The 121896-nt window shown below is 40.8% G+C and overlaps 4 protein-coding genes and 1 long non-coding RNA gene across 16 annotated transcripts; 4 read left to right on the top strand and 1 right to left on the bottom strand.

Annotated features, from left to right (window-relative positions):
* The first annotated feature begins 274 nt into the window (after positions 1 to 274).
* Positions 275 to 17449, top strand: MATN3 (matrilin 3). Of its 5 annotated transcripts, none has more exons than XM_084515384.1 (9): positions 275 to 434; positions 2464 to 3033; positions 6440 to 6562; positions 6955 to 7077; positions 8329 to 8451; positions 10289 to 10411; positions 11383 to 11505; positions 15057 to 15153; positions 16925 to 17449. In XM_084515384.1, exons 1-9 carry the CDS (start codon positions 290 to 292, stop codon positions 16926 to 16928), a joined length of 1431 nt encoding a protein of 476 aa, XP_084371510.1. In that variant the 5' UTR covers positions 275 to 289; the 3' UTR covers positions 16929 to 17449. The 5 variants fall into 5 exon arrangements, with proteins under 5 accessions (XP_084371510.1, XP_084371508.1, XP_084371509.1 ...); XM_084515382.1 differs by having other exon boundaries at positions 15057 to 15164; positions 16933 to 17449; XM_084515383.1 differs by having other exon boundaries at positions 15057 to 15180; positions 16936 to 17449.
* Positions 17450 to 20774: 3325 nt separating this feature from the next.
* Positions 20775 to 60741, top strand: WDR35 (WD repeat domain 35). Of its 2 annotated transcripts, none has more exons than XM_084513271.1 (27): positions 20775 to 20883; positions 21061 to 21178; positions 21949 to 22020; positions 23647 to 23739; positions 24629 to 24757; positions 24976 to 25109; positions 26519 to 26684; positions 26782 to 26927; positions 28544 to 28669; positions 31592 to 31777; positions 34457 to 34517; positions 41616 to 41760; positions 42434 to 42503; positions 43252 to 43305; positions 45206 to 45315; positions 46857 to 47067; positions 47653 to 47733; positions 47859 to 47995; positions 50542 to 50745; positions 52416 to 52562; positions 53608 to 53740; positions 54723 to 54833; positions 55968 to 56132; positions 56554 to 56694; positions 57475 to 57631; positions 58335 to 58575; positions 59617 to 60741. In XM_084513271.1, exons 1-27 carry the CDS (start codon positions 20860 to 20862, stop codon positions 59762 to 59764), a joined length of 3510 nt encoding a protein of 1169 aa, XP_084369397.1. In that variant the 5' UTR covers positions 20775 to 20859; the 3' UTR covers positions 59765 to 60741. The 2 variants fall into 2 exon arrangements, with proteins under 2 accessions (XP_084369397.1, XP_084369398.1); XM_084513272.1 differs by having other exon boundaries at positions 20823 to 20946.
* Positions 60742 to 60957: 216 nt separating this feature from the next.
* Positions 60958 to 63561, top strand: TTC32 (tetratricopeptide repeat domain 32). Of its 4 annotated transcripts, none has more exons than XM_084513276.1 (3): positions 60958 to 61179; positions 61313 to 61473; positions 62421 to 63561. In XM_084513276.1, the coding sequence occupies exons 1-3, from the start codon at positions 61100 to 61102 to the stop codon at positions 62546 to 62548; spliced, it is 369 nt and encodes a 122-aa protein (XP_084369402.1). In that variant the 5' UTR covers positions 60958 to 61099; the 3' UTR covers positions 62549 to 63561. The 4 variants fall into 4 exon arrangements, with proteins under 4 accessions (XP_084369402.1, XP_084369401.1, XP_084369400.1 ...); XM_084513275.1 differs by having other exon boundaries at positions 61310 to 61473; XM_084513274.1 differs by having other exon boundaries at positions 60959 to 61224.
* A 3761-nt stretch (positions 63562 to 67322) lies between these two features.
* On the bottom strand, positions 67323 to 84101 carry LOC311435226 (uncharacterized protein). Of its 4 annotated transcripts, none has more exons than XM_084516024.1 (23): positions 83870 to 84101; positions 83716 to 83774; positions 83491 to 83583; positions 81790 to 81917; positions 80166 to 80312; positions 79189 to 79260; positions 78030 to 78197; positions 77838 to 77934; positions 76774 to 76991; positions 75608 to 75761; positions 74628 to 74836; positions 73274 to 73391; positions 72206 to 72411; positions 71464 to 71581; positions 71216 to 71382; positions 70991 to 71091; positions 70787 to 70908; positions 70638 to 70688; positions 70358 to 70541; positions 70152 to 70275; positions 69046 to 69127; positions 68741 to 68833; positions 67323 to 67431 (listed from the first exon to the last, which is right to left on the bottom strand). In XM_084516024.1, the coding sequence occupies exons 1-22, from the start codon at positions 83896 to 83898 to the stop codon at positions 68760 to 68762; spliced, it is 2721 nt and encodes a 906-aa protein (XP_084372150.1). In that variant the 5' UTR covers positions 83899 to 84101; the 3' UTR covers positions 67323 to 67431; positions 68741 to 68759. The 4 variants fall into 4 exon arrangements, with proteins under 4 accessions (XP_084372150.1, XP_084372148.1, XP_084372151.1 ...); XM_084516022.1 differs by lacking the exon at positions 67323 to 67431 and adding an exon at positions 67751 to 68163; XM_084516025.1 differs by lacking the exon at positions 67323 to 67431 and adding an exon at positions 67751 to 67895.
* Positions 73619 to 76397, top strand: LOC311435227. The gene is made up of 2 exons (XR_014692004.1): positions 73619 to 73770; positions 76042 to 76397. It is a non-coding gene; the product is annotated as an uncharacterized lncRNA (long non-coding RNA).
* Positions 84102 to 121896: the final 37795 nt, after the last annotated feature.

The following is a 121896-nucleotide window of genomic DNA, read 5'->3' as shown; positions in this document are numbered from 1 at the left end:
TAGCAGACCCGTGCCAGATTTCAGCGGCGGGCACACGGGTCCCTTTCCATCTGCACCCTCTCCTCCCTGCTGGCAAGGCCGGTGCCCTTCCCTTCCCTTCCCTTCCCTTCCCTTCCCTTCCCTTCCCTTCCCTTCCCTTCCCTTCCCTTCCCTTCCCTTCCCTTCCCTTCCCTTCCCTTCCCTTCCCTTCCCTTCCCTTCCCTCACGCCCCATTCGAGGCGGGGGCAGCCGCCTCCCCCCGGCTTTAAATGCGTGGCGGCAGGGCGGGCAGGGCAGGCAGGGGGGCACGATGCGGCGGCCTCTCGGCATCCTGGGCTGCTGCCCGCTGCTCCTGCTCCTCCTGCTGCTCCTGCAGCCCGGGGCACGGAGCGTCCCGCACCGCCTCCGCCGGCAGCCGCTGGGCAGCGGCTTCTCCGGGAGCCACGGCGCGGCAGGTACCGGCCCTGCTGCCCCCCGGGTCCCCCCCGGCCGGAGCTGCCTCCTCTGCTGGGGGCTGCCCTGCCCCAGGGATGATGCCTGGAGCTCGCTGGCTGCCTGCTTTGCTCGCTGCTACCCGGCCTCTCCGGGTGCTGCCTGCCCTGGCTGCTCTTTGGGATTTTTTCCCTGCTTGCTTTTGCAAAGGGGGACTGGAAAGGTGTGTGCTGGGGACGTCTTGCTGGAGCTGCAGAGGTCCAAGGGTGTGCTTGTAGGCAGAAGTGGCAACCACTTGGACGGGCTGACCTCCAGAGGTCCCTTCCAACCCGGGTCATTCTGTGATTCCCTTCCCTTCCCTTCCCTTCCCTTCCCTTCCCTTCCCTTCCCTTCCCTTCCCTTCCCTTCCCTTCCCTTCCCTTCCCTTCCCTTCCCTTCCCTTCCCTTCCCTTCCCTTCCCTTCCCTTCCCTTCCCTTCCCTTCCCTTCCCTTCCCCTCTTTTCTCCCTATCCACCTGTTTAATTTTCAAAACATCTCTATTTCAGACTCATAGCAACACTAGGCTCCTGAAAAGTTTTGTTCCCTAATCTAAAAAAGATAATTTTTCTACACTTTCTTTAGGATGAACATTGTGCATCTTTTTTCTTTCATCTCTTCAGATACATGTGCATGTACAAATATTTCCTCATATTCCTCCAAGCTTCACAAGAGGCACAAAGCCATTCTTCTCAATGCTTATGCAAACTCTGAGCTATGGGATGCATGTAGAATTATGTATAATGTACCTGGATAGGATCTTAGATCCTTGCAGTCCACTTTTCTGTCCCAAAGCAAAATCAGCTCTATTGCTGTGCTTCATGGTTGAAGTAAGATGTACACTTGCAAAAAAGAAAAAAGTTCTTTAACATATTGGGAAACAAGCTTTGTTTTCATCTCTGCTTTTAAGAGACTTCTGAAGAAAATGTCTTTTTTTTTTTTTTTAATTATTTTTTTTTTTTCTTAAAGCTGGAATGGAATAATAAGTCATCCTGATTGTAGCTGGGAGATGTGTATCAGGCTCCAAAAGTTACTCTTCATGAAGGATATTCAAGCTGACTGAACACTTTTTGCTAGGCAATAATACTTGAGCAGGAGCATCTTCTTTGTAGGAACACTCTGCTTTTGGGCAGTCTGTTTTTTCTTAAACCAGTAGTATAAATCCATACTTGATGATAGAAACTAAGTTCATGGTTGCATCAAGGTCAAGCTCCCAGGACAGAGAGCGTTGAGCTTTGGTTGCCTGCTGCTGCTGTCTCAATTCTTCTAAGTTTTCCTTGCAGAGATGCTTGTTCTCACTCTGAGCTATGGCTTTTCTGTTCAGTCTAGATTTCTATGCCAGTGAGAAACTTTAGAAGCTACAAATGTGTGTGTAAATGTTCATTCTGACATGTAAAATTGCTTCATGAATAATAACTTCTACATATAATAACTGCTATAGAAGCTTTAACGCAGTAACAACTGCTTAAGAAGCATTTATCACAGCATGGCCTGCATCATGTTCCTGTTGGTCTTTATTTCTTCTTGTTGTGTACTTTGGATTGTGAATTACAAGCAAGAAATAATTTCCAGTCGTCGATCTGCTATATTGTTAACAGCTACTGCTAACAAATATTGTTAACATCTGTTCGCTATGCAATCTGTCCCATTGTTTTACTGCTTTATTTCTGTTCTCATAAAAATGAATTCAAGCTTTATCTGTAAGAAGAAGAAGTAAGTTAATTTACATATCATTAAAACATTTCTGTGTAGGCTGCTACATGCGAACTACAACCCCTTGCTTCAAGGATAGTCGGGCATTATCCTGTGGGCTCAATGTGACAATCTTTAAATGCTTAATAGTGCTCAGTCATGTACTACTTGTCAAAAGGACTACTTAAGAATTTCTGTTGAGTTGCCCCTATAATTTTAAGACTCTTCCTAGAGAATGAAGGGTGTCTGTTTTTATCTGGTGGAGGTAGTTTGCCATCACAGTCCCGTGCAGATGACTGATGTGCTTTCCTTCCCTCCTGACAGACTCTGCCTGCAAGAACCGGCCCCTAGACCTTGTCTTCATCATAGACAGCTCCCGTAGTGTCCGACCTGAAGAGTTTGAGAAAGTGAAAGTCTTTCTATCAAAAATGATCGACACTCTGGACGTTGGTGAAAGAACAACCCGTGTGGCAGTCATGAATTACGCCAGCACTGTCAAGGTAGAGTTTCCCCTCCGGACCTACTTTGATAAAGCCTCAATGAAGGAGGCCATCTCTCACATTCAGCCTTTGTCTGCTGGCACAATGACTGGCCTTGCCATCCAAACTGCCATGGATGAAGTCTTCACCGAGGAGATGGGTACCCGGCCAGCAAGCTTCAATATCCCCAAGGTGGTCATTGTCGTGACAGATGGACGGCCGCAAGACCAGGTTCAAGACGTGGCAGCGAGCGCCCGGGCAGCTGGCATTGAGATCTACGCTGTTGGGGTAGATCGTGCCGACATGCAGTCCCTGAGGGTGATGGCCAGCGAGCCACTGGATGAACACGTCTTTTATGTGGAGACCTATGGTGTGATTGAAAAGCTGACATCCAAGTTCAGAGAGACTTTCTGCGGTAAGGTGGTCAGTCCAAGACGGTAGTGTAATTTGGCTCCTTTTGGCTCCAACTGTGGTTCCACTCCCTAAGAAAGAAGTTTTTATTTCGAGAAGTGTTATGTATTGCATTTACATATTTCCATTGCCATCGGTTGGGCAAACAAGTCAACCCTTTTATTCAGTGGAGGCCGAGTAATCGCCTTTCACTTTGAATAGTAACCTCACCGTGCAAGGAACAGGACCAATTTCAGGGGATGTTCTTGTGTAGTTGGCATGATTTAGCGCATGAGAAGGCACTGCAGCCTGGCTGGGATTCATCTACGTCCTGTTACTGACATGCTGAGGGCCCACGCTGGAGCTGTGCAGGCTGCTCATTTCTGTTCCCGTCTGGATAGGAAGGAAGGAGGGTGGAAGTGTGGTTCTGAAGAGCTCCTCATAGGTTCAGAGTACAAAAATCAGGTGAACTGCCGCACTAGCTTGAGAAATTTGATGTAGGACAAATTATGTGTTCTCTAAGGATGAGCTTTCACTGGGCAGGCGTTCCTGGGCCTTTTTGGTGTGCCGGATTTCCACCTTTCCCTGTTCCTATGCCACTTGATTTTTGACAGCTGCTTCAGCAGCTCCTGGGGGCTGGGCCAAATTAGCTTTGCTCTTTGAGGGCTGGATGTGTGTATGGTTTGAACTCCACTACAATGCTAGGCCAGCGTGGGTTGTCATTGTCATTGGCAAAAATCTATGGTGTACCTGGAGAATTGAGGTTTGCCCATAAACAGCTATGCCACAGCCCTACCCACAAAGAAACAATGAATTTTTGACAATTAAAGGAACTCATATTAAGTAGATTTTTCCAGTAAAATTCTAAGGAAATGCCTTGTAAAATAACTCTCTGGCAAGTAAAATCATGTGTAAAGAACGTTGTGAGAGAATTCAAGTAGCAGCCATTGCCTCAGGAACTTGGCTGGCAAGAATGTGTTACTTCGTTATTTCAGAGCCTTGCTAAAAATTACCACCGTACCTTTTGAATACATTTAGAGTGAATAGACTTCTTTCTCTAGGTATGAAATAAATGTGTAGGACCATCTGTAGGCAGGACACTTTGCCCAATAATTAACATAGGAAATGCTTGAGGTCTGGCTTGACATCATGTTGTGTTGCTGGTGTGACCACATCCTCTTTCTGGTAGCTGGAAGCGGGTACAAGCTCCCACCTACCTGGACAGGTATGCAGGTATGAGTGCTGTGAAAATAGCGTTTATTTTCCACCAATGTTCTAGTGAAAGCGAGTCCTTTCATAGCACCAAAGAAAAATCTCTTGTTCTGAAATGTAATACTACTGTTTATTGTGATGAGGCATAGGAATTATTCTCCCGTTAAGCTGGAGGATATACCAAAGAGAGCTCACACTTACATATTTCCAGTGTAACTCTGAGTATCCTATATGCAGTTAGCCAGAATCTGTAGGATTCATGAACAAAAACGGGGTAAAGGCCACGCTTTTTCAAAAGGCTCTTACAAACCAAACGAATCTGAGACAGTCTTGTTATATAGTGTGGGTAAACCAAGTCTTTTCCAGCTCTGAACTGCTTTTTGGACAGACAGAAATCTGGACTCACCAGTGACAATTAGGATGTTCTTTGCGTTGGCCAAGCCAAACAAGTTTGTTTGTGGGGTGAACTGAAAACAGGAAAACTAATGTTCAGGGGCAAAATAGTTGGCTAAGATCAGGTCCTTGATGCATTGAGAGCATCATTCAGTGTGCGACCATCCTGGAGACGGAAAATCTTAGCCTTGAATTGGTGTCAAAGTCAGTGGAAGCTTGCCTTTCCTACCACAAAAATCTGACCAGTTGAATCTGAGCTTCTCAGTTTGCTTGAAAATATCACCCGCAGATTTTGTTCATAAATCATTCATACGAATTTTCTTATTCCCAAGAATATAACAGAATGAAAAGACCCTGGCTTGGTTTCAGATTTTTTTTCCAATAGATGAGACACACTTTCTGTCTTACAAGGGGATATCTAAATCTTCCACACTTTAGAAAACAAGAAATGTTGCCTCACATTCAGAAATCATGAGAACATTCAAGAACTCTTGTTCGTCATTTCTTATCTCACCACTACTGCTTTTAAGTTGATTTTACCATTATGCCAGATCCACATTGCAGCTATTCATCTCAGTAGTATCTCAGGTAATAACTCAACAGGCTTGTCTCTTCATTTTTCTTTTCCTCTTTGATTCCATCTTCCTTTTCATTCCCATTTATGCCTTCTCCCATTTTTTCAGCTTTCCCTCCATCTTCCCTTCCCCTTTTAATCTCACCTAAATTTAGTCATTTAAAAATCATCTAAGTTTAAGTGAGTATCCAGGTTTCCTTTACAGGCACAGAAGCATCATATCCAAAGCTAAATACACTTGAGAAAAACTGGACAGAGGTTAATTAATTAGGTGGTCAGACCTGTGAATGAAAAGACTGTCAGCACATGTAGCTCATTGCAGAGACAGCCCAGTGTTATCACAGGCATTTTGTCTGCTCTGTCACAACAGCAAACTTATATCCAGCTGCCATCCATCATGCTGCTTTTCATATCACTGTTTTCTCATTCCAATGAGATAACCTTACTGTCTGCTGGGGAATTAGCCAGTCTGCTCAAATTTCATCTCATTTTGTAGCACACAGTTTCATTTTCTCTAAGCCTTGGGCATTATTTCTGTATTGTCTTTCAGCCAGGAGGTTGCCGTGCCTGTAAAGCTGCCTTACTGTAGGCTTCCCTCCATATCCTCTTTTGGACATGACTTTTTAAACCTGATGGAGCAAGGCAGCTGCAGCTCTCACATGCCCATCTTGCACTGCCTGGGTTCCTCGGTGGTGGATCCACCTGGACCAGAGTTCCACAAACATTCTTTCTATCCTTAAGCCTGTTATCCTAGTGCCTCTGAGTTGTTTTTCTGTTGCTCCTCGTCTTGATGCTCTTTCTGTTGTAATTTAGTTTATTTTATTGTGCCGTCACATTTCATTTTACATGAGAGGCTTTTTACAGTACAGCAGGAATTCATAAATCAGCTTGTATGCCAGTAAGCAAAGTTTAGTAAGTTAAACCAAGTCTTTTTCATTACCTTCCCATTTCCAACATAATGGTCCTAAATGCTTAAAATCTCTCCCTGTCTCCCTGCTTTTGCAGATCAATCTTGTCTTTCTGCCCCCTCAGACGTAGAGCTATTTTGGGGTCATTTATGACCTCTTTCTTCTGGCTACCAAATGATGCAAAAGATGACTGCAACTTCTGTGATAGTGACACAGTACTGAAATTCCCTACTAATCCAGCAGACAGTGCTAGATGTGAAGTACTTTTGTAAGAGTAAATTATTAATGAATGTTTCTTTCCTTTGGGATGACTGAAATGCTTTTTCTGTAAACGCCCTCTGTAGCTGCGAATACGTGTGCGCTTGGGACCCATGACTGTGAGCAGGTCTGCGTGAGTAACGGTGGATCCTACCTTTGCGATTGCTTTGAAGGCTACACGCTGAATCCAGATAAGAGAACTTGCTCAGGTATTACTCCTTTAGTAAATTAAATTAAATCAGAAAACAAAAATAAATCTCTTTTTAATAACACAGTTGGATTTCAGAAGCTACTTTTGTACTTCTGTTGAAACAGCAAATGTCTGAATCCCTTTCAATAATAAATCTAATAATAAATAATAAATAAATACGTCTTCTGCAAGCAATGGTGAGAAGTAGTTTGATTGCCTCACCATCCTTTTTATTATGCCTGCAGAACCATTCATTAGGGTCAGATGCCAAAACAAAGTCTTCAGATGTGGACACCATATAGATATTTTCTCCTACCATTTACTCTAATTCCTTCAATTACTCTTGCCATTTCTGAGCTGATTCCAAATGGAAATGCATTTGAAAATGTTCCTCTCGCATGCATTTTGCAGTTGTGGATGTGTGTGCACCTGGGAAACATGAATGTGATCAGATCTGCGTGAGCAACAACGGGTCCTATGTCTGTGAATGCTATGAAGGCTACACCCTAAACCCAGATAAAAAGACTTGCTCAGGTAAGAATTAAAGGCTACTTTAATATATGAAACTTATGGAGGCATGGACATATTTTCCAAGTTATCTTCATGGCTTCTAGTTGAAAAACTGCTTGCAGATATCGACTTTTAAAATGAGAATTCACCTGTAGCCTTTCCCCTTGGTTCGAATACCAATAAAATTGTACTTTTATTTAAATGTCTTGAGTTAAAATAAATTGACAAATAAATAAATTGCCATTGACCTACCATTTTATGATTTTCATGGTACTTCATAAATATAGTCCCTGGGAGAGAAGAAACCTAAGCCAGAGATGCCCACCAGCACTGTGTCTCCACTGGAGACCGAGTGCCACTGGTCCATAGAGAACTTAAAACCTGATTATTTTTCCACATCCCTTCCATCTCCCCTGTCAAAACTCAGTGTTTTTGTTTGCTTGATGTTTTGTTTTGTTTTGTTTTACAACTTGCTGCTTCTGTTTCTAAGCTATGCAGGGCTCCACAATACAGCAACCCCAGCCTTTCACCATAAGCACTTTCATCCTTTCCTTCTCCTTGAATTGTCATTCTGAAAAGTTAGCTTATTATAAAAACTTTTTCCCCATATATTTTTTTTTTCTGGAGTTGCTCCTTTAAATCCAGAAGTTTTGAGCAGCACCAGCCTTGGAGTAGCTATTTTGTACCTGGTAAGAGCCTCTCTCCCTTGGAGAACACATAAGCACACCTCTCACTGAAGTTTTCATACCTCTTATTTCTGAAGAAAGAACATAACCTCCCAGTGTTTCTGCTTCGTTTTTGGCACTGTTGTTGTTCTAACTAGGTTTCATATCTCCTTGCCATTTAACAGTACTTGTACATGACCTCCCTAGCTTTTTGTGCCGGCCTTCAGATGAGAGTATGAATTTGGGTTCATTATGCTTCCTGCTAATATTGCACGAAACAACAACATGGCAGGTTATTGCCCATCTCCGTGTGGTGCTTTAGCTTCAGCCTGTGTGGGGTTATTCAAGGCAGCCAGAATTGCAGATGGAAATCAGCCTGTGCGAGACGTGGTGTAGTGATGTCCTGGAGTCCAGATATCCGCCTCCTGCATTAAATGCTCAGTAACCGAATTCAGCTGTCTGCAGCATAATATGATAATGTAGTAAGGCGCTGGTTGGATCCTATTTTGAATCCTAATTAAATTGTGTTTATAAATGTTGAAGTATTTAAAGTACTTGAGTGTCAGTGAGAGATTAATTGGTTTCTTCTCTAAAACATGGTCCTCCACAGCCATGGACTTGTGTGCATCTGGGAGGCATGGCTGTGCACAAGTCTGTCGGAGAACGGATGGATCCTACAGCTGTGACTGCTTTGAAGGATTCACTCTGAATCCAGATAAGAAGACTTGCTCAGGTAGGACCTGGTCAAGGAAATACAGTGTTCAGCTAACATCAAATAACTCTTCGAAGTCGGGTCTATTTATGTTACTTTTCTAATAAGTTATGCAAGAGTTTGTAAGACTCCTGAAAGCACAGTGCAACTTCAGGTTTTCTTCACGTTTCCAGTAATAATTTGAGACTTGTGACTCTTCAACAGCTGTGTGAAGCGTGTAATTGCTGTAATTAAAATGCCACTTGGCATTTCCCTGGGGACTTCGCAATATTTTCACTCTCAAGGGGCACGAATTGCCTTATCCACCTGAGAGAGGAGAAGGATAATATATTTGGTGGGGATATGTCACATGCACTACCTGTCTCAGGAAGCTCTTCAGCAAATAAGCATAACAAAGATGTGGGAATGAGAGGAAGAAGAGCAGGGGCTGTACTGGAGGACAGACTACAGCCTGTGTAATCACACCATGAGTGTAATCACTCTTCCTGATGGATGTGTTTGGAACTTAAAAAATACTCCGGCTTTACAGCTCTAGAGGCTGGAGAGAAATGTTCTTTCCCAGTGCTGGTCTCTTGTGGAGAAACAGAAGCATTGACATGGTTGGTACATAAGGATGTATATATAAATATATGGTACATATGGCTTAATATGTATTCTGTATCATTTTCACTTGATTAGCATTTGAAGTTCACCCTTCATTTCCTTGTATGTCTCACTGATGATTTATTTATATAAAACCCTTTTTTCCACTTTCATCATAATCCCTTTCCTTACTATATTTTGCGTGACAAACCCAGGCTTCCAATTCCAGGAAATTCCTACGCAAATCCCTCCAATTAATTCACAGTTCTTGCATCTCAAAGAGGCAAAAACGTTTTCTTGATATTTCTTCCTGCCTAGTTTTGGAGCTGATTTTGTAAATCAGTTCCTAAGATTAACTCTCAGCTGGTATTACATAGAGACTGTAAACATCTGTGAAGGAATGTGAATTCAGTGAGGCATCCCTTTTGTGAGTCCAGTCCTCAATCTCCTTTCATAGCAATGATCATCCCCCTGCATACTCAAATTTCAGATTATGTCTCCAATATGCTTTTTTTTTTTTTTTTTTTTTTTTTCTGTCGACTCTCATTTTGCACTAGGCTGCTTGTGATTTCTCAACTACCTCCAGGTCTCTGTGATATAACAAAAATAGCATAAATCCAAGAGGGGCTCTTTTCTTTCTTGTTTACTTGCTTCTTTCTTCCTTTTTCTATTTCTTTATTTCTCTCCTTTCTTTCTTCAGTTGTTTTTGCCTTACAGGACCTCCTTACTGCAAAAATATCCTAATATAGGAACTCCTCAACTTGCTTTTTTGGAGTTGATGTGTTAAATTTGGCAGAAAACCTCTGCCTCACACATAAAGTGCCCACTTTGTAATTGGCAGTGGGTGCCACCTCTTTCTTTTTTTTTTTTAGCAGCTATGTATACTCTTCTGTTTATGGTCTTTTCACTCCATAAAACAGTGTCTTATCCAACTCCATCAGAGCTGAAAAAATGCCAAATGCTCTCTTAAAACCCAGATATTTGTTCTCTGAAATTCCTTTGGATAATTATTTTGTAACTGGGTCACTGCTAGTTCAGTTCCTTCTGCAATCTGTTACAACACAAAAAAAGCGTTGCTGCAGTTCCAAAAAATCATACGAACTTCATGATGTTGACAGACAGATAAGAACACACTCTGTATACCTTACTGCAGCTAATAGCGTGCTGATGTGCAATGAGAACGTCCTGGTTTGAATCCAGATGGGAACTACTGATGCCAAATAAACAGTCTGAAGTGTGGGTATTGGTTAATATTCTTCTCCAATGCCTTTCTTAGCTGCCGACATGTGTGCACCTGGCAGGCATGACTGTGAGCAGGTCTGTGTTAGAGATGATCTCTTCTATACCTGTGACTGCTACCAGGGCTACACCCTGAACCCAGACAAGAAGACATGCTCAAGTAAGTCCAGATTGCTGCCCCCTGTTCCCCCATGCCCCCCCCACCCTCCCCAACCAAGCAGATGTATTGAAATCACTCTCATTATCAGGTTAATGTATTTGTATCTATTTAAGAAACTTATATGTGCATTTAAGCATTATAAGACAGTTTTGTGTCACTCTGCCTTTTCCTCTTCGAGCATCATTGTAGAGCTTACAGATACGGTTTAGTGGGGACTGTTAGTGTTAGGTCAGAGGTTGGACTCGATGATCTTGAGGTCTCTTCCAACCTAGAAATTCTGTGATTCTGTGATTCTGTGATCATGTAGGTACATCAGGTACTTCATGTGCACCAGTGCCATTAACTGTCTAGCATTTGCTCCTTCCTAATCACCCTGTCGTGAAGGCCTTCACTGTATTTCACTAAGTGCAATTATGCAACACTCAGCAAACCCAGAACCGAGAAATAATTGAAGAGACAAGAGCTGGGGTTAGTCACACAGTCACACACTTTGCAGTGCTGTGGAAACTGCATGCCATCATGCAGGAGACAGCCTGAGGCGATGTCCTCCCTCCAGGCTGAATTTCGTTTCGCTGTTTGTTTCTTTAGCTTCTCAGTTGCCTTACCTTATGCTAAAAATGCTATTATTTTAAAAGCCTTCCTTTCCTGCCCAGCATCCTCAATGTAAAGCTCCCGTGTACTGGAAGCCTTTCCTAGCATATCTTTGGAGGTGAGCTGGTGCTTCACAACTGGTTAGGTTAGAGAGCTGTGGTCAGCATCACAGGCTGTAAAAGTAAGGACCGAGAGAGACCCCAGTAAAACAACTGGTTTTAGGTCACTGCCCCAAGGCAACATCAGTTACACATCTCAGCAGCAGCTGGTGAGAGTTCCTGCAGTATAAGTTCCCAGCATGGAAAAGTACTGCCATTGGGAAACATTTTAAAAGGTTTTAATGTTTTTGGATAACTGCTTCGCCAAAATGCATTTTGTAGGAATCGATGTGTGCGCACCAGGAACCCATGACTGTGAGCAGGTCTGTGTGAGTAACGAGGGATCGTACACCTGTGACTGCTACGAAGGCTTTACCTTAAACCCAGACGAGAAAACATGCTCAAGTAATGATTTAATATTTTTATTCTGAACATGTTTATTGAAGTACTTCTCTTTAATGTGTTAAATCCTTTCAATCTCCATGAGAAACTTTTTGTCAACTCACTAACTCCCTAAAAGTATAATCCCTTTTCATTCTTTTCTATTTCCAATAATGTTTTGAGCTAGTTTGATCCTTCTTTAGTTATAGCACTTACTGTATTTAAAACTGCACTTGACTCTTACCTATCACCACACATTTAAGGACTTCATTGTATTTTTTTTTTTTAATCTGTTATAATCTGCATTTCCTTATGACACACGAGTAACTAGGAGTACTGGCAAGGTTGGGTTTTGGGGCATCTGTCTCTGAGGCATAGGACTCAATTGTGTACCAACATAAAGAGGAGAGTGGGGGCTGGAAGGGAACACAACTGGTGTCAGAAGAACTGCAATGCTAGAGCCCATGCTCTTTTCCACTCCTCCAATTGCATGGGCTATAATGGTATTGTCGTGGTTCTGCTTGAGTGGGCAGCCGAGCTCCACCATAGCCGCTCTCTCACTCCCCCTCCTCAAAGAGGAATGGGGAGAAAATATGTGAAAAGAGCTCAAGGGTTGAGATAAGGACGAGAAAATCACGCAATAATTATTGGAACGGGCAAAACAGACTCAGCATAAGGAGATAGTAAGATTTATTGCTCATTACTAACAAGCTAGAGAAGTGAGAAACAAAGGAAAGAAACCAAAAGCACCTTCCCCCCCATCCACCCTCTTCCACCTCCTCCCCCCGAGCGGCGCAAGGGAACGGGGGAATGGGGGTTATGGTCAGTCTACAGCACTTCTCTGCCGCTCCTTCTCAATCACTCTCGTCTCCTGTGCTGTGGGGTCCCACCCACAGGATGCAGTCCTTGATGAACTGATCCGGAGTGGGCTTCCCACAGGCAGCAGCTCTTCCAGAGCTGCTCCAGATATGGGTCCGTACCACGGGGTCCATCCCTCGGGAGAAAACTGCTCCAACCTGGCTCCCCTACGGGCAGCAGCTCCTGCCAGGTCACCTGCTCCTGCGTGGGCTCCTCTCCACGGGCTACAGGTCCGGCCTGGAATCTGCTCCGGCAGGGGTCTTCCACAGGCGGCAGCCTCCGTCGGTGCAGGGCCACCTGCTCCACCGTGGTCTCCTCCACGGGCTGCAGCATGGAACCCTGCTCCACCGTGGTACTCCATGGGCTGCAGGGGGACATCCTGCTTCACCGTGGTCCTCACCACAGGCCGCAGGGGACTTCTGCTCCGGCGCCTGGAGCACCTCTCCCCCTCGTTCTACACTGACCTTGGCACCTGCAAGGCCGTTTCTCACTCCCTTCACTCTCCCGGCTGCTGTGTGACGCAGCGTTTTTTTCCCTGTCTTAAATATGCTCTCACAGAAGCGCAAAACAACATCGCTTATTGGCTCAGCTCTGGAAAACAATGGAGTCCTTCCCAAACATGGGGCAGCTTCTAGATCTTTCTCACAGAAACCACCCCTACGGCCCCCTGCTACCAAAACCTTGCCACGTAAACCCACTACAGGTATAAACTATTTGCAGAGCCTCTGCAGCACTTGATACTTAAGGTAGGTTGGAAAGGACATAAGAGGTATCTTGTCTGATCTACTACTGCTTGGAGCAGGAATGATCTGACATTACATGAAGTTGCCCTGTGTAAAAACAATGTGTAAAAAGAGACATTTTATATAATGTCTATTATATAGCTAATAAGGATGTAGCTAAACACCATCTACCAAAACAGTAATTTGTGTAGGTCTGGACTTAAACATAAATACAGTGTAAAAAAACAACTAGCATGTTTTGTGTGACTCGTTGGGCATCCCAGTAGCAGTGGAATTGCCCAAGATTTTGCATATCAAATACTGGAAGACTCTAAATTTCACAGAAGCTCTGCAGAAGACTTCAGGATACCCTTGGACAGTTGCCGTATGTAAAAGTAATTCGGTTAAAGCAGACATAATTCAAGGAGGATCAGTATCTGTCACTGGAGAATTTAAATGCAAACATGCAAACTTCACTGGCAGTCAGTTGGAAACCAACCACGTTGCTGTGATATTTTGAACTGGCCTTCCTCCAGCTGAATCTTGAACAGCTCTTCTTTGTACATCGGCCATAAAGCCGGCAGGATGTTTCAAAATAGGGAGCTGAACAAATACAGGTTCAGTGGAATCAAGAAGACACCAGTTTCTGTGGTGAAATTTGCAAATGAATTTTTGCACTGCTTGAAATGAATCTGTTCATAGATTATTTTTTTTTCAGTGAAACACTGAATGGACAAACTTTCAGTCATTTTCTGAAGCAGTCATCAGTTTCCATGCAAAATGGAAATATCAGTGGCATGATAAATAAAGAGAAACAAAAATAATTAAGAAAAAAAATATAAACTATCTCCAGGTATAGTATTTCTATTGTTTTACTGTTAAAATGGTCTCATAATTTGTTTAGTGATTGAAAAAAAAAATGAAAAAATTACAATTCAATAATCTTCTGCCAGTGCCCTTGCAAGCAATGTTAAAAACGTGTATAAGGAAACAGCAATTACATGCAAATTATCTCTTTTTGAAAGGGTATTTCATAATTGTAGATCTTTTAAAGAGGTGCTGCCTTTGGAAGCTTAGTATTCTGGCCTCAGATGTACATGGTAATCTCACTATTAGCAGTGCTTCAGTAGTTGTTGGTATTATTTGTTCTTAACCTGAAGCAACTGGTGCAGCTTATATATTTCCTTTATGGAGTAGGTGAAGTTAACTTGCCTTTCACAGAGATAAGAATTCACAGTCATTAGCTGATGCTTGACATGTCATTATGCCACTATCAAATTTTCACATCTCTGAGCCCTTTGTTTATGAACATCCCTGTTTTTGTGGTGGATTATGGAGAAAAAAGAATTCTTGAGGACAGCTGAGGCCCTGGTCCTTGGTAAACCTGCAAGTTTGAGGGCAAGAAGCAGAAACAGATTAATTGGAATCACTGCAAAGGATAGCAATGTTCGCTTCCTCTTCCCTAAGAGGCTGATTACTTCTCTTCCATACTGACTCCTCCATTAATATCGCTGTGCTTTCCTACTAGATTTTAAATTCATTTGAACCCCTTTGACCATTGTTGTTCCCTCCATATATATTGATGTGACATTGGATGGACTCATGTCCACACCTCCTGATGAATGAGGAACGATACTCCCTGTGCATGTATATTGCCACTGTTATAAACCAAGAGTACCTGGGAGGTGAAACACATTGATGACACAGCTGAAACTCTACTGTTTACTATTTAAAATGAATGTTTGTTTTAAAATGAATGTACGTGTTCCTGTTATTTTGCATTATTTACAAAGTGGTAAAAGTGCTTGTCCTCCTCCTGGAGATAGGACACATATGCCTCCAGCTACATGCTGGTCCCCATCTCTGCCACCTTTCCCTCCCAACTGCCCTGGGCTGCAGTCCCACAGCCTGGTTTCAGCTCCCCTTGCAGAATCTTGCATTTTCTTGGCTTTTAAATATTTTCCTAAGTATTCTAAATGCTGTTTTCTCTCTTAGGAGCCTCAACAAGCAGTCTTGTAACAACTGAGGAGGCCTGTAAGTGTGAAGCCATAGCTGCACTGCAGGACTCGGTCACTTCACGCCTCCAAGCTCTGTCCACAAAACATATCCTTTTTCTTATGTGTTCAGCTCTTCACTGGAGGTAGCTGCTTTGATACAAGCTGGGGGGGGGGAACACGCTTCTCAACAGAAAGTATTTTCTTGGTGATTTTATTAACATCAGGGAGTGAAATTTTGCATGTTGCCAATACTGTTACGTTTTCATATTTCCTTTTCATATCAAGGTACAGATAAGATGCACATCCTCACGTCACCAGGATAATATGTGTTACATTGAAAATCAAACATTGCTCTATTTGTAATTCTTTCAGAGGACGTTTACAGCACATGCTCACTTCTGAGCTCTGCTATTAGTAGTCTGTGTATGTCCCCAAATTTTCGGACACCTTCACAAGCAGCAATGACAGTCATCTGACCAGCTGTGGTCGGGGTTCCAACTCCACAGGCAGGCAGGGTCCCAAATAGTTTTCATGCAAGTTCTCTTGTGCGAAAAACTGCTAGCCTATTACTACCCAGCTGCTGGGATATATCAGGCAGATATCAGGCAGAGTGGGAGGGCTGCGGGGCAGGGTGCTGAATGTGGGGTACTGGGCGAGCATCCAGGCTGGAGCGCATCCCAGGCGTGGGCTGCAGGGTTCACTGGCTTCATTCATTGCACAGCGGCACCACGGAGAAATGTAGCTGGCCCCCGGATTAGACATTTCACAAACATGTGGGAGGAAAAATAAAAGTGGTGAATTCTGTGGTGTGGTAGCAAACCTGAATGCTGCAATAAATGTCCTCAGCTGGAATGAGAAGAACTAATAACTGGATGTTGGACAAGCTGTGATTCAGCATCAGGCACAATTTTTAAAAGTGATAGTGGTTGATCACGGTGACCGTTTACCAAGGGTTGGGGTAGGTTTTCGGTGCTGGAAATTTTTGAGACTACATGCTTTTCTTCTGTGAAAGGTGCTCTTGTTCAAATAGGAATTAATGTAGGGGAGTATTAGGTCTGTGGTTGTCATCCTGATCCCTGGGGCTACAAAATCAAGGAAGGGGGCTATTTCTGATTAATCAAAGCGGGAGACTACTAAGTTTTGTATATTAACTCATCATTTATACAGATAAATGGCTTCTTCAGTTCACCAAGTTTTCTGAAAGCCATATGAAGTCTTCTACCAAATACACAACTTTCCCAGTTCTTGAACAAATTCAAAGTTATTTTTATATGTCTAAGTGTAAATCCCTCTCTTTGTAGGGTCCCTTGAATTCACTTTATCTGCCTGGGAAGGGTGAAGGCGAGAATCTAATTTTCCTTGGATCATACATCATTCCAGGGAGTCTAAGTAATTAAAACTGAGTGCCAAGTTAATTAACCCTGTAATGTCATCTTGGTAATAGCACAATATCTATCTCAAAAGAACAGACTATCTCTCTGCCCCAAAGCACTAATGTTAAATGAGATGGTGGTAGTTTCAAGTTAGCAATACAATCATTACAAAAAATTGATGCTTTCTTTCAAAGTCCTTCTTTGCTGAGCAATTTGTATCCCTAGCTTCCTTTCGAACCAAACTGGAAAAAGCAGCATCACCCGCTACTCCTCAGCTCTGAATGTCACTCGCTCTAACTTCTTATAAGAAATTGGGGTTGTAGAGAAAATTTGGGAAGTTAACAAACCCTAACCTCTCTCTAAAATGTTTTGAAAGTTCTAGTTCAAGCATGCATTGATCTCATTTAGAATCTGATTTTCTGTGTAAAATGCAGTAATGAGAAACATAAATAAACCAAACCTCATAGCCACCTATTGTGTTGCCCTTAACTAGATGACCACTAGACGAAGTGTCTGAGAAGCTGCAAGCATATCAAGAGAGACAGCAGGTTGTCTGAGCTACCATTCTACTTAGATAGATCCCCAAATGATCTTCCAGAAGCAATTATTTTTTATTGTGTTCAGCAAGCTTTAATTTGTTGCACAGCTTACAGAACAGCATTTGGTTTGTTATTATTGACAAGTGTCAAGAAGACTTCGGGAAGACAACCGTCTTGAAAATATGCCCTGAGGATCTTCATGTACGGTCACTTTGTAACCATAAAGCTACCTATACCTGCTGTGCTTCAGTCTGTACTGCCAGTAGTACAGCAGGTACCGTCATTCTGCAGTAACTGCATTTTTATTCTCTGATTTAAAAGTAAATACAGGAAAGAAAGGAATGGAAAAGTATTCACATCATATAAAACTGTGAAATGGCTAGGCAGAGTAAAAATTGTGCCTCTGGCATTTGTCCATTAAAATGGAAAGTACTTCGTGGTCTTGTAACTTATTTTAATAAAATAAAGTATGATCAGCAGACTGATGTTCTTTTTTTAAAAAAATATATACAACTTAAAGTATGTGTGTTATGAAATAAACAGTTTAACAAAGGCAAGGAAACAAAACCTCAAAGATAGAAGAGGCACAAATGGAAGAAATCTGCATAATTAAACAGGACACTGTTCTTGAGTCACACAGTTGGAAAAAGAACAGTTTGATTTTGAAACCTACAACTCCTTGTTATTGTTGATAAGAGGGTTAATAGTTATTTCAAAGTTGTTCTACACTTGGAAGGATGAAATACACACTGCAGTTTAAGGTTTTTATCCTGCAAGATTTACTTACGTTAGCAATCAGTCATTCCTCTTGTCATTCCACAGACTTTCCTGGTGCCAGCTGGGCTTGCAGAAGCTGACAATTTACAAGTTTCACTGTTAAATGAAATCCATTTATTTAGCACACTTGCATGTGTAATCATGCAACTAAATCACAATCACAATTTTGTACGTAATCATACAAAATAAATTACATGAAATATTAAATCAGTAGATGGTATGCCAAGGACATATTGTAACAACATTTGTGCTTGTGTCATACCCTGCAGGTTGTACATACAAACTATTTCAAGGAAAATCAGGCAGGAATTCACTTAGAGAGCACATACAATTATGAATGAATTATGCTGACATGGAGGTTCTCCTAGTTAATGCCTATTTTGTGGTATGTCTCCACTGATACTCATTTGTTGCTGTTCAATTACAGTCAGCATGGGACAACCTAGCTGTGCTATAGATGCTTCCTCAAAGAGCTGTACATGCATATTTTTTTCTGTAACTTGTGGAGTTTTATATCCAGCACTTTACTTTGCTTATTTTCATGTCCTCGGCTGGAACACGGGTATTATATAAGGATTTATAAGACCAGAAGTATGCCTTGGCCTCCGTAATTGGTAAGTATAAACAAGTTATAAATCTAATGCAAGACTTTTCCACTTCTTGGCAACTGGGATTGTATTACATTAGTCCCATTTACACTAGGGCTGGTTGTCAAATGAGATGTATAATTTTACATGATTGTGGAAAATTGTCCTGGGGGCCAGATCTGCCTTAAAAGAGCTGGACAGGCTTTGTTTCACGTGCTAGTATTCATAATGTCATTCTACCTTGCAGATGATAGTATTTAACATTCAATTCCTCTGAGCAAGTATCTTGTCTTACTTTGTGAGCACCAGACAAAATTCCAAGGTGATACAAGCATATTTTTTTAAGAACATAAGAGCACGTCCTATTAAGTGAATTTGTAATACTATTTTATTTTAAATATAGATGTATTCATTTTATGGATGAGTATTTATACTGTTTCACTTATTGAGGCAATAGAACTTCACTAATGCAAAGAACTGTTATAAACAAGGACTAAACATCTTTTGGATGATATTTTAAAATTATTTTTATTCTGCTTAAAACATTTTTGAACTTAACTCTAGCCATCATATTCAGCTTTAAGATACTTTTAGGAGCTCAGCCTGATTTGTTTCATAGTTCTCTTACTTATATGCCTCTAAATTGGCAGTAGTTAAAAAATTGGATGGTCAGTGCCTGAAGGTATATAAACATGTAAAAATGTACCTTCAATAAAATTATTTGATGATACCCAATGGATGGTTCTATTTCTTTACATTTTCAGATAGCCTCTCAGATGATGGGTATGGCAGCAAACTTGACAATATGCACGTGTGTGAACCTGGCTTCATCAAGATCCTCCTTTATGGATGGCATTGAACATTGCTTATATTTCAGTGTTTGCATTGTGGATAATTGCAATGTGAAGTACTTAGCCACTGTGAAACAGGGTGATACCCTGGAGATGTGGCATTTGTACTGCATGAAGCTGGCGAGTGTTTAGAGCGGGATGCCGAAGAGGTTGCCTGGGCTCACCTTTTCTGTCCATCACAAGACAGCTTCAGCATGAAAATGTTTCATTTCACAGACAGGTCCCATCTAACTTGCCTTCTGGCCGCACTGCTGAGGAGCCTGGAACCCTGGAGCAGCATGGGCCTGGGCCTGATCCCACACCCTCTGCACTGCTCCGTGTTGTGTATGGGCCCAGCACAACAAAGGGTCTCCTTTACCCCCTCTAACCCACTGAGTACATGTACTAGCCCATGGAACTGCCCATTACAATAAATTAAGTGGTAAATTCAGTTGTGGGTGCATGGCAGTGACTGCGAGGGAGCAAAATGTCATGCAACATGCACTGCCAGCCATCGTTTACTTCAACCAGTGGTGAAGCTTGGGCTAATTCTGGGGTTGGGGTAATCCTCAGCATGTACTGCTGTAAATTATGGCTTTAAACTTTTAAAATAAAATCATGGCTTTAAAAATAATGGTTTTAAACTAGAAGAGGGTAGGTTTAGATTAGATATAAGGAATAGAAATGAGGGTGGTGAGGCATTGGAACAGGTTGCCCAGAGAGGCTGTGGATGACCCATCCCTGGAGGTGTTCAAGGCCAGGCTGGATGGGGCTTTTAGCAACCTTTGGTGGGAGGTGTCCCTGCCCATGGCAGGGGCTGGAGTTTGATGGGCTCTAAGGTCCCGCACAACCCAAACCATTCTGTGATTTTAGGGCCCCTTGCTACAAGAAGAACATTGAGGTGCTCGAGCGAGCCCATAGAAGGGCAACAAAGCTGGTGAGGGGCCTGGAGAACAAGTCCTACGAGGAGCGGCTGGGGGAGCTGGGCTTGTTCAGCCTGGAGAAGAGGAGGCTCAGGGGCAACCTTATCACACTCTACAGGTACCTTTAAAGGAGGCTGTAGCGAGGTGGGGGTTGGTCTGTTCTCCCATGTGCCTGGTGACAGAACAAGGGGGAATGGGCTAAAGTTGCGCCAGGGGAGTTTCAGGTTGGATATTAGGAAGAACTTCTTTACTGAAATGGTTGTTAGACATTGGAATGTGCTGCCCAGGGAAGCGGTGGAGTCACCATCCCTGGAGGTCTTTAAAAGACGTTTAGATGTAGAGCTTAGTGATATGGTTTAGTGGAGGACTGTTAGCATTAGGTCAGAGGTTGGGCTCGGTTATCTTTGGGGTCTATTCCAACCCAGATGATTCTGTGATTCTGTCAAACAATACCAAAACACGACACACAAGTAATTCACAAACACTTTTATTTTCCTTTATTTAAAAGCAGCACGCCCTTTACCAACTGCTTACCGCCAACTCCTCCCCGAAGCAGACCACCCCAACTCCTCCCCCTTCTTCCCACCCCCTTCGCCCCCCCGCCATGCCAGGGGCGGGCCGCCCTCCCGGAAGTAGGGCAGCATCTCTCCCGCGGCGCGCTTCCGGCGGCGGTTGCCAGGGCGACGGCGGCGCCGAGTGCGGGCAGGCCCCGGGAACGCCGCCGGTCGGAGCGGGGCGCTCGGAGCCCCTCGGCCGCCGCTCCCCCCTCACGATGTTCATCTACCTGTGCAAGAAGGTGCTGCCGGGGCTGGGTTATAAGCCTGACTGACTGCTGTTGTCGTTCCGGGTGTGCTAATGTGTCCGTAGTTCGCTGCTGCGTTCTCATAGGTGCCTCTGTTGAGGTGCTCTCGGGGGAGTTTAAACTAAAAGTTGGTTCTTAACAAGGTGCAGACGCAAAATATTTCTTTTTCAGATTGCGGTTCCTGGTAATGTTCAGTTAAGATGTATTTCCTGGAATAAGAATGAAGGGTTCATAGCCTGTGGCGGAGAGGATGGATTACTGAAAGTTTTAAAGTTAGAAACACAGACAGGTAACTGAGTTTTTTTTTTCTTTTTTTCTTAAGAATAAAATCCACCACACTTCAGTATTCTGAAAACACAACTCCTTCCAATTCTCTAACTTAACAGCATGGCATACATCTGAAGCCTGTACGCAGATGTTTATAGATTTGTATAAGTGTCAAAGGTGTTGCTGCTTTCTTCTGAACATTGTTTTCCTCTAGCTTGTTTCACATGATATGCCTGTCATTTATCTAGCTTTTATAGGTACTACTTATCTAGCTGATAAGTAGTTTTATATCTACTGAACTCTTCAGTGCTTCTTCTTTCAGGGCATACGCTTCATTTTTGTTATTGCTATGTGGACTTCCTGTTTATTTTCATAATCATTTCACTATTTTTTTTTTAATGTTCTCTACCATTAATCTAAGGAAAAAGTTGTATATTCCTTTGAAATAGGATGAGTATGCTCTGAGAAAAGTGAACTTCAATTAATTTTCTAGTTCTTTTAAAACTCTTTCTAAAAGTAAATAAGTTGTGATAGCCATATGTTTTCTTTGCTGTTTTTGGTTTGTTTCTGAAAAGTTGCTCAGGCTTAGTGAGCATCCGAATTTGGATGACAGATATGGGTAGCAAATACCTTGAACTGAGGAATGGAAAAATCCATCCTATAGATACACTTTCTGTCTATTTTTAGGGGAATTATTTTAACAATTAAAACCAGTAATTAGAGCTGAAGCATTATTACAGTAATAGGTATGCTTTATTAGGTTTATTTTATAATTGTTTTTGTTATTTTTAGATGAAGCAAAAATAAAGGGACTTGCAGCTCCTAGTAATCTTTCTATGAATCAAACTCTTGAAGGTCATAGTGGTAAGTCTCCTTGAGCATTTAATGTATTTTGATTAGAATGAAAAATACAGGATTTGGGGAAGTTGATAGAGTAATTTTTCTCCAATTTTTAATTAAAAGACTAAAATAAAGGATATCAGCGTGAAGATCACGTATGTAACAGGTTGAATATCTACTTTTACTAAGTTAGCTGATGAAAGACCTGTAGTTAATCTTTCATGATTTGTGAATGAATTACGGGTTTGACTGATGTAACCTCACCTCAATTCTTCTGGCTGGTGTGGTATGCATGATGCACAACGCATGCTGTGCAAATCAAGCCAGGTTCTGCCTACAACAACTTACGTTTTGCTGATGTGTTTTCCATGGTTAGGCTTATAAACTTTGACCTTTCAGCTTAATCTGTGTGACTTTCTAAATTACTTGGGCCCCATTCATTTTCCTGAAAAAGAAGAATTGATTGATACTAAAGTGGATGATACTATTGTATGCGTTCTATCACAGAGGAACTTATTTTTTTTAATTATTTTTTGATAATATCTAAGATTTGCTTATGTTATGGCAGCTTTACATTTTCTTCTGAAGAAGTCACAATTCAGTAAATCTCATCTCTGTTTTCAAAATGTCTTTATTTTCTCTTCTTATTGACAAATTACATATGTATGTAGACTGCAGCATGGTATACAAAGTTTACAGAGGTTAGAAAACAGGCTGAAGTATTTCTGAAAGTAAACATTGAATACAGGGAAGTCAGGGAGGAATCAAACTCTTACATGTTAAATGGTCATCATCCACAGAAAGGGAGATACAAAGAGAATGCTGAAATCTTTAGAAAATTAGAAGGAATGGTCTCTTATGATTATTTGTAGTTGAAACTTGGCAACAGATTACTTTAGGGGCCTGGTTAAACATGATGGAAGAAATTAATTTTGAAGAATTGGTTTAGTGGATATTTTGAATGGATGTCTTTGATTGTGAAATAGTTTACGGTTCCCCTCAAAAATCTCTGATATTCAGGATATCTTTGACTGTGTCTGTTAGTAAAGCTTGTGACTGAAATCTGGAGAAATGAAAAGGATACAGAGGAAATGCATAACCACTGGTGAAGAAGTGGAAGTGTGTGATGCTGGAAGAGGCCAAGTTCATACCCAGTATTGAACTGATGAAATAAGATGGTTGTTAAAAAACTGTTTGAAGATGTTTCAAGTCAAGTTAAATGTTCGTGAGGAGGATCCCACATGAAACTTGATCTGAAGGAGCTGTGTGCAGAGTGCTCTTTTTGGTAATCAGGAGGGAGATTATGTTTTCAAACTGCAGCTCTACTGAGGATCAAGTTATTTTTTGAAGAGGAGGACAAAAAGTCTCTTAAGTCAAACTGTAAAACTATCGTTTGGGTTTTGGTTACTGAAACAATATTCTGGGTAGAATTTAGAGAGGATGTTGCTCAAGGGGGTGAATAAAGGACCAGGAGGATCCAATTAGAGCAGAATTTTGGAAGAGGAAAGGAGTGGTGTAATAAGAATGCCTAAAACTAAATCAATCTCGGCAGTGCAAATTCCTGTAAACTCCGGAGTGATAAAGTTGTGTGTGGTGGTTTTCCTTAATGTATTTAAATGGCATAAACACAAGATTTGTATAATCCTCTAGGTTCTGTGCAAGTGGTGACATGGAATGAGCAGTATCACAAACTAACAACCAGTGATCAAAATGGGCTCATCATCGTGTGGATGATGTATAAAGGTACGCTACAGGACAACTTTGAGACTGAATAATATTCCACTTGTGGGAAATCATTTAGCAGTTTTAATGGTTCTTTTTCAGAGTTCTTATTTTGCAGATTTTAAAACCTGAAATAGATATAAAACATTTTCCAAGTTCTTATTGTAATTGTCATCTAAATCTTTCGTAGTGTTGCTTATGAAAAGGAATCTGTCTTCCAGAGGTATCTTAGGAAAAGATACTGGTGCTTAGCCATGTGCTTGGTTAAACTGCTACAGATCTCTTATTTTAAATCTGTTACTTTATTTCTTTGGAGAAAAATAATGTGTTGAACAATAAAAAGAAGGACATAAATAATCTCTTCTAGTTTTTGAGAAGAACCTGTAAATTACTTCGTACTCTCAAACTTTGGCTCCCCTCTCTTATTTATTGTTTGTCGATATTTTTGGGGGGAATAAGTAACTCACACCTGAACACTGGATTTCACACTGGTATAGTCTTGCTGGAGTTTTTACAGAATGGGTGGAACAACGTTTTTTTAATTCCTTTCCAGAACAGTTTGTTCCTATAGCTTTTTGTTACATATTATATTGCAATCATATATAACTTGTTATCCGGTCTTTGTCCTGTCTTTGTTTTTATAAGCAGACACTTGACGTTTTTCCATTTTATTGAATACCTAGTTTAATTTGTTGGTAATTCTTATAAACTTTTTGTGTTTTTGTACTATTTTGTTTTTAACAACTCCTGGAATTTATATTAGTATCAAATGTTGTTATCATCCAATTTGCATTATCTTTTTAACTGAGAGTGTTTTTGCTCTTTGAATTCAATGATAGCGTGTTTCTTGAATCTGCTAGAGGGTTCTCAAATTAGAAGTATGACTCAGTTTTTCATTTGTTCCTAATAGGTGCTTGGTATGAAGAGATGATTAACAACAGAAATAAATCTGTTGTTCGAAGTATGAGCTGGAATGCTGACGGACAGAAGATTTGTATTGTGTATGAAGATGGAGCTGTGATTGTTGGATCTGTGGATGGTAAAACTTAAGCTCTGCTAATTGCTGTGGTGTTATATAGCTTCCATTTTTAAGTGTCATGTATGTAGCAGCTCTGTTTATGCATATAAGTACAATTAATATTTACTTTAATAGTTGTTGCTTTGAACTTCAGCGGTTTCAGTTTCTATACTGCTAACATGCATCTTATTTTTAGTTTTGTGGTATGATTATTAAGTACAATAAATGTTATGTTACAGGCAATCGCATCTGGGGGAAAGACTTGAAAGGTACACACCTGTGCCATGTGACCTGGTCCTCTGATAGCAAAGTTTTGCTCTTTGGAATGTCAAATGGAGAAATTCACATTTATGACAGTCAGGGAAATTTTATTGTAAGTTTATGGTTGGTATAATAAAGATATTAACTTTAACATGCATAAAAATTTACTTCCTCTTAATTTATTTCATGTGTGGTTCTTTGTACAGTATTTATATTCAAACTTGCTGCAGCAGCACTTCATTTTTAATGAAAATATTTCAAGAAAAGAAGTACATTATAAATATTTTATTCTTGGTAGCGAAATGATTATCATGGCAGCAAATGCCTTTTTGCTTTGCAATAGTTAGTGAAAATGTAAAAATATGTATGGTGATAGTATATGGTGATAGTATCTAAATTAAATTAAGTTCATGTTAAAAGTACTAGTGTACTTTTAGAATAAAGCTTTAGTTTATTTTCCTACTGATCCTGTCATTCTTCATTATGTAAGGAATGTTGCATGCTTCAGAGGAAACCTGGTAATAAGCGGTAAAAATGGTGGAAGTAACTACAATATTGCTACATTCCTGCAGTGGTTGTTTACTTATTTTTTTAATCTACTTATTTAGAATATTAGAATAACTATGATAAAACACTAAGCAGAAGTAAAACGTTCACTTTGGGAAGAGCAATGTATCTGAAACCATATTGTTTGTTTTTCAGATGCTATTATGGTGAATTTTCTTTTTTCTTTCCTTCCATGAGAAGCTGTTACCCTTCCCATGCTCTTTTCTTTAATCCGCTCTTGTTTCTTCCTGCTGTGTGTATTATGATGTTTCTAACATGTGCTATAAATTACTGAGATTCCTTAAATAAGTTGTCCTACCAGTCCTTCCTTTTCTCAACAATATTTACACTTGTCCTTTTTTCCTTAATTCTTCCCTTAAGTTACCTGGCAGCCCCCTTCAAAGTGATCTACATGCATTCTTATCTGTTCAGGGCATTCTTTGAAGGATGCACACTAATTATAATTGTTACAAGAGTAAGCTTACCTTAAATAATATTTGAAAATAATTGAAACAATAATACCCAAATTAGAATATCAAGTAAGAGTCTTTTGCCTAGAAAAAAAGTAACAGGAGGGTTATTTAAAAAAATAGTCAAAAAAATAACAACAACAACAGAACTTGTGGCCAGGAGTGGTTTGAAATCTTTTTTATATTTTGTGGAGTTCCAGTGGGGTTCGTTGCGTGGTCATGTGCAGCTTTTGTGCAAGTGCATGTTTACTTTTTAAGTTACTTTTCAAAGTGTGAAAATGCCAGAAGTTCTTCTTTGTAATTAAATGTGTTCTTATGTCTTATCCAGCCTTGAATAAGGAACTCTTTCAAACTATTAAATTTTTGATAAAGTCAAAACTTTTCTTTGTGCAGGAGAACAGTTTTGCCCATATACTCTCTTTTGCAGTATATCAGTTAACCTATAAATTGTTCCTCTAAATAGCATGTTATGTATGACTTTAAATAATTAACCATTCTTGCCTAGGTGAAAATGAAACTGAGTTGTTTGGCAAACTTAACTGGAGCATTCCGTATTGCTGGAATACATTGGTACCATGGTACAGAAGGCTACGTCGAACCAGATTGTCCCTGTCTCGCTGTCTGTTATGATAATGGAAGATGCCAGATAATGAGAGATGAGAATGACCAGAGTAGGTGCAAAACGTGGGATGCTAATTACTGAGCTGTTCTTGACCCAACATGTCTACATGTGTTTAGATTTTTGATGTTTATTTCTTTAAAAACTAGATCCTATCTTGATCGACACTGGTATGAATGTAGTATGTATTCAGTGGAACCATTGTGGAAGTGTGTTGGCAGTGGCTGGCTCCCTAAAAGCAACTTCTCAAGATAACAATGTAAATATTGTGCAGTTCTACACTCCGTTTGGTGAGGTAAAAATATTTAATATGTTTATACAGTCTAATATGTTCTTTATTTTAGCTTGTTTTGCCTATGTGTTCATTACTGGTGGTACTTGGATGCCAAAATGTTTAGTGGTTTTAACTTGCTCTTAAGTATCTATGACATCCACTTGGATCTGGAAGCATGAAAGAGGATTGGGTCCCCTTTTAGAACAGCAAATTGCTGGCCAGATGGAAAATCCTAGAGCATCTCACATAACACTAAATTGTAGGATGTGTATAGTATTGGACTTTGGACACCTGACTTAGGTATCTGAATTCGCACTACAGTTAATAACTTGGAATGTTTAGGCAGCAATTATGAAGCTAACTTAATGTGTGTGTATCAAACCTGGAAGTGCTTGTCTTTCTCTGCCAGCTCTGTAAGAGACCCAGGCATCTCTAGATTAGGAGCTTACAATAGGGCAGTGAATGCTCCCTTCTGTGGAATCAGTAAAACTGAGAAAATGGCATCTGGTATCACTAAGAACTCAGAAATCTTACAAAAAGTAAGCTGTTTCTGATCTTTGTCATGTTGGGGATCTTGTTCTCTGAAAGCTTTTGTATTTCTATCTTTTTGTATAAGATGGTAAAGGTTCAACAATTGAGAAGCAATTTTGCTATAATGCTATTTTTGCTTTAGAATGTAATTTCATTACTTTCACTTGCCCTTCTAGTACTACATCTAGAAACCACTAAGTTAGTGTTAAGTGTAAGTGTGAAGAAGCTTTGTCCCTTGCACAGAGGAAATATCTGGTCAGCCATCAGGGTAACTATGTTAAGGATAGAGCAGGGAGCTATGTTGTGAAAGGAATTAAGAAGTAGCAACCAAAGAGCTTCCCACAAACAAGTCGACTGGGGACTGTGGTTATAGTGTTTGAAAACATTAATTTCTTTCAATTCATTTGTTCAACTTCAGATACTCTAACAAAATAAAGATCTATTAAAAAAAGGGAAGTATATCTCTTTGCCATTAAATGCTAAATGGACATCTAACTACCCTTCTTAGCCTTTTTGAAGGGCAGGAGATACAGGGACAAAGAAAATGTCCATTGCCTTACTGCAAATTCCGTATGTATGCAGCTGATTCAATGTATGCTCTTGATATAGATCAGGTGTATATCTCTATTTGTTTAAACTATCAGCTGTAGTTAAAGGTGTTGTACGTCAACTGACTTAATATAATTTATAGACTTACTGCCAGTGACAGTGAAACTTCTGAGGCATGTCAGGTATCAGTACTGTTGTGTTTATTTTAATAGTAATTGAAATAATAAAAGTGGTTTAGATTACCAACCAAAGGAAAAATGTTTATACTGTCATTCTGTATTGTTTATTTTTCTAAGTTTGAACTATGACTCAATTGGTATGCAAATTAAATGTTTTCTTTCTGGCAAAAAAAAAAAAAAAGAATGATAAAGACAAATGAATGCTTATGCATATTAAATACCCTGCCCTTGTTTGCATGTGTATGGTAATTTGGGAGTCATTACGAGGTACTGCAAAGAAAATTTACAAGTTTGTATTTCATGAAACAGCAAAACTGTTGTGTTTTGGAGCAGTTTTCCTAGATATGTTCAATATCTTTTTATTTTTTTTTCAACAAGCATTTGCGCACACTGAAGGTTCCCGGCAAGCAGATGTCAGCCTTGTCTTGGGAGGGAAGTGGACTGAAAATTGCACTAGCTGTTGATTCTTACATATATTTTGCAAACATTCGGCCAGATTATAAGGTAAGTGGTTATGTTGCACCTAGCAGGAAACTGACTAGGAAATCTGACTAGGGAATTTGATTGAAAGCAAAAGAAGATGCTGCCTAACTAGAGGATAAAGGGATAGTTAGGTGATAAATAGATTTCTAAGCCAATCAGATACAATGCAGAAGTTACTTGTGGAAGGTAAGTGCAAAATACAAGTCTTTTTACTGGCAATTTTTTTTCTCATTGGGCAAGAAATAGTTTTCTTGTCCTGTAATAGCTGTAATGTGGAGACTCAGGTTATTGTATTATGGACTCTTTTTTGCTATGAAATGGGTTTCTGTGCGCATGTTTACAGTTATGTGAAAAGAGGTAAGCGGATAAACTGAAGCATTGGAACCTTATCATGTGTGCTGATCCCATTCCTGAGCTCTGTTGTGAATTGCTTTGGCTAACTTTCCAAAGACAGAGCCTGGGTAGAGGCCTAGGGCTAGTCAGTGATAAGGGGAGCACTCAGAGGACAATATGAAGTTTTATTCCCTCCACTTTCAGCCTTCCTTTGAGAAGACCAAGGTTCAAGGAACAGAAGTGTAGTGGCTGTGTCACAGTTCTTTCACTCTCTCCTATTGGAGTTGTTCCATGGTGTTAGCATGGTTGGGTAAATATTTACTGAAGCATATTGGAAACATTTCCTATGTACTGGGTAGGTGCTATAGTCACTGTGGAGTTGGTCTTTCTTTTTATTTTTAGTTATGTATGCAAAATAGAGAGACTTTTTTCAGATCTTTTATTTAAAAGCAAACTTTTTTTTTTTTTTTTTTAATCCAACAAGAAAAATAAAACTAATACTCTGGTATTTGGCTACTTGTTAGAGTTTTGGATTAAGACCACACTGTAAGTTAATGTAGGGACAATGTTTCTTACATGCTCTTTTCCCTGTCTGTGACCAGTAACTTCTTCCAGATTTTGGATTTATTCAGGTCAGCTTTTAATTAAAATTTCAGTGGAGTTTTTGACTATGTCATATCATTACTACATTTTTTTTTTGAAGCCTAGCATATAAATCAGTGCTTAATTTATGATTTCTATTTTATCAACGCTAGCGAAGCTTTAGTGAAATGTGTGTGACTTTATTGGTGATGCAATGACTTACCGATTGTTCTTATAATGAATTTGTGGTTCTATTTTCATAGTAAGGAAATGTGTGCTCTGTTAGTATTAACAGAATTGAGCATGATGCTGAATTTGGCAGTGGTTAAGGCTGTCCTGTAGGTAAGGCTACAGGAATGGCTCTAGTATTTTCATTGCTCTTTAGTCAAACTGATTGAATTAAGTGACACACTAGGAATTGTTTGCACATTTACTGTCATGTTGTGGCGGTGAATTGATAGTTTGAACCAGGAGGGATGTGTAGAACCTGGAACAGTGGAGATGAGTGCAACCTGATAGGTGTATTTTCTATTTATATTTAAATTCCCAATAAACTTGCAAGTCTGTATTCAGCCAAGCCTAAAGAATATTTTTATCTGTCTACCAAATCAGTGTTGGTGTTTTTCTAAACTGTAAGTAAAATAGTCCTAACTGTGTTTTTTTTTTTTTTTTTTTTTAAAGTGGTTACTGTCCCGTGTACAGTATTGTATATTTTTTTTTTGTCCCAGCACAGAGTATGTTCTTTAATCATCGGTGCATAACCACTGTGATTAAAGAGAGAGAGAGAATTATGTGAGGAACATAGTGCACCTGTATTTAAATATATTGTTCCATGTGGTAGTGGAACATCACTGGTCAGTGAGTTTTAAAAACAAAGCTGCCAGGAAGCAATCCAGGAAGCAAATAGTTTGTTACAAGTCTGCTGGAAGAAGCTTTGGAAATTTGAGGTGGAAGATAGTCTTGCAGGAAATGCTACTTGATGCTTGTGCTGGGACGTGTATAACACACGTCTGGGATACATTTACTGCTTTTCCTAAACACTTCAGTATCTGCGAGACCATGTGTATTTCTGGATCAGGCATGGTTTTCAAATTAATAATAATTTGGAACCTCAGTTTTAGAAATAGCATTTGTAAGCTGGTGGCTTTTTTCCTTTTTATTATTACATTAAAGTGAAAAAAAGATGTGTTCAAATGATTGCTGTAGCAAATAAACTCTAATCTGTTGGTAATATACCCAGCTTCAATGTTAAATACTTTTATGGTGAAAGATGCATGTCATCCTCCAATGAATAATACACTTTACTACTGTTATGTTCTTATCTGATTATATTGGTAACTGTTTTACGAACTGTTTCTTATATGTTGGAAATGTTTTTTATTATTAATTTCTATAATTTAGTTGAATGCAATCAAATACATCTTCATAGTTTTTTATAGTGTTTGAATGTTCTATTTTTCATTTTGCCTTTTTTTTCCCTCCTTGCAATATAAATAGTTCTGTTCTTCTAGGGGGGAGGGGAGGATTTTTTCTCATGTTGTTAATATTAAAGAAATGATGTGAGTTATTTTAGTGCTCTAATATAATTGCTTATTTGGTCTGCTTCAGAAATTGCACTGTTTGAGGTGTTTGCTATCTTCCCCCAGGAAATTAATGTTGATTTTCCAAATCACTTGTCAGAGTAAACATTTTCATGACAAAGCCCTCATCACAGTGGGTATTTCTGTGTTCTGAACAAGGAAGAAACAAGGGAAAGTGAAGTCTTCTCAATTTGAGAATGATCTTCCAATTCTGATTGGGACAGGTTATTTTGTGTGATAGGAAGGCTTCTTTTCCCAAATTATGCAAATAAATTATTACCAGGACTGTATTCATATACTCTAAATATCAGGTCATCACGTGACAGGTAAAGAACATGAAATGCTGATCATGTATATTAAACAAACACTTTCTCTTAGCTGTGAAAAATGAATGATTGAACTAGTGGAATTTCTTGCAGGATTTATCAAAGTTGTCTCTCTTTGGCAGTGGGGTTACTGCTCCAATACGGTGGTTTATGCATACACCCGACCTGATCGTCCAGAGTACTGTGTAGTTTTCTGGGATACAAAAAACAATGAGAAATACGTGAAATATGTCAAGAGCCTGATTTCCATAACGACTTATGGAGACTTCTGTGTTTTAGCAACTAAAGCGGATGAAGATCAACCTCAGGTATAATCTTTGTTTTAAATTTCACTTGAAACACCCTGTTGCACATGGCAGTGTTTTACAGCTAGAATAAGGTGGTATGTAACATTCTGAATCTGTCTCAGTGTGTGTCACTAGTTGTCATTTGACGGAAAGGCAATTGAATAGGTTCCATGTCTAAAACAAAGAAAAGCAACAAAATAATAGCAAAAATGTGCAGAACCTGTTTACTACCTTTTTTTTTTTTTTTTGCCTCCTTGTAGTCACTAGTAACTTAATGAAAAGTGCAGCCTTCAGAATGGTTGTTTCTTTAGACATATTTTAAAAATAATAAATTCACTAGAAGTAGGAAAACATTGGGATGTTAAGAAATATTTAATAGTTGGAACTGGAAAAATGAAATTAAGAAAGGGACAACTCTTAGGTGATATAAATGCTTGTTACAACAAATTGCTTTTTTTAAAAAAAAAATCTAGTGACAGATTATAGGATAGAGATATCCTTTGGATAATGTATATTCAGTTAACATTAACTGTCACAGATTTTCTTACTGGGTTCATTTCTGAATTATTTTCTATATTGCTTACAAAGGAGGAGCATGAGATGGAGTCAATTGGCGCCACGGTAAAAAGCGTTTTAGTGCCGCTTTGCTTGATTGTGTAATAAATGGCATGCTATGATAAGGTCTGAAAATATGGTACACGTGGACAAGGCCTTTTGGTGAAATTGAGTGCAATGAAATGGGATTTTCTGGGTTGCATTTTTAAAACATGAAGCAAAGAGTGGTGGGATTTAGTGTAACTTTCTTGAAAATAAATAAGAGATTTAATTTTACTGTCTGAAAATTACATGGTAATTACCATGTTTAAATTCTTTTGAAATGGCTCCAGACTAATCTTTAATGCTATGGGGATCAGCTTTTAGGAACTGAAGTAAACGAACTTACCCTTTTGGTAGTAGTTCATTAGAGTTGCTTTCTGAAAAAACAGATGTGTTTTGCAATAAGTTTCAGTCATTAGGGTTGTGATTTCAAGAGGGTAAACTGTGCAATAGCTGATGGAGCAAAAAAGACTAATTTTGGCAGGAACTGTTTAAAAGCATTGCAGGAAGAAGTGAGTGTTGCTAAGTTACAGAGAACTCAGTTTTGATACCCACAGTGAGGCTTCAGCTTTGAGCAAATCAGACAGTGCAAACTGCTTGGTCCTAACGCCACCTGGTGTAGCTCATGCAGTCTCAGTCTCCATCATTCCTTGGTCGTCTCTGATCTGCTGACCTCGAGTCTCAGAAATAAGTAAAGTGGGAATAAAAGATTAATTCTTCTCCAGCATTCACTCTTTATTCAATTTATGTTAATGTAGTAGAAACAAGCAGTAAGCAGTTAAAAAGCCAGTTGTGGCCTCCTACAGAGGTGGAGCCTCAATGTATTTTTTTCAGAAAAGGGAAAACTGAGAATGCTGGCTGAAAATTTAACTTGACAAAGAAATAAAAAAAATATTTTTGAGGGATATTTCTGGTTTTGTTACCAGGAAAAAAGAGAATTTAATGAAAATAATTCCCTGTTTAGATCTTTTTCTCTGAAAAAATATAGTTCATATAGTAGACAAAACCCTAAATTCTATAAAGTCTGCTATTCTCTTATTATTGATAGCTTTTAATCTGGCAGTTTAAAGCGTAAGATGTACAGCAATTACACAATTACATTAATTGGCCAGATAGCAAAGCAGCTAATGAACAGCTAATTATCTTCCTTTTCCTGGAGAGTCAGAATGCCAGCTCTTAGGTGATTCAAGTTCTGGCAGCACTGTTTTTTGAATTTAGAGTCTGCAGTAGAAATTGCTACTTAATTTCCATGTTTCTCTTTCAAAATGCTTGTATTTCCCTGTGTGATGGTAATAAAGCTATTTAACCCTTGATTCATATCTGGAAAAACGCATGCACAGGCACACTGAAGCAACCAACGAGTGTTGGTGTCTAAGCACTTTTTGTATTTTCATCCTCCTGAATTTAACAGGCCAGTCTGAGATATCTGTGCTGACTTAAAGCTTTCCAAAGCAGGATTACATGAGGGGCAAAACTAACAAAACCAGTCAGTTTTCAGCACCTATGTTACATTTTGGTGGAGGGATAGCCCTACTCACTGTTCTTATGATCCAGCCCTCTGGAGGTTCAACATCAAGTTCTACTAAGACTAAAACAAGAGCCCTTACTTCTGTGGGCTGGCGAGATGGCCTGTTGCAGTTTGTCAGATTATCCTTTGCATACACAGCTAGGCAAGAGCTGAGTTGCTGAATAACTGCTAGTGTATTGCTCATGCTAGTAAATAATGTCAGTGCAGTGTGTGCTCCACAGAGCAGGGGAGTGAGGCTGGCTGTGTCACTAGCACGTTGTCTGTGGACCCCACTAGTGGTACATCCTACCTAGTGTATGTTGTCTGATTGACTTGCTCCTGTGCTTAGAACAGCTGGTTGTTTTCCTGCTTCGTGCTTGGCTTTGTTTATAGTGTTAATTGGCAAATACCACGTTACTATCATGTAAGCATCTTTGTATTTACTGCAGCCATAGTCCTTCTGTTTTGTGTTGCTGATCAGTGTTAGGTTGTGTGAAATGTGGGCTATGAGATATGCCTTCGCAGACAGCCTTGTACAGCTTACTAATTTACAGATACATGTGCTGTTAATAATACTTATGTTTATTTCCCTACAGTATGTGCTGGTTCTCTGCAATTCTATTGGTACTCCCTTGGACCCAAAATATATTGATATTGGTAAGCAATTTGCAACACTCACTGTTCATTTTTTTGGTAATAGCAGGAGGAAATCAGCCTTGAGTCAAATACACATATTGCAAAATTCATGTCCTATATTGTAGATTGTAATTAAAATGTAAAGTATTCTGCTCTGATAAATGACTTCCTTGTCCTATGGAATGGGTATGAAATACTGTGGTATTTTTTAGTCTCATAATTGAGATGACACTAAATGAGAAGATAATTTTAGTCACATCAATTTGATTCCCTCTTGCCACCTTTTACAAGCGTGGTGTTACATCAGAATCTTCAGGAATAAAATGCTCAGGAAATTCAATACACAAATTTTACAGTGGATGGATTGGAAAAAAATAAACAATCGAGAACTGAAGTTAGTGGATATGGTGGTGATGTGCATGGGTTGTTGTGTGGTGTCTCCCCACCCTTGCCCCCCATAAGATGTCTGTATTGCTTACTAGTCTCCTGGACTTCCTTGACAGGTGGGATTGGGGTGAGGGGAGGAGGAATTAGGGACTCATAGGGCACGTTTTAACTCATTTTACAGCTGTCATCTAAAATAAGTTGCATGAATCATTCCTGAAAGGGGCCTGTTCCCTCTGCATTGGATACAAAGAAGCCCAGGGCAACCAGCTCATCTCTGTCAGAGATGTCTAAAATTAGATGGGATGATCCCACTCAAACAGTTAAAATTAGCTTTGTGTGTACATCTCTAACTCTGCTTTTAAACTTTCCATTTTCTTGTGTTCTGTTTATGTGAGCTTTCTAAATCAATCTGTGATTGTTTGTTTATAATGACAATAAATAAAAGGTCACAGTTTCTTTGTTTTCCCCCATTACTACCTGTCTCCTACAACCATCTCTACAAAAGAATCTTCTCCAGTGGCTGAAAACAGTTAGAGAAATGACACTTAATTAAGAGTTACAGTTGTTGCAACAGTATTTGAATTTTCCTGAGGAGATGAAACAATCTGGAAAAAGCTTCTCTCTTTCCTTTAGCTTAACTAAGTTGTCCATAATCTGCTACCGTTCCCTCTGGTGTCAGACGATTTAGTACATAGGCTGACAACGCTCTCTGCTAATGTGAGTTCATGTGTGAAAATCCTTACAGTCTTCATCCTCACAGAAGGATAAATACTTGAGGTTAGGACTATTTGCATGCTTGAGGAATCTTGAAGAATTTTTATAGTTTCAGTAGTTCAGATGTAAAAAGCAAGTCTTTCATTTATGTATAGTAACCACAGCCAAAGATTCAACTTTATTTTTAATACATGCATCCTGTAAGACTTTAAAGTTAGCCCACCAAACTTAGAGAAGGGATTGAAGGTAAAGTGAAAAGCCAAAGTGTAAGTTCAAATGCTTTCAGAACACATTGCATTGGTTTTATCATAGTTGCTTTCCTTTGTTGTCGCGTTGTGGAACAACTTGAAATATTTTCCTTGTACAAATTGACCTTACATGATATAGGTATTAGTATGCAGTCAAGGTCTGCATATACAGTATACTGCACTGTTTGTCACAGTGCTTCTTGGTAGCAGAAGGTATAATTGTTCCAGTTGGACAGGGTGCTGAACTTAAGCAGCTGGATTGCCTTGTTGAGGACAGTATAGAGTGGAGACCTTGCACAACTTTGAAGGCTGTAACTTAACTCTCTGTTTTTTTCCACTTTGTTCATAACTTCTAAGAAAAGAATTGTCAATAAATGAAGAAAATCAGCTTTTACGTTAATTATAATTATTTTATCAGGTGGGAGTAATTATTTATAAGATATAAGCGCTATGAAAACAAAATTAGCATATCTCTTACCCATGATTATTGGAGAGCTGGTTTTGACTTGTGAAAAATATGCTGTCTGTCTGTGAAAATCTTGTTTCTTTTCTTTCCAAAACAATTTTTCATTTCTTAATGAAAGAATAAATCTCTGCATTTAGTTCAGAAAATAATTTTGTTAACTTGTTTTGAGCTCTTCGTTAAAAATTAAAAGTACCATCTTTCATATATGTTTAGAAATGCTGATATTGTCACTTTTATTTAATTTGATTTATTTGATTTTTCACAAATGTTTGTGAAAAATGCCTTCCTATGTGATAGGAAGTTCCTTAACAGACCACTTGGTATTTCTGTGCTCCTGCTTACTTACTGCTCCTCTTAAGTGAGTGCTCTTGACTCCTGTGAGTCTAAACTATATTTTATGATTGTGTTGATTATTGCATACTGAACAGAAAGTATCTTTGGCTTTTCCAGACTGCCTCTTGTTGAAATAGTGAACACCTGATGCTCTACTGAGCATAAAGATTTTACTTCTCCTTGAGTCTTCAGTATCCTGCAGGACTCTTGGGCTGCAACCTGGTAGGAAATTGATAGTGGAGGAAAAAAAAAGACCCCTAATCAAGGGATGTTAAGTAGCTGACAAAGCATTTGAATTATGCGTCTGAGAATGTGTGTTAAAACACAATTTGTATGCATTGTTAATTCTTATAATATCTTATTAAATTGTTTCAAAAAGTGATCTCCTAGTGATAAAGTAACTGACAGTGTGTAATGTTTGATTTGTCCTCAGGAGATGCAAATCTTACATTGTTTGGCTCAAAACCCAGTAGTTTAAGAAGGACTAACAAAAACTCGGATTATTCCCTTTATTCTGCTAAATTATTAATTATGTCATTACCTTCCTAATGTTTACTTTTGCTAATGGTGGCTAAAAGGGATTAATCGGTCATTATGTGGTGGAAGGTTATCACTTTGTCCTTATTCTTTCTGTAGACACTGATTGATGGTTACACCTTAAAGCCCTACCTCATTTTCCTCTTTATTTTGTCCAAAGCATCTTTCTTCCTTTGTTTGCCGTGCTGTGTTAATAGTGTCCTCCAGAATAGCTAGTGTTTGCTAGCCTATAAATTAAACCTTTCTTAATTGTCTAGCATAATATCCCATCCTGCAAAGGTACAAAAATTAACCAACACTTCCTTCTGTGCTTGTTTCACAGGCTTACAGACCTTTTGTCAAAGTCCTTTCACGAGTAACTAAACATAAATTACAGGAGGTTAAATATCTTCTTATATAATATATTTTTAATGGAAACATAACAGATGGTATCTGCTAAGAAAATGTCACTCGGGCTGGATTATGTCATCTTACACATGCTTAGGAGCATTGACAGTTAAGTGTTATCTTTCACACGCGTATTAGTGCCCAGTGAAATGAATAAAACGGGCTGCTCAGCATATGGGCAGACTAGAGGCAGAGAGCTGAAGGAGTCATGGCCTTGCTGTGATAGAACAGAATAGTTCACTTGGAAGGGACCTTCAGAGATCCAGTCCAACTGCTGGGCCACTTCAGGGCTAACCAGAAGTTAAACAATCTTAATGAGGGCATCGTCCAAATGCCTTCTGAACGCTGGGTGTCAACCACCTCTGTCTTGCCTCCCTCCTAGCCGCTTTAACAAGGTTGGCTGAGCTAGATGCGAAACAGCACTTGAATTGCTTTCATTTACAGTTGGTCATTTTAAAGTTATTCATTTTTACAAGTGATTTTTAGAATTTCTTAGCATTCTGTAAACTGTGGTAATTCAGGAGTTGTTCTGTGTGCAGTTCAGTTGTCCCTGCTGTTGCCCGCTATTTTCTTCTCTTCATATCTCTCCTCTAGAGACATTTGAATCAAGCTCCAAAATTAGGTAGATGATACTGTTTGGACTGAATTGGTTCCAGTTTTCAGGATTTTGCAGCTGTAACAGAAGCTCGTGTGAAAACATAGTTTCCTCTTGTGTGTCTCTGTCAGGTTGCTTCCTTTCCATCAGATTTAGATGGGATTACTTGTCTCTCTCGTGTTTGTATATTCTATTCCATACACTAAAAAGTATCTTGGCTTTTTCATGCAGTAAAGTACTATAGTCATGGATAGTGCCTTTTCCATCTACTATTTTTTAAGAAGATTGGACATGAAAGCAGGTGTTCTCTGTTTCTTGTTTATCTAAGAAAATACAGCTGCTTTCTTTCGTGGAGGAGGTGTTGTGATGGAACAGCAAAGAGAAATGAGTGTCAAAGAGAATCATAGGGGCCCTAGAAAATGTAGAGGGCAGTTGTTTCACATGCTGCCATTGTTTTAGTGGCATAGTGTAGTTAATCCTTTTCAGTATTGGATCACTGAAAAATACAACACCTGTTTAAATGTATTTCATACATATTTTGAAAATCTGAAAAATAAGACCTTAATACTGAAGTTAGCTATGCCCAGTATCAATAGAAAGAACTACAAAATTGAAGTCCATGCTTACCACGGAAGCTGCTATGCAGTAGAAATGCTGAGCAGAGAAGTTTCCAGATGTCTTGCAGCCTTCTGACTTAATGTGCTTGCTTTTCTGTCTGCTTGAGTAAAAGTACGAATTCTTTGAAGGGCGCTGATGCCTAACTTCCAAAGATTAACTGCTGTTAAAGTTGAGGTCACTGTAAGAGAAGATAATAATTTCCTAGTCTTAGGAGTAATACTTAGGAAACTAAGTAGTTACATCAGCTGCCTAGAAAGGGATTCTAGGTCTTCCTCAGTCCATGGAAGGACTGAAATGAGCATCTTTCCCTTTCCACAAAGGATGTGAGCCATTCCTTCCTTCCCTGCCCAGCAGCAACCCAAATGTGGGGTGACTGGGACATTCTTTCCTTCTGAAGCTAGGCTGTTCTGCAGCCAAGATGGAAAGCGTTTTAGGAGCAGTGTAGCCCAATGCTTAAGGCTCTGAGGTGGGAAGGGAGAAATTTGTGCTCTAGTTCCCTACTCCCAGATATTTCTACATGGGTTGTTGTCTCTTTTGGTTTGGTGTTTTGACTGTTCAGTGATTGTCCAGTATAAAGCATCTAATCAATTCTAGAAAAAAAATAACCTGCGTCCCACCATTGTGTAATTGCTTTTGTTATGTAGGCAATTTTGCAAAACGGTCACTTCCCACAGACAGATGCTTCTCTTCCAGATGTGTGTTTGAATGGATCTGATCCTGATGGTTGTGTCTGTGCTGGGTGAAATGTTCATATTTGGCTTCAACCCAGCCATAATTTGGCCTGCTGTTGCAAAGAAGGGGAAGGTCCTTACCATTTTTGCTAGGTTCTTTTTCCTGCCCTCTCTTTTATGTTAGCTCCAGTATTTGTGGTTCTCTCTTTAATCTAATGTAAACTAATCTTATTTATTTAATTCTTGGTTTAGCTTTCAGTCAAATCAATTAACAAATGGATCCAATTTACTCTGTGGCTAAGTTACTGCTAAAGCTGATGTAAAAGAAGTGGTAGCGAAGTGGGAGGTGGGAAAGCAGCTGCATTTTGATAGCAACCATCAGTTTAAGTCTTAGGCACGTTCATAAAATGCTTCACTCATCTGACTCCTGGACACACATTTGTGTGTCTCCATCTTATTTCTGGATGACAGTATAGCTTATGTGAATATCCTTTTTTCCAAGGTGGGGGTACTCTGGGATATGCACAAATAAGTAAGTTAAGGCTCTGTGTAAGCTGTAGGTCTAGTGGGGAATCATCTGGTGTGTTTGAGGAATGCCCATAGCCTTCAGATGTGGGCTTGGTTTAACATTGTCGTGGAGGAAGATGTTCAAGTCTTGACTAATCTGAGCGCAAATATGAGGTTTAGTACTACAATTTTGTGATTTGAACAAAGGGAAAAGTTAGTCCTTCAAAGATCAGAAAACCTTCCTGTTCTGAAAGATAAAGGTTTTGTTTTTGTTATGACAGGTACAGCTGCAGGGTAATAGGAGAACAGAGCAAATATGTAAAACTTGTAAATTTAATAAATGAATCTGAGGGGACTGTATCCTTCAGGTGTTAAGTACAAGACTAATTATTGGAATGTATTATGTGCAACCAGTTAATTTACTTATAATGTAAACAACTGTTGTATCTATACTAGTGCACACGTGCTAAGCATCATCACTAAACCTCCTCATCCAGTATTTACATTTATACTAAAAAGTATTCTACAGCTGCTAGGTAGCTTATTATAATCCTCTTGGTTTCAGAAAAATGAAATCTGTTCAAGCAGTCATTCCCCATCTGCCTGTCACAGGACTGTTCTACCTTAGAGCAGGCTTATAGCTCCCTCCAGAGTTCTGTGTTGTGCTAAAATACAGAAAAATTGAGGAGATTCATTGTGAAAGAGTGAAATTTTGTGCTCACAGCAGGTTCTCTGTGACATGTTTAGCAGACAGGCTGCGTTACAAACTTGAATTTTCCTGTTCATCTGGTGGCATACTGATTTACTTGTGAAATTTGGAGGTGTTGAGGGATTTACTTAATAGGTTTCTGAGGTGGTTTCTTTTTTTTTTTTTTTTTTTTCCTATGTATTTTCTAAGCATTTTCTGGTATTGAGGAAGATAAAACAAAATTCTGAAAGAAAAAATGCCATAATACAGCCAAGACAGTATTATTATATATTATATATAAGTAATAACATAATGGTTTAAGTGCCTATATGGTTTTAGGGATAAAATAAAAAACATGTCTTGCCTTCCTGTGCAGTGACATTTGAATACTATAAAGTAATTCATCCTTTTATAAAGTAAGTATTTAGTAAGTATTTAATATACTGCAATGCAGGTGAAGAATTGCTCTTTGGCCCAGCTATTAACTAAGATACAAATAGCATTTTTGGGTCTTGACTAACTTGAAATTTGCTAACTGTTTTGAAGTCATGTTAATCAAAGAATATTTTCTCCATTGTCAACTTCGTAGTCTTTTTTATTTATTTGTATACGAGTAATTACAAATACTTAAAATAGTTCTGCGTTATACAGGTCTTGTTAGACAGTTGAGAGATCCTGAATTGAGCATTATCCTAAAAAAAAAATTACGTATTTTATACCCTCTTCTTTAAGAGAGGAAAAGTTGTTGAAATAATAGGGAGAAAAGTATTGATTTTAAAACTGAGCCTTGAAGTAATTTCTTCATTCCTCTGAACAAGGCAACAGTGAAATTTCTTTTCAATTAATGAGAACTTTTGTCCTTTAACTTATGGAGATATGGTTTCATCCACCTGGGAGAAATTTTACAAATTAGCATATAGTCCAATACTTGCTACTCTAATTTCACAACCATTTGGGTTTCGTAACAGGGCCGTTATTTGTCACAATGACCAAAACACATGTGATAGCAGCTTCAAAAGAAGCGTTCTACGTCTGGCAATATCGTGTGGCCAAGAAGCTCACAGCAATGGAAATTAATCAGGTAGCACGGACCAGAAAAGAAGGCAGGGAAAGGTTTGTCTTCAAGCTTTTTCATTTTCCTTCTTTTACGTAAATACCGTTTTTGATAAAGGTGGACTATCCCACACCTAAAATATGAACTCCTCATTATTTTTTCTACTCAGACTTGCAAGCCTATAGTGACAAGTGTGTGGTTGTTATCCAAGTCTCTTGGATAACATTCTAGCTGCATGTCTAATGCTTTTTTAAATTCTATTTTCTTACTCTGTATCCTTAGTTTCTAGGCAGCTATATTCACTCTGATAACTTTAACTGGTGCTTGTGTTTCAGTGGCTGTTAAGGCATATTTTATCCAGCTAGGTCTCCTTTAAATACGGTCTTGTCTGACTGCATCTTTGACCTGTAATCCTGTATGGGCTGTTGTTCTCTCAGACTAAACAAGCCAAAGTTGTCATAATCTGTTCTCCAGAATATTTCCTTCCCATATGCTCATTAGTGGCATTAACATTTGTCACCTCCGCAGGCTTGCAACTTTGATTTATTTTTTTTTTTTTAAGTATTTTCTTTCATAGAGATGCTATTGCATCCTTCTATAAATCTACTATCTCCTGTGACCATATTTTATAGAATCATTAAGGTTGGAAAAGACCTTCAAGATCATCTGGTCCAACCATCACCCTACTGCCAATGTCACCCACTAAACCATTTTTGTTTTTTGTTTCTACAGGATTTATCATATTGATGACACACCTTCAGGATCTGCAGATAGACAACTTGATTACAGCAAAGCTGTTGAAGTGAGCATTGTTTTTTTAACTAGCTTATTATGGTATCCCTCATAGCTTGAAAGACTAGTAGGTAGTGTTTCTTTATGCATTTGCATAGGTTTTCATTATTAGCAGCAGTCACTTTACGTCAACTTTCTTTTACTTCTACCTTTTGTATGTAAGTGTTAGTTTTCTACCTTCTGGTTAGTATGTTGTTGTTTTATCATTATGTACTGTTGGAAATGTACGCTAAACTTTATGGAACTTAGGAACAAGTTTATACTGTACTGTGGAGAGTTAATGGACCCCTGCTGTTTTCTTGGTGAGAAGCTGAGAAGCAGCTTGCTTCAACAAAATGTAAGCTTGTTGAAACTCCAATGCTTGTAATCTATTCTAGTATTTTTGGCCTTTTTCACTTTCTGAAAGCATACACACGCACATCATTATATTTCTGAAATTAAGTACAGGTCTCAAGTCAGGGATTGTTGCCTTCTTGTGTTTTATGTTAAATATCTCTTCTATTGTGTGTGTGTTTTTTTTTTCTGGTGGAGGGGCAGGAGAAGAAAGGAAGCTATTACTACTACTGTTGTTATGTTTCCTATACCAAAGGTTACTAATATCATAAGCAATCCATTTACTGTACAATGATTAAGTTTGATAGCCCCTTTTCGTGTGAGTATTTGGCAACATTCTTGTATACTTAAATATGACTTTTCTTTAGAGGTACATTCTTATTGTGGTATTAAAACTGCTGTTGTTATGGCTTGTATACTTTCAGGGAACAAGAGATCCAATTTGTGCAATAACAGCATCTGATAAGATACTACTTGTGGTAAGTTACAGGATTAAAATAGCTTCTGACCGCAACCCTGGCTCCCCTGTGCTGCTTCTGGGGAGAAGATGGAAGACGGTGGATGGGGGAGGGTGTTTTTGGTTTTTCTTTGTTTCTCAATTTTCTAGCTTGTTAGTAATAGGCAATGAATTTGTCTAATCTTCCTACACTGAGTCTGTTTTGCCCGTCACGATGATAATTGTTGAGTGATCTCCCTGTCCTTACCTCAACCCTTGAGCCCTCTTCATTGTATTTTCTCCCCCTTTTCCTTTAAGGAGGGAGAGTGAGAGAGTTGTTCTGGAGCTTGGCTGCACAGCTGAGTAAAACCATCACATAATTGTCACATGCTCTTGTAGGCAGGACACTCTACTGCAATTGACACATAAGCAGTCATAATTTCAAATGTTTTTTCGAATTCAGAGTGGGTTAGTCTGCATGATTTAGGTAACAGAGTCGTACTTGGGTTTTAGATGGAGTGGTCCTCCTTACTAAGTGCTTAAACTTCTGTTTAGGCTGGACATGCTGCTTTTATTGGCTTTCAGAATGCATTTAGGTACCTAAACTTATCTAGATGAAATCTCTTTCTAGATGTCTTCAAAGGTAACTCTACAGGTTTTTCCATTAACCTGGACTCTTTCTTTAGGAGACCTAATTTACTAACTGCTTCTAATTTAAGTATAGACTAGTTGCCTAATTTAGTACTTAAAGGTAGGGTTTAATTTACCATTATTTCAATAAAATCAAGGTCAGGATTTAATTCTATGACTGGAGGTCTGGGAAGTCTCTTCTAGGCTGCATGTAATGCCCAAAGATTTACAAAGTTTTCCTATTTACAAATTAATGATATTATGTATGATGATGTGAATTTTTGTTACCTATCATGGTGATAAGACTGTCATGGGCCATCAAATTAATTTCCAGGCAGCTGCTGGCCTCTTCTGTGAACAGGTGATGCAGTTAATGGCATTATTGTGTTCTGTTTCTTCATGTGGGCTTGTAGGTAGGAGATACAAGAAACCTCCCAGACTTTGATTGCAAAAAAAGCTCACAATCTAATGTAAAAATGGGCAGTCTGTGCTAGGTGTCAAATGACCTGCAGAGGTCCCTTCCAACCTCAACCATTCTGTGTGATTCTGTAAATATTTCATTTTAATATTTTGCCATATATATTAATGCATTTATGTATTACACGTTTGTAATTTGTGAGGTATTGCATCGTGCCATACAGCTGATGTGTGTTTTTTTTCTGATCTGAGAGGAGTGATTTCATTAGATGAACAGACATACTGGGTGGGCTGTAAAGCAAACTAACCTAGGAAAACAAAAATATGAAGAGAACATTGTCTCTTCATCTTATTCATCCCCCAAAGAAAAATCTCAATGTTTTCCTATGCTCCTACTCCAGTGATTTTTATGACATCTTTTGAATGGCTTCAACAAAATCAGTGAGTGATTGGAAAGAAAACAAATGAAGAAAGTATAAGGGTCAGTAGTTGACTGTAGGATTCTGTTTGTGCTTTAAGAGTAAGAGTGAGAAAGACAAATGAAAAGAGTAGTTAATCAGTGACTTTGGTTAAAAAGAAGGGAATGAGAGGAAATACATATGAGACCAGATCTGGATAGCATGTTAAAGTTGATGAGTATTACAGTGGTCAAAATTTTCTGACTCTCCTGGCCAAATCTGCTTTTCGGTTTATCGAGTATATGTCAAACGTGAAGGGCAATTTACATGAGGATCTTAGGAGATCCTTTTGGATGCAAGATAAAAAAGAAAAGGAACAAAGTTTGGACTACCTTAAAGTAGTCCTAGACTCAACTCTTTAGTCTAGGACAGCATATAAAGAAAATCTTGTTAAGCTATGTATTTGTAGAAAAATAAGCAAGCATTGCTTTTCTCTAGGGCAGAGAATCTGGCACTATTCAGAGGTACAGTCTTCCTACTGTTGGCATAGTTCAGAAGTATACCCTGAACTGCTGGCCTTATCAGCTGTCTTTGAACTGCAACTCCAGGTAAGTCACAGGCAACATCACATCTATCATCACAGCTAACAGATTTTGGTGAAAATGCTAGTAATTAGGCAACAGCTTTTCTTCAGTATAAATTACTTATTTTGTTAGGCATTAATGATTGCTTAACGATGTACTAGTAATCAGTCTGGCCAGTCATCATGTTGCTGTGAGAGACTGAGCAACTAGAGCTTCCTTGTGTATGAAACTCTTTAAGGTGTATTTGGGAGGTTTAAGGAAACATACAGGAAAATATCTTTGTATTATTAGATGAACCAAACATAACCATTCTGTGATCATGAATTGATGAAGATTTTTTTTTTATCTCTAAGGCTTCTTCCTATTTCTCTTTCCTTCTAATACCTGGAAAGTTTGTTCATCCCATGTCAATTTTTTCACTGCTACAAGCTGTAGCTGATGGTAAAGGTTCTACCAAGACTAGTTTCCTTAAGCTTCAGCTGTGCCAATACTGAAGATGCTTTCTACATGGTAGATAACCAGTAAGATTTAACTCTTTTTTTTTTTTTTTTTTTGTATGAGAGTATCAGTCTTGGCAGAAAAGGAAAAAGTACACTGAACAAAGAGCACTCATAAGACAATTTTAATCACTTCAGAAAAAAAATACAATTTCAAGCAAAATTTGTAATGAGCATGTAGATTGTTCGCCTCTTCAGGTATAGACCAAAAATAGATTACTTGAAAGGCAACGCAGTCTAGTCATAGATGCATTAGTCTTGTTTTGAACCCAAGCTGTCACCTTCCTCAATGGTTTTGTGTTAGTAGAAAAGGTTCAGATCCACAAGTGTTTTGAAGCTAATTGTCTGAGTTGCTTTTGAGATTTTAATAAGGATTTAGGGTGTCTTAAATACCTTCCACTATTTAAAAATGCTTTTAAAATGGCAGTCGTAAATTACTAACAGTAAATCCAGGCTGCTATAAGACAATGTATGTAATTAGAAATTTTCAATTGTAACACATCAAAATATGTGGAAAATTCAATTTCTAAATGCCTTAAAAGATTAATTGGATTATACTTATTGTCTAGAAAAAAAGAAATCAAGAACACTGTTTGTAGAAATATCAGAAATCCTGTTTTAGAGATGCACACACCATATTTTAATTTAAGAATCTTCTTCCTAGTAAATAATGAAAAGCACATAGGTTCAATTTTTAAGTTTAGTCTCTTTAAGGAAAGCACTTTGAGGGGCTGAACCTGTAGTTTACTCAACTTTTTGTCTGCAGTACTAAACATCTTCAAAATGATGGATAAAAAACAAGCACTTTTCAGAACCTTCCAGGGCCAGATCCTTAGAGCAGATGAAAAGCTTGGTTTTGAGAATAGCTTTCTTCTGTGTCTGTTCTCTCTCTGCTGTATGAAAGCCACATGCATCTGAATGCATCAAATGAGATTAGAGGGGAAACTTTATTCAAGTGTGCCAGCTCAGGAAACTATTTCAGATTTATAGCTTTGAACAGTATTATTTAGCAGTCTTTTTTTTTTTTTTTTTTTTTTTTTTTTTTCTTTCCTTCCCCTGTTCCCCCAGTCGTGTTGCTATCATCGACCTTTCAGGTGTTTTGACTTTCTTTGACTTGGATGCACGGGTAGTAGACAGTACAGGGCAGCAAGTCATAGGTGAACAGCTAAAACTGGAACGCAAAGATGTCTGGGATATGAAATGGGCCAAAGATAATCCAGATTTGTTTGCAGTGATGGAGAAAACAAGAATGTATGTCTTCAGAAACTTGGATCCGGAGGTAAATATGAACATAACTACTCATATTATAAATTCACTTAAAAGTTAATGGCTCTATGTTGAATAGTGTTGTTCCTGTGTTTACAATTTAATTAGGTAAATGTTCATGTATATGAACTTCATATAAATAGATCACTTGAAATCTCAGAATCTAATCAACTCTAATGTGAGGGTGTTGTTTAGGATGAAACATCTATAAAAATGAACTATCGCACCTACAAAGATTAAAAAAATGCTGTGACTTGTCTTGTACTTATGTCATTTTCAGTAGCATAGTTCTTACATGCTTTGGAAAATATAAACTGATTTTAGTAAAGTTACTTGTAGATCAATGTTCTGTTGAATCTGTATATTGGCAGGCATTCCTTTATCTTTTTCTCATAATCTAGTTACAGAAAACAAGGATTTTTAATTAGCTCACATGGAATTACCAATTTCGCTAAGAATTTTAGTATTCATGTCCTGTTGGAAATGCAATTAAATCCTACTTTGGACAAGAAGGAAGTCTTTTTACATATACCTACCAGGTTTGCTTAGAATTTAATTGGAATATAGGTTAATTCCCTTTTAACTTATTTACTTTAAGGAACCTATACAAACTTCTGGATATATTTGCAACTTTGAAGACTTAGAAATCAAATCTGTTCTTCTGGACGAAATACTAAAGGTAAGTATAATTAATTTTATTTTTGCAGGAACGGTGTTTGTCTTAATGATTTGAACAGTAGATATTAACAGGTGAAAATAAATGTAACATAAAATAAAATTGTGTTTCTTTATTAATTGTGTTAGAATCCTGAACGTCCTAACAAAGATTACATCATCAATTTTGAGATTCGGTCATTGCGAGACAGTCGAGCACTGATTGAAGAAGTTGGGATTGAGGAATCTTCCCAATTCATAGAAGATAATCCACATCCCAGGCTTTGGTAAAAATCTCTTAATAAACCACCTTTCTTTGTTTAAACTTATTTTCTTTTATATTTTTTCCTATTCAGACAGAACTAGCTATTCAAGTAAAAAACAAAACAAAACAACCAACCAACCAAAAAAAACACAAAAAAAACTTCAGACTAAGAACAGCCAACCACTATACACTTCAAGGCGAATCTTTTTTTTTTTTTTTTTTTTATAACAGTGCTCAGCTGCAATCTGAAGGGCTGTTATTCTAAATGAGAATATGTCTTCATGTTGAGGCTGAATCACCTAGAAAGAGTATTTTAGTGTTTATGTAAGGCCTAAAGAGAATCTTGCAGTCCCCTGCTAGCCTGGCTCCCTACATCTTTAGGAACTGGTGTGTTTGGACAGTTTCTGCTATGTGGTGTGTTTTTCCAGAAAGTGAGTTTTTCTTCCTAGTCATGTATAATTAACCATGCATCATTTTGGACAGGTCATGAAGGGGAGGGTACATCAATCATGATTTGATACAGGCTTTCAGAAGGAAATAATCTGTGGAAAGGAGCTGTGGGACTCAACTCTTAAGCTAAACTTAATTTCTGTACAGCAAATTTGAAAGAGTAAATGTGAAAAACAGAGTTCTGGAAGTCTACTTAATGTCCCATATTGTAGGTGCTAGAAGAATAAATGCCACGGTATCTAATTAAAAGGTAAGTCAATAATTTAAAGAAAAACGAGTAATAGAAGCTAAAACTCACTGCGAAGTTAACTGTGGCATGATGCCAGTTCTCTTTAACTCTCTGGAGATTGTTTTTGTATCTGCGCCTTTCTGTAGTAATTTTGGTTTTTCTTTGAAGTTAACAATTGTATTTAAATCCTGGACATTTGGCTTGAGTTGGGGGAGTTTGAGAGCTTGATTAATTATAACAGTTTGGAATGGAATTAGGCCAGTGTTTCAGTAATTTTAGGACAACTTGCTTTAAGGGTCTGTCCACAAAAGCATTCCTTAGCTATCTACTTGTGTTTTGCCTTCAGAATGTACTTTCTGAAAATCAGGATTTGATAGCTACGTATTTGATAGCTTCTGTAATGCTATTGTAATTCTGTTAGCTTGAGGATGTATGATCAAGTGTTATTTTTGTTAGTCCTCATTTTTGCTAATATTTTGAACTAGCTGAAAAGTTTTGGAATTTTTAAGTTGTTCATGCTTTTTGCTAGTACCATCCACTTACTAAATATAAAACAAAACGCCTTGCTCCAAAATTGCCATTAGCTTGACCTTCAGTATGCAAGGAAACATAGGATGTCACATGTATACAGAGCTGATTACAGAATCATAAAATGGTGTGGGTTGGAAAGGACCTTAAAGATTCATCCAGTCCCAACTCCCCTGCCCTGGGCAGGGACACCTGCCACCAGAGCAGTTTGCCCAAAGCCCCGTCCAGCCTGGCCTTGGTGCAGCCCAGGATGCGGTTGGCTTTCTGGGCTGCAAGCACACATTGCTGGCTCATGTTGAGCTTCTCATCAACCACCACCCCCAGGGTCTTCTCAGGGCTGCTCACAATCCATTCTCTGCCCAGCCTGTGTTTGTATTGGGATTGTCCCAGCCCAGATCCAGTGCCTCGCACTTGGCCTTATTGAAATCTTGTTCTAGAAATGCTGACTATGTGGAAGATATATTCCACATGAAAACAGGATGGTACCCTTATTGCTGAAGCTCAATAAAAAGGCTGAATTGTATTGCACATCATTGATTAAATTTCTGTATAATTTTTTCACTGATGTCAGTGATGAGCATTTGAGTTGCAGTGATATTAACCTTCTCAAATTGATGCAAAACTACTTAGCTAATACCGCCAAAGCATGGCTTACATCGCTGAGTACAGCAATAATAATATTGGATTTATTAGTTTTCTGCTGCATTAACTTCATTTTAAGATGTCAAGCAGATAATCTAAATTTACCTAGTCATATTTTTGCAGAAAATTCTAGGAACTTGCAAACCACCTGATGAGTATAGGTTAGTCTGAAGGTAGGAATTTTCTATTTGCAGAACTCAACCAGTTAGGCAGTACTAGTACATTTCCTGAACTGTTCTGCTCTCCCAAACTGCTGTGCTAACTGGACAAAGAACATCCAGATGGATTAGAAATATAATTTATTCTTCACAGCCAATTTAGTTAGAGCCTGTGTACTGAAGTTGCCATCAAGGTTTAAAGTTATGATATGCATAGGCAGAAAATTCTAAACTGCTGCATTGAGACTACCCACAAATTTCACACAAATTGTAACACTCAAATACTGTCCTTTCTTACCAATCCAGTGTCATTCTGTCTGCTGAACAAAAGAATATTAGCAATTTGAATATCTTTCCTTGAATCAGTACAGGGTAAGTACAGATTGCATGTTAGATCACAGAACATACTGGGGAAAAAAATTAAAGTTAGCTAGCAATACAACTGAGTATTACTGGAACACTAGCTTCAATGTTTTCTTTAAATAATGACTGGTTAAATGGATTGTCATTTAACTTACTTTATAGTTGATTTTGTATGTCTTATGTTTGTTTTTCACACAGGCGCCTTCTGGCTGAAGCTGCTCTTCAGAAGCTAGATCTGCAGACCGCAGAACAAGCTTTTGTGCGCTGCAAAGATTATCAAGGTATTAAATTTGTAAAGCGTCTAGGCAACCTGCAGAGTGAGTCAATGAAGCAAGCAGAAGTGGCGGCCTATTTTAGCAGATTTGAAGAAGCTGAAAGAATGTATTTGAATATGGACAGAAGGTAATTGCATGTAGTCATCTCAGCAGCATGTAAAATAAAAATGTCTGGAAAAAAAAAAAAAGGCTGCACTAATACACTAATAAGGAATGGCTGATCTAGCACTGAGGATTCTTCACCAGTTTCTGGAAAGAAAGAACAAGATCAGACAGAGAACTTTGTTGTATCCGTAGATAAGCAATTTGGTATGTAAATCAGTGTATTACAAACTGCAAAATCTCAGCTGCTCTAGGTTTTGCTGCGTTTCATAGATGTTTCTAGCAAATACTTTATAGGTATTTCATCTGGGAGTCCAAAAATACAAACTAATGTTTAATTTAAGTACTGTTTGCTCTTAGTTACCTAGTTGCCAAGTACACATTCTTTTCAATTACATATCCAAACAATGGAGCTTTTAATTAACTGTAATCTCTGGAGAAACAGAAAGGACTGAGGATGAAATTGTGGACTAGTGGAGGTTTTTGCTCACGAATGAAAGCAAAGCAAAACAATAGTAATACTGAAAATTATAAGCTAGCTAGCTAGCTAGAGCACTGTGTATTTCTCATTGTCCTTTTTCAGTAATAAGCAGCAATTGTTGGATGCAGCCTGTAGGAGGTGCTCAAACATGAAGAGGAGCATGAATCACTTCTACATACATGAAATGTTTAGGCTTTGTTTAATGTGGTCTTGCAAAAAAGTAGGGAATGTAGGAGAAAAAAAAATCTTTCTTTCATGCTGTAAAAATGAGGAGTGTCCCCCTTCCCCAGTGTGGAGCAGAGGGGTAAGAAGGCAGGAGCTGGGGGAAGATTCATACTAGATCCTGGTAAGGGGAAGAATTTGCACATAATTAGCCCGTGGGAGTATGCTGTTTTGAAGAGGTGGAATGTCTCATAAACACTTGAGTTGCACAGAAACTGATTTTTTTTTTTTTTTTTTAGATATGACACATTCCTCACCACATAGCTGAAGAGAAGTTTGGCCATTATAGGACTGTAGAATGCAAAGATTGATTTTTTTTTTTTTTTTTTTTACTAGTTTCTTCAACAGTAGAACATCTTATTCTCCAGCTACAAAAATAGGATTCTGTAATTGACCGTGTGTGCTTTTTCACCACTAGAAAACACTTGAGAAGGACCTACCATAAATAGGGCTGAAACATGTTTTTCAAACACATTTAAAATTTTTTTTGTAGATGTCTTTATTTGGCTGACTGCACTGACTTGCTATTGCATTCCTCAGCTCACTTTAAGTTTAGAGCATTTTAAAATGAGGTTTGTATATTTCTCCCACTTATTTCCTATCCACGTGTGGAATTGCAGCCTTTTCACACACAAAATTCCAGTATTACATGGTAGGAAATGTGTGAATAATAAAAAGGAAGGATTACTCCCAAGTCTTTCTCCTTCATCCATAGTCAACTTGAATCTGAAAGAGAAGTCTCTGAAATTAATTTTATTATGTATCATCTTTATCCTTCATTATTCATATTCCTTGCCTCTTGGCCTTTCCCCTTACTTATAAGTATTTACTTACATGAAATATTGTTTAAGTTGTACAAGTTATCACTGTGATACGTGTTTGTACTTTATTCGCTTTATGAATGTGAAAATGTTTTTGTATACTTTTCTCAATATTTTTGTTCGATATTTTATTGTCTTGGGCTTTCTCCTGCTATCTTCTGTTTATATTAGAGATCTTGCAATTGGACTACGGATAAAACTAGGAGACTGGTTTCGAGTACTGCAGCTATTGAAAACTGGCTCGGGTGATTCAGATGATGCCCTTCTTGAACAAGCACACAATGCTATCGGAGATTATTTTGCAGACCGTCAGAAATGGTATGTTCTGTAAAGGAGGCACTAAGCAGGAAAATTTGAAGGAACCAATAAAACTGGTTACAAGACTTGTTATGAGGAGGCAGAGATGTCAGGAAAGACAGGATAATATATAATTTTAGAATTCTGAGATTTAGCACAGCCATTTATGGTTCCATCATGGCCTGTACCTTTGAACAGGCAGTTGTCGATCAACCGTCTAAAGAATTAAGGAAATAAAAAGAAATAAATCAATCTGTCTTGTCAGAAGTCTGGCCCCTTCAAAGAAGGGGGGGGGGCAAGAAATACCTATACAAACAGTTATACTCTCTATATCTAGGCTAGTATTAAAAAAAAATAATAATAATTTTAAAAAGAAAAAAGTAGAAGAAAAGTATTTAAATATCAGTTTCAGAACTAACCATAGATTTTCTAGAATGCTAAAACTACTTACTAGACTTACTGAACTAGAAGTGGTGTCTTAGTGGTTAATGACCTGCAAGGAGATTTTCTTTCATACACTTTTCTCGTTGCTTTTTAAGCCCGTGCAAATTTTTAGCATCCAGAACTTTCTGCCTGGTAAGTGTTTCACAGCTCCATACCACAATTACCTGAATTGTACTATCACAGAGTTTGGGTCCCAAAGTAGGTGAAAACTTTTGAGTAGATCCTGTAAACAGATTTTTTAGATGCTTTAGGGAACTTAAGTGGATGAACTTGGAGATCTTAGTACTCATGTTTTAGAGTGCAGAGGCACAAACAAAGCTTTCAGTTTTGCTACAAGTTGCTGTTGACTCTCAGCCATGATCTGTGCAGGCGTGGGAATATGGTTTTGATTCCTTGACGTATGCTAGTCAGAAGATCAATCTTGCTACTACTTCAGTATAATGATCTCTGAAAGTAAAACTTTCAGTGCATTTTAGGAAAGCTGTGAATTTCTAGCTACAAAACTTTACCTATTTAAAATGTCACTTTTAAATTTACAAGTGAAGATGGCTTACCCAGTTGGAAGTTTTACTTGTGTCTATATGTCAGATAGCACCACACTTAATGTTTTTTTCTTTACTAGGTTAAATGCTGTACAATATTATGTACAAGGACGAAACCAGGAACGTTTAGCTGAGTGTTACTACATGCTGGAGGACTACCAGGGACTAGAGAATCTTGCTAACTCGCTTCCGGAGAATAATAAATTACTCCCTGTAAGCAAGAAGAACCTTTATTTTTCATTGACTTGTGCAGAACTATTTATTTAAAGTATCCCATCTTGGTAGGGTTAAGAGAAAAACAAAGGAAGAACGCAGCATATGACCTACTTACTTAAGCATAATGGTGCTACTTTGGTGTTGATCCTAAAATAATACTGTTGTTTTCGTTCTCCATCATTCTTCCTTTCCCTTATTGGCCAGTTCCCCAGATGTGGTTATTCGTCATGTTCTGTGGTCAAGTTGGTTAAGTTGTAACTCACTGCTTCCCTCTCCACCTATGGCTTTGTCTTTAAAATAACTGTGCTTCACTGAGTCACTCCTCATGGCTGGATACTTACTTTAGCTTTCATTTTGTTGTCTAATTTACACGATTTTTTTTTTCCTCCAAAAATTCTTCCTGGTTTCTATCACTGGTTTAATGTCTTACATAATAGCTCTGGTGGGAATGTTAATGGGCAGTGAAAATTAGAGATCCTCTGCTGAAAGGAGGGAAGGCTGGTAAGCTGGTGGTATGGCCTGAAATGACCTATTGTCATGACTAATTTAAGCCTGTGATATGATTGATTACTCCAAAATGCTTGAAGAATGCAAAGCATGCTAACTTGGTTTGTTTTTAGTTGTTTGAACAAAGAAAGATGTAGCACTTTTTTTTTTTTTTTAATCTCTGTAATTGCAAAGTTTCATGAGATGGATAGTAAATAATAACACAGTAATTCTGGTATGATTTGATTTGAAAGAAAACTTTTAAGGTAGCATTTCCTTTAAATTCAGAAGCAGTATACCTTCCAGAAGTTAGTGTGAGAAGTAGCATACCATTCAGAAGATTGGCAACAGTGCACATTATCTTCAGAGTCCACAAAACAAACAGCCCCTTTCTCCATTTTTTTGGAATTAAAAATACAATGGTGTTGTGGTTACTATTCAATGTAGTAAAAATTTGAAAGTGAATTTAACGCGGTGCTGATGCTTTTTTCAGGATATAGCTTATATGTTTGTAAGAGTGGGAATGTGTGAACAAGCTGTTTCAGCCTTTCTGAAATGCAATCGACCAAAGGATGCAGTGGATACCTGTGTACACCTCAACCAGGTAGGACAACAAGAAATGATCTTCTTTAGCCGTAAGTTAGCAGTTAAGGCTTTTATTCTACCACCCAGTTAAATACAATTCCTTGTTTTTGTAATTGTCTGATTCTTCAGGACTTGTAGAAAACTCGTACTTCCGTTCTTAAGACAGTTATCTGAAATCAGTGCTAGATCAGTGCAAGGACAAATCCATATGAATTTACAGCAATGCTGCTTCTGTGTGTGTGTGTGGTAAGCATGCTCAGCATACAGAAATATGTGGCCACGTGGCCTCTGTCGGGCTAGGCTATAGTTAGCTCCGTGTCAGCAGAAGGCAGCCATGCCTCTTGATGGACTGAGGGGAAGATCAGAGAGCTTCTGGCTGCTTGGTTTCTGTATTCCCCCTCCTTCCTTATACAGATGCAAACGTACTTGTGGCTGCACTGGCCTGTAGCTGGAAGAGAACTACTCTGAGAAACGATCAGCATGTTACAGCTAGTGCTGTTCCCAAGTATGATCCACCTGCACAGATGTTTGCATCAACACAAATAGGAGAGAAAGTGAGAATGGCAATGAGGAGCTTGATGTACAAGGCTGGTTAATGCTGGCGTTGTGTACAGTTTCCTAGCTGATGGATCTGAAAGGCTGTTGGGTATGAGATTCAGTCAAGAGTCTCGAACTTCTCAGCGTAAAAACAGTAGCTAAACTGTTGAAGATAAGAAAATTCATGGACCAAAAATGAGGTGTGTAGAAGGATAGGTGAAGTTTAATTGTTTATGCTGCAAGCTCATGGTTTGATGTCCTCTTCTAGATGTGCTTTTCAGAGTCTGAGTTTCAGTTATACAAGTGTTGAAATCCACATGTCCCACAGAGCAGCAATAAAGTGATTTTGCTTTTACCAAAAGCTTTTACCAAAGCAGAAGCAACTTCTTTCTCTGTGGTTTTGGACCAAGGTCCAGCATTTGTTTCACAGGCATGCTGTATCAAATGATTGGCAATGATGTTAGCATTGGTATTCTCTTGTTTTTTACTTTTTGTATAGTAGCCTCATTCTAAATAGTGATGAAATACTGCATGCAAATGTTGCAGATTATGCATGGCAAAGCTTGTTCTGAGAATGTAATTGGAAAATTGAGGTTGATTTCTGTTTTATTTCTAGTGGAATAAAGCTGTGGAGCTGGCTAAAAATCACAATATGAAAGAGATTGGATCCTTGTTAGCCCGATATGCAAGTCATTTACTGGAAAAGAATAAAATCCTTGATGCTATAGAACTCTATCGTAAAGCCAATTATTTCTTTGAAGCTGCTAATCTCATGTTCAAGGTATTGTAGGTTTTATTTTTATATCAAATAATAAGCTAGTCCAAAATCCCAGTTATTTCCATGCTGTCTTTATTTTCTTGGTGTTATCTTGGTGCTAACCATGTGCAGGTGGTAAGCATGTGCCATTATACAGGATACTGCCAAGATTAATCCAGTTCTAAGTTCAAGGAATATCTATCTGAAATAGTTATCATGGATGTTCTCTTTAGCCAGTGGTGAGGAGACTTTCAGGATATGAGCCATATCATTAATCCTTCATAGTTGTGTTTGCAGTCCAAATTACTGCGTTTAAATACAACATCCATCAATTTTGGCATAATTTCCTAGGTTTGTACAATTGTGTAACTGTCTGAGAGAATTAAGTGACTTTTATCCATATCTGTATCTATCTACAGTAAATTGCTTGGTGTTGTTTTTTCAGATTGCGGATGAAGAGGCAAAGAAAAGAACAAAGCCTTTGCGAGTTAAAAAGCTTTATGTATTATCAGCTTTACTTATAGAGCAAGGCCACAAACAAATGCAAAATAAACAAAGGGGAAAAGTTAAAGGAAAAAGCTCAGAGGTAGAGTCTTTTTTTTTTTTTCCCTGACTTCTACAAGCTTACTGTTATGTTCTACCTAGTGAGAATAAATAAAACTGAGGCTTTTCTTTTCAAATAAGGCCTTTCCTTTCAAGATAAAAGCTTTTATTTCTTTACTTAAAGCTAGTCTTCCATGAAGGCATATTGTTTAAAATAATATTTTAAACACTTACATCATTTGTATTAGTAGATGGTTCGCTGCCTATGTTTAATGTGTTCTTGTAATGGAAGAATCTTTCTCTCACTGTAACAACAAAAAATATACTAAGAAACACAGATATTTTTTTTTCCTGTGAGACTCCCACTTTACTAACATTTAGGAGTAAGTATCAGTCCCAAAGTGAGATTTTGTGATTAGATTAAGCTAAATTGGCTATAATTTAGGAGAGATACTGCTCCAGGTATAGGGGAAGCAATTGGATGATTTTTTTTCTGCTTGCACTTACATCTTCATATGCATAAATGAAAGAGGTTAAACAAAGTTTTAAGAGATTTGGTGTTGAAATAGAATATTAATCCAAACTATGAACTAGTCTGCGGATGTGCACAGAATATATTTGTACAAGTTTATGATATTTTTGAAAATCTGCACCGTATGTTCCTTTTAGGCACTGTGTAAAATGCCTATCAACATGCATTTTAGGTCCATGTCTTTATATTTTTCCCTAGCTAACACAAACAGTTGGTATGATCACCAAGATCCCCGTTTCCTTCTGTATCTGTTTCATATAAAAAATTACTTGGTATACTGCTTGTTTTCAGGCTGCTTCAGCGTTGGCTGGTTTGCTAGAAGAAGATGTTCTTTCTTCAACTAATCGCTTTGCAGACAATGCTTGGCGAGGAGCTGAGGCTTACCACTTTTTCATACTTGCACAAAGACAGCTTTACAAAGGTTCTGTAGATGCAGCCCTTAAAACAGGTAGGATATTGTTTTTAAGCATGTAAAGAAACTGTTCTAATTTTACAGGCTTGTGCAGCATGTAATTTCATTTATAGCTGACATTTTCCTATTGTTGCTAGATCCTTTGAATTTAAAACAAAGCCATGTAATGAACTGAGAATAGCTGTAGGCAAGATACCTGGAAAGTACATTATTGGTTACAATGGAAATTCAACTTGCCAAATATTACCTGTTAAATTGGGCAGCTTTTTTTATCTGTTCTGTTAACTGTTTTTATTTCTGACTTTAAGTTTCTTCTTTAACTCACATCAGACCTCACTGTAGAGCTTCTTAAAGAATCTGTGGGAGTTAGAGAAGCAAATAGTGCCCTCTACTTTCTTCAAGTAAAATGGAGGTCCATTTCAAATACTTCTAGCATGTTTAAAAAAAGGACAGGGAGGGACAGGGAGAGAAGTGTCGCAGCATCAATAAAACTCCTTCAGTTGTCATTCAAGTCCCCTTGGTTTTCATTTTTTTTTTTTTTAATTGATTTTGGAAATGTGTTGAGCCATGCATGCTTCATAACCATGTCAATGAAGAGACTTTGGTTTGTATTGTCCAATGGAATTACTGGCAAGACTAATGCTATATACTCATAGCAACTATTTATTGTAGAAGCTTGCATTTCTCAGAAGGCATGTAATGATATCCTTGTTTTTTTTTTTTCTTTTCTATTTCTTAGCTCTTCATTTGCGAGATTATGAAGACATTATCCCTGCAGTTGAGATCTATTCTCTTTTGGCTCTCTGTGCATGTGCAAATAGAGCTTTTGATACGTGTTCAAAAGCCTTTGTTAAACTAGAATCCTTGGAAACTCTTAGCTCAGACCAGAGGCAACAATATGAAGATCTTGCTCTAGAGATATTCACAAGACATTGTCCTAAGAATAACAAAAAATCTGATCTGGATGATGTTCTTGAGAGGTGGGTTATATTTATATGATACCATAACAAATCACCTTTTTATTGTTGTTGTTTTGTTTGCTTTGCTGCTGTGATCTATATTTTGTTTGAGCAGTTTTTGTGTGACCAAGTTAGATGCTTTGCTGCTTGAACCAAATACTGAGCAAGAATGAGGCCAGTGTTAGCCCTTTCACAGAAAGGATAACGCAACATTACCTAATCTGGGAGAATAGAGATTGTCTGTATTCAAGGACCTAGTCAGGTTATAACTTAATTTAAAGTACATGTGAAGCACAAGAGTTTTAGGACCTTCACTTTAGCGGCATGTGATACCTTAGCAATCATGTTACTGTGTTTGCATTACTATTGTGGTGTGATGCAAATAGGAATGAGCGAATGTTTAACTAATCCCTACAGTGTCTTGTGAATTACTTAAATCTATACAGTGTGAGAAGATGAATATATCAAGTGAAAGAATCAAAGTGAGGGTCAGGTGTAACGGGTAGTTCTTTGGTGTGGTTGTACCCAAAATGGTGTCTTTGACATCTTTTTCTGCTAAAAGCATTAAACATATGAGTATGGAAACTGTGAATCAGATTTATTTTTAATGAACAGGAATTTAACTTGTTTGATTTTTACTTCACAAAAACTCATTAATAACTTCTGTTGACCCTTCAGAAGAATAAATGCAGTAGAAGTGCAGGTGCCAATTGAGCCTTACCTTTGTATATCCTTCACTGTTTTTCACTTGATCTTTGGATCTGCTTGTCCTAATTTGTTGACTATATGGTTCTCTGGATGTGTATTCTGTTGTGTGAAGATTTACGTACTTGTCTCTTTTAACTGTGCAATTATTATAATGTAATAACTTATAAGGAATTAGCACACATCTGATTAGAGAAACAATATTTTACAGACAAACATCACCAGTTTTGTAAGTAGTTGTAAGCACACAATTAGGATATAGTTAAATGTATTATGTGGTTTGCAGATGTCTACAAAATAAGTTTTTGTTGCTACTTAAAAACTGTGTTTTTATACTTTTATTTACTCTCTAAACAGTGGAGATGAGAAACTTCCTATATGTGTTGCAACAGGAGACCCTATCTTGGAGTATCGATTCTGGATGTGCAGTGTGTGTAAGCACTGTATGAAAGCCAAAGAAAGAAACAATTATGACTTCTGCCCTCTGTGCCACAGTTCAGCATAGCAGAGGAGAGAGGTCTCTGTATCCTCGTATCTCTTACATCTCCAAACATACTGTCTAAAATGTTATTCACATATGTTTTTTTATACTGTGTTGTCACAGATAATGCTACTATTACAGAACTGTTTCCAAAAAAAAAGAACTTTAATGGTTCCATTTATGTGAAAAAATTTTAACTTTTTTTTTTTACAAAGGTTTAAGCCAGCAGCATTCTTCTTGAATTGTAAATTGAGCCTAATTTCTAAACCATGCAAACTGAATGTAGGCTTGTTTTAACACATCTTACTTTGAGTGAACTCCACTTTTTTCATTTTTATAATTACATAAAAATAATTGGCTTTTCCTAAAACTCACAAATCACAGCTGTTTTATTAGAGCGACACTACTAGTTTAGTTACACGCCTGTGCTATGTTCTTTTGCCAAGTGAAATTAAATCCAGAGCTGTAATAAAGGACTTGCTTACTTTTAGAAATCAGTGCTTTCAGTTTGCATTTGGGTTCACGAGCTTTCTCTGGTGCTGTGTTTAATCAGTGCAGGAAACCGATGTGAACCTTGAAACTGGAATCTGGTAATGAGCTGCGTTGTACCTGCAGGTACCTTGAAGGGAGCAGCTGCCATCTGTTAAACCTTCATCTCCAAGGAGGGTGACAGTTCAGCTCTTGAAATCTGTTCAAGGAACATAGCTTTACATAGACCTGAGCTGTTCTCTTTTATTGCTAGCTTTGAGCCACGGCTTTGGTAGTGTCGTATGGAAATGTTGCAGGCCCTTTCTCCACTTGATGAGCTTTCTCCACGAGTCAGCACTTTGCAGGGTGCAAGCATTAAAATTCACCTCTGCTCACTGTGTTTTTGATAAAAGGGGACGAGGGCTCACTAAAAGACACCTGGGGAAAAAATGTCTTTCAGTTACCACTATGCTATGTAAGAATAAATCCCATTTTGTATTTAGAATATGCTTTATTAAATATTTTTTTATACATCTTGCTATGTGAGGTTCTTTTTTTTTGCTCGGCCTGAGGTAAAACGTCTTCTGTTACCATCACGCTACGTCAGGGTAAACCCCATTTTGTATTTAAAATACGCTTTATTAAACATTTTCATATTCTGATCTGTGGGGTTGTAACTCTCGCTGTCCCTGAGGGCTGCCCTCAGGGCAGCTGACGCGGGCGCGGCGCCTTCCGCCGGCTGCCGGCCGGGCTCCTCCTCCCCTCAGCGCCGCCATACCCGGCCCTCCCCTCCATTCCCTTCCCTCCCTCCCTTCCCCCTCAGCCCCGCTCGGCTCCCGGCCGGCCCCGGCAGCCTCTGAGGCGGCCTCGGGCCCCGGTGGCCCCTGAGCCATGCAGCGGGAGGCGGCGGCGCTGCTGGCGGCGGCGCACGCGGAGCTGGCGGCGCAGCAGCTGGCGGCGGCCGAGGAGCTGTACGGCCGCTACATCGCCTGCTGCGCCCGGGCTGCCCCCCAGGGGTAACGGGGGTGGGTTTCATGAGGGGGACACACGGCACACGCCGCGCTTCACGGCTTCTTCGCCTCTTCTCTCTCTCCCCTTCAGCAGCGCCAGCCGAGACCTCGCCACCGCCTTCAACAACCGCGGGCACATCAAGTACCTGCGGGTGGAGTTTGCCGCCGCCATGGAGGACTACGCGGCCGCCATCGAGAGCCAGCCCGGCTTCGAGGTGCCCTACTACAACAGGGGCCTGGTGCTCTACCGCATGGGTACGGCAGCACCCGGCCGGGCTGACCCGGGGCAGGGCGACACGGCCCCGAGGGCACGGCTCGGCCCTGCGGGAGGGGACAGGGTGCTGGCACCGCTGCCTTGTGGCTGGCCAGGTGCTCCCAACGCTGTGCAAAGTGCAGCCCTCGGTTCTACAGGCAGCTCCTGGCACCGTCTGGGGATGGGTGTCGCACCAGGAGGGGGGCAGAGGCACCTGCTTTATCCCCAGGCAGCGCAGGGTGTGTTAGCTGGAAGTCCCCTCTGTACGCTCACACATAGTGTCTGCATCATTTAAAGTTACACTATTCAGGGAACCATCAGGTAAAAATGCAGTTTTAGTGTATTTTTTTTTTTTTTAAATTTGCATTAGTGGTCATTAGCCAGTCAGTTCCAAACATTTCTGTTAAACCTAAAACATACCTTGAGTTGGTACAATCATAGTGAGTGCACCCATCAATTTGCAGCGGGCTGTCGTTCAGCTATCATTGGGGGAATTGATGCCCATCAATTTTAAATATGCTGTATGAAAATTTACACCCCATCATTTTTGTTGGAGCCTGGCTATTGCATTATCAGGATCTAGAAAGTTCAGGACCTAAGGGAGGATGGAGCCTGGCCTCAGCTGGGAAGCAGTGCGCCTGTGTTCCAGCATTAACACAGCCTGGCTATTAGTTAGCTGCCTGAGCGTGGGCCTTGTGGCTCATTCTCTTGGAATAAACTGCCTAAACTAATCCTTAAGCACATTTTAGATTGAGAAATAGGCACTTGGGCTTTTGTTCTGAAGACCTTTGGCTCCTCATTGGATCTCTGGACCATCCAAATGTAGTGCATCCATTAGGTACAGTTAGTTGATACATTGTGTTAGTGAAAGCACTAAGAGCCCTTCTGTTTTATTTCATGAGTGAGTAGTTAACAGAAAGGTAATTCTTTTTTCTTTTCTTTGGGACAGGATGCTTTGATGAGGCCATAAAAGATTTCAGGAAAGTTTTAGAGTTAAACCCTCAGTTTGAAGATGCTGCACTAAGTCTAAAACAGGCTATTCTTGACAAAGAAGAAAAACAAAAGCGGGGTTATTGAAAATGCAGCTAATGGTGTGAAAATGTTTTACTGCACACTGATGTGATTTTTTGTCATTGATGGATGAAACAAGAACACTTATATCTGTTCTACCCTACTGAAGAAAACTCATTCTTGGGTAAATAAGTTAAAAATGTATTATAATTGCAAAAAATATATATTTTTTTATATTGTCATTGTTGAAGAAAGGCCTGATTTTAGATCCATGTGAGATACTTGTCATTTTGTACAGAAGCAGTTCATAAAAAGCTGTTGGAAGGTCAGTAACAGCTAATGAAATCTGTAGTTCTCTCATTAAAGCTGTGTTTCAGTACTCTTTCACAGATTAATTTAAATGTCCTTCACGGAGAAAAATCAAACTAAAACATTTAAGTACTTAAGACTGGCATTTGTGAAAGACACTGTGATTTAATAATGATGATCTTAGTGTTTGTCTGGATTTAAATGTAAGTTTGATTTAAGCTAAAAATGTGCAATTGTTAATTACAAGGTGTTATCCTTGAAATGTGATAGTAAATTATTTTCTTTTCACTTCAGAGTGTTCCTGCATACAGAAAAAAAAAATTAAAAAAGAAGACCTTTTTAGGTGACAGCAGCTGTCCTTATATGAGGAATGTGATACAAGAATTCCGTCCTTTTTAAATTCATTCTAGAGGTAGTTTAAGGAGTACCTAAACAGGTGTGAACAGGATGTACCTGTTTTTTGTAATCCCATTGTAAAGGTATTAAACAGTCAGAAATTAATAACTGAATGAATAAAACAATTATGTACTTTTTATCTCAATATCTTTAAAGACCTTATTGGTAAAGAATGTAGTTGGGCTATTCACAACAGGAATTACGGCTTTCTCCTTTTTATTAAAAAAGGTCAATGGCACAAAGTACACAATGTGAAAGTTGTCTGATTCAGCTGGCTATGAATACCCAGGTAGATTAATTTGTTACGTGGATGGTTGCTGAAATCAAAAAAGGTTTTATGAGGAACATAGAAATAAAAGTTTTAATAAAAGAAATAGTCCTGGATTGCCTCAATTAGCATTAGGCTATATATATATATTTTTGACAAATGATGCTGATGATGATTCTGCTGCTTATGGTGGCTTTTTCCACGTATGATCCAGGAGCTCACATAGTTGATGGTGTAAACATTTGGAAGGTAGGTTCTGAGACATTTATGACCAGGTTCTACAAAGATGAATTCTGGATTTCTCCGGATATACAAAATACGTGCTCATCTTTCATTGTTATATCTTGATGCTCTGTCTCCAAAATAACATTGAAGGATTTGCATTTTTCATGCCACCTCAGTCTCAAAACCAACGTGATATCAGCTCTTGTTTGATGGTGAGAAAGGTGAGCTTGAGGTTTAAGACTAAACCTGTTCTTGATATACCAGGCCATGAAAATTATTAAAACACAATATAGACAGTTGAATATGATCTGAACTGCTTATCTGAGAGAGGTCATGTGTGGTTCTGCACAGAACAGTTTGAGGATACAGATAAAAATCAGAAGATTAATAGTAAATACATATTTTGGAAAACAAATCAAGGACAGTAGTAATAATATCCTCTTATGTTTCCCACCTCCTGTTGCTTTGTGAATGTTGTTCAGTTACTTCTAATTTATCCACTGTTGGCACAGAAATACTTCACTGAACTGGAAGCAATTGTGTAGCAGATTCTCCACGTTTTTTCTCATTTTCTGGTTAAAGGATGAACTGTTGTGGTACATTTTGGCATAACTTGGAATCCTTTCAAGGTAGTTTCAGCCACAAAGATTCTCACACATTTTCCCCTTCACAGGCATGCACTTGGCTCTCTGTCTTTCCTTCACATTTAAGGTTAATCAGGGTGTTCATTCCAACATTATTAAATAGTCCTGTGTGGTGGTCTGTTGCTCAGGACTGTTGAAATGGTATCTTAAAACATTAATACCAGAAAACTTGATGTGATTTTCCTTGACCTGTGAAGTTTCTTGTTCATAATCTTTTAAGAATTAAAAGTCTAATTGAGAGCAGTATTTTTTTTTTTTATATAATGTTCCATATGAAATTCAGAGAAAGCTTGTAAAAGAAGCATAGGCTGTGTGCTTTGGATGCTTCACAATACAGAGGTACTGTAGCTTTACACCTTCACCAGGCTTTAGGGGCTGTCTCTGCTTGAAAATTGCAAACCTCTGCAGTGTCTGGGTCACTCCTGGCTGCCCACTCCATCACCCTTGTGAAGTGATCGCAAGTCATGGCCAAGGTGCAGTACTGGTAAGTCCAACGGGATGCTGCTGCTTATTTATGTTGACTGGCTCTTCACTCTGGCCAGAGATGTTTCAGACATGAATAATTCACAGCCACTTGCACAAGGTTTCCTACCTATAAACCCACTCTCACTTCTCACCCAGTGATTTGCTATCTCTAAGCTTAAAAAAATGACTTGGTTTCCTTGATGTGTTACAGGCTGTTTTTTTCCTTTAGCACCTGGAACAGCCTCTAAGATCTTACTTGCTTGGAGAACGTGGGAAAGAATAGCATCATCATCCTGAGCTTTTTCCTAGTACCCTATTTTTCCTTCTCGTGGTACACTGGAGGAGACAAAAATCTCGCCTATTTTGTAGTGGTGCAAGGCCTTTCCCTTGCATTTGCAGACAAGTAGGAAAAGATGACCACAGCCCAGGCTAACAGGCCAAAAGCAGGGCACAGAACAATCTGGGAAGTGTTTTGGATACAGTTAGCATGTGAGGTGCAGCATGGAGAAAAGGAGAGTCGTTCTGAAAGGGAAGTGGTGGCCCATTGAGGGGAAAAGGGCTAGGTTGTCAAGGGGCAAGAAATACATTTCATTTTTCACAGGCTTCTGTGTGGACAGCAGAGGTAAGTCAGCATTAAAAAGCTGAGAATCTTTGGCTGTTACAGTGAGGACTGCACCATGCGCTGTCCCATTTAGTAGGTTAAAAATTAGCAGTGAAAGGTGTATTATATGGGGGAATGAATGCCTTCGTGTCAGTCCAGCTCAGCTGCACAGCTCTGCTGGCCCCTTTCAGAAAGGCCGAGGTTCAGGAGGAGGCAAAAACAGCATCCAAAACGTAAAACTACTAATAGAAAAATAACATTTTGTGAGTGTGTGTCTGTGTTAGTAGATTATTGTAGGTCTGAGGCAGAAGATGGGTCTGCAGAAAAGGTTCAACCTCAGCCTGTGGCTTCCGTGCGTGATGGAAGGGCTGGTTGCTTTTGATGAAAAAGTTTGCTGTGGGATTGGGTCGAGGTGGAGGCCCACCTAGGAGCACATTGTAGTCATTTTGGCTGAAATCCAATCCGTTTCTGAAGATTTTCATGGAGGAACCGTTTTGTCCATGAGCAGGGATTGGATGCAGTCCATGGCATCACTCCCTACGGCCCATGGTCAACAGCTTTTTCATCATTCCTGTCTTTGTGTTGTACATGAAAAGCACCTGAAGGATATCTTCATATCCCAGTGAGGAAAAGCTGTTCCATCCTTGCCATGGACACCACAACAGTAGATTTCAAGTAAGGTTCCCCTTTTTTTCTATGAAAAAAGCTGATCAGTGCTTTCCAGGCTTGTACTGTTGCTCCCGTGTATGTGTTACTGCACATTTAACATATTTCGCACCTCCCTAATGCCTTTTCTCTGCACTGGTTGAATAATGAAAGCTTGCTCAACCAGAATAGTGTGAACAAAATAATTTTTGAGGGCTTAGCCTAAAAAAGAGTTTAAGTCCATAGGCCTGAAAACCAAAACCTGGAAGTTAGCTGTTGAAGTTCCATCTTCAGTGCCTGAGGAGAGGGAGTGAGCTCAGGATAACCTAGATGTAAAACAATGCGCCATGCAACTGTGTGACCAAGTCCTAGTGTGGGCAAGATGCACTCCGACCATGAAAGAGTTTGTATGTCAAGAAGAGCAACCAAGCTATGCGGAGGCAACCAAGCACATGGACTTTCTCTGGCTGATCTGTGAGCATGTGGGAGCCTGAAATGCTTGTGGAAATGGCAGTGCAGGTGTGTCTCACCTCCTCCCTTCACCTCCCAACCTGCCAGGAGGGAATTGTCTCCCCATCTGTCAGGTGGTGGGTGGGTAGGGAACCCTGCTGGACCCCTTCCTGGCTTCTCAGGGCGACAGGGAAAGATTTGGGATATTCTACTTGCTGCAGAGGTGTTTTCGGGAAATCTCTGCAAGATGCAAAGTGAGTGAACTTCAGCAATGCAATAGGGACTGGATATGCACCTGTGTCGAATAAGAGAGCCTCCCGTGAGGACTGGGAAAAGGAGAGCCTGGATTTAGTCATCAGTATTTAACCTTCATCCTAGTTTACAGATTGCAAAACGCTTTTTAGGTTAACAGAAAGCAGTGAGTGTGTTAGCATCAGTACTGGGGAAAGCATTTCCTTGGAAAACAAGCGGGAGCGGTGCGGCTGCTGGGCTGTGCAGTGCTGGCTGCGGACAGCAGAGCGCACTGCTCATACAGCAGAGGGGAGGGGAGGGCATCGCCCCGCTGCTCTGTCGGGTCCTGGGAGCTCAGCACCGCCCGCATCCTTTCGACAACACTTAGTCCTTCATACATACAGCTTGAAGACTACATTTATTCAGCAATCGCAGGCAGGACTGCAGATTTTGGGAAGCTAATCAGTCTGTGCAATCTAAACTCAGGCTGCATGAGCTGTGCAAACCCACCAGACACAGCACACATTAGCCCGAATTAGCATGGGTGCAATTGCCCCATCTTTGCTGCTGTTGGATGCTGATTGACGCTGCAGTCACACCTTCAGCTGGCATAGGAAAATCCCAAGGGTGATTTACAGGTGGTCATGTATCTGGTTTGTCCTTCCCCTCTGAAAAGTAACCTTTCTAATTTTTAGTCTCTTAAACAAGATGTTTTCTGTGAACACACACAAAAATATACACCAGGTGAAATGTGTGAGAGCATCTGGCTTCTCCCATTTTGTAGAGTTAGGCTTTTTCCACACATGGGCAGGTGAGAAGAAAGCAGAGAGCTAACACTTCTCCAAGAAGCTCAGGTCAATGCAACGTTTTAACAAAAATTCTGCACTAATGGAAAAAAAATGTACGAGTATGACATTGTGTTGCATGTGGAAGAGGCCCTAAGTAGCAGATTGCTTGACATTTTGGAGCCAATGTTAGAACACCAGATGGTTGCTGTTGCAGGCTAGCAAGGAGATGTTCTGCGCTTACATTGCTTTGTATGTATTTTTATTTGACTTTTCAGATTTGCACTTGACATTCATATGGGGGGATTGGCAGTCACTTTATGAAGTATTACAAGAAGCAGCCATAATCAGGATTGGAATAATTTTAGTGATCTGCAAGTCCATATTTCAACAGCTGGAAGAAACAAGAAGTGTTATTTTGAAGCTTTGGGTTATTTTCTGGCAAGTTTTCTTGTGTAGCCACTTCAGAAAGGCAACAGGTTACAACATCGGCTAATCCTGTTGGCAGACCCTCGCACTTTCCAGTGTTGTAGAGCTGTCCTGAGTCCCACAGTCTGGACTTTTCACTTCAAGCAAGATAATCCTAGTGATCACTGTAAAAGGTAATTCCCATGTCTAGCTGCACATTTATAAAGCAGCCAGCACAGCAGAGCCTTCAGGTGCTGTTGGGGACACAGACGGTGAAGAGAGGAGTGAGGCTGGAGTACACAGCTGAATAGCTCTGGTCCTCCAAAGACTGATGAAGCTATAGGGTAAACCCTAACAGGCTGTGGGATTTGGACCCTTGGAAAGAATTTGGGATATGACAGCAATTTGTGCTTGTTTCTAAAGTTTTGGATCCATTTTCTTTCAGCTGAATCGTGATGACTGCTGGGGGCAGTCCAGTTGAAAATCTGATGAAATAACATCTTCCAAGTTTCCAAGACTGCCTTCTATAGCCCAACTCCAGCTTGCACTGCTCCACTGCTGGCACCTTCTCCAGAGCCATACCACCTGTGTTTGACTTGGCAGGTAGCTCTCCTCTTTCCCTCTCCTAGGGGTCAAGCTTAGACCAGGAGACTGCAAACCCTGCCTGTTCCCTAGTTTTTGCCTCTGCCCCTAAATGCTTTTGAAAAGAGAGGAGATCAAAATGGAGGCAGTGTCCCAGAACCTAGGGTCTCAAAGGACAGGCTATGTATTGCTTGTGTCACAAAACATAGCGACCTGTCTAGGCGAAATCACAGGGCCTGGTGTTCTTACCAAATTCAGTTTATGTGCCTCATCTTAGATCTGGATCGACAATCTGGACTGGTCCAGCAAGTACATAACCCTGGAGGCTGGCTGAACAGTGACCTGGAAAGGATGAGAATGACACACCGGGTATCTGTGGTTTTTCAAGAACACGTAAATGTTGCACTGTAAGTGTTAATGTGTTAAAGTATGAGCTAAAGGTAATGTTACCAGGTCTGTTTTCAAGGCATTTTAGATGCCAAAACGAGGGGTCCTAAATCCCTTAAAGACATCATGCCAGGAGTGCTTTGGAGTGGCTCCTCCTGAGCACTTACCCTTCCTCTCCTTGCTTGGGCTACACTGTCCTCTGCAGGGGCTGCCAGGAGAGCAGACGGCCACCAAACAGTGCACATACACCTGAGAAGAAGGAAAAGTACCACTTGGTCCATATCAAATCCCCCTTTGCAGAGCAAAGTTTTGTCTTTCATTCCCCTTTTGCAGAAGTTGCAGCTGATTAAACTTAGGCCTGGCTGAATGCTTGCATATGGCGCATTCTGCACACATTCTAGCTGAACCTGCCTTGAATTTCGACTTTGGTGTCAAAGAAGCCCTCAGGCAGTTTGGTAACTGAGAGGCTGAGACAGGAGAAACAAAAACCTCACGAGCTGCAGCGAGGCTATGTATCAAAGCTAGACAGAAACTCAATCTCGTGCTAGATGCAGCTGCCCATTTAGGAAGCTGCACATGCCAGAATTGCATCATATTCATTTCTAGCAAGTTCACAAGTTGAACTGCTCATGAAAGGCCAAGTCAAAAAATCGTGGTTACTTAAGCTGCCTGGGCAGGGGTACTGCCATGGCTTGTTTCAGTACGTGTGCTAGAATCGGCTCAACTGGGTGCACCAGGAGCACAGCACCCTCAGGTGACTGTCCGGTGCTTTCTTTGCTCTTCTTAGACCTGTTAAAGGAAGACAGAACCTCAAAAGTGTAAGGCCAGACCCACATGTCTCTGTTTCCCTGCCCTCTGGGCTGCTGTCTGAGGAGATGGCTGAGTGGCTGGGCAGATGGGAGACAAGAGAGCTGATCTTCATGTGGATGCTATGGTACATAAGTTGACTTTTCTGTTCTAGACATTTTGAGCTGAAGTGCTATGAATATGCCCCTATAAAAAGTCAGAAACACCATATAAAATCATGTTTATATACCAGAATTTCATTTTGTTTCCTCCAGCCAGTCCACTTTCAAGTCACTGAAATCATATTGCAGAGTAGATCTGAGAAGAGAACTAAATTAAAGCTGCACACCAGTCAGGCTACTTGGGCTGGATGCTGGCTAGGTCTTAAGCCTGTGAGGTGTTTACATTGGCTGTTTTTTTAAGTGATCTTCAGAAGTACATAGAGTAGGGTCCATAAATGGTGGGTGAGCCTTTCACTAAATCTTACCTGTTCCAGCTGATGTGTCAGGGTCCTCACTGCTAGCCTTTTAAAATGAGAAGGGTGTCTCACTCTGGGGCTAGCAGCCACTGAGAGGAACTCTGCAACATACTCACTGCTTTTAATCTCACACCTATTTGAGAGAACAGACCAAAAGCTTTGTAGAAGATCAGGGTTTCTCTGATAAAAACATTGTTTTTTCAATAACTACTTGCCCATCCATGGTGATGTTCCATCTTGGGGCGCTGTTGAAGTCCAGAGACCCCATCACCCAGCAGTTGTCCAGGTATAACTCAGCATCAGGGCTCTCATCTTTCAGCTCCATCTCGAGAAACACAGACTCCATGGGTCGCTTGAGTATCGCCTCATCAGGCTCATAGAAATCCATGAAAGACTCATCTCAAGAAAACATCAGGGGATTTTGTTATTGGTTAAAATTTGATTTAAATCACAGCATGTTTGGAAATGTTACAATTTTCTTTGAAGGACACCTACTTTTGGACACTCTTGAAACTACATTCAGGGCTTTTCTTATCCTTCTGTATACTGCAGAAAAGGAAATGTTGGTGAGGTTCTTTAGCAGGAGGCAGCTTACAACTGAAAAAGTCACAGGAGTCTTGGAATGAAGGAAGAGAATTGCCTACCTGCAATATTTGATCTTGGCACCATTGTACCGGAGCCAAAAGGACGTGATGTGGATGGCTCACTAACAAAGGCACCTAGCATCACGGTCTCTTTTGCTCGGTAGTAGCATGAGACTGTTAATCTATAATAGGAAAAAGGGCAATTTTTGTTTTCACTTTCCAGCACCAAAGTGAGTGTCATCAGTGAGCAGAAGCTGCTCCTACCTGTAGTCTGGATCTCTTGTGATTTTCGGCTGGCCCCGGCCTGGAAGAGTCTCTCTCTCGTAAGAGATTTCATTTTCATAAACAATGTGATCACCTTCAAACTGTGCATATGGGAAGCTCATTAAAAACTGAATCTTCTCAGGAGCTGGGGCAGGGCAACAAATGAGAAAATGCAGGAGAGACAGAGACTTCCAGCAGGTGTATTTGCTCTGGCCATGAGCTTACCCTTACTGAAGTGCCACAGGTGGTGACATGGAACATGAAGAAGGCATGTCCTTTGTTATACTCTTTAGGCTTGCATGAGCTATCCCTTAGTTTGGTTTTACTCATATCAATGGCAGGAACTGTCTTCATCTGAGCAGATATCATTATAGTACCATCTGGGTGGCATACTGAGGAAATCAGAGAGTTGGTTATAAACTCAATGGAAGACTTACAGATCTTTTTGTTGATTGATCGTCTGTATAACTTACTTATAAATGCTGAGGAATTAAAATTGCAGCTAACGGAGAATATCTGTAAGGTCTCCATAGTTCTCACTTTCCTTAGGGCAACATCGAACCTTGCTTTAATTTTCTGAAAGGACACTTCCTGTGAAGGAGGGGTTGGAAGAGATCTCCTGTTAAGGCACATGATCAATATGTACAAGATTCTGCTCTCCAGCTTGTGCCACTTGAACACCAACAAGTCATGAGAGTTAAGTCAATGTAACAACTCAAACCTCATGCAGCACGGGAACACGAGTTTTCTGGTATGAATTAATTGGTTACTGTCACAGAGAGATAAATTCTGGCTGATTATTGTAGAATGCTTCAGATATTTATTACTACATCAATTTTCCCTGCCATAATTTAACATTTCTACAAAACGTTCCTTTAAAAGAGTTTCTTTCATAAAAGCTGTATTGAAATACTGTTTCTGGCTCGGTTTGGGACATTTTGCCTCATCTTACTAAAAATACAGAGGAATTTGTTGTTGAAGACTTGGTGCGTATCTTTTAGAGACAACTCAGCGCTGCAGATTACATAATATATGACATTACCAGAAGGGTCTGTGTCTGTTATGTCTTGTCCTTCTTGCACTGGCTTAGAGTCATTCCCCCTAGAGGTTTTCCAGCACACGTAATACTGCAGCACTACAATCTGACTGCAAGGCTGTGCCTTTATGAGCAGAGTCCTACGTGCTTTAAAGAAGGCTGTTACGCAGTTCACGTACCTCATAGATAACTCCCACAGCAAAGAGAGGTATTTGCAGGACCAGGTGGGTCGAGTTGCTAGCTGCAAGGTACCCATTTGTGAGTGCTGTGTGCCGGTTCAGAAGCTTGGCACCAAGATACAGGTTCCAGTACTGGTGCAGGCCAAAAACGGGAATGGCTAGGTACAGGTTTTCTTCATCGCAGTAACCAGTTGCTTCTGGTATTACTGTGGCAAGAAGGTGGGGTGAGGAGTTAGCGATGAATGAGGGTTTGGTATGGGTTTCCATCATGGGTAAATGTGGCACTGGCACCGCAGCAGTGCCGCTACACGCGTACTGGCATCGCCTGTGCTCTGTTGGCCATGATGTGGGTGGAACAGCCCGCACTCGGCAGGATCGGGAATCCTCATGCTTTAGCAGTGGCCTGCCAGCTTGCTTCCAGGATTGCTCCCTGTTTCTGTAATGCAAGCTGAACCATGCATGTAATTTTTATTTTTATTTTTTGTCAGCCACCTCTGGGTTGAACCCAGAGCTACTTCCAAGATAAAAACAGGACAGTGAGCAGTCTCTGTCACCTTTGTGGCATCCAAAATCTAAGATGTTTGATGAAATAGCAACTGGACCTCACAGCAGTTTCAATAACCTGTTAAGTGCAGCTCTTAGCAGATAATTTTCTCTTTATGGAAATGCTGCCTTTGGAGTTCACAGCGATTTGAGTCAGTTGAGTTTTGCCCTGGACGCAGAGGCAGAATTGCATTTGAGGACAAACTGAAACTCATAGCAATGTCTGAAAGTTTTGCCAGTAGATATATGTTCAAGTTATGAGGCATCTTGTTCACTGAGTTTGCTAGCCAACTTCTTTTACACGCTGGTTTTTATTGCTCTCAGTGTCTCGAGGGCAGACTGTCTTGCCAGTATGCAGAAGAGCTGCCATCAGAAAAGCAGCAAGTTGGCTATGGTACCAATAATGAGCTATCGAAGGGTGGGGTTCTCCCAAAAGCTCTCATCCTCTGCCTAACACCATTCTCACTGAATTCAATGAAATCCATGCTGTTGATGCAAAACAGTTAATACTGGGGCAAAGCTTACCGATATCAGCAATCACACATTCCACCTCTGCAGAATGGTAATAGAGCACCATCTCCGGACCCACGCTTAGGGTGTAGTTAACAAGGAGGGTATATTTTGTTTCATTTCTATTCACGTACTGAAAGAGAGAGAAAATGTAAGGCTGCAGTAGCAATGGATTCCAGCACAGACAGGAATGTATATCCCGAGCAGCACTAAATAATTATTCCAGCACCCTCTGCTCCCTAGCAAATAACTCTGTCTCCAAAAACATCGCTTCAGTTGGCCTAAAACTACTCAGAAAACTGGACTGGATTCAACAGCTCTTTTGGCTAAACATAAATGTGGAGAATGTAGTGCCTGTTCAGAAAATGGAGGCAGAAGTGAGCACGGTGCTGTTTCCTCTGTAGTCCACTGGTGAAAGAGCCCGAAGAGGGAGGTCTGGATCCAAATCCTTACTCTTATTTACTCAGAGTGGGGTCTGAACCCGGGACAAGGAGTAATCAGTAGGATGGAAGGTATGAGGAGCCGCTACAAGAGATCTCTCAGTATACTTATTTACTTCAGTAAAAGTGCTCTCAAAGCAAAACTTGGTATCCAACCTGAAAGGAATACTTAGCTTTGCTGAACATTTTTGGCTTGCTTTGATCCTTAATGCAATTTAATTGTGGTTTGACTGCTGTCTGAAAATTATTTGTGCAAGTCCTGATTCTGTGTGTTCACAGTGTTGTTCCTTGTAACAGAAAATAGCATTGAAGCTCTGTGTGATTTAGCTGAAACAGGGGTAGAGGACTTGCAGTTAAGTGCCCTCCTGCTAAAATGAGAGGCTGAATTTCCTCAGTGAGTTTATACTTTTCACAAATATTTAGATTGAAAAGGGTCTGTAGCTTAACAAAATATGTTCAGAATAACCTAAGTCAGCCTGTACCTGCTTGTGAGGTGCATGGCCTGTGCCAGCGATCAAATGGCTCTGCATAAACAGTAGGTTCTGGAACTACTGGATGGTGGAAACTGCTGTTTGCAGGATTGCAGTAATTGATTTATTTTTCGAAGACTCTTCTGCTTCAAGGGACAAATTTAACAGAGATTTCTTCCTGCTGGGCGTTGCTCTTGAAAATTAGCCATGCTGACAGAGACTAAAGGAAGTCATACTTCATACTATCTTATCACACTGGATGCTGCATTTCTCCTAGAGGCCTAAGGAGAGCAAGGTGGGGACATACAAACCTCTTATCTTAACTCAGATGAGTTTAGGCTTATTGACACCTTTACGATCGAGGAACGGTTGTTGGTTAATAAAAGCCAGGCAGATGTTCTGAAAAGGAACTGCTCTACCTCCTCCACTCAGCTGCTGAAGTGGCCTGCTGTACCTTACCTCCTTTAGAACATATGGGTCATCAAAAGAGACTTCCAGGATAAATCCTTTTGTTCCATTTGAAAAAGAAGTTTCATAAATCTTATATCCATGGTGCTGTGCTTCTCTGAGGGTAAATGGCACATTTCCTATTGTGATTGACACCAGGGAGACATCAGGAAGAAAGTGTCCAAATGCAATATTAAATATCCTTTCCTCTGGCAGAGTATCTGTAGGGAGAGAACATCAAATTACTGCTGATGTGGATCAAGTAACTAAGACAGTTGGGGTGGCCTCCCATTCATGTTCCAGGAAACTTCGCCAACAGCCATCTCCTTAATGGCTCTGATTAATGACTGTTTGTGTTCTAGTCAGATCTGAAATACTCTGAGTACATGAGAATTGCTTCAAGCTGCAGGAGATTAACAACAAATACATACAACATCACAGAAAGTGGGTTCAGTAACTTTCTAGAGGTGCACTACCACATGCTGTGCCTTCACTATAATGAAATCTAGGATATAGTTCAGCCACATAAAATATGGGAAAACTATAATGTATGCTAGGAGTTTTTTTTTTTTTTTTTTTTTTTTTTTTTTTTTTTTTTCCCCTATATCAGTTATCCAGTTAGCTCCAAAGATGACTAGTGTCTTAGTGCATTGGAAAATGTCATTAAAAGCAAACAATGCAGCATCTTTATTCTAGTGCCCAGTGTCTACTGGAAAAATATGTTGGCTAGAGTGACAGAAATGTTCATGTTTTTATCAGAAACTCATAATTTTCATTTTATCTCATAAAGACAGGTGATAGATGGTACATCAATTCAGGCTAAACATTTATTTTGTCTTATAATACCTTGAATCTTGATGTTGGCTAAAAAATTGGAAGCGGAAGTTGAGAACATTATGGTGAATAAAGGTATATGGCAGAGGTCAGATGGACCAGGGTATATTGCAGCACAAGAAAGAGACTGGGAAAAGTCAATGAGAAAAATGACTTACTGTTGATAACAGTTGGTATTTGTGGCATGAAAGGGGTAGTAATGGTTTTGATGACGGTATATTTAGTGGTTTGCCAGTCTGCATCTGTCCACGTGTGCTCCAAGAACAAGTCAATACTGTAAATGATTCCATATACACCACAAGATACAGAGCTCTAGGAGGTAAAATTTGTGTTAAGCTTTAAAACTCAGTGCCTTGATGGAGGAAAGAGTGAATAAGGTTAAAATTCATACACTAGAAAGAGCAAATGGTATTTTAGGACAATTTGGGATGTATTTTGCTGGTTGGGGAGCTTGTTTGTTTCTCTGCCTGATCCATTTGTCTGGTCCATGTTTGACTAAGATACTGCTGTGATTCTCAGTAAGGAGGTATTGGGGTTGGGAGGTCCTCTGTAAGTTTAGTAAGTAACCATATTTGCATGTGTTTTTTTGCAGTCACTGGGCTACCAGTCATGTCTCAGTTCACTTGGACAGTTTGTCAGTGCTTCCAGCCGTTCTTCAGACTGTGTGTGTCTGGTATTTCTGTGCACACTGTGGTGTAAGTGCCCACTGGTGTACCAAAAAGTGAACTTCTGAAGGGGACAAGTCAAAGTCACATCAATATCACCTTCATAACTGTAACTGGTAAAAAGCCTTCTGTGAATCCTGCCAGCTCCCTTCTACTTGAACATTTCTTTGGACATTGTCTCTGTGCTCGTAAACTACAGATTGACATAGATTATACTGTGTTGAAAGCAGGTGGCTGCATCCAAACTACGTTCTGGAAGTAAACCCTGTCCCTTGCTAACTCATACTGTCTGCATGGAAATTGTCTGGGAAGTTGCTCATTAACCCTGGCCAGACGTGTGCCAGCACCAGTTTCATAATGTAAGAGCATGCATGACTGATCAGTGGTGCCCAGGAATCCCTTCCCTCCTAACTTAGTGTAGTTAGTATAGTTTATCAAGAAACAAAACAAAACAGTCTAGCATGTTTTGTGATTAGAGATACTTAATTTCTGCATAAGTGCTTTTGAGATACAGAGAAGGCAGCATGTAGGTCTTCTGATATTTCTTGCATGTAAGAATTTTAAGCACCAATTTTAAGCACTGTTTGGAACACTGTTTGGAAACGTCTTCCATGGTGCATCCCCTAAAATATGTTAGTCAGAGACAGGTTCATACTAACCTTTAGTTTGCCTCCTTCTGCTCCAATAGGGATCGTTATTCCAATGTGTGTCTTGTTGTGCTCCAGTAAGTAGTTGTTCTCCTCTGGGTTTACTATGACTTGGCCATCGACTCCCATTACAATGTTTTTTGACAAAAAGGTGGATTCTTGAAGCACTAACGTTGGGATAACACTTGGCACAGTCCATGTTAGCGTAGTGTCAGTGAAACTGGTACCATCTGTTGAGTTAGACAGACAGTCCCACAAGGCCCCCAGGCAGTTGGAGTTTCCCGTGAGTTCACCCTGCAATGGTTGTCTTTCCCTGACTCCTTTCCACCACAGAACCTCTACAGCTTTCACTAATGAAACACTTTGTAGTCTATTAACCAACTGATGGCTGTTCTGTCACAGGAACCCTGACACTCAAAGTAGGCTTGAATCACCATTTTCAGATGAGTAATTAATATATTCAGAAGAAATGACAGTTGGGCTCCCCCTTACCTGTTGTATTGTCTTTCTGGTCATAGGAATTTTGTCTTGTTGGCAAAGGAATGAGACATGGAGCCACTTATATGGAATTTTTTTTCCTTGAAATAACAGTTTCAAGATTGTGACAGCTTACGACCTCCTCCTCCCTCATCAGTTAATCAAATTAATTGATGAAATTAATTGTTCAAATTGATCTGAGAATTTTTTTCTGCAAAAAGCTGGGCTAGTTCCACATTTCCACAGAAGAAGACAATGTCAGTTCCAAGAATACAGAGCTGCACCCCTGTGCGAAGTTATGTGACAGCAGAGAAACAAAGCAGTGGGGTTAGACCAGGGGAGGCTCCCTGGCCCTTCTGCATGTAACTTGGGGGTTTGAGAAAGCAGAGAAAGGCACAACTGCACCATGAACACAAGTTATGTAGTGTCACAGCAAGGAACCTATTTGTCTGGCACTAAAGCCATGGGCTGTTAGCTTGTGCTGCTTGGAGGGCAGCTTGTAAAACTCTTACAGAGTAAGTAATAGGGAAATAGGGAGACTGTCTTTCCTACTAGCTTCTTAAGTAGTTAATTTTGATGAACAAGGAAGAAGTCCTTACCAAGAGGACAGGAGACAGTTGTGTCAATCAGCATAAGCAGCCACCGCTGCCTGTACATGGAAGTGGAGGTGACCAAGTTCATATTTACACCATTTACCTTTTGGGATGCAGAAAAAAAAAAAGGTGAACTGATGTTCTAGGGAGGTAGTGGAAGCAGCAGAGTTTTGTGTCCAATTGAGAACAACAACTTACTGTGCTGATGTCAGACTCATTGCTGTGGTAGGGTGCACGGAGGTACACGCGGTACAGTGTGTTATTGAAGCTGTAGCCCAGTTTTGCTGCATCGCTTACCATTATTCTCTTTCTCCCTGATGGAGAAACAAACATCAGTTGCCATAGCTGGTATGCAACATTTTGAGTCTGCAAGAGAGAGATGACCTGCATCAGATCAAAGTCTACCAAAATCCCTTAAAAACTGTGATGTTGTATCATCTACTTCCTACTAGGATCTTTAGTAGGTGGTGTTGCACTGGACAGTACTATTCCACCCAGGCAAGAAACACTATCAATATATAAAAAACTAAGGAATTCTATAGCTTTTTAAAGTGTTTTTAGAGATAGCCTTATAACTGCCCTGGAAGAAACTTAGATTGGTGGTCTTGATCAAAACTCCTTGGACAAAATGCCTATATTGTTAATAAAATGATTGCCTTTGTGTCTGTCAATTTCTGGAACAGTCCAGTGTCCAAATGACAGACCACCTTTTATCATATAGAGCCATACTGTGTCAAAGATGAGGTGAGAGAAATGTATGTACAGGTCTAGAACAGTCTTCTTCTCAAATGATAACTATATGAGTGGATAACCAAAAGGAAAAATGGGCATAAGAAGAAACATAACATGAGACTAAACATGGGCAAGACATGAGAAAAATAGGATAAGCATATGTATTTCCCCCAAGCGTATGTATTTCCCCTCTAGCCTCAAATAATCTTCAGCTCAGACTCCTAAGCGATCTGTAGCTTCTTTGTACTTTGCATGAATTATTTTGCAGTGGATTTCTCTTCTGTGAACTTTTCCAGACTAACCTTGGGACCAAGCAAGATTTTAGCAGCCACATCTTTTGACAAGGCATTTGACTGATTTGCTACACATTGTGAGAAGAACCACCTACCTTTGTTGGTTTTGTACTCAGCTTCCACCAACATAAGAAGCATATGGCTCTACTCTCCCACCTAAATGTCTTTCTGCAGTCTAGAGCTCTAAGAAAACTGGAGAGGTTTTTCAGTACTTGATGACTTTTCTGTATCCCATTTATGACAGAGGTGGAGCTATTCCCCAAGGTTAAGGACTCATGAAGTTAGCAAGCAGAGGCAGGCTGGGAGCTACTAGGAAAGACTCCCCTTCATACCTCTGGCAGGGCTGACATCCATGCGACGGTGTAGTCATTTGAAACTGCAGGGACATCAGTCTTCACGGACACCTGGAAACACAGATGAGATTGTCTGGGAACAGACAAATCTTCAGCTTTACTACAGGCATGGGGAGCAGAGAGAGAGATTCAGAGAGAGGCAGAGAGAGGCTTTCAGATTTCTTCTCCAGTGTCTGTCAGGATTTAGCAAGTTGCATTCACTGGAAGTAATAAAGTGTTTCCAGACAGGTTCTTCACTGTGGTAAGTTCTGTGACCTTACACTGGAAGTTAAAGCCATGGCATCTGCAGCAATGTATGTACAGAAGAGGGAATGTCTTTGTGCATGACCAGGTCCTGTTTCTTATCTGGGAAGCTCTAGACTAGATCACACTCTGGAGACTTTCAGGGGCATCAGGATATCTCTGTAGAAGTTATAGGGAAGCAGGCTTTAACAGAACTGGTTCCCTCTTCACATGCAGACTAGATACCCTAAAATGTAGGACCTCCATATCTGCTGGCAGCAGGTTGAGCATTCAACTAGTACCACCCAGTGGGAGGCAGGTTCTGTCTCACTCCTCTGAGTTGTCTGATGCTGCAGGGGTGCAGCTCTGCCAACTCCAGGTTTTGTTATTTCAAATAGGAGGATAACACTCTTGTGAGTGCTGCAGTACTTCATAACACAGAGGTATTCTTCTGAGCTAAACAGGTTGGCTGCTGGTCTGCCTGGCTGCTGATTTGCTTGCAGTGGCTTAACTTACAGCATCTGTACACTTAACTGAATTTCACTGCATGCAAAATACCTATGTTCACAGGTAAGTGTATTATTAATAAACATCTACTGTTGCACTCTATGCTGAATAGCTGCATGCACACCCAGTACATGCTATAAAAACAGCTTCTGATGGGAGTTTGTGGAGGTTGCGGTGCTTGGCAGGGAACATAGATGGAGCTTAGCCTTCAGTGGGAAAACTTTTACCTCCATGTAGTTTTCTTCACACACAATTTCTCTTGGAGCCCAGGAGGAGTAAGAGCAGTACATAGGGTAGGTGTAGGTCACAGCTGCCCTCATGCTTGCAAATGAGGAGACCTTGATGTTCACAGTCAGTGAAAACAGTTCATCTGCCTGGGAAGGAAAGTAGGAAATTCAGCAGATCATGTGGAAGGTCCAGCTCATACACAGCCAGGAGCAGCTGCACGGGACCATCCAGCCCAGTGTCCTGTTTCCAAGAGGGCTCGGAGGAGGTCAAAGTGGTTGGAGGAGCACTGAGAGCATGTTTATAAGGATGAGAACAAAGCTGTTGTGAAAGTTCCTCCAAAATATGAGCCTGTCTTAAGTGGTTTATGCAGAGGGGCTTTCTGAGCCAGAGGCATTGTCTCAGTACTTAGAGCCTTTGCCTCATGTCAAATCCCTGCAATATTCTTCCCACAGCATTCAGGTGCAGCTAATCAGGGGAAGATACTTTATGTTACATTATCTGACCTTCCTCACTGTATGGTTTGTGTTTTTCCCATTCATGACTGCTGTGTGCCTTTTCATGGAGGCAAAGTACCAGAGATTTTGGTTTGATGTAGGTAGTTCAGGTCTGTCTTAAAAATGCTGTTTAGTGTCCATCTTGACTGACTCCAATAAGAGCTCCTCTTGGTCCTTCAGCTCTACAGGAGCCAAATGTGAAGCCATGGACTGTGCTTCTATCTGACATAGAAGTGTTTTTATCTACAGAAAAGCAAACAAAGGCAAAACTTTTCCAGAGAAATGTCTAGTCTGGAAATTCTGGTTGTTGCATAGCACTGCATACTCCCTGGGTTCACGTCAGCATAAGATTTACCCATACAGCTTCACCTTTTTTTTTTTTTTTTTTTTTTCTTTTTTTTTCCTTTTTCTTCTGCGGGACTTCCAGGATCAACTAGACTAAACATGGACAACAGATGAAAGTTCTGCTCTGATATATTCTGTTTCTAGGTTCATTTCATCTCAACTAATATTTAGAAATTAGAAATCCAGGCTAAACTTTTACACGTATTTTAGGAAGAAGTGAATCACCTTCCGGTAGATGCCTGTTTCTCTCCATTGACTATTGTGGAAGCATAAACAACCAGTTTAGACCAGACATTATCTTTCAGATGGCTAAAGTTACATGAGGCAAATTTGGGCCTAATAGATGTGTGTGATCTACGTTCCTAGGCATGTGTTAACAGGAACATTACCACACAAATTAAGCCAGGAAAAGATCTGCCAGAATCGCATTGCAAATGTTGCTTTTTCAAGCAGATGCCTACTTCTTTCCAGAGAGGCTTTCAAGAAACTCTCTGGCAAAGCAGCAGCAATAAGGATATGCTTGAGAGCTGGCAGCTAGTCAGCAGCATTAGGCTAAGTGTCATTTCATGGAGAGAGGAAATCCCATGTCAGTCACACTGAACAAACCACATACCGAAGAGCCATTGCCTATTCATTTCTACACACCATCATCAACGCTAACTCAAGTTCACTGTTTCTTGAGTTCTCAAAACATGCCATTGGAATGCCATCTAATATCTCTATCTGGCCTTGTTGAAGGAGCTGTACCATCTGATGTGGATTTTGGGCTATTTCTAGGTCTTACCTCATTGGCCACGTGGCAGCCAAGCACCGATGCACGGAAGACGGGGTTGCCCCACACATCTTCTGAGAGGACATAGCCACAGCGAGATGCCAGTTTCTCATCCAGCAGAACGGGGCCGGCATAAGGATCTGCAGAAACAGGGCATTGAGGAACAGTGTGTGGGATGGACAGCTTGGGGCAAGTCGGTGTGCAGAGCAGTACTGAGGCCTCCTCACCTTGCTCTCATCAGAAAAGAGGTCCAGCTGGGTTGGGTGTTCTCCAACAATATGTGTTGTTAAGGAGCTGGCGAAGCTGTGCTGGTATGTGTTAGAGTGAATGTGATGGTCTGTCATGTCTCAAGCTCACCCACATCACGTTCACTTTAATGCCCATTTCACTGTGTCCAGGAGCTTGTGCCACAGCCACCTCGAAGTACTGTTACAGAGAGTTCCTCTGAGGCAGCACATATGTGTCTCCTCCCCTGAGCTTACTCTCTAAAAAAAGAATTATGGGCCATCCATTTCTAAAAATCCTCAAGTTGTGGTAATCGGCTGCTCACTCTGATCAAAGGATTCACTTTGGACGGGCAATTCCACAAATTGGTCAGGTTTGCTCATCTTGGCAGGGTGCTGTGTGCTGTTAAGCCTATGGGGGAGCCAAGTAACAGGCACATTGGGAGCTGGCTGTGCTCAGCTCTTGGTGCTGGTAGAATTAATAACATCATATTCTGTTAATTATCTGCTCTTCTGATTAAGGAGCTATTTTGGTCTTGGGTTAGACACAAGAATCTGTACAAACAGATAGGGTTTAACTAGCTGCCTTTGTAATTTCAAGATTTATCTGTCATCTTTATATGTCGAACAGTACTAATAACTGCTGTTTCAGTAGATGTATTCTTGCAGCCAGGATAGACTAAGGAGATAAGTGAGAGGAATTTTGGAAGAAGAGAGAATAGCTTTTATGAGACCAACTGATAGAGCTGGAGGAAACAAACAACCTTTTTATGCCTGAAGGCTTGTCTGCTTTTTCCAGCAATATCAGTTGCTCTCATAAAAGCTATCACTTCTCTCCACACCCTTGCTGTACTTGACTTTTCAGTTCTGCCTCCAAATCAATTGGAAAAAAAAAAAAAAGAAACCCAGAAAAAAGTGGACTGATCTCAACAGAAAGAAATCTGTTTTGGGGTCAAATCACATACTTTGTTCAATTTGATGTGAACATTTGCTGTTTTTCATTTTGGTTAAATAGGTTTTTGTTTTTCTCAGCAAAATGGAGACCCTTTGTTCAATCTGATATAGGGCATTTTGTGACCATTGTGATGTTAAATAAGAAAAGAAAAGAAAAAAAGTCCTTTAATTGCTCAAGCAACTCATGGAGAGTGTGTTCTGTGGGTATTAACCAGTCTCCAGAGTGTTGTTTTCGGGACAATGAAAGCCAAATGTCAGCCCTTCCTTATCTGACCATCCTTTCTCCTTTCCCCTGGCACATTAGATGTAAGAAGCAAAGGGGACTGTGGCTGTAGACACAAGTTTGCTCGTCAGTAGGGATATTGGCCAAACTGAGGTGCTAGAGGCTGGATGTAGGCAGCAAAGATGTTCTGCTGGTTATTTGGGATAAGTGACCAATTATCACATAGATAACAGCATCCAGATCACACACACTGTGGTCATGTAGGTGATTCCCCAAACTTCATGGTGCTCGGGGCAGACACTTGTGACTCACCATTGATTTCCAGCTGGAAGAACTTTCCCTGGAGCAAGAGTTTATTCAGTTTCATCCAAAAAATCCTGGAATGGCAAGTGCTCTGTACAAAACCTGGTGAGAGCACATACAGAGCAGATAAGCCAGTGGGTCTGGAGGGCAGCGAAGAGGCACGTCTCATTACAAGTGTAATAACAAGTTCTCATCCTTGCCTCTCCCACTATCCTTTTATCTCATTTCACCAACCTGGGGGAGCCATCTGCCTGCCTTGTCCCAGCCAGAACAGCAAGAAAAGCATCCAGATCCTGCAGCATAAGCACACGTACAGATGATGGGGTGAACAAAAGAAAAAAAGATCAGGATGGAAAATGAAAGAAGCAGCAACTGAGGTTCTCATTACCTGCATAGCAAGTAACCCACAGACTCCATCTGTCCCCAGGGACCTGTGCATGGGCGGCAAAGACTTTGAAGTAAAGTTCACCCAGCTGTGGAATTCAGTCAGGAGAAAATGTACAGCTGACCTTTTACAACAGAGATTTTGCTCTTTCTTCTCCAGGCCCCGTGTGTGAATCAGGAGAGGCCAGTGGCTTCAGTCGCATGGGAAGCCTGGGCTGAGCCCCGCAGTGCCCTCCAACGTTATCTGAGCTCTCAGCAGTGGGAGGCTGTGTCCCTCTTGCTCAGCCCCCGGGAGGGCAGAGCACCCTCCTGCCAGGTATTTGCAAGGTCAGAAGCAGCTGCTGAGCCTGATTTTACTGAGTGCAGCAGGGGGTGCTCCAACCTTTCCATCAGCCCCTGGGAAGCAATCTCTTTCCCTGTAAGCCAGTGGGGTAGCTTTGGCTTCAGGTCTCAAGTGCACATGAAACATTTCCCCGGAGGTATTTTAATTGGGTCTATACAGGAAATACATTTTTGTTTCTGTGAAATGTCCCAGTGACCCAGCCATGCCAGAGATAACAGCAGTTCTTTGGCGGCGATGCATTTCACTTTTATGGATCCAGTTAGCTCGCCCTTTGATTTGTTTGATTATTGGAGAGTGTTTTTGTGAAAGCATCTTGTTTTCAGAAGTGCTCTGATATCACTGGCTTGGTCGGACCATGTGCAGGTCTGTGCTTGGCCCAACGTGCTGCCTGGGAAGAGGGAGCCACTGGAGCTGGTGGGAGCTGTGGCCTGCGACTGGCAGTGCGCCAGGGAGCAGAAAGGCTGAGAGACCTGGTGAGCCACAAGCACGCTTTGTGTGGCACGGATGAGATAGGGTGGGGTGAGAGGTACAGGACATTCAGGCTGGCATTTTAGCCACTGGAACCCAGAGTTCAATCTCCTTTTGGTCCCCTTTTTGGGGTGTTATGCAACCATTGGCATGTGTGAGCAGAGCTGGGCAGCAGAAACAAGATTGACCCTCGCACATGCTTTGGGGTCAACAAAAGCCAGTGATCACGTCCACTCACAGTCATAGTGCAGTCTGTGTTGTTTTCTCCTCGGTCCCCCTTGCTCAGAGGACCTCTGCAGCAATAGCAGAACCCATGAAAAACCCAATACAACCACCCTGCAATAGACACGCTCACTTTATACAGCACACTTATATAAGTGCTCTGGAGCACAGCCCTGGGGCTTGAGAAATCTCCTAATTCTTGTCTGCTGGTCACAAGACCCTTTCCCATTCGGCAGGAGCTGAGGTCCAACTTCTGCAACAAACTTCTCATAAGCCCACACAGAACTCGCCGCATGATCCTCGCCTGCGGTAACTCTGCGTCCCCGGACTTGGAGTGACTCTTCATTGAATCCAGCTGTGGCTGGAATTCGGCTGGAAATGGTGGTGCTCAGATACCACAGTGATGAGTGTGGTGTAACAATGAGATTTTGATTTTTGAGTGAAAACTTCAGTATATTTGGACAGCAAGCTGTTCCAATTCTGATAAGCCACTTCCAAGAGCCATGTAGCATCTCTCCGAGATACTGGGAGTCAAGGTCTGAGGGAGCCATGTTTGAAACAGCGTGATTGCAGTTTATTAATGAACAGCAAGCCAGCAGGACAGGTACACAACAGCAGCTAGCATGCACTCCTTGCACAAGCAACGGGGAGATGAATTTCCATGTACAACTTTGTGCAACTCGGACCACCGTGATTACTTTGTTTCTGGCATTAAACATGGCTCTAAATATGGCAGACACGACTTTGGATGGGATATAGCAGTTGCGGTCAGTGTGTGATAGCCAGCTGTTGGCCTCGTTGTCAACCAAGCAAAGCAAAGCAAGTCCAGGTCAAATGGTCTTGGCTTGCAAAGATCACTTAAGTGCTGCGGGAAGCATTGCTAGCATTGGGTGGCTGGAGGCATCGGCTGCTTGTGGTCCCTAAAGTCCCTTTTGTACTTGTTATAAAGGTAGGGAGGATAAACTTGTGCATTACAGGTGGTTGTATTTTGTCTGCTCAGTTTTCCTTGCTATTCTGGCTGAATAAGAGCACCCATCATAATGTTCTTGTAGGGTAATAAACAGCTGTTGTGTTTTGACATTGAGGTGATGGCATTCTGTGGTGGATAAGATGATTCATGGCTTGGGTTCTTTTGAGCTGAAAGGTACTGTATGAATGTAATGTTTTCTTTTATTTTTCTCTCTCTCTCTTTTTTTTTTTTTTTTTCTTTCATGGGTTTGGAACTGGGTTTTGCATTATATGATGTGATTGAAAGTTTAAAAACGGCCACTTGGAGCAGCATACGATAACACCTCTCCCAGCGAGGCTTGCTTTTGGTGGTTGAAAAAAGCTCCAACCCTTTGAATCACAGTGTTTGTCTTTCTGTTGTTCTGTGACACTGAAATCCCCAGGTTACTTAAATCCTACAGAAAGAGACTTTTTCATTTTTCACTTTTTCATTTATGAAGTCAATTATAACTTTATTTCCAACTGGTTAAAATGGAAGATATATATATATATTTTTCCACTAGATCCCATATGATGATTTTAAGTAAGCCTTACAGTTTGATATTGGAGTGTAGAATGGAATAAAATGGGACCCATTGTAGGACAAAAAGAAATCAATGAACAATAAATGGGAAAGGAAAGGGGTGAAGTCTGGCTTTAATGTACCAAAAGCAGAGTATTTTTTTTAGAGATGGGAGAAGCCAATATAAGAGATCCTGCCCTCCTTGTCCTCTTGCAGCTGCAGGACTGGTAAATCTGAAATAGAGACAGAAATAATGCTATTTCTGTGTTTCTAAACCTAGAAATAGCTGCCCAAAAGGGTGACCTAAGACTTGACAACCAATTAGAGACACAAGGAAAATCTTCAAGAAGGAGGTGCTAGATCTTTTTTGATTGGAAGATCTGAGCCGTGGAGTAAGCTGAGAATTAGGTATCCAGGCTGCAGGTTCAGTGGATGAGAAACGGGAATGATGCTAATCTTTATTGCTGAGACATGTTTTCTCAGGCTGTGCCTCTGTGAGACACAGAGAAGTGCCAGCAACCTTCAACTGCAGGGGAGCATTCCTGCTCTGGAAGGGGCTCGACCACCAGAGCAGGGGCATGTGCCCAAGCTCTGCCCTGCATGCTCTTTGCATACACCAGGAGCTTGTAAGTGCAAAGGGCTTTTAAGTCCCAGGGGAAAAGGAGCATAGTTCTGTTTTAACTTCATACGGTACCTCAAGGTAACCTTGTTGATGCAACTAAAACACTCTATCCCTATTCATATGCATGCATAAGGCTGAGGCCTTACTGTTGTGTGCAGATGTTACAGACAAAAAAATACCCTGTAAGGAACAATTACAGAATAATCGGCTGAAAGAAGTAATTTCTTCCTATCCCCATGAGCTAGTAGTTGGCTTATACCCTGGACTATGAGGGTTTACATTCCTCATTTGTTATTATAAAGCTATTACTATTATTATTATCTGTATAATGTGTGTTTAGAAAGTGCCCTTGTGTTTTTGTCATTTTTAACCTTTAAAGTATGCCACACTTAAGTTCGTATGCACTCCAAAAAACAACACTTGTTATCATTGCATGCCACTAAATTGTTTAAGTGGTGGAAAAAGCACAAACAAGCAGACCTGTATAATGGTGGGCTTTCAATTTTATTATTATTATTTTTTTAACGTGCTATTGGTGTTAATTTCTGTGTGCCTGTAATGTTTGTGTTCACTGTAACTGAACAATAGAACTTTGTTTTTGTTCTTTGTGTAAATTAAAAACATCTGTTCTCTTTATACGAAAAGTTGTTTTTTAAAAGAAGCTGGTCTGATCTAACTAAATACCAATGCTGTGTCCACAATGAGTTACTATTAATATTTGGGAAAGGCAACCATCCAAAGCAAGTGTAATGTCAAATCACTGGCGGGAGTGCATATTTATTGCTAGAAGTGACAGATAAAAATGCAGAGGTTACAAAAACAAAATTCTTGTGGATGACTAATGATGCATATATATGCCCCCAATGCCCCATCACCACATTTGCAATTGGCAGGGTGTTCTCCACAGCCTCCCGCTCCCCAGGATTAATCGACAGGAGACTGGTAGCTTGGCACCCTCCCTGGAGGATCAACGCTGCTCCCATCTTCCCTCCAGCAAGCCCTGAATGGAGTGACCTTCACGGCGTGCAGGAATCTGATCCATCTAATTCATTCGCCTGACTTTCCCCCACCTAGCTCTGGTATTTGATTGCAGGGGTTTATGTTCCATCAAGGGCATGTGGCTTTTTTTTCCATGCAGGTGGAGGAGGTGGAGCACCCAATGCATGCTCTTGCAGCGCCTGTGATGCCCGCTCGATGGATGTCTTCAGAGCTGTCTGCGAAGTCTTGATACGAACGAGCTGGCAGCCTAAGGCTGGAGCCTGTCGTCTTCCTCCCAAGGAGCAGTGCTGCACTCAGCAGTAGCCTTTGCTGGAATAGCTGGAGGTTATTTCAGGGAAATAAATGCACTGTTCGTGGCAGAATGGAGGTCTCAGAGGTTCAGAGCTGTCTGCCTAAATGCACAGCCTTGTCACTAAAGTATTTGAGTACCTTGGAGACTATGAAATTATCCTCACAGACAGACATCTTGGGAAGGAAATACAGATAATTAACATTTATTGAGATCTAAAGGGCACTTCTGTTTAACACAGCAATTAAGCTCTTGCTTAAATCTCATTTATTTCAGTAAGATTTAAATGTATGAGTAAAGGCTTTCCAGATCCGGGGCCTACAGGGCCCAGATCTGCTTCTTCCCTTCTTGCTACCCACAGTGCCCCATGCCAAGTGTGTGCTGCCTCTCACCAGTGAGAACCAGGAAGAAAAAGGGGCTGTGTTAAAGAATTAGATGCTTCATTTAGATTATTCATTCCCACCTCTTTTCACAATATCTCTGTGCTTCCTACTGCAGTGCCGCCCTGTCCAATACCTCGTCCCCTCTACCTGCTGTCGCTGCAGCTCACGGGGCCGGGGAAGCTGCTTCCCGTGGAGGCCAGCTACCATCAGCCGGTCGGTGGTATTTCGCCTCCGTGTCAGGCTCCATCGTCCGTCTCCAGGATCCAGTTGAGTTCAGAACTTGCTGAGTCACATTTTCACCACGAAGCACTGATGTGCTTCCCGAGAGTCACACTGTTATAGGCACGGCTTGGCCGGAGAAGAGCAGACAGTTCTCACCCTGAAGCGCATCCAGGAATGCTGGCAAGAAGTTGCTTTTTATTTCCTATCTCGAGTTACCGCAACATGGGTTAGGACTACAAAAGCTTGAAATCCCTGGCAAGCTAACACTGTACATCTGTCTAAGATGACGGCCAGCATGGACAACTGCGGGCTTCAGCCCATGACCAGTATGAAGCACTTTGCTCCTTGCTGAGCAGCTGTCATTAACAGTGATCTGTGGGGTTTCTTCCTGATTTCACTTCATGATTTGCATGGCTGCTTTCCCCTCTAGCGAGATCTTCACGCTTGTCTCTTTGGCTGTAGAGGTGATCCACCAGCTGGAGCCGCTTGTTAATTGTTCTCATTGTTTTGCTCTTGGCTGTTGTGTCTGTCTGCTTGATGAGCCACAACCTCGTGAGTCCCCTCAGATGGATAGGGACAGAAAGACAACCTCACTTCTTTCAGCTGCAAACTGGGGATAGTGCTTGCTCCCCAGGGTGGTTGTGATGGATTAGCAGCTTTCCTAATGGCAGAAATTTGAGAGCTAAAATTTGGTGCCCCACTAGAGCAATTGGACATTTGCCTGCATTTCATGAGGGACCTGTCAGACTTCCCATCCTCTCAGCAGGACCTGGGGAACAAGAAGCTGCCTTTATGGTCCACTGTGAGGACACAGTAAGATACAATGCCACCTGTGTTGCACTGTTTTGTTCCCTTACAAGTTTAGTTGCTCTTCAAAACTATTTTAGCACTGACTATCCCCAGTTATCCAGATTGAGTTATGGGTGATACTGCTGTCACCTGCAAGCGTGACACGTTATTTCTTGGGATATGGCTAGGACAACAGCTGTCTCAGCTGGCCATATTTTGAAGATCTGTGCTAAAAAAAAACACAGCTGCAGGGGCTTTGCAGGGTCCTCTGCCCTGCCTATGCTCTCCTGTCAGTGCAGCCCTAACATGGCCAGGGACACTGGGCAGAGTGACAATGCCACCACAATGGCGGTGCCACTGCAGCAGCGCTGCCCACAGATCCCTCTGCATGTGGAGCCTGTGCCTGCTGGTCAGAGCATCATCATGCAGCTGGGTTTAGGAAGACTTCTTCGTTTCATGCAGAATTGTCTCCCTGTGTGGGTGGCAGGTTTGCCACAGAAATGCCGTCTGTGCACCCCACAACCTGTCCTCAGCGTGGGTTCAGGGCTGACAGCAGCATGCCCTGCAGACACTGCTGCCCAGCCCCGCTTCACTGACAGACCCCTTACCAAACGTCCTTACACCTCCGGGCCCCACTGGGGAGAAACCTGCAGGGCTCACCAGTACCTTCCCGTCGCTGGTGCACTTTTTCTGTGAGTGCTTTTTTTGCCTTTTCCCATTAGGTGTCTCCCTTTTCCTCCTTTTGAACAAGCTGGAGCTGTGTGTATTCTGTTGGATTATCAGTTTTTACAGCACTGGTCCAAACTGGGACACCTGGTGAGCTTCTGGGGTCAGAGATCCCTCCCAGGGTGTTTCTCTGTGTTACAGATGCATGAAGGAAACAAATGCCAAGATATTCACAAAGGTGCCTATCCCCTCCCCAGATCCTAATGAGAAATTACGGCAATGATGTTCCTGAACCATTATCTATGGGGAGAATGACCATTTTGGGCTCTTGTGCCAATGGGATGAAAAATTCTGCCTGAGCCAACATCAAGGCCTGTTAATGCTGCTTTGCTGGGAGGCTTTTGACTGTCTTTTCTGCAGCTGATTTCTGCAGAAACCTACCTCTCTGTGTAGGTCCCTCTGTAGCCTGTGACATTTCATGAAGCTGTCTAAAATAATTCAAGTTTAGTGCATCTTGATGCTGGGCACACATTTCTGCTGACCCAATATTATTTGGTGCTCAAAATATAGCAGATTGTGAAGACAACAGCAAGGACAGCATCCTGAATGCTGCACCATTCAGAGATCATCCAGTCTCTGCCATAGCTTGCTTCTCATCTACAAAGCACTTTGCATGTGGATTTATATGGCACTAAACCTTTTATGGCTGACTACTTTATTTTATTCTTAATTTACATACAACACTGAAGAGCTGCCACTGGCACTCCTGTAGTGTACACGTCTAGGTCATCTTGTCATCATTTTGTAGAGAAAAGGACTTAATATTCTAAGAGTTCGGTGCTGGAGTAGGACTTGTTCTTTTTTTTTTTTTTTTTTGTTCTGGGCATGGGTTCCTGTTGTTGGCAGTGTTGTTAGCACAGCTGTCACATGAGCAAGGGCTGGTTGGCCCCAGATGCAGCTGCATCTATAATCTTTTGGATAGGTTGACTTATTTAAACATCATGTAGCATCTGGTCTGTGTGGCTGGGGTGACTTACCAGAGGTCACACAGCAGAGACTGGGATGCAGCCCAGCTCTCCTGCCTCTGATCCGCTGTGCTAAAACTTTTACAACTGGCTTCTCCACCATGGAGTGACATTAGTGTCACTCTAGGCAAGAGAGGTGACGTAACTGTAGCCAGGATGGGGAGATGTGGAATACAAGGTGATTGGAAAATCATCTGGACTGCTGTGATTGAAGATGAGTGGTCAGTGAGCTGAAGTCTGACACTCCTTGGCTGTTGGTAATAAGGTGGATAGGGCTCAACAGCTTCATCAGTGCCCTGGGTGGTGGGATGGGAGGCACCTAAGTGATGTGTGGATGATACCCAACTGAGGGGAGCATTGGGTGCACTGGAGCTTTCACTGCTATGCAGGGAGACATGACAGAGCTGAAGAAGTTGGTCAATGGAAGCCCCAGGAAGCACAACAAAAGAAAATGCAAAATCCTGCATCTGGGATGGAGTAACCAGCACAGGCTCCAGTACAGACTGAGGACCGGCTGCTGGGATGCAGCTTTGCAGAAAAGGACCTGGGGTTCCTGGTGGACACCAAGTGGACCAGAAGTCCATAGGGTGCCAATGTGGCAGTGAAGCTCCTGTGCACCCTGCTTCAACAAAAATGTAGCCAGCAGGTTCAGAGAAATGATTATTCCTTTCCATCTGTTGCTTGCTGGGTCTGGAGCGCTGTGGCCAGTTTTGGGCCCCTTGGTACAAGAATGACATGGACAAACCCACGTGAGTTCAGCCAAGGTCACTGATCTGGCTGGAGGCTGGAATACATGGTGTATAAGATGAGGCTGAGAGAGCCAGGCTTGCTCAACCTGGAGAACAGGGGCTAAGGGAATAGTTGACTGTTGTGTCCAACTGCCCAAAGGAAGGTTGCAGAGAAGGTAGAACTGGCCTCTGCTCAGGTATTCACGGCAAGAGGGCAAGAAACAATAGTCATAATATGCAGCAAGGGAATTCCTGATTGACTATAAGGAAAAAAAAATCATAATCTGTGGTTAACCACAGCCATAATTGCCCTGAGAAGCTGTACAATCTCCATCCCTGTAGATTTTCAGAACATGACTGAACAAAGCCCTGGGCAACCTGTTCTAACTTTGAAGCTTTCAGCATGAGTTCTGACCAGATGACTTCCAGAGGTCCCATCCAACCCAATTTATTCCATGACTCTACAATAGCTGGATACCTTCAGTATAATTCGTGCCGTATTCCCCAGTGAACTGGACTGAATCCGTAGTCAGTACTGTTTTCACAGGCACACCTTTCATTACCACCACATATATCACAAAGGAAAAAAAAAATCCAACACCGAGAGGAAAAATTGAAGCAAAATAGTGTGCAAGAGCTAGACAAAAACTCCAGTGTTTCAAAGCTGCTGGTTGCTGCTAGTGTTGGCATGAGAGGAAGCATAAAGTGGATTAAGTGCAAGGGCAAACAATCTGCGGCATTCTGCTAGCAGAGTCTCCTGTCATCCTCCCGCTTTTCAACATGATGGTGATCCAAGCTGTGCAGAGTCTTGGATGCGGCTCCAAGCGCTGAATCATTTTGACTCCCCTCCCTCCCCTGCAATGATCACACATAGAAAACAGACATGACTGAGAGAGACTCGGGCCAGTTTATAAAAGGAAAGTCACTTTTCAGCACAGTCCTCCATGGAAAAGGATTGTTTGGTTTTGTTGCTTAACAAACACCCTGATGGCCTGATGAGAAACATTTGTCAAGCTGAGTTTCCTTTCTTGGACTTGAGAAAGGTGGGGTTAGGGAACTCGTTGCTGCAAAAAGGTGTTTGTAGGCTTGAGGTGGGATCTGCCCCTTTTTGGCCTTCCTCTCCCACAGCCCCCAGTCTTGTTTCAGTACCAAGATACTGCAAATGAGTAATTTACCTTCTGTTATGCCAGAAGAGTGCATTGGCAAGGTAGTTTTAATGTGGCGTGAAACCTTTATTAGAAAAACGTTTAAGCTACAAATTGAAACTCTCAAAATGATGTAATACTAGCTCTGTTCTCATAGTAGTATGAGTGAGGATATGAAGTAGTAACAAGCTACTGGCATTGGCTTCTGTATATGTGGGAAATGGACCCTGTTCTAGATCAAACTGGTAGCACAAAAAATGGTCATTCAATGGGTGTTTGGTTGCAGAGTATCTGAACATATCTGTGTTGGTATTTTAAACTGTGCCAGGGTACAGACACAGGTTGCTTGCAAACTTCTGCCCTGGACAAATCTGTGCTTTTTAAATTTCCCAGAGGCAGCCTGGCTGTTAGCACAGGCAGGTAGGAAGGAGATCTGAAGTGAGAGGTTAAGGGTGTGGATACAAAAAAAGAAAGCTTATGTTTACCATCATAAATACTTTTCTGTGCTTGGCTCCTAGCCCTACTTATCTCTGGACCTTAGTCTTCACCCTCAACTTTGATTATGCCTTTCTTGACCTCTGCTTTCTCACTAACCTGCATCAGACCTGCCTGCTCCCTTCCCACATCATAGCTGTGCCCTGTGCATCCTGCATCAATCCTGCTTTCCCTTAGATCCCTGACTTTGCCCCATCCTGTATCTTGGATGTGGTTTAGATCATCTTCTGAACTTGCAGTCTTTTTCCATATTCTACAGGCCATGATCTTTCTTCACCTCTTACTACACTCATGACTCCTGTGGTGTCTGACCCCATTTTGCCTTAATTTTCATCACTAATTCCAGACTGGCCAAACTAGTAGGCAGGCCCATGTTGCTACGGCAAAACTGTTTTGCTCAGGCTGCAAATCAGAAAATCAGAGAGACGCTTCAGTATGTCCTTAAATCTATCAATTCAGTGTGCTTACGCATGTTCTGTTGCCCTGAGTAAGGAGGATGCCTTGTGTGGAGTGAGGCCTAGTGAGTTGATTTAGGCTCCTGAGCAATGTGAAACAATTCAGAGAATCTGGGCAGGACTGATGCTAAATCACAGATGAAAACAGCAATCTGTCATCAGCATGCTTCCTGTTGTTGTTGTGGCCCAGACAGTATTGCTGCTGAAAGGCCACAAGTGACACATATGAAGAAAAGATACCAATAAATACAGGTCAAGGGGAATATACAGTGTACTGTAATCTGTACTGTAAAACAAAGGAAAAAAAAAAAGGGAGCAGCCTTTACTAGGTTGAGCTTGGTCTATGCTTTGATAATTCACTCTAGAAATTGGTGATATGGTATAATCTAGGGAAAATGGGTTCAGAATAAGTTAAGCGAACAGCCATCCCTAAAGCTGTAATTAGCACTTTGCCCTTACTTGCACTTAGTATCATACTTAATCCAAGATCAGCATCAGAACTGTTTCAGCTGTGTTGGCCAGACTTTGAGACCTTGATAATCATTGTTTCCTTCTTTGCACCTCTGGTGTTGGGCTATTATTGTTTAAGTTTGTTTTTCTTTGTTCTTGCACAATTTGACCTTTCCTCCCCCTAAAACCAGCCTTAAAATATTTTTTTAAAGCAATATTCCTGAGTTTTTTTGCCAAGTTTGAGCAGATTCTCTCCATTGGAGTAAGCCCATGTGAAGCTGCCTCAGCTCAGTTCCTTTGGCAAGGGAGAAATCAGTACAGTTACAGGCTGGAGTCCACCCTACCTGGGGAATATGGGCAGTTTCAGGCAGTGAAAGGTAGTTAGCAGCTCTGTGGTTAGCCAGAACAATTTCAAGCAGTAATTACAACCATTTCTTACCCGTCTTACCTAGAGGGCTGCTGTGGCCTGCTGCCTCACTACCTTCAAAACCTTTGGCCTTCATTTGATCATCACCATGTGGGTGTTCTGCTCCATTGTGCTCATTGCACATGGCCAAGTAATCTCAATTTAACAAGTCTGTTGACTCCAGGAGGACTTGCTCAATGTGCTTCAACTTATGTGTGTTTACATGCAGTGCTTGACTGGGCTTTACCATGGCTTACCACCAAGGAGACCGATGGGAAAGCTATTCAGAGGGTAAAAGAAATAATGAAGCATTGTCTATCAAGATTTCATTCCAAGCTTAAATCATATAAACACTCTTGTAATAAGCATCCTTGGCAAAATCCGTGACCCAGCTGTGCCACTTTTTTTGTAGTACTTCTGTGCCTGGATCCACCCTGCCTAGCCGGAGGAAATGTGAAGTGCTTAAGTAAGCACCTCCTCAGGTTGCACTACTGTGACAGTCGGTAGAGAGAGGTCAGGTCCTCCAGACATCGTGCCCAGTCTCAGCTCAGCTCTGCTCTGGAAGTGGAGACAAAGAGATGAAGCCTCTTCTGGGACCATACTTGGAATTTAATAGTCTCTGACACCTGGTGCCTTGGCTAGGGATTTACCCTAACGCTGAGGGTAGAAGGGGATGGTCTCAGGTCTCCAAGTCGAAGAGCCGCCTATTTGGTTATTAGTAAACCCCCCTCACCCAAAACTCCCCCCGACCTCGATGTGTTTGTTCAAGGTTTCTGAACTGGTCCTTACCCTGATGCAGCTCCTTGCGTGGGTCCTGAACCAGAGCCATGGGCTTGAGTGGGGCTGTGGGTGACTGCAGCCGTCTGTCCTCTGTGCCCAGAGCTGTGAGATCAGAGTCTGAGCATCCACATTCTCCACGCAGATGATTTTACACTACACGTACGAACCAGATTATTGTCAGTGAAGAATCATGTATCACATAGCAAGTTAAAAAGGCAAAAATCATGCCCTTCAGGAATTAATTTCTAGCTATGGAAAATAACAGATAACGTGTATCCACAACAAAATATGAGAAAATACCTCAAGAGTTAAATCTGATGAATACAAAATATTGCATGAACTATAGCTCAAGATATTCACTACGTTTGTTGAAATCTCTCTCACGCAGCATTTTAAAAGACATTAACATTTTTTAAAGCAATCTTTTCCCAGCTATTCTGTATTAATAACTATTTACATAATAAGTTATTGTAAAAGATATATGCATAACATATTTCTTTGAAGATATGCATTGGATAACTTGGAATAAATCCTACCTCATTTAATACAGATTTTCTGAGACAAGTAGAAAAATGAGAGTCCTAAAAAACCTGGAAAGAATTCAAATCTGATGAAAAACAAAAATATTATATATGATTAAATTTTCCAACCAGCTTTAATAAATACACCGATATTTAAAACAGAGCAAAACAGAACAGTGAAGTATGTCAACATTTTTCAAGGCTTCTAATAATTTTGCAGAACATGAATACTGCAAATTTATACCCAGTTGTTACTGTTCCTCTTTCTTCTAAAAATGGCTCTGAAGTAATCAAACAGGTAAAATAGTATTAGAATGTGCTGTTAAAAGGTAAGAGAACACCTAAATGCTTTCAACTATAAACAGAATAAAATAAGGATCACTAGTACTAAAACGATTTAAAATGAAACTAAAGTTAACATGTTAAGAAAAATAGTCTTTTCTATAGAAGAGAAGTGAAAAACTGGAAAGAATAACATTTGTCATATGGATTCATGTTTGTTAATAAAATCATTAATATTTTTGCCTTTTAAGTCTATATCACATGTAAGCCATTTTCAAATTCCCATTTTTTTAATCCTGATTTTTCATGTATTGAAACAGCCAAATATATTTTCTGAATATAAAATTCAGTTTTTCATTCACTGAATGCAAGTTTTTAAGATGCAGTACCTGAGGTTCCACATAATTTCGTTATCTATTTCAGAGCATTCTTTCTAGACTGTCACTTGTGCACTTCTAATTTAAACAGAGTTAAAAGGGGGAAATTAAAGCAAAACAAAGAAGAAAATGAAACATGAGTCTGTTCAGCTGCAGCACAGCCTGTCTGTTAGAGCAGATCCGAACACTAATCTCATTGTTGATTTACATCAAATTCCTTTAACTTTTGTCTGAGTCTATACTGAAGCTGTTTGAATCAGTTTGTAAATGTAGATTGAAGGAGCAATTTATACCATTATCTTGACAGGCAGCTAAATCAGGATAATTCATTGAAAATATCTAGTTAAAACTCATCAGAGGCAGAACGTTTTAATGCTTTCCTTTTTCAAATAAGTAAGGATCATTTACTAAGGAAATGGGAAATTGAAACACTTTTTTTTTTTTTTAATTTTATTTTCTAGAAAACAGATGTACTTATGGTCTTAGCTTTCTTTACATTGATGTGATAATTCATGATGCTTTCCAAGTCATGAATGAGCCTTTATAAGGCATCTATAAACATTGCTTGCAAATTGTAAAGTTCAGATTTTTAATAAATAAATGTTTACCAAACTATAGCAAGAGAAACAGTATCCAGACTAATAGACATTTATTAAGACTTTAAAACACAGGCTCTGATTCAGACAGTAAGTTTAACATGTAGTTAAATAGATGAACAATTCCCCTAAATTAAATGTATAATGAACTCCGTCACTGCAATGAAGTTCGGGCATCTAAAACAGGAAACTTTCCAGTGATTAATAAGTAAAGCACTCACTTTCTAAGACCTGCTTTCCCACATGCTTCAGATCTAGGTCCTGGATAGGAGCACAGGTTATCTAAATGTCAGGGATAGTTTGTTTTTTCCTGATGATTTCACTACTCAGGAGGCCTTATTTGTGATTCTCAGTCAGGTGGATCTTCTCATCACCTTGTAATGTAAAGGAGGGCTAGCAGGCTTGCAGCCTCAGATATGGCATGGCAGGATCCCTAAACTCTATGCAAATGGACCTTCTGCAGGGATGCAGCTTTTGCCAGACTTTGAAGGCTGCTCTGTGTCAAAATATGAGGGGCTGGCAGTGAGATGCAGGAAGGATTTCCATGAAAGATGCTAGGGAAGAGCAGAAGACTGCTAAAAGGGACTTCTATATATTGGTACAAAAGGTAACCCGCTTGATTGGGCATAGTTCTTTGTAGAAAATGCTCAAACGTTTTGCAGACAACAATCCTGTGAAGGAGTTAATATGTTCTTACTTCAATAAGAACAAATCTAAGACATGGAAAACTTTTTTTTTTTTTTTTTTCTCCAGTATCGCAGAGGCAGCCAGTGGTGAAGAAAGTTGAGCTCTGGTTTCATAATGCGGCCACTAGGACATGTGTTTGCATTGCTTCTTCTTTTCTTGTGGAGTTATTAACATATTTATATCTTGTAATAAGTAGAGACTTATGATATTTTAAAATATACTGGGGAGGAAAATGGGAACAGAATGTGTTAGTCTGGAACTGCTGTTTCAGTGAAAACATCTAAATCTTTTTGGTTTACATGTGAAAATAGTGGAAATGTTAATGAAAAAAAAAGTGAAACCGCAAGTAAAAAAGTTTTTAATATTTAAGAGAGTGGACATTTTCAGAAACACATAGACAACTGACAGATGGAAGAAGTGGAGGGTTTTGGGGGGCAGGAAGCTCTCCTTGTGTCCAGTCAAGCATCTGGTTCCAGCAGGTTTGCCTGGGGGTACACGGAACGCCCTTACTCTGGAAGCTCAGGCTATTTTTGGAGGAAGTTTTAAGCAGATAAGGGCTGTTTAAACTTTTTCTATTTAAATGGCTGCTATTCAGCATGGAATGAAAATGATGAGTTTTCCAAACAGCGAGATACAATGACAGAAATTGCACAGCAGCACTGGAGAATAAATGCACGCGTTTCAGGCTGATAAGCATCGGGGTACAAACTGAGTATGAAGATAATTTATATTTGTTTTTCTTTGGCTATTATGAACTTTGATGATTTTCATCCTAATTTAATAGCACAATAAATCATTTTTATGAACGTCATGCTCTTTAATTGCTTCCTTGTTAAAATGTGAGCTAATTGTCCTCGGTCTTGGAATAAAACTTCAGGGAAAATAAAATACATTTCTGAAGAATAACCCCAGTCTCTTAAATTCAACAAAGTTGCAGCAAAGTGCAAATGTCAGAACAGCCTGTTGTTGTGTTCCCCTCTGGAAATGATAAAAATGAAATACACTGCTGCGCATTAGTCAGTGCTGTTGGGTAGACGGCTGTGTCTGAAGAAATTCTAGCACTAAGACTTAGTCTGTGACCACCGCTGCCTTTTTGGACCATCGCAATGAGTAATGCCAAAAACACACTTATCTAGGCAGGCCTGAGCACCCAAGTTGAACATGGTAGTGCTACCCTCTCTCAAATGTAGTGCTTTCTGTAGAGAAAGCTCTGCTGCTCAAAAACTTGTATGCCTGCTCCTTGGGAATGACACCAAAGAATACCTTATAAATGAAGTATGCTTCCCATTAGGGATTACAGCATCACTTGATCAAAGTCCACTGGAAATAGCTCTTGGCAGCATAGACATTCTCTGTAACTCTTCACTCACTTGAGTCTGATTGGCAAAGTTGGGATAGCAAAGATGGTTTGAAGGCTAGAGGAGAGAAGAACACAACAGGGGTTTTATTGTTGTTTTTGTTGTTTTTCTCCTTGTTTTAAGGAACGGCTATGTGAAATTGTTTTTTTCGGATGCAAAGAAAACATTGGCAATGGGCTTATTCTTCTACAGAGTCGATCATGCCCTACATGCTGGCTCAACTTCTAAAAAGTAATGCAATACAGGCATGGCTTAAAATTAAACAATTTTTTGGCAACTCTGGTGAAATATATTGTCATCGGCTGTAGAGTACCGACACACTTGATAGAGTTAAAGAATGTTTGGAAGACTTCTAGCTCTCTCTGGTTTGAGTTTAATGAAATCTGGGCAATCAAATTGTCTACCTGGCAGCTCACAAGAGACACTTCATGTTCGTTATTTTGTAGTTAAACTATTTATCTGCCCTGATGTGCAAGGCTACAAATTTGTATACATTTTTATATAGTCTATTTCCATTGTAAATTACCCATAAATTAGATACAGACTTTTAGGCACCTCAGTAGTTTTTTTTTTTTTTTTTTCAATCTCTATTTTGGTATTAGCGATAGATATTGTTGAGTTTTGTACATTGGTTCCTCTCTTGAGAAGATCAGGGCTTGCAGTTGGGAGAGAAATACATCACTCCACTGCCTCTTCTTCCCATTCTATGAACTGTAAATCATAACATTAAAAAAGACAAAATACTGGTGCAGTGCCATTATTTATGGCTTTTGTCAGAAGACTGCAGAGCATCTGACAAATGTAAATTGATCTTGACAAAACCTCAATGAGTTATTATGCAGCAAAACATGTCCTTTATAGAGACAGCAAAACATAAGTGACATGATTTATAAAAACCTCCATACCCCACATTACCCCCTCCTCAAATGAATTGTAAGCATAGTACTATTTAAATAAGTTTAAGTCAGTTTTCATGTTGCAAATAAATCTACAATGATTTTAAGGCCAAAGGCAGATGAAAAAAAGAGCAGATCACTCTGTTCTTCCATATTCTGTGTATCACTTCAGTGTTTGCACTTAGGTGAAAGAAAAATAAAGACCAGTTTATTGACTTGACTGGACTTTGTCTTGATCCCGGGTGATTGGACCTAGCTAGTGCGGACACAAAGATGCATATGCATTTGGTTTTCTCCTGTCAGTGGAGAAGATGAAGTCCTGCTCCCAGCTTCCTCTCCTTCCTTGAAAAGTCTGCTGAGCTATATTCAGCTACTAGCTATTAAGCAAAATGTCCCATTGTTAGTTTATGGGCCATTCCATTACACACACACACACACACACCCCCAAAAAAAAAAAAAAAAAAAAAAAAAAGCTGTAAACATATGGTTCCTACAAAGCACCAAAGAGAATGGAGGATAGGAGTGCTCTCCTGCTGAAGCAAGTCCTAGAAGAATTTCTCTGAAAGGTCTTCAGGCCTCTCTCTCTCCAGACACACATGCTCCAGTTCATTTTACTTTTATTTCCTTTTTGTGAGTGTAATGTGCAGATTACGCAGCTGTCTTTTTGGTTATTAAATGTTTTTTTATAGTTAAATATATCTCATGTCTGTGTCTATAATGGTCCCAACATGTTTATGACAGGTTATGTCATTGGTTCCCTTGTTAGGGAGACTAACAAAGCTCCATTAGCTTAAGAGGCCTGGGAATTTTGTGCATCCTGTTCTTGTTGCTGTGTGTCAATGTTGGGCAGAATGCCATTATACCTCTGTGCATAATTCACTGGTTAAGAACATGTGAATATGTCTCCCTCTAATGTGTGGCTCCAACAACAACCTGCTCATTCCCCAAAGCCAACGAAGGCGGTCTTGCCAATTCTTGTGATTTTATTGTGAGTCTCTTGACATTTGGTGTGTGCCTTAAAAACACAGCTCCTGGAGTTAAGATGAATGCATAAGAACCTCAGCTTTCATTTGAAAAATAACATAAAATAACATATTCTGAGCCTTCCTGTTGTGAAAATGTTTAGAAGTGGACCCCAGTGGTTAAAACCCCTGAAAGTAAATGCAACCAACCCCAAATGTGTTATTAAAATCATATCTCACGGTGTGATTTTTATTTAAAGACAAGCTCATGACTATGGGAACCTGTCTGTAACATTTGGATGGCTCAAGCTGGCAATGTAAGAGGCTCTGTTCCTGTTCAAGTGCTGGGCTTTTGTACTTTTGATGCTAAAATTCCCATGCTTGATTCCTAATGACAAATATAGTGCTGATCTGTGTGCTGCTAGGGATTTGTCTCATCCTCAGCCAACAGCCTCAGGCCAGCCTGTGGATCTGAAATCCAGGTATGTTGCACTTAGTCAAGAACAACTCTGCTTTAGTTCACTTGCTTGGAAGAAAGATCAGACCTATGCAGGTGCTAAGTGAATTCCTCCCTGGTTACATCTGCATGGTTCAGAGAGAACTTAGCTCCTCTGTTCTCAGCTCCAGAAGCCACACAACAATGAGCTCTGGTTAATATATCCTGCTTTTCAGCATGGTAGTTAGTTTGGGCACTCTGCTGCACTAATACATTTATACAACTTCCTGACGGGAGCTGGGTTGCAGCTTGAAATTTGGGGTACAGCACACTGGCCTGTCCACACCACTATAAGTAGACTTATCTTAACAGAACTTTGGGAATTGCTTCTTTGTGGGAAACTGCCAAAGGGAGGCCCTTTGCAACCGAAGCTGAAGGCTATACTTTCTTGTGCTCTGTTTTTGCAATTTTTTGAGAAGTGTCATGTTCATACCTGTTCAAAAATGGAACATCCCTGGCTGAATTTACAGGTTATATGTTGGGTTTTTTAATATACACCCATGCATGTATCTATATGGTCTCTCTTACCTGGGCTGGGCTTCATAGAGATCACAGTCCTTCCATCAGAAATTGGCACTTAGAGCAACTTCAGCACTGGCCTGATGATGCTTACTGCCACAGCTCCTGATATTCTTCATCTTGCTGTCTTTTTCCGTCCTTTTCCTCTGTGGGTTGAGCCAACACCTGTGGTCCCATATGGGCAACTTTGGCAGCTGCAGGGGATGGATAACAAGCTCTGGAATATATTTTTCCAACTGTGTCATCTGGCTTATAGGAGAACTCTGGCTTAGCTGTACTGCCAGTACTGGAATGACTCTGGAGCCGTCTCCTAGTCAAACGGTTGTAGAGCTGGCTGGCTTGCTTTGTTTTCCTGGACAGTGTATTGTCTTTTTTTTCTTCCTTCTTTTTTTTTTTTTTTTTTTTTTTTTTTTTTTTTTTTTTTCTTTTTTAAATATATATATATATATTATTCCCTTTTCACTGTGAGAAATGTGGTCCATATAAAACATCTGACATTAAAGCCTTGTTTTAAATTCCTTCTGCAATCTGTGTGTTAGGTCTATTAAGATAAAAGAAAGTCTTTTTCCAGTGTCCGTGTATGTTCGCATTATAGCTGGGAAGGGTATTCTAGGAACTACCTATGTCTCTGTGAACATCCAAATCTGAGCTCTAAGAATGAAAGTAGGCTGCCTCACTTGTAAAACCACAGCTGTGGTTAATGACTGTAATGGAGATGAAGCAGCACATTTTCTTGTGAACATTAATAACTCCCGTGCACATTGTCCACATTTTGCAACCACATTTTCAAACCACTGCATGTTTTTGAGAGGAAAACTGCTTGAGGGAATCCTCTCTTGCTACCAAATGCTCTGCACTCCATTTAAAGAGTAGAAATACAACAGAATTGGTGGCCTGGTACTAGAAAATCAACAATCAAATAAACCAACTAACTGCTATTGATCTCAATTTCCCCAAAAAAGGTATTGGACTTCAGCATTCCTCAGACTGAAGGGAATGAAGAGTTCATTTTTGAGTTCTTGCCATGGTGCATATGTCAGTATTTGCCACTGACTTTCCCTCAACACAGCCATCTGCAGCCGTCCCGAACAAAATCATGTGCAGCATTGTGTTTAATGTTCCTGAAAGAAAAGGGAACATGTAATAATTATTTTAAAATAAACACCAAAGGGACAAGTACTGTGTTCTTTGGCTTAATTCGTACACGGATGAAATCATTTCTCTACACGGGCCTTCCAATGTCTTGTTGCAAAGTCTGAGCCTCAGAGGAGGCCTGTGATCACTGAATGAAGTGTCAGCCATGCCTCCCTCCTCCCCCCTCTGCCTCAGCCCAGCGAGCTGTAAGCCACAGCCACCACAGCACGATGACCACGGCTAAGAGGCATGAAATATCAGCTCCATCGAGAAATATAGCATGGGCAATAAAGGCAAGAGGGCTGGCTTCAGCTGCCCCCGTGCTGGGTGCAGCCCTGCCTCCATTCTGACATGCAGTCATGGCGGTGTGAGTCCACATGCCACTGCTGGGCTGTTCACAGTCAGGAAATGCTGCTGCTTTGGTACATGGCTCTAACATGTGTGGGGAACCTGCTGCTCCCCAAGGGGAGCCTGGGGGTGTGTGGGTGCTCCGTGGGTCTTCTGCAAGTCGGTGGAGTGAGGCACAGCCCATGCCGCGCTGTGCTTCGGCTGCTGGCATGGACAACATTTGCCAAATGTGTGGGTGGAAAATCTGTTCGTGTGTATATTTGTCAGTTTTCTTTAATCTTCTCTCTCTCTCTCTCTCTCTCTCTCTCTTTTTTTTTTTTTTTTTTTTTTCTCTTCCACTTCTCTCTCTCTTCCTTTCTTTCTCCTTTCTACCCTCCTTCCCTTCATCCCTCCCTCCGTCCCTCTTTCCCTCCCTCTCTTTCTCCCTTCTTCCCTTCCTCCCTCCTTCTTCTGTTAGCACTTTTTTTATTTCTTATCTCTTTCTTCTGTCTATATTTCTCCCCTCGCCTTCCTCCCCACTTCCCATCCTTCCTCACTTTTCTGTGGCCTCCCCTGTGCACCCAGTGAGATCCCCAAAAGCCCCCAGGGGAAGGTGCTCTCAGTCACAGCACACCTGAGACTCTCAGTCTGCCACCGCTCCATGGCAGCTCCCCAGGACAGCCCGGCAGCTGCCCCAGTCCAACCAGGTGACCATGGCTGTTCTTTCCTTCTTGTCCATGCCACTGTGGCCACCACAGTGGAGTGATGGTGGTATGGAGAAAAGGGCCCAAGGTGGGTACGCAGCACAGACAATGCTGAAGGTCACATAAGACTGTCTGGCCCTCAGCCCACACAAGAAGGAGCCATTAGGCAGAACGTAGAAAGACGCGATGTCTGTGGGTTACCATCACCATCTGAAGTTTGGCATGGAGAATTCCAGGATAATGTCTGGCTCATGTGTATTTGAAATGTATTTTTTTAAAGCTGATTGACACAGGATAAAATGGCATTTGTGAATGTGTTTGTGCACAGTTGCAAGAGTCCATACATGATGACCTCTGCAGTGTCCTTTCCAGGCCTGTACTCCTGGGCTGTCCCCTCTGGGGACAGAGGACCTGGGCATCTACCACCTCTTGGCAGTCACTGTCCAGTTTAATTTTTAATTAACTCCGAGGCCAATCTCAAAATATTACAAATGCCCTCAGCAGGAGTTGTGTCAGCCTGTATTCAAAGATCACTGTGAAAGCTCAAACTTTGCTTTGGCATTCATTCTGAGGAACATTTTAAAATTTTAGTATAAAATAAAATTTTCACTTTCTTTCTTTCAATTTCTTTCTTTCTTTCTTTCTTTCTTTCTTTCTTTCTTTCTTTCTTTCTTTCTTTCTTCCTTTCTTCCTTTCTTCCTTTCTTCCTTTCTTCCTTTCTTCCTTTCTTCCTTTCTCTTTCTTTCTTTCTTTCTTTCTTTCTTTCTTTCTTTCTTTCTTTCTTTCTTTCTTTCTTTCTTTCTTTCTTTCTTTCTTTCTTTCTTTCTTTCTTCCTTTCCTTTCCTTTCCTTTCCTTTCCTTTCCTTTCCTTTCCTTTCCTTTCCTTTCCTTTCCTTTCCTTTCCTTTCCTTTCCTTTCCTTTCCTTTCCTTTCCTTTCCTTTCCTTTCCTTTCCTTTCCTTTCCTTTCCTTTCCTTTCCTTTCCTTTCCTTTCCTTTCCTTTCCTTTCCTTTCCTTTCCTTTCCTTTCCTTTCCTTTCCTTTCCTTTCCTTTCCTTTCCTTTCCTTTCCTTTCCTTTCCTTTCCTTTCCTTCTTTTCCTTTCCTTTCCTTTCCTATCATTATTTGAATTCTTTGAAATGGTCACCATCTTGACAAAGAGAAGATGATACGTATACTGTTTATCTACTGTTTATAGTAATCAGCAAAATCTTCTCCCATGCAGGGGACCCATGTAAAACTACATAATCCCCACAAAACAATAATTTAGAGCAGTACGCGTTGTCTTGTCTGTCTGCGCAAGGTCAACCTTCCCCTGGCTACCTACCTTACTTTCCCCTATTGAGAGCAGCCCTGAGGAGAAGGACCTGGGGGTGGTGGTTGATGAGAAGCTCAACATGAGCCAGCAATGTGCACTTGCAGCCCAGAAAGCCAACCATATCCTGGGCTGCATCAAAAGCAGCATGGCCAGCAGGGCAAGGTAGGTGATTGTCCCCCTCTGTTCTGCTCTTGTGAGACCCCACCTGGAGCCTGCGTTCAGCTCTGGGACCCCCAGCACAAGAAGGAAATGGACCTATTACGGTGAGTCCAGAGGAGGCCATGAGGATGATTAGAGGGGTTGGTGCACCTCTCCTCTGAAGACAGGCTCCCTCAGGTGGGGTTGTTCAGCCTGGAGAAGGCCCAAAGAAGAATTTACAGCGACCTTCCAGTAGGGGGGCCTACAGGAAAGCTGTGAGGGACTCTATGTCCGGGAGTGTGGTGATAGGACAAGGGTTAATGGCTTTAAACTAAAATAGGGTAGGTTTAGATTATATATAAGGAGGAAGTTCTTTACTATGAGGGTGGTGAGGCACTGGAACAAGTTGCCCAGAGAAGCTTTTGATGCCCCATCCCTGAAGTGTTCAAGGCCAGGCTAGACAGGGCTTTGGGCAACTTGGTCTGGTGGGAGGAGTCCCTGCCCAGGGCAGGGGGTTTGCAATGAGATGATCTTTAAGGTCCCTTTTCTATGATTCTATCTCTGTCATTGCTTTAGTGCTGAACCAGAACAATTAATGCCAATGAATGCTGCACCAGCATGAGGAATTTTTACAGACAAATCATTCTGCAGCAGTAGACAGCACATAGAATATAAATGCTTCAAAGACTTGCAGACATCTCTATGAAGATGCTGATCAAATGAGCAACATCCTGAACAGATGTCTGCTCTGTAATTGTTTGCGTGCATGTTAACACTAGCAGGTGATGATCTGCATGTGCACATATGTGTGTGGGTGTGTGGGTTCGTGTACAAAAGAGGGTGATTTTCTTGATGACGACAGTTTGATGCACAGTAGCATTTGATGAAATGCATTGTTTCCCCTACAGAGGAACCAGATCAATCACAACGGGTTGAGCTATATCTACCTAGTCTTAGTCGTGTTACTCAGTGGCTAGGGAGGAAATTGTTACTCCCCAGCCCAAGTGAAATGAGTCATGAAAGAAGCCAAGATGCTGGCTAAAGATCCTGCGTGAGTTTGATACAATGTTCACTATGTCTTGGAAGAGCTATTTTAAGAAGAATTTGGCCGGAATCCTTGACTTTTGATTATTCTTTTTTACTTCTCCTTGAATTTTGCTGTTTCCCTGTAGCATGTTCTAAATGTTGTGTTTTGATTTATATCTGTAAATAAATCTCCTTATTTATGAAGATGTAATGTCCCTGGGGTCCAGGAGGCCCCAGCCATTCCATGTAACTGAAAGAGACGTTACCTAAGTGGACCATGAATCAGAAGTGGGGCAGACAGGGAGAATTATTTTTACCGACCCGCTTGACTTGTGAGGAGGTCTGCCCAAAAGGCAAGTGGGGGCAGATGGTGGGGGGACTGAGAAGGTGCTAGTAATTATGCCTTGGGGTGTCATTTTTGAGCATTACAAGGTGCTTGGGCTGTGCTGAATTATGCAAAAAGGGAAGGAAACAGGAGAGATGGTGGGAAAGCTTTTAGGATTCACATGCTGTCTAAGCAATAGCCAGGGCATTCTTGTCAGAGGAAGAAAGGTAGAAACTGTTTGAAGCTGATAAAATGGATAAGTTACTTTCTGCTGCTCTCTTGCCAGCAGCAACCTGATGAAAAACGTGTAGCAGTTTAAGTTAGGTTGGTCACTGTGGAATTACAGTGCAGTCTTTCCCTGAAAAGAGTTTCCTTTTAGGCGTTGCTACCATTCGTCCACTGCACTTCTGATGCCATGAAAAAAAGCCTAGTGTTTATAGTTCCACTTCTGGCTAACAGCTATGGAGATATTTCCTTTTCAGTCCACCTGTTTGGGAGGAAAATGTACAGAAGATTTCTGCTACTCTTGGGAGGAAACATCCTTCCACCTTCTTCTGGGCAGGTTCTGTTTAGAGAGGTGTGATGTGATCCACAGCAACTTCAGCTTGTGGAGTGGAAGTATGTCACCCAATTTTGCTCTGTATTTATGGCCATTTTTGGTAGGGCAGAAACCTTATCCTAATAAGACTATAATTCCTTTTGCCGTCACTGGGAGATTTCACAGACTAAGGATCAAAAATCTTTTCTTGCTTATTTATTTATTTATTTTAAATTGGGATTTATTTTTCAGGAATTTGTTTTAGTCATTTATCTTGGTAATAATACTCTGCTAGCTGTTCTCAGTGAGCTGGAGATGAAGGATAGCTTTAAGTACTTCAGCAGATAGTTTTCAGTCTGTTGTTGATTGTATGGTGCTGAGCAGTGGTTGGAAAAGTGACTGTCTTGGAAATGCCATCTTCTCACTCAAAATATCTGCTCTGGATTGTTTTTAAGTCTAAGTTATTACTCTCGGTCATTACTGAAGATAATATGATTATTTTAGTGAACTAAAAAATGTTCTACTAGCATTTTTGTTTGAAAATATTTTGAGTTTTTCCTTAAAAGGCCCTAATTTCATGCGAAGATTTGGTCTTCCATATTTAAAAAAAAACAACACAGGAATTTGAGTAAAACCACGAAATATTGCAGGTGTAAACCATCATTACACAGTGCCATTTCAGGCTTATGTCCTCACTTTCTCACAGGAACCTGACTGCCATCTCTGTGTCCTGTTGGAGCCACCATGTTCCCATGTCATACTGCTTCACTATGACCTGGGAGGACATCATAGTGTGACAGGAGATGCAATCCAAACAGCCATTACCATTAAACAAGCATCATGACATTTCAAAATTAAAATGTTTGTCAGTTATTCCCCCAAAAGACAACACTTTTCCAACAAGGGGGAAAACATTGGCGTAGGTAGGAGGCTGACCAAATTCCTTGACATATCGCTTCAACACAGTTATCAGCTTAGTAATGATGACAATGTCTCGTTACTAGTCGTGAGGTAAGTGGCAGAAAGCAGCCAATGTGATTATCAACTCCCTTGAGGAGTTTGGAGAGTGATGAAGAAGAAAAATTGTCTTTTTGTCTTGCAAATAGACCAAATATGATATGTAATCACAGAAAAAGAGCACACACCGAGCCAGTCTTTGTCAGCTGTCTAATTATAGCTAGAGCCAGCTAAATAGCCAGCAACATGCAGTCCTCATTAAATTGGTTGCTCATGCAAATTGTTGCTAGAGTCCAGAGAAGCTGGGATGGTGAGGGTTTGGACTGAAGCCATGCAGGGGGAAACTGATTTGAAAAGAGGAGCCACTCTGTGGTCCTCCACCACTGGGGATCAAGGAACTGCAGTGTTAATGCCGCTAAGTCTTGTCTTTTTTTTTTTTTTTTTTTTTTTTTTTTTTTTTTTTTTTTAATATTTCAGCTTGTGAATCACCCTGGGATGCTAAGGATGATTACTCAACCACTCTCCGTGATACTTCTGAAGTTCTCTCCTGCTGAAAACTTTCCTACCCACCTTTTTAAGATCATGTTTTCCCTTGCTCTGGCCTCTTTTATGTTGTTTTGCTCACTGGTAGGAGATGGAGCTGCAACTCTTGTCAAAACAGATGAATAAATAAATAAATAAACCTCCCAGGCATTTAATAGAAAAAAAAGTGGGTTGCATGTGGGCAGCTGCTGTCAGAGTAACAGCACTGAAAACAGCAGGTAAACACATGGCAAAACTGTCTAAAATGTTTGGGAGGTGTTCAGGTGGCAATATTAACACAATGTCTCAGAGACTCTTTGAAAATACCTTGAAATGCAAGGTACAGAACGTTTTGACAGCTACTTTTTAAACATACTGGCAGTACATTTGCTTTTCCTTCTCTCCACTTGTCCTTTCCCTCTTAGGATTATACTGTGGAGGAAATCCCTTCTTGAACTTTTGCTATAGTTATCTGTCTTCTGCTTCACTTAGATCATGTGCAAACCAGATCCTCCAGCTATATTAATGGTTTGATTCAGTAGCCATAGCTTAATAAGATGGGAATAGATCAGAGCAGCAGTTTTCTCCTGAGACAGTTCTCCAGGGAGACATAAGGTTAAAAGGTAATGAAAATATCTGCAGAAACAAACAAACTAACTAACAAACATATTTTGGGGATGCTCAAAAGCAACCTGAAAAATCCCTTGGATTTTTCTACAAAACGCAAATGCCTGCTTGCAGGCAGCTGCCACCAGGACAGACAGGTCTTGCTGTGTAGCCGGGAGCAGGCAGCACGGGGAGGCTGCTGTCAAGACAGGAAGAGAAACAAGCTCCTGGCTGCTTCTGCCTCCCTCACCTCCACCTCCCTCCTGCCTCCGCTGGTGTCAGCAGTTAGGAATGAAGGGAAGGTCTCTGTGGCCTTTCCCTTTTTGTTAGGAGCTTGATGACCATTGCTTCTAGACCTAAATGCTTTCAGCTTTAAATTGACAGTCTCTGACGTACTAAATACATACCTCTGAGTGGAGAGGTAGTATACACAAGCCAGTCACTGAGAACTATAGGGTATCTGCTAAGAGCTTTTGGGTCTAAAAAGGCAAGGATGCACAAAATACACAATATCTTACTGATGACTTTACTTCTATTTAGTCTTAAAGAACAATGTGAAAGAGTTTAAGGGCTGAATTCATTCTTAGTTGTGCACTGAAGTCAACGGAGTTAGACCAGGACTGCATTTGGCAGTATTTCTATATCCTGCAATTCAGCATGGAATATGTAATCATCTGACAGAGGGTTCAGTATGTTTAGTTGTATAACTGCTAGAACAGATAAAGGATCAGCCAGGCAAACAGTGAAATATGAAAACGGTTCTCGTAAAAACATCCCAGCCTTGGGGCATGCATCTGCCAAGACTACTCCGTGGTGACATGAATGGACATAGCATTTAACTACTCTCCAAGAAGAGAGAGGATTACAAGGAGGTGGGGAAAGCAGAAGAAGCCAGTGCAACCCTGCCAACAATAGCAGGTTGCAATACTTAATCTCAGTGCTTGTGCCAATGCGCTTCGAAGCTGCTGTTGTTTTTATGAGGAAAAATGCAGAAAAGACTAATCTGTGTATTTATGTCTGTCTGGAAATGTTATAAGTGCCGTGTGGTCATTCTGATTCCAGAACCAATGGGGTCGGTATTCCCAGGATGGGGAGACTTGGCCAGAGTGCCAGAACTCAGCAGCTACACGTGAGACCGAAAGCAGAGATTGTGTATATGGAGGGATTCACTAAAGTGGGAGACCTAGGCAAAGCAGGAACTTTATCGACATGTCCAAACAGCAGGGTTTTTTGGGGCTGTTTCAGCTCAATGCTACAAATCATATGCCCTTGAGAAGGTCTACAGCAACATCTTCAACCCTTTCAACCATTCCCTATTATGCAATTAATTTACTCATTTATTTTCTGGTGTGACTGCAATCGCTAGTGTTATTTGGGGGGAGTTTATGCTACAGAAAACACCCTGTGTGCTGTAAGCTTTAATTAATACACACAGCAAGTGCAATAAAGGGGCAGTGTTAGCATGAGCTTCCTTCTATACCAATATTTTCCTGTGTTTGTCAGCAAAACGTTATTTAGCTTAAGTGGCTGCAGCTTGTTATGTACTCTTTCTTTTCGCAAATATAACAGAGTATTTCTTTAGAAAATATACTTTTTTTTTTTTTTTTTTTTTTTTTTTTTTTTTTTTAAATGATGTCTACTGCAGTTTGGTCCTTGGTTCCATGTCTCTCTTTTGACAGTGACAGCAGAAGTGGTAAGTACAGTGTTGATTTTTTGAGGCCACCAGGATCTATATTCAGATCACAGGCACATTGCATGGGTTATGGAGCGGTGTTGGTATAGGCCAGGCCTAATATGACTGCATTCTGTTCCTTAGCTACTGCTGTTACTGCTGGATGCTGGGGGAACGGGTGCTTGGTGTCAGGTTATGTCACTGGCGAGAGAGCAAGAGGGAAGCATGTTTTCTGCTGGCTGTTTGAAAGATCTGCAAAAGAAGTGGATTTGGATTCATTGGGACATGCATTCCCAGAGGAGGGTGGAGGAATAACAGAGATGATTTGCTGCTACTTCATACTACTCTTTGGTTACACGAAAACATAATATACTGATCCGTCCTTCCTATCTGATCCTGCCATGGTAGTCTCCATGCTGTCTAAGGGTTTGTTTGATAATCTGTCTCTGGTGGTTTGCACAGTTATGCTTTAATCCAGCTAAAGCTTAGCTATGTTTGACTGGTAAAAGGCAGTGACATGTAGGAGTAAGGCTGCTTTGGCTTTCTTTGTTGGGTAGGACAGATATTTGGCAGCTGAGTTTCCCAGGGACCTAGGGATTAAAGTGAACCTTGAGTTTCTTTTTTACTTAGAAGTCTCCGTCACTCCAAACTTGACATTCTTCTTCTATATAAGATATAAACTACTGCAGGGAAGAAACGTTTTCCAGATGACAGTGCTCCATAAATGGTGTTGTAGGACATTGGTTATCTGTGATGGGAGTCACGTTTCTACAATACCCATAGGATCTCTTTTGCAATGAAATGGGTTCCAAGAGAAACGAAATGTATGTAGACAGGTAAGAAGGTGATAATTAACACAATCCTTTTCCAACACAGGTTAATCCACATTTATGAGTTTCAAGCAAGTTTGGTGAATTTGGCTAAGCCAGGGCTAATCTGAACATGAAATGGTTTGCATCCTTTAGATGCATTTGTAAAAGCTTTGGTCTCTTAATGACTCTATAGCTGTCCTACAGATAATGATCCTACAGATACTTAAGGAATGAGAAGAACAATTCCACCACAGTTGTGTCATACCTACATTGATGTAGGTATGACACAAGTTTGTTACCTGCTAGAACCAAATCTGCCTGTTTAACAGGACTACCTTACACAGCAAGATTTTCAAAGTGTTCTGTGCTGATGGGAGTTTCAGCTGAGGTGCAAGACTGAAGCACTTAGTTTGGAAAAGAAGTAAATAACAAGGAAAAGAAGTTTGGAAAAGAAGTAAATAACAAGGAAAATGAATGTTCTGCATTGTAGGTGCTCTAAATAGAGAATCCTACATGTTCTGCTCTAATTTGCCTTGATGAGTCTGTGGAAGCCTTTTTTTTTCATGTTATCTGGGATCAGATTTCTCAAAGACACTGTGGAGAGGGAGAAACTGTACTTCAGATGAAAAAAAACAGACTAAGCAACAAATAAATAAACCTTGCATTCGTGTAGTCAGACACTGATACCGTGTACCTAAAGCTGTAATATCATATGAAGTTTATCAGCGGGTTGGAACACTCAGGCTGTTGTTCTTGCCAAATTTCTCTTGGGCAAATTACTATTCATCTTCCTAAATCCTCTTGGCAGTTTCTCTTGGAGAAAGAAAAAAGGTTTGCCATGTGCTGAGGCCCTGGACTATGCTTAGATCTGGGCTCATCCTCTGTCTCTGTGCGTACTCTCTGTCTGAGAAAGGCAGCTGTTACATGCTCTGTGGGTCAGTTGCCCACTAGGCTGATAACTTCGGATGGTTGATCAGGGAATAAATCATGGAGAGGCTTGAAGACTCTCCGGCAAGGGCAGCCTTAGCAGATGAAAGTCTTCCCCTGTTCTAGACACCTGCATGCTGCTACCGTAACAGCTCCAACACTCACTTGCTTTTTCTTTCAAGGCTGTTGCATTTCACTTGTATTATGGATGGATGAAATGAATCTTGCAAGCATGTAGTGCAAATGAGTTGTGTGAGTGCCATAGTACATGGAAGAAATGTGAGTCATAAATCATCATTAACATCTGCTGGAAAACATATCAGTGCCCCAGCGGTTGTAGGTTACTCTGTCAGAGGACTTGACACAAGACCCAAGATTGGGATTGTTTCATACATTTGGGACGCAAGTCCATACAGATTGAGACTGCTAATGGCTGCTTTAGCAGGCATGTCAGTTTTGGCTTAATGAATAATATCAAGCAACTTTCTTCCTCCAAACAATGGTGTTGGTAATTCACAAGCTGTTATTCTTGGAGCCCCAGTGTAACAAAAGCCAGCCTCTCTGTCTGAATGTTGCTGCTTTCATATTTTATTGCAGAAATTACACAAAAATATTTGGCTTGTCTAATCAGGGGTTGACAATATAGTATATATTGCTGAAAATGTGCCATCGCATTATTTCTACAAAAATAAACTTTAGTGTTTTTTTCCCTTGTCCATTGGCATTTTGCTAGTTCAAACTAGGGAATACGGGATGTCTATGTAACTTGTCTAATAATACAAAACAAATGATTTGGGTGTAATGCCAGTGTTATCAGGGCTACATAGATCGTTCTTTTGAACTGATGCTTGTTTTTCTCCCTCTTTAGATCTATAGGTTTAGATTTGCACGCTACATTAGACTGTGCTATTGGCATCTGCAGTTTCAGAGGTTCTGGAACATGGTACTTGACCTTCTCGAATGTCCTTATTAATCCGTGTTCTTACATGTGCTAGATCATGCAATTTATTTTGCAAGAGGCCTTCAGGGCCAGGAAAGCTTATTGTGGTTATCTAATCTGACCTATTTCATTAGAGAGGTCACTGAATGGCCCCCACAGGATTTCCTGCAGCTGGGAGAGAGAGTACTTGAAGAAAGTTTTCCATCATGATCTGAGATGGCTGAAGGCTTTTTGGCAATGTAGGCAAAATTTCATTTCAGGGCAGCAGCAGAGTAGGCTGTGAGAGAAGGAAGGCTGGAAGGGGCCAGGGGATTTGGGGAGATAGGGGTGCAAACGCTGGGACTGGTCAGGAGGGCTCCAGTAGACAAGTGTGAGATAAGTGAGCTTTTTGGAGAATGTGAGTATGAAACAGGCTTAGAGAAAAACACAGGGGGCTGTAGAGGAGATATGAATGTAATTAAGATTATTTTGCGGTGGGTGTATGATTCAGGAGGAAGCCACAGGGCAAGGTGGTTTTAGGTGGAATCTTTTTTGGGTGGAAATGAGGAGAGGAAAGGTCAAGGTTTCCAGAGAGGGGATAGAACAGATTAAACTTTTGGAAAGCTCTCTGTGTGGGGCAAGAGAGATTTGTAAGAGACAGGAGGTTTAAGAAGGTTGTCCTTTGGGGCAGGAATCCCTTTGCTTCCCCTCTTTCCCCATCTAACCCCTTCCTCTCTGGACTTTCCTTATATCTCTCCCTCTTTGTTGGCATGAGAGTCCCACAGCCCTAGCCCATGCTTCACACAGCAGTGAACCCCTGCAGGAGAAAAATGCACTGCCATTTGTTCAGCACCTATTTGTCCTACCATGACTCAGGGTATGAAAAGAAAAAGGATGGGGACAGGGCTTCAGGCAGGCATGAGGTTAGAGGGGAGAGCCCCGTGGGCTCCCACCTGGGGAGTGGTGCTTTCTGCTTCTGCTGCTGGAGCATCAGGATGGGGCACGAGCTGCTTCCTGCTCAGGCTGTGCCCCAGCCACCATCCAAATCCTTTGGGGCAGGATCCCCCCCCCCCACACACACACCTTCTTTTCTGACCACTGCACAAGAAGGCAGCTTGTGGATGTCCCTTCCAACTGCTTGGTGCTCAGCCCTGTCACCTGCTGCCACAAGTTGAGTCTGATCTTAAATAGAAGCCATGCAAGTGATAGAGAGTCTACCGAGGTTCTTAGTAAGTTGTTTTGGTGAGTGTTGTGAAAAAGGTATGCCATTTTACTAGCCTGAATCTATTTGCTGCCTGAAGTGTGGGAGAAAAATAAATGGGGCAGAAGAGTTTTGGCAAGGCTGGTTGACTGCTGGGAAGAAATAGATGGCAAATAGGGCTCTTCACTATACACAAGGTTAGAAACACAGTCCAGAAGAGAAGAAAAGAAAAAAAAAAAACAACTACAAGAATTGGGTTAGGCAGCTAATGAAGGATTGAAGCAGTATTTTATATTACTACTATGGAGGAAAATGAATACCTTCCTCCCAGGGATGAGAGATGAGGAAAGAAGTGGATATTTGTTCAGTGCAGAGCGCAGAAAGCCGACTGTTGTCTTGTTGGGCAAAAGGATCGTTGGCTCTGCGAGAGGGAAAGTGTGGAACAGTTAAGACCTTCAAACTGGGACCAAAGATTTATAAACTGTTCTTAAAAAAAGAAAGGAGAATTTTGCTTTGATAAACAGTATTTGTCAGATATTATATCTTCTGTGTTCAATGCAGTATTCCTTTCATGACACTTGGTTCTCCAGAAGTCAGTGTATTTTGTATAGAGCACACAAGCAGTAGCTCTGTCTTGTGGAGGGGTGTCAGGCCACACATGGGCATTGAAGTCCAATTTTGCCTGCTGACAACCTCTAATTCAGTCACTGTCTGTGTTCTCTGTCCCATGCCTAATGACATGAAGCTGTGTCAGGAAAGGTTCAGGCTGGACATCAGGAAAAGGTTCTTCACCCAGAGGGTGGTCAGGCACTGCGACAGGCTCCCTAGGGCAGTGGTCACAGCACCGAGCTTGACGGAGTTCAAGAAGCGTTTGGACAACATTCTCAGACATAGGGTCTGGTTTTGGGTGGTTCTGTGCAGAGACAGGAGTTGGGGTCAATGATTCTTGGGGGTTCCTTCCAACTTGGGATATTCTGTAATTCTGTGATTTTACTAGCTGTGCTGCTTGACCTGTGGCTGCAAGCAAAGTTAGTGCATTGCAAGCTCCCCGAAGGACTGTTTCTGTCACAACACTGAGCAGACCCCACAGAATAAGGAGGCAAGAGGAGACCCTAAAGCTAGACAATAGCATTGCTAGTTGGCTGCTGGGCAGTGCAAGGGACATAACCTAAGTGTAGGAGATCAAAATAGGATGACCCTGTGTCTGCTTACCTGTTTATTAGTAGCAGAGAAATACAGAGATGTCACTTGCTAAATGGAAATGAAAATCAAAATGTTTTTTTTCTTGAGAACTGATCCAGGTTCTGGCAAAGTAGTTGTTCAGCTTCATCTGTTAGGAAATGTTTCGTTCAGTGTCTGGATGAAAGGGCTTTTTGAAGAAATCAGATTGTCTCAGTAAAGGAGAGGGGGTCCAGGCAGCTGTTTAGGGTGTATTGCAGGGCCAGTACACGTCTGGATGCACTAGGTGGCAGGGTCTGCCTGCGACAGCGAAACACGCCGTGGGATGGTGTTTGCATGGGACGGAGCAGCAGGTGGAGAGCATATTTCTTTGGAGATGCCAAAAATGAGAGTCCAAAAGATCTCTATCTAAAGATGGTATGCAATTCATTATCAAATGCAAAACAGCCTACTCCAGCATAGTTCACTGGTGAGCAAGAGACCTACATTTAGTTAATGGAAAGGGAAAAAGGGGAGTTTTGCTATCAAAATATCTATGAACCATGTCTTTGGGTAGAAAGAGAATCCCACTGCAAACAGCTTAGCAACTTCTTCCTCTGCTCTTTTGATATTCAGTAAATTTAAAATTGTTTGTTAAGTCTTGGGCAGACTGAGACTCATGTTTGCTCTCATATCCTGCACTTGGCTTGACAGAAACTGCTTTTGATTCTTGTTTGGAAATTGCGTTCAAGACTAACAAACTGCAGGTGTGTGCAACAGGAGGGCCTGCTGGCCAGTGGGGACAGGACCTGAGGTCTTCTCTACCGCAAGCCTCACCTCTTGTGAGAAGCTTTGATCCAGGCGAGGACTTTTCATGGAAAGGGTTTTAGGGGTGCTGGTGGAAGCTACGAGAAATAAGAGCAAAGGGAGAAATCATATCCCTGCTTCTGCAGAGTGGGATTTAAAGGTGATGTGCTTCGCCCAGGGCTCTACGGGAGGATAATAGCAAGGTGAAGACTGTCACCAAATGAACTCCCTGGAGCCATAAGCTAGGATAGTTTGACCACATCTGGAATGCAAACCAGAGTAAGGTTATGCTTTCTAAGTTATGGTCAATGATATTGACTGGCAGGAAGAAGACGATACTTGGGAATAGCAACAATCCTGACTGCAGTATATGAATGTGCTCACCCCAAAAATGTGCTTTGATGGAGAGACAGCTTCCGCTCTTCTCCACAATAAAGCATGATGGTTTTCAGCCTCCTTTTTGCAGATTGCAACATGTCATATGTTAGGTGTATGTTTTCTATATAGAAATCCATTCCTTCACTGGGAAAGTTTCAGGGATCTCCAAGTTAAAAGAGCTTGAAAACCACCAGTGTGGTTGTAGCCTGCTTCATTTGTACTTCAGAAGCATAAGTATTAAAGACAGGCCCAAAACCAAAACAGGGATCTTCATCTTCTGTCCCTGTGAAGGAATCTGAAAGGTCTTGTACATCGAACAGAGTAATAGCATGAACCCAATGTGGGGCTTTTAATTTTAGGCAATGACTACATGTTATTTAGGTCTTGACTTCATGTGGATGTCAGTTGTTTTGACTTCTGTCTGACAAGCAAATAGTTAAAATAAAAACACGGGCAGGTAGTGGACAAGACTCAGACACACTGCCCCTTTATGTAATTTTTTTGAAGAGTCTATGAAAAGGCAATGTTGCTTTTCCCATTGCTAAATTTCCCCATAGCAACCAACCTCTGGTCTATTGGTCTTGCTGTACATAATTAATTTTGTCTGTCATCATCTGATCCCCCTTCCCACATCACTTGCTCCTTATACCACTGAAATTACAGCCATTGTTTAATTTCTTCTGATCTGTAAAATATCGAGAGAAAGTATCATTTTCCCTTCAAGATCTGTCCCGACCAAAACGTATGTTTGATGTGATATACTTGGACTCACAAATAAAACCACAGGTAAGAAAAACAAACCTACAGATACTTTGCCAGGTAAGCAAAGAAGGAAAGTAATGCTGACCTCTTCCCTGCTTCCCTCTTCTTATAACTAAAAAGGAAACTTTCAGAAGACTGAAAATCAATGGCATATAGTTTAAGAGAGCAACTTTTCATTGCTGTGCTGATGCTTGAGGACCATAAAAAGGCGCTAACAGAGAGAGGGACCTCAGCTTCCTGAGATGATGTAAAGCCAGCAGTGATTGTATTTGGTGGGGAATAAAGTGGGGGCTGCATTCCTGATTCTCCTCACATTGTGCAGTGTGTGCTCAGGGCTGCTGCTTCCTCCTGAAGCACGGTGGCTCCAGTGTATGCCAAAGGCCTGATGGACTGTACACAGGGATCATGAAGGTCTGTCAGGTCATGCATTGAGTGCTGAGGGCTTCCAGTGTAGTGAGTTTTTACTGCTTGGAGTCCATAAAAATGCCTTCATAAAAATTGGCATAACATTTGGGCAATGCTCCAAAATAAGGGCAAAGCAAATCCTCCTGAGCTGAAAAGCTGTATTTTAGCTGTATGTGACCACTTGTGCATTAACTCTACACCTCTGTCTTTTTCACTGCTTCACTGGATTCCCCTTTTATTGCCAATTACCAGCTCTTTCCTCTCCACTTACCCCAGTGAATCATGCCTCTTTTTCTTTTATTGGCTGATTTCACTTCCCCATATTCCACTTGCCTTTATTTTGTCATCCCATCTTTCCTCTGGTGCCTTACCAAGATCCTTTGCCAGTTAGAGTGCTCTTTTCATTAGCAACATCCAACACTCGTCTTCCAGCAGATGAGCCTGGAAGAGGCCAAGGCAAGTTCAGGAATGGCAATCCAAGTGCACCGGCAAAACAGACAAAACCAGCACACATGAATCAGTATGCAGTTTTGCCACCAAAATCTGGACCTGAGAACAAGAGAATGTTAGTAATCAGGGGAGATGGAGTATTTTTGGCAGCATAAGGGAATGAGGTCTAGTCAGGGCTTTCCAGGTACTTGCAACATACAGTTTTATTTCCAAGAGCTTTGTGAAAAGAAGATACTGAGGAGGTAATGTGGGCAGTCTGTGGTGATGCATGTCTGTCTACAGGGGGACAAGAGTGATTTTCTAGACCATGTTTACAATGGCCTATCTATCAGTTCAAGGAGCAGTCTGCTGCCCTTAGAGTAGCCTGAGCTGGTATCCAAACACGGCGGATGGATTTTCCTCTTGTAAATGCTTATTTGTTTCCAACAATGGTTCCACCAGACACCAGTCAGCCTTGACCAGGCTAAATTCACTCAGCAAGTACCTCAACTCAATCACTTGTTTTTGGATTGTCTGAAAAAAAAAAAAAGAAAGAGAAAAAAAGAAATCCCAGGAAAAGTGAACATTTCTGAGAATGATGGTTGTTTGCTATTTCACTTCAATTTTATATGAACTATTTGGGTTGGCTACAGTAGAGCTGCCAGGTGGCTAAACATGCCGAGTGAGTGTGGTCAGTGCTTGGGACATGCTCAAGGCATCCAAAAACTTATTTCTGACCTTCATTTAGTCTGCCAATCACTGCAGGCTGCCCTTACATCACATTTTTCACTAGCCAGTAACAGATTCATAGAAGTTAGGGATGGAAAAGACCCGTTAGGTCACTCAGTCCGTTTTCCCCCCTCCATCCCCTCCGTTCCCTGAAGGTCAGCCCAGGGCTGTTCCCTACAGTGTATTTTCTAGTGCTTTGTCCAGTCTTATTTAAAATGACTCAAGTGGTAGGGCTGCCAGCAGCTCCCTCTGGGAGCCTATTCCACAGTCTAATGGGCTTCATTGTTAATTTTTTCCTGATTTCTAGCCTAAAATATCCCTTTGCTAGTTTTGTCCCATTACCCACTTGCACCACCATCAACAGTTCCTATCCTTCCTCCTTGTTCACAGTGCTAGTACTCCACATTGATCAAGTACCAGTTAGCTGACAATTCATAAGTGTTTTGTAAAAAGTAAGTGCTATTGCTTCCTTCATAGCCAGTACAAAAAGAAGAAGTTAAGGAGCTGGGAGAGAAAGTGAGTGATGACTAGAACCAGACACAGAACGCACGTCTCCTAACTTGTTTCATGGCCTTTGTAGATAAAAGCCTGTTCTCACCTCTCCAGTCAAATTTATATGCAGGGAGTTGAGAACAAGCAGAGAAGAGAAGGGTGGATCAGGGGTTTTGATGCTGATCACAGCAATCCCTTGACATTTCACTTTATTGAAGTGGTGACTGGGAAGAAGGCTCAGAAACTTTTTCTACTCCATCATTTTCTCCAGAAAGATGTCTTATTGCTGCTTGGACTTAGCAATATTCAGGACATTTGTTTTGAATGGGTTGAGGCAGGTTGCCAATGTATTCTGACGAGATAACATACCAAACCAAATTTCTGGATGTAAACAGATACCGTAGTAGTCTGACTCCAGCTCCAAGCTTCACAGCTGGGTCTTGTCTTTAATGATACATTGAACCAAAATCCCAGCTCCAAACAGGAACAGTATCAGATATGGATTATGAGTCTTGAACCTCTGTCTTGTCAAAGAAGAGATGCTTTTTCAAATACCCTTCATCAAGTGTTTTCAAAATTACTCTCTGACTTTTAGACCAAGTCTCATTACCTGAGAGACCTTTGTGAAGGTGCTTACTGAGTCAAGTTAAATTGCAAATATATAATAACATGGTTCTAGCTTTATCATAGCTCTTATATTAATGCTCTTTGAAGCAATCTGACATGGCATGGGCCCAACCTGCAAGGTCCCTTGAGGACTGGGCCCTCAGAAACTAGAGATGGAAGAGACCTACAGGATTAGATCATCCTGTTCATTCCCCCGCCAATACAAGTCTGTTCCCTACGGTACATTTTCCAGTGCTGTGTCCAGACTGATCTTATTTTTAAATGATTCATATGATAGGGTTTCCTCCAGTTCCATTGGTGACTGGACGGTTGCCAGAACAACTTTTTTTTTTTTCCTTTTTTTTTTTTTTTTCTTTTTCTTACTTTGACTTTATATCTTTGGATTCATCCAGAATTTTGAGGTCTGCAATTTGTACTGAGCATTAACTGA

This window comes from Aythya ferina, assembly GCF_964211825.1.
Source record: "Aythya ferina genome assembly, chromosome: 3".
Lineage (NCBI taxonomy): Eukaryota > Metazoa > Chordata > Aves > Anseriformes > Anatidae > Aythya > Aythya ferina.
This window is presented reverse-complemented; position numbering and strand designations above follow the sequence as displayed.

Coding starts and splice junctions, on each gene's coding strand:
- MATN3 (XM_084515381.1), top strand. CDS start 290: ATGCGGCGGCCTCTCGGCATCCTGGGCTGCTGCCCGCTGCTCCTGCTC. Junction 3,034..6,439: donor GTTCAGAGAGACTTTCTGCG/GTAAGGTGGTCA, acceptor CGCCCTCTGTAG/CTGCGAATACGTGTGCGCTT. Junction 8,452..10,288: donor AGATAAGAAGACTTGCTCAG/GTAGGACCTGGT, acceptor TGCCTTTCTTAG/CTGCCGACATGTGTGCACCT.
- WDR35 (XM_084513271.1), top strand. CDS start 20,860: ATGTTCATCTACCTGTGCAAGAAG. Junction 23,740..24,628: donor CGTGTGGATGATGTATAAAG/GTACGCTACAGG, acceptor TGTTCCTAATAG/GTGCTTGGTATGAAGAGATG. Junction 53,741..54,722: donor AGAATAATAAATTACTCCCT/GTAAGCAAGAAG, acceptor TGCTTTTTTCAG/GATATAGCTTATATGTTTGT.
- TTC32 (XM_084513273.1), top strand. CDS start 61,100: ATGCAGCGGGAGGCGGCGGCGCTGCTGGCGGCGGCGCACGCGGAGCTG. Junction 61,225..61,309: donor GCCCGGGCTGCCCCCCAGGG/GTAACGGGGGTG, acceptor TCTCCCCTTCAG/CAGCGCCAGCCGAGACCTCG. Junction 61,474..62,420: donor CCTGGTGCTCTACCGCATGG/GTACGGCAGCAC, acceptor TCTTTGGGACAG/GATGCTTTGATGAGGCCATA.
- LOC311435226 (XM_084516024.1), bottom strand. CDS start 83,898: ATGGAGTCTGTGGGTTACTTGCTATGCAG. Junction 74,837..75,607: donor AATACCAACTGTTATCAACA/GTAAGTCATTTT, acceptor CTCTCCCTACAG/ATACTCTGCCAGAGGAAAGG. Junction 72,412..73,273: donor ATGTGTGATTGCTGATATCG/GTAAGCTTTGCC, acceptor TTCTTGCCACAG/TAATACCAGAAGCAACTGGT.